The 144179-nt window shown below is 39.7% G+C and overlaps 3 protein-coding genes and 1 long non-coding RNA gene across 4 annotated transcripts; all 4 read left to right on the forward strand.

Moving 5' to 3' along the window:
- The first annotated feature begins 4947 nt into the window (after positions 1–4947).
- On the forward strand, positions 4948–69988 carry LOC128515859 (protein shisa-6-like). Its single transcript, XM_053490090.1, has 9 exons — positions 4948–4964; positions 5156–5921; positions 16059–16213; positions 18586–18678; positions 20219–20278; positions 55731–55793; positions 59170–59190; positions 60736–60861; positions 67590–69988. Exons 2-9 carry the CDS (start codon positions 5371–5373, stop codon positions 68147–68149), a joined length of 1629 nt encoding a protein of 542 aa, XP_053346065.1. The 5' UTR covers positions 4948–4964; positions 5156–5370; the 3' UTR covers positions 68150–69988.
- Positions 69989–93929: 23941 nt separating this feature from the next.
- On the forward strand, positions 93930–98970 carry LOC128516104 (X-linked retinitis pigmentosa GTPase regulator-interacting protein 1-like). Its single transcript, XM_053490401.1, has 2 exons — positions 93930–94587; positions 98268–98970. Exon 1 carries the CDS (start codon positions 94030–94032, stop codon positions 94579–94581), a length of 552 nt encoding a protein of 183 aa, XP_053346376.1. The 5' UTR covers positions 93930–94029; the 3' UTR covers positions 94582–94587; positions 98268–98970.
- Positions 98971–101565: 2595 nt separating this feature from the next.
- On the forward strand, positions 101566–103140 carry LOC128516070 (uncharacterized). The gene is made up of 2 exons (XR_008356738.1): positions 101566–102251; positions 102516–103140. It is a non-coding gene; the product is annotated as an uncharacterized LOC128516070 (long non-coding RNA).
- Positions 103141–108671: 5531 nt separating this feature from the next.
- LOC128515842 (forkhead box protein K2-like) lies at positions 108672–117477 on the forward strand. The gene is made up of 9 exons (XM_053490057.1): positions 108672–109145; positions 112801–112992; positions 113415–113562; positions 113656–113802; positions 113901–114094; positions 114995–115197; positions 115278–115484; positions 115615–115809; positions 115933–117477. The coding sequence occupies exons 1-9, from the start codon at positions 108835–108837 to the stop codon at positions 116133–116135; spliced, it is 1800 nt and encodes a 599-aa protein (XP_053346032.1). The 5' UTR covers positions 108672–108834; the 3' UTR covers positions 116136–117477.
- The last annotated feature ends 26702 nt before the right edge of the window (positions 117478–144179 follow it).

Raw genomic sequence — 144179 nt, forward strand, 5'->3', positions numbered from 1 at the left:
GCTACTGCCAGGAGGCTCTCGAGAAAATGGAGAGAGCCGTCATGGACTGTTTTCTGCGACGTGACATCATCTGGGAAAACCAGATGAAGAAACTGCGTCTCACTAGTACGCCCACCAGCCACAGGTTACAGGCCTGCACTCCTGCATCTCCACAATCCCCAGATCAACATTCGCCCAGCACTTCAATCACTACAGCTACGGGCAGCAGTCATGATATCTACATTCCTCCTTGTGTTCCAGTACACTCCTCTGCTCAGCTCACCTCCTCAGTCTCACCCCCTTTTCATCTTCTCTTTATGCTCGACCACCCGTCTGCGTGGAGTTTCCAGCCTTTGGTGACGCATCAGAGACAGCTGATGTGCTCAACTTCATTGAGCAAGCCGAGAAATATCTGGAGATCAGACCACTGACCAGCCCTGAGCTGCTAGGAACCCTCGGCACGGTTCTACGACGACCTGCTCTGAGATGGTGGAAGGCGGAGAAAGGCAAGGTGAAGGATTGGAAGTCTTTTAAACCGGCATTCATGGCGGCGTTTTTACCTGATGACTACCTCACGAAAGTTGAAGACAACTTAACGTCTCTGTTACAGCAGCCGGGGACAATGGCTCACCAATATCCCGCCAACACCCGCTTATACAACCTACTCATCACTGGACAGACAAAAAATCATTACGGAGGAGGTGAAACATCGAGTAAAACATCCCAAATCCCAACAAGCCAGATATCCCAATACCTGGAGGAAAGAAGCCCACTTTTAACCGGGAGAACTGGTTGGGATAAGAACTCATTCACTCTCCTCCCCAGCAAGGAGCCTTTCAGCCAAGCTAGCGCCCAAGTGGGAGGGACCAGTCGAAATAATAAACAGAAAAGGACCAATTAACTACACAGTGTCTTGGGGCAATCCACCAAAAACTTATTTATTGAATGTGGTGAATCGGAAGTGCTTTTACGGACGTTCTCCTTAGACAGCGGAGGCTTGAGGGGGGGGCGGGGGTCTATCTAGCGCGACCACATAAAGGGTCATGTTAAAATAGCAGGGTATTGATAAAGGAGCTAATGCTGCTCACCTGCACAAAGTAATGTGTCCGGTATGGTTTTAATTGTCCCAACTGACAGGTGTTGGTCACAGGGTTAAGCTCTCGCGAGCATGCGTGATTGCAGCGCGAGAGAACCCGGAAGCGCCGGTATAAAGCCGGATATATTGGTATATTGGTTTGTGGTGCACCTTGTTTGTTTATTTATTGGTTGTTTTGTAAGATACACTTTGCTCTGGTTTAGTAATAGTTTTGTGTCGCGTCTTATGTTTTCCCGCCCCAGTTGCGCAATACCGGAAGTGCTGTTTACAAGCCCATATTTTGATTCTCAACCCCGTTGCATAGTAACTAGTGGTTTAATAAAATCCAAACGTTACACATGCGCTTCTTGTTTTGACACTGAGCGTTATGTAATCACAACTGAGCCAAAGTTTTTTCTCCCTCTTGTGCTGCGGAATTGTGGGTAATCGTTTTTACTGCTGGGTCTTCGTGCTCGTCTCTCACTTGTATAATCAACATCCGTGCACGCATTTTCTCCCTCAGACTGTCGTTATGTGTGTGTACGTGCGTAATTTACACACTCTCACGGATTGTTTTTTTCTTTTTCTATTAGAAGGTTAAAAATTCATTCTCTTCCTAAGCCTGTCGTTATGTGTGTGCTCACACGTAATTTGACACCATGCCAGTTCACACACTCTCTCTCTCGCCTTTAGTGAGAAAGAGAGAGCAGGCAGGCGCTGTGTGTTTGCGTGTGTGTGTGTGTTTTTACACGTGCACACATAATGACAGACCCAAACACACACACACACACACACACACATTACGCATAAATGTAAAAACAAAAAAATTTAAAGGTAAATTGCATGTTCATTTGTTTTATTTTTACTTTATATTTTATTTAAAAAAAATGTATGTATTTATTTTTTGGAGCTGTGGAACGAATAATTTGAGTTTCGATTATTTCTTATGGGAAATTTTTATTTGGTTTACGAGTGTTCGGAATATGAGCCTGCTTCCAGAACGAATAATGCTCGTAATCCAAGGTTCCACTGTAATGCGTTTTTTAGTTCTTAACCCAATTTTCAGCAATCTCCTCAGTGGCTTTCTTTACCTGATGCAGGGCAATGATTTGACCCTCCTGAAACAGAGGAACATCTTTGCCATGCCCACAGGATATGCCTTCTGACATGGATGTTTAAGATGTGAGTGCATTAGTTAGTGTTAAATTACTGAATAACTAAACTGTATTAATCACAGTAGTAATTATCTAATGGAAGACTCTTAACTAATTTCTTAATTAAATCCAGGGGGTGACTTTTTTGTGGGGCCAGCCAGTGTATTTTGTCTTTGTTTTTTCAGCCTCTGCATGAAGAAACAAGGTCACCGAGGATACACATTTCGAGATCTCTCCATAACGCGCCTTTCCCCTCTCTTAGTCTTTACTTCTTTACAGTTAAAATGGTTCTGTCCATCATTGTTGATTCTTCAAAAGGGGTATTCAGAATTTCAAAGGAAATTACAATGCCCTCGCTCATGTGTTGGAAGTGGTAACAGCTGCTCCACCTGTGCTTGCATCAGCAGATACACTACATTTTTAATTTAACATCTCACCTGTTCACTTTTTGGAAATGGTGTCTGCAGGTGAGTGTTTCAGGCACTTAACAGGATGCTTACTAATTAAAAATAAAATCCTTCCGTTCTACTGCCTGACACACATCAGCTAATTCTTTATATCAGCGAACTGTATTAAAAAAAAAATCCTCCTGTCACAGTCTTCTTCTTCTTCCTCTTCTTCTTCATATTCTCTCTCTCTCTCTCTCTCTCGTTGTGTTTCTGTCTCTATCTCTCTGGTTCTGTTTTAGTAGCCTTTCCCACGTTCCTGAATTTTGTGCTAGAGGGCATTGAATTGTCATGAATTAAAATTCCTAATAGTCTATGATCACATGACCTGCCTTAAATCACATATGAACTAGTTACACATAAGCTATGTGATGTCCTTAAGATTTTGACGTGATCATCACTGCAACAAATCAACTTTCTACAGACTGCCTACCATCTTATGTACACAGCATCCCTACAACACATCACCATCTGAACTTGTGATGACAAAAGCTATAAACCTGTCCCACAGTAAGTTTTAATAGAAGATTTATCTTCTATTAAAACTTACTGTTATAGTAGTTTTTTGCAGGGACGCATTACCCATTTTAGCCCTGGGTATGAGAGGATTTTACAAACCTAGTGACACATCACAGCTCAACACTAAACAAGGATTTGTGTATATTCACAGACTCTACCATGCATTACAAAGAGGGATGAGCCACCTATGAAGTCTATAATCTGCTAAAATTGTACCTTTTAAATTATATGAACTGCTGTGGTGTTTTAAATTGCTTAATAAATTTTTCATTTCTAAACATGGTCCAAATGTCTTGACATCTGAGTTTAGTCCTGCATTGTGACACACCGTAACAAACTCTGACAAACTTCCTGATTAAGGCTGTTTGATATTGCATGATCTTCATATCAGACTAATTTAGATTAAGAAATCTAGTAAACCCTTGTCACTCTTTGTTTGTCTTTTTTTGTCTTTCAATCTTCCTCTTGCTGTCACCCTTTCTTTTTTGTCTGTCTTTGTCTCTTTTCATCTCCTCTTCCTGTCTGTACAGTATCTCTCTTTGTGTATATCTTACAGTCTTCTCTCTCTCTCTCTCTCTCTCTCTCTCTCTCTTTTTCTCAGTAGCTACCAACTACATGTAGCCTTCAGATTAGCTCAAAAACAGTGCATAGAGAACTTTATGGAATGTGTTTCCATGGCCAAGCAGTTGCAGCTGCATCCAAGCCTTACATCACCAAGTGCAATGCAAAGCATCAGATGGACAAATCTGGGTTTGGCAGTTGCCTGGAGAATGGTACTTGTCTGACTGCATTGTGTCAAGTGTAACGTTTGATGGAGAGGGGATTATTATATGGGGTTGTTTTTCAGGAGATGGCCTTGGCCCCTTAGTTCCTTTAAAGGGAACTCCTAATGGTTCAGCATACGAAACATTTTCCTTCCTGTTGCAACATGACTGTGCATCAGTGCCCAAACCAAGGTCCATAAAGACACGGATGAGTAAACCTGATAGAACAACTTTGAGTCTGCAAGCCAGGACTTCTCATCCGACATCAGTGTCTGACCATACAAATGCGCTTCTGTAAGAATGGTCAAAAATTCCTGTGAACACACTAATAAACCTTGTGAAAAGTCTACCCATGTATATATACATAATGGCAAGAAAAAAGTATGTAAATCTTTTGGAATTTCATGGTTATCTGCTGCCTTGCGATGGATTGGCACCCTGTCCAGGGTGTACCCCGCCTTATGCCCTAAATTTCCTGGGATAGTTATTTTTTTAAAGATTTATTTTTAAGCTTTGGTAATCAGAATGTATATGTTTGTCAGGCCAATAAAGCACCTTTGAATCATGATTCTTGAATATATACTATAAATATATTTAAGAAAGAGAAGAAATGTGTGTGTGACATTGAGTGTCACTTTATTGTTGACTTTAACTAAATGTCTGTACTCTTTTATACATTTATTTATTATTACTCTTTATTATTATGTAACTCTATACTATTATATTACTATTTTTTATCTACTCCTGTTCTTTTCTTGTGACTTATTTACTTTGGAAATACGAATGTAAATATTTGTCATTCCAATAAAGCATCTTTGAGTCTTGAGAGAGAGTGTGTGAGAGAGAGTGTGTGAGAGAGAGTGTGTGAGAGAGACAATGTGTGAGAGAGAGAGTGAGGTATAGAGTGTGTGTGTGTGTGTGTGTGTGTGTCTGTGTGTGTGTGTGAGAGAGAGAGGAGTGTCAGAGGAGATGAGCCCCAGTGAGTCAGAGGAGATGTAGTGATGGAGCAGCTCAGACTCTTCCCTCAGTAAGTATCCTCTCTCCTCTTTCATCTCATCACTCGGCGGAAACTTTGCATCTGTGTAATAGCCCGCGTGCACTGAGCGCGTGCTGAACTCTGATGTCAGATTAAAGTTAAAGAGATGTGACAGCGTAACCTCACCACCTGACTGAAGCGCGTGCATCATCACGCACCATTACTGTGTTTTCGTCCCGCAGGCGAGCAGCGCGCTGAATCCTAAAGAAACTTGCGCGATGAGCGCGCGCGAGCGTGTGTGTGTGCGTGCGTGTGTGCGTGCGGTCCTCCGGTGATTTGGTGTCCGGAGCATGAGGAGCGCACCGGGGCTCGGCGCGCGCGGACCGGTCTCAGAAACGCGGCGCGCGCAGCAGCAGCAGCAGTGTGTAACGGGCTGAGTGACCGCGAGCCGGACGTCATGGGCATCCTGCACCTCCTGCTGCTCCTCATCTACCTGGACCCGCTGTGCGCGAGCCGGAAGCAAGGGAAGCACGCGCCGCGGCGCACCGCCAAACCCAGGGAGATCGTCAACGGCACCGCGACCGCGACCGCGCCGACCGCGCGCGCTCCCGCCCCCCGGGTCCGCGCGCCCTCTCCGCCCGTCGGCGGCGACCACGACACGTGCCTGGGCTATTACGACGTGAGCGGACAGTACGACAAGGAGTTCGCGTGCAACAACACGGACCACCGGTACTGCTGCGGCAGCTGCTTCCTGCGCTTCTGCTGCCCGGTGCGCGCCAAGAGGGTCGAGCAGCGCGCGTGCACCAACTACAACACGCCCGACTGGGTGAAGACGCAGCCGCCGTCTCCCGCGCCCACCGCCGACGCCTACGACCCGGATCTCGACCGCACCAACACCACCGTCTACATCACCTGCGGCGCCGTCGCGCTCGTGCTGCTGCTCGGCATCGCCGCCAAGGTGGCGTACGACAAGGCCACGCGCCCGCCGCAGGAGATGAACGTGCACAGGTGAGAGAGACATACAGAGAGAGAGAGAGAGAGAGAGAGAGAGACTTTACAAACTCGTGTTACACTCCACATGCACCAAGTGTTGGAAGTTCAGGACAGAGACAGAGAGACAGGGAGACAGGGAGATGGAGCAGGGGGAAGTCACTGTAAAGCTTCAGGACTTTCTCATCTCTGAGAAACAAACATCACTTCTAATCAGTTTAATGAGACCAGACTGCACGGGCTCATATTTTAATTAACTAAAAATAATGTTTTGGGTAATAAAAAAAAAATAATATATATAATTAAATTTACAACAAATGGTGCAGAGCGAAAGAGAAACAGGGAGAGAGATGGAAAGAGAGAAACAGAGACAGATAGAAAGAAATGATGAGAAATACACAGACAGAAAGCTTCAAAGAGAAATAATGAGTGATGGGAGAGAAACAGAGGGCAAGCACAGAGGGAGAAAGAGATGATGAGAAATCCAGAGACAGTGAGACCATGAGAATGAGACAGAGATTAAAAGAGAAAATGAGACAGAAAAAAAGATTTAAAAAAAAGCAAAGAGAGATATAAAGAGACAATGAGAGAGAAACTGAGAGAGAGCGAGCGAGTGAAAGAAAGAGATGAGGAATACATGAGAGACAATGAGAGGGAAAAACAGAGGGTGAGACAGAGAGAAAGAGATGATGAGAGACAATGAGAGAGACTGAAAAAGCAAGACACACACACACACACACACACACACACAGAGAAAGACAGGAATTCACACAATTTAAATTTTTTCCTTTTGTTCTTGTTTAATTGGATTTCATTATTTTTTTAATAACAAAATCTAATTAGTTTATATTACTGGCTGTATTATTAGAAATTTATTAGAATTCCAATCTTGCTTGAGTGTCTCCTCATTTTCGATTACATCACCGAGCACTGGAGTAATACCATTAACCTATAATTATGTCACGTCCTCTTTTACCTTTTCCTCACCCGATATCATCACTCTGAACCCATGAAGCTCGGACATACACCACGCTGTACGGTGTGTGTATGTGTCAGCCAGGTCAGAATCAGGACCAGATGAAAGAATTAAAAAAAGCATGAAGTGAGGCTCTACCCTCATTTAGACTAACTAGGTTAGATGAGATGATTCTGTCTCCCAGCCATGGTGTGTAACACTTTTCACTTTCGGAGAGAAAAAAAAATCTTGCTTTTTATGGATCACGAATCCAACAAACCCGAATTCTGTCCTAAATTCCTGTCCTAGAATCAATCTTGGGTTTTTAGTTTAGTGGCAGCCATATTAAGAAGCAGACTTTTTCAGCTAGTTCATTTACACCCAGAACCGCCATGTCCTGACTTTCCGCAGTGGAAACCGTTAAAACGTACCATAATGTAGACATGTAAACTGTGCACGCCTCAGTTTATTTCCAGAAAAGGTGTGTTAATGCTAACACGGGTTACAGCAAAGGATCTGTCTGGAAAGCATTAGATTAAATCTCTAATCCCGCTCAGTGAACGAGCAGGACTTTAAATTCCCACGGCTCTCATCCGTTCCTCACTGTGGGTTTTTGAGAATCATGCAGGACATCGGGGATGTGTGTTACACACCGACCATCTCTTTACCTTTAACACTTACACAGCTGTTAGGATTATATCTAATGCCACCTAATTTCCACCTCATTATAAACCTTCCTGATGGAAACGAAGGCGTTCCTCAGAACAGTGCCTCTCACAAGTGGAGATAAGAGTTCACTTTTATTTCATCTTGTTACTTGGCCTGAAAATTACCTGAACGTCATGTCTGTGCGAGAAATCAGATTTCCGACCGTGATTGTTCAACAGTACGTTAACTCCTGCCTTTCCTTTTTTTACATCCATCTCTCATTTCCCTTCTTTTTTCTACTTTCCTTTTCTTTACTCTTCAATTTTTCCTTTCCTTCCACCTTTCATTTCCTATATCATTATATCCTTCAATAAAAACCTTTCCTTTTTTCTCCTTTCCTATATTTTCCATTATTAACCTTTTTTTTCCTTCATTTTCTTTTCTTCTTTCAAAATTTCCTTTCCTTTTCCCCCCATTTTCCCCCTAAGATATTTCCTTTTCTTTCCTTCCTGCTTCTTTTTCTTATTTTTCTTTCCCTTTCCTATATTTTTTCTTCCCCCTTCTTCCCTTTCCTATTCTTTTTATTTTACTCCTTACATCAAATTCTTTCCATTTTCTTTTCTTCTTTTAATTTTTCTCCTCCCATCTCTCTTTTCTTTTTTTTTCATTTTCCATCTTGGGTGTTTCCTTTCCCTTTCCTTCCCTTTTTCTTTTCCATTCATTTCCTTTTTTCCCTTTTTTTCTTTTCCTCCTCATCCCTTGCTGTTTGACTCGTGTTTCTCCTCCCAGGTGAGATATCTGTATGAGGTTAAGAGCTCTCATTACACTAAGATGCAGGTTTTACTGAGGAACTGTCCACAATGAACAGACTGAGAATGATGTGTGATGTGGAATCGTATAAACACTGGTGATGTTGAGTGAAGTGGATCACTCAGCCATGTTGCTTTAAATCTTTATTAGAAGTTATGGGGCTCTCTCTCTCTTTATCTCTTACTCTCTCTCTCCCTCTCTCCATCCAAATCCATGAGACAAACAATCATCAGGGAATAAAATGTAGTCTACTGAGCTCTAGGAGGAGTGGAGATCGGTCCAAACAGATTGTGTTTCCACTCCAAATGCTGGTGGAGTTTGTTCCAAATCCCTTCCCATTTTACTCCCCCCAGGTCTAGGCCGGTATCTGATTCTCCAGTCATACAACACCTAGTGGTTACAGAGGGTGAAAGCGAAGACGTGCTGAGTGCCATATCCTGTGTGCATTAGCTAACAGATGCTTCTGACTGGCTATGGTACCTGGTATTTCTGTCTTCCCGAGTGGCACACTCACAGGGTCTGACCCTGAGATTAGTGAGCTTGAAGAAAGCATACATATCCTGAGAAGGTGGGACTTCCTCCTGTTTATGAGAGTAATGCTAACCAATTACAGCAACCGTGGGAGCTCGCCGCAAGTAAATAGGGGTTTAGCGGTTTACATCCTGATGTTAATGTGCTGCTTGTTTCTGGCCAAGTGCCGAAGCTGTTGCTGTGTGTGTGTGTATATGTGTGTGTAATATATATATATATATATATATATATATATATATATATATATATATATGTGTGTGAGTGCTGAGATGATCTCATTTGTAAGACACGGCTGTGGAAGATGCTCTCTCCTCAGGGAGGCTCTGTGCATACGTAATGGGAATGAGATATAGGTGTGTTTAGGCCGAGATACAATCGCCTCTCAGAAACATGTGCATTAGTAAAATCAATCAGTGCACTCCACAGGGCTCACCTTTCTCCTTCCACCATTCCTCTTATTCTCCTCTTTCCTCTGTTCTTCCATGTTTTCTCTTTTCTTTCTTTACACTCTGTCATATGCCCATTTTATCCAAAGTCTTTACATAACTGATCATACAGTATATTTCGCTTTCTTTTCTTTCACCTGCATTCCATTTGCTTTTATTTGATTCATATGTTGGTTCTCACTGGCCTTCTTGTACTTTTCTTTGCTGCATCGTTTGTTTTTACTTCTCCTTACTTTAAAATCATTTCTTTTCAATGGATTTCCTTTCTCTTTATTCCTTAATTTTATTAGACAATTCATTTTATTTCTTTTTCATTTCCAATTCCCTTCACCCTTTCATTTCCCTTTCTTTCCTTTCCTATATTTTCCTTTCTTTTTTCACTTTGTCTTTCCTTTCATTACCTTCTCCATCTTTCCTTTCTTTTCGTTTCTTGTCCATGGTTTTGTGTTAGTAAAATTTATATTGTGTCTTGTGATGATGAAACACTGGTGACTTTGTGTCCTGTGAGATTGTCCTCATGCCACTGTGATGACCTGCACCCTGTCTCCTTAGCCAGACGACTGTGGGTCTTTGTTTAAATATTAATAGAGCCTCTTCTTTTTCATCCACCTCCCAGAAAGGCCAAAGAAAAGTACAAAAAAAGGAAGAAAAATAAGGAAAAAGAGCTAATCAAATAGCAATTCTTTACATCTGGAAATAAGTTGTTTTATAAAATATATTCTATTTTATTATCCCGCACCTGTTGCTGCTACCAGGATAAACACAAAAATATTACATTGTGAATGGATGCATGTTTGGATGACAGGAATTTTTTGAGTTGGATGGGTAATGGGTGTATGTTTGAGTTGGATAAGAATAGGATGTATCTTTGAGTTAATGTGTAGTGGGTGTACTGTATGTTTGAGTTGGTTCCCTAATGGGTGTATGTTTGAGTTGGATGATTGGGATGCTCATTTGAGTTGAATGTGTAGGGAATGTATCTTTTGGGTGGATCAGTATTGGTGTATGTTTGAGTTGGATCAGTAGTGGGTGTATGTTTAAGTTGGATCACTAATGGGTGTATGATTATGGATGTGTGGGAGATGTACATTCGAGTTAATGATTAGTGGGTGTATATTTGAGTTGGCTGAGTAATGGGTGTATGTTTGACTTGGATCACAGTTACAGTATGTTTTAGTTGGATCCGTAGTGGGTGTATGTTTGAGTTGGATCAGTAGTGGGTGTCTGTTTGAGTTGGATCAGTAGTGGGTGTATGTTTGAGTTGGATCCGTAGTGGGTGTCTGTTTGAGTTGGATCAGTAGTGGGTGTATGTTTGAGATGGATCCGTAGTGGGTGTATGTTTGAGTTGGTTTAATAGTGGGTGTATGTTTGAGATGGATCCGTAGTGGGTGTATGTTTAAGTTGGATCACTAATGGGTGTATGATTATGGATGTGTGGGAGATGTACATTCGAGTTAATGATTAGTGGGTGTATATTTGAGTTGGCTGAGTAATGGGTGTATGTTTGACTTGGATCACAGTATGTTTGAGTTGGATGAGTAGGGGATGTTTATTTGAGTTGAATGAGTAGGAAATGTATGTTAAAGGTGGATCAGTAGGGGGTGTATGTTCGAGTTGGATGAGTAGTGGATGACTATAGGAGTTTTTTCAGTTGAATGAGTAGTGGGTGTATGTTTGAGTTGGATCAGTGTCTGTGTATGTTTAAGTTGGATTAGTGGAGGATGTATATTTGGGTTAATGAGTAGTGGTTGAATGTTTGAGTTGTTTGATTAGGGGTTGTATATTTGAGATAAGGAGAGAGATTAGAAAGGTAGAGAGAGTGTGTGTTATATATATATATATATATATATATATATATATATATATATATATATATATATATATATATAAACGATCTCAAATAAGTGTGATATTTATACATTTATTTATTTATTTTAATCATATTTCCAATTACTGTTCTGTTTTCTTAGGCCAGTTTTAAAGTTCACCTAAAACCTGTGCTTTCATCTCTCCTTCAGATTCATAAACAAACAGCATGCAAATACAGGCTCACTCGACTCCCGCTCACCCCTCATTATTGGCTGGCATTTGCCAAATGCCAGTTTTGTGTTTACCGTCTTTTGTAATGAAGTGGGCGACTGGTGTGAGATGACTGACTGCATTATAGTGTGTCACATCAGCAGGGGTTGCTCTCACTTTTCTCTATCGATCGCCTACATCTCTCAAACACGGGAACTTTGTTCCATTTGTGCAATTTATTTATTGAACAGGATTCACTGGGGACAATTTTTTCCTTCATTTCATATTGTGAGTTTTGGGTTTAATGATTTTTCTTTAGCATAATTACTGTATGTTCATTCTGACTTCATTCTATACACACACACACACACACACACACACACACCTCTTATCTGCATTACAATAGCTGATGAGAGCAAATGCACACACTCAGCAGAAAAGATTGTAATAATGTCTCATGTGTCTTCATTTAGAATACTGTCAGGAAGAAAATAAGCTCCACAGGTCCTTGTTTGTTCCCCGATGTACAAATAGTGGACCTCAAGGTCCAATTATAGGCTGTAAGTGAATGTTAAATGTATTCTACATTCACTTTACCTGATAGCAGGGAAAGGAAACGCTCCCTGAAGGAAAGCACAACAGCGAGTCTAAAAGCTATTGTTTAGACAGTTTTAGTTTAGCAAACAAATTTACCAAGCTAAAGTGATTTAAAGGCATTTTGCAAAAGTAACTTTTGTACATAGCAGTGATTATTGTTGAACTTGCTAGTTCAACTAACGTCAACGTATTTCCTCGATCAAGGGTTTACTCTATTATTTTTTTTTATTTCTGAGACATTTTCCAACCTTTATTTGGTTATATTACTCAAACCTTGGCATCATGCATGACTCATGCTGAGAGTGGAGATGGAAAGACAAAGTCTGACGCAGGGATTTTAAGCAATTATTCACTGTTAGTGTTTAGTCATAAGAAAGGCACATTGGAAAGTGTATTATTTGCCACTCAGGAGAAGAGACAAACAAATCCATGGCTTTGTCATAAACTTTCATAATCATGCAAAGTTAACAAGGTGAAATGAATGTATCATTCAGCAGTCTTGGAGCATGGGTTACTTGAGCAGTGGGAAAAGTAGGGCAGGGGTAGCTCAGTTGCTAATTTATTGGACTACTTATTAGGTTTAAAGCCAAGCACCACCATGTTGTGGATGTAAAAATGAGATAAGTCACTCTGTATATGGGCATCTGCCAAATGCTCAAATGTAAATGTAAGTAGTAGCCGCGACCTCAAATGGGATTCATGGATTTATTAACTGGACCATTTGGGAAACTTACAGCCCTATCTTTTTTCCATTCTTTTGGTTTATAAAATGATATTACAAATGTTGCTTTATGTACAGTATTTGATTTAGTATGTTCTTTTTTACATTAATATTTATACTAATATTTTTGGTTTTTCCAGTTTATGGTAAATGCTGGTGTTTCATTATGTTATAAATTCTGGTGTGTCTTAATGTTTGGTGGTGAATGTTGTCTTCTTGTCATGTTACAGTAGGTGTAAACCTAATGGTTCATGATAAAAGTTGGAGTTTCGTAGTGTTTAGAGATGAATGTTGATGCTTTCTGGTGTTCGGTGATGAATGTTGGTGTTTCCTGGTGTTTTGTGGAGAATTTTGGTCTTCTGCTGTTTGGTGATAAATATTGGTATATGGTAGTTGATGGTCATTTTTCTTTTCAACTTTTATTGGTGACTTTATGTTGTATGCAAAATGTTTGGATTAAGGTTGATGGTTACTGGTATTGCACTTGTTTTCAAATGGTGTTAAATGTTTTTTATGGTCAATTTTGCTGTTTGTCTAAGATTTTTTTGTTGTTTGTTAATTCTTGATGATGGTATTTCTGGGAGATTGATGCATAGTTTTAATATTTGTTCTGGCTGGAAGCTGGAAGTCATTGTCTAATTGCATTGTGCAGTAACTGAGATGTGGGAGCAATATAAAGTTTGATGCTCCATCTTATTAGCTCATTGTTGATACCAAATCTCCTTAACTGCTGAACAATAAGTTGGAGCTGATACTGCTCCGCTTACATGGGTGGAGTTAACCTGTTGAGACCCAAACTCTAATGCTATGGAGTTTGGAATTTCTCTTCTCTGTTTCCGTTTATAAGCACCTGATAAATGACCTTAATCAAGCAGGTATTCGTACAATAACACACCCGGCTAAAGAGTAATTTTAATGAGGATTCTACATGGAGAAACACACAATATAGTTGGGATGTGACGTCCTAATATGAGGACTGTTGGGACTTTTCAGGCTGCTCCCAAAAAACAAGGAGCAGAGACAAGTTTTAGCCCAGATAAGCATGTAACACGAATTGGTTTGTGTTGTACAGTATTGTGTGGGTTAGGGGTTGGGTAAAAAATTATGGCAGGCCATGCATTTTTAGGTTTTTTATTAAGGACTATCTCGTGAATTTTCCACCACCTCCTGGTGCCCTTGATAATTATCCTCAGCCTTTGAGAATAACATCAATAAAAGAAATTAAATAAAATAACCCCTGGCGAACAGTATTTGGGCCATTTCTATAACCAGCGCTCTTCTAACTGACCTCTTGTGCAAGTTTCTAAGAGCAGGGTTGCGTAACTGTAGGTGTCCTGAAGTGATGCACGCGATAACTTTGAATGTGACCTTAAGGGTTTCATCATTGAGGGCAGTTTTTAAGCAGAAAGATATATATATTTTTAAACATTTACTTTTTCATTTATGCAACCCAGCAGGAAAAGAATTACAGTGATTATCTGAGTCCCACAGAGCTTGTCTCTGTGTGAAGCTAAAGGTGGAAAAGTGGAGTTTTCTCCCTCTTCTCTCTTCCTCTCCCTCTATTTCTTAATCTCTCATTTTTACTTTATCTCACACTCTTACGGCCAACTGGGCCACAGAAAACCAGGTCGCTTACATGGGAGCAGAACTTCGGTTAAAAAAGGCCTCCTCCTGGAAGGGGGAAACTATTTATACATTGTCCCAAAGTCTCGCTCTCACTGACTTTGACACACTTAAGACACAATTTCAGGCTCCTCTTGCACAGCCAAAATGGCCTCCTCGTTGGGCAATGCATGTGTCGTGCTCTCTCATGTGACATTTTAGCCTCAGCAGGATAGATTAGGAGCTATGGGCTGCAAAATAGTACAGCAGAAACTTTGCAAAGGCATGCAGAAAGTTTGTGCTGTATTACCTTTGAAAACACTGTTATCTTGTCTTGAAAGGCTTTTTTGGTAGTCTCTGCACTGAGAACTCTTCAAAGGTAAAAGTTCTACTTGAACATAAAGCTAAAAAACGATAAGCATGTGCTGACTCTTGCACTGACTTGTAAAATAACACTTCATTATGGTATCGTCCCATGTATCACCATGTTGCAAGAAATACAATATGATAGTTCTGTGCAAAAGTCTTCACCCCCTCCCCCAATTTCTTTATATTTTGCTTACAAAGAGCCAATATAGTCTCGTATGTTTTCAATATAGTACTGAGGAATAGTTCCCCTGGCTTCCTAAATGACTTAGTTATCTCTCCTTTTCAGTCCAATCCATGTACCTGAGCAGACAGTCACCTAAGAATTTTTCGAGCATATAAAAACATCTAACTTAAGGCATGAACCAGTGAGAAACAGGTGCAGATGATGATAGATGTTTATCGGCCTGGTGATTATTATACTGGCTATGCTGAATGCTAAGTGGTTGGATCAGAAGAAGGAGAGGGGAAATGAGATTGCTGCTGAGGTTGTTGCATAATTTTTACATTTAATCTTTATGACTTTACAGCCTGTGACAGTAAAATATTTGTTTCATTTTATTTCATTTTATCATTTGAATTTAACATCAAGGATTGAGGGACGGCTCAGGACTTTTGCACGGTATTGTAAGTATAAATATGAAGCTGATATTTTTCATGATCACCCTCCCCAACTAGGAAGCACACAAAATCCTCTCAGTTCAGAAGTTTGGACTGAAGCCCAGTTTGGAGGCTCATTGATTTCTGCATCCACAATAAGTTTGTTTATGTAACTTGAAGGTCGTTTTTACTGAACCCTCAATAAGCTAAGCGCTCAGAACTCAAGTCTCTGTGTTAGCTGCTGTAGTGCTGTATTATTACGAGTGAATCAATAAAGAATAAGAGTCTTGCTGCTGCGAGTCAAGTAGATGAGTTGTTCTGTTGATGTTTCTTTACTTGGTGAGCTTCACTGCTAAACTCTGTTCCAGAAGGGCGAGCACAGAGTTGATCTGAAAAAAAGTGTTTAAATGAGGTCACCCAGTTTCACCTCCATTTTTGTCTTTTCTAAGCCACCAAAAGTGTTTCATGAGCAAGAATGGTTGCATGTGTGTGTGTGCATGTGTGTGTGTGTGTGTGTGTGTGTGTGAGTGCCTACGTCTCCCTGAGCCTCTGTTACTGTACTGTGATGTGCAGATGCGATATTGTCTTAACCAAGTTTAAATCCGTTTACAGGATGTGTGTTGGAGTGTGTTAATTTAATAGTGCGGATGAATGGAGTGTGTTTGTGAAAGTCGTATCTGGGGGCATGTAGCCTGCAACCTGAGTTACTCTAATTGCCTAGAGAGTGTGTGTAAAAGAGAGAGAGAAAGAGAGAGAGAGAGGGAGAGAGAGTAGCTTTGTAAGTTGGCTAAACCCTTGAGTATATGTTTTACCAGCGTAAATATGAACAGCATGTTTATTTCTCTCTGCTCTCCTTTCAGGGCTCTAGCGGACATCCTCAGGCAGCAGGGCCCTACCCCGGCCTCTCATTATGAGCAGGAGAACATGGCTACTATCGATGGCTCACCGAAAGACAGCACGCCTGTACGCAGCAACAAGAACCACTACACACCTGTACACAACAAGAACAACCATGGTATGGACAATTGTGTGTGTGTGCGTTAACTGTGGATTATGATTTACAGAACGTGATGTTATAAGAAAGCTGGGCGCTGGTGGCTCAGTGGTAGGTGTTTCGTCCCCCATGCGGAAGGCCCGGGTTCGATTCCCAGCCAGTGCCCAAACCCCCCAGCCACTGGATGCAGTGCCGGTGTCAAGCCCGGATAAAATGGGAGGGTTGCGTCAGCAAGGGCATCCGGTGTAAAACCTGTGCCAAGTTAAAGTGCAGACTGGGTATTTTGCTGTGGCGACCCCTTTCTGGGAGCAGCCGAAAGACCACCAACAACATGTTATAAGGAAGCTGAACTGGTTAATTTCCTATAACAGCCCATGTCAAAAGTGTTTTATTTTTCTTAGAGAAAAATGATGTTATGTTAAATGATGTTAATGATGACTATGATTATTTAGATGAATGATGCATCATGCTTTTTGTTGATTAATATTAATGTCATATACATATATACTGTATATATTTGTGATTCTATGAGTTATGGTCCAACGGTAGTCAGTAACATCCTTGTAGAATCTGAATAATGCCTCTGGCTGCTCAGAAGACAAAGACACAAACTGAAGACATCATAGGACAGTTCATGACTAATCCATCTGTTTATCATACTTAAGCTAGGTTTTATCATGGGGGCCTGGAGCCAGCTATCCCAGGAAGGTGTGTCTGTTTGTGTGTGTTTGTGTCTAAGGTGATTTTGTCTTAAGGAAAAGCAGAGGATTGTTACAGTAGGTGTTCCCCTGCAATGTCCCAGTTACTGCTGTCCTGTGCTTCAGTTCTGCTTTACACAAACACACACACACATACGCGGAAACGCTGACACACACACACACACACACGGTCATGTTTGGAGTGTAGACCATGTGGTCGAGCTGTGAGAGAGTAGTGTATGCTTGTTTCTTAAGGGTGTAGTGTGTAGTCAGGTCATGAGAGTATTATGTGTGTTTGGGTCTTGAGAGTGTAGTGTGTGGTCGGGTCTTGACAGTATAGTGTATGCTCTTGTCTTAACAGCACACTCTAGACTTTTTGATTCCCCCCAACACACACACTCATAAAATGGCCACTTGGCTGGATGTCTCTCATTGACCTTAATGTCAAGAGTGTCCCCCTGAGAGCTCCATTACTGTCTGAGTAGATTCACAGTGTGTGTGTGTGTGTGTGTGTGTGTGTGTGTGTGTGTGTGTGTGTGTGTGTGTGTGAAATCCACAGCTTTCCCTTATACCACAGAGCATGAATACTTTATGTGCGTGTCCGTTTTTGGGCCCTGTCTCATTCCACATTTTAGCCGCTGGCTGGATGACGTGCACACACACACACACACACACACACACATACACACACACACACACACACTCACACACTGACCTTTCAATGACTGTTAGCAATATAAAGGTGAGAAACGTTGGAGTGAAAGTGAATAATCTTCACTGTTGGAGTAAACATCTGGATCCCTCAGATTCATTCGCAAGATGTTCTCCATTGCAGAATTGAAAGGTTATCCACAGAACCGTGGTGTGTTCTCCTCTGCAGTCTGGTTCTTCAGTCAGGTGGGAATGCAGAGATCACGGTCGGGTTTTAGGCCTTACTGACTTGGCCCCCCTGCAGGAAAGGGTTCAGACGTGCTGTTAGTTTTCGGTCACAGGCTCTGTTGTGGAACTTTACGTCACCCTGCCAAACTGAGTGAAAGAGCTCAGATGCAATGCTGCAGAAACAGAACCTTTACCAAAATTAAGCACCCTTAAAATGTGGACTAACCGTGTGACAGTGTACTGAAAAGCAGTACAAATAAATAAAAATGTTTTTTTATTTTTTATTATTTATTAAAGGGCTCTTTAGGGCTCAGCGGTGGGTTTGTTTGTTTCTTTCGGTTTTTCTTTCCTGTTCTCTTCTGTGTCTATTTATTTTAGTTTTTCTTTTTTATACATCTCTTTTAGCTCTGTAACCGCTTCCTTCCATCATGCATAAATCATTCTACTTCCTATTCTATGTATATTTAACCAACTTTTTGTTATATATTTTAAATATTTAGCTCTTTCCTATAGCTCTACCACGACATTTCCAGTAATATTATCCTTCTTTGTTTCCCTCCTTGTTTTCCTTCTTTCTTCCTTATACTTTCTACTTCCTATTTCTCCTTCGTGTTTATTTATTACATGATTTTGATTTACATTTTAAACGCATAGCTCTTTCCTATAACTCTACCAGAAATTTTACGTCTAGATTATTCTTCTCTTCTTCCTTCCTTCCTTTTCCCTTTTCATTAACCCATGTGTATTTTCATCTTATACACTATTTATCTTCTATATGTCATCTAATTTTTTTTATTATTATTTTTTGCCCCACAGGGCATCATGGGAAGGAGAATTTCCGCAGTGCTCAGGACATGCACAACTTCATCTCCTCTGGGTTCGTCACGCTCGGCCGAGGACAACTGAAAGGTGCCTTTCTGTGTTTCTCTATCTTTTCCTTTCCCTCTGCAAATCATTTGATAACAAACACACTTTAATCCAACACTTCCGAAGCTGTCTATAATTCAGTGTGAGGATTTCTAACTCAGACGTGAGACATGGATCACGGCAACTGAGAGGATTTTTTACTTTCTAATGTTCAGAACTGGTTCCTTATGTGGTGTGATAATAAAAGCTTTCTTTCTTTCTTATTGTTCAGTTGTAGGGGGGTAACACTCACACACACACACATACACACACACACAAAAAAAAAAAAAACAGAAAATGAGAGTGAGATAGAGGGAGAGAGAGAAAAGCAAGAGATTGAACGAAAATGGCTCTATAGGGCCTCTTACACTGTCTTCTTCTTTCTATAAGTATGTGTTTTGTGTGTGTGTGTGTGTGTGTGTGTGTGTGTGTGTGTGTGTGCGTAATGAGCAGAGAGTGGCATGTTGACAGTGCAATAATGATGTCTCCTAGAGCTAATTAACAGAGCGAAACAGTTTGTCAGTGTTAAAGAGGGACGCAGAGGAGCTTTCTCTCCTCTCTTTCTCTCTTTCTCTCACTCTCATTGTTCTCATTGTGAGCTCCTACAGAGGCAGAAGTCAATAAACGAACAATCCTTTCTCCCCAGCAGCACATTATCATCCGCATGCAACCCTACAGAAGGAAACATAAAGAGAAGAACTGAGCTGTTATTTTCTGAACAGCCATGATGTAGAACCCATGACGCTAACTGCTCAACACTCACTCTGGGTTTCTGCCCTAGCTAGTGTTTAAAGCTCTAATTGGTTAGGACTAGGTTGAAGGTTGGAGTTAAATCTTTTGTAGCTATATCAGGAAAAAACAATGCATTCATTTTACAGTCATTTTGTGTGAGTGCACCGCATATTAGTATATTATTATAAGTACATTTTTATGAATTATTTCTTAAAATAAATAACCAAAACATGCAGTCTTTTTCCTCTCTCCTCTATAATAGCCAATCAATATCTGATTCAGTGCATGCACTTATGCAGCATCCTTACTTTCTGTCACGGTAAATAGGAAATGTTTTGAGCTCATTAATGTAAAATCTTTGTTCCACTTAACTAAAATTAGACATGTCTGTTCTTTGTCTATGTTAACTTTATTTATTAAAAATGCCAATTAAAATCCATTCGAAAATTTGAACTGACACTGAAATACCAACTAAAAGAAAATAAAAGCGTTGATTGAGCTCGTGCTTATCTGCTCAGGAGAGCTGAAGGTTTGCTGCTGGTTTCAGTAATGAACTATAAAGTGATATAGTTTTTGCTGTTCTTTTAATCTGAATATGATTTTAGTGACACCATAAATCCATTAGGACCCATTAGACCTTTTGAATAGAAATGTCTCAGATTGCATAATTATTAATGCAAACATCATCTAATACTAATTAGTTAGTACATCTTTAAGGAAACACAAAACTTTTTCTATAGAAAGCTGTCCTTATTCGCCAGTTCTGTGTTTTTAATGCAGTTTACTGTTTGTGTGTGTTGTGTTTCTTCAGCTCAACACTCAGTGGATGATCTGGGGTGGCAAGGAGACCTTGACATCCCTCTGTCATACGGTACATAATACAAGCTCAACACACACACATAACACACTTAATACACACTCAAAACCCTTTCCTTCAAAGTTGAATTATTACTGAAATCATCCACATGAGATGTCAGTGGTCAGAGTGTGTGAAAATGGAGGAATAATGAACAAAAATTGCTGAAATTACTAAACTAGTGTGATACCATTGTTAAAGCCCTTCAATTTAGGCTGAAAATGTACACTTCACTTAGATCTTTGCTGCTTAGCTTTAAATCCATTTTGGTGATGTACAAAAATACCAACACTGTGTAACTGTCCAAATACATATGATTGTATTGATGTGTATTGAATCACAACCTCAGAGTACAGCACATGCAGCTCTACACACTGGACTACCCACTGAATTATCCACTGAACTAAACACTGAACTACATACAGAAATATAATTCCCTGAGCTTCCCACTAAACTACACACTGAACTAAACACAGAACTACACACTGAACTACCCAGTGAACTACACACTAAATTACCCACTGAACTACCCACTGAACTAATTTCTGATCTAAACATTGAACCACCCATTGAACTACACACTGAATTATACAATAAACTGCACACTGAATTACTTAATGAACTACACATTAAACTACCTTCTGAAATAAACACTGAACTACCCACTGAACTACACACTAAATTATCCACTGAACTACAGTATGCACTGTATTATCCACTGAATTACCTACTGAAGCACACACTTAAATACCCACTAAAATGTGTGGGTGTGCATATGTGCATGTTTGTGCATGTGTGAACATATAATTCAGAACTGCTTAGATTTGCACTTCCTCAGGTTTAATAAGTGCCGTATGTAGGCATGTACTGAGTAAGTGATCCTCGTGTGTAAAGCTCTCTGATTGCCTCCTTCTTCACTTCTTGTCTAAACTTGCTGAGGCTCTTAAACACCCAAGAGTACACCAGTTTCACCTACTCCAGCATCTCTGTGCATCTTCATCTCAGTCGTTAAGTGAAGAGATGCTGCAGTTTACACCTGTTTCTCCTGGGCAGAGGATTAAGCTTGATGTGCATGTGTGTGTGTGTGTGTGTGTGTGTTTATTCCTGTACTGCAGGAGATATTACCTTGCCACATCTTGGATTTAAACTGGCTTTTAACAAACAGCTTGACACTTTCAGATGCTGATTTTACCTTTGGGGTTTCAAATTGCGTAGTATGGAAAAGGGATGGTGTACTTAGATTGTGTGTTGATTTGACCTGCCTTGCATCACCCACATTGAATATTAATAGCTTTCAAAATTATTTGCTTTCCTTCTAATATCTTAAATATTTATTTGCAATCATCTAGATATAGTTTACCCTTGTGAAAGCATCTTCAGCAATCTCATTCTTAACACACGGTGGTTTGATATTGTAAGTGCTAGTTTGGACATTTCTCCAGGACTTTTTTGTAGTGATTCATTTTTGCACACTTTTCCTCTACACTATTACAGAACAAACTGCTCCTGAAATATTGATTAGGTAGGTATATTTAAATAGATGTGGTCAGGGGAATATTGCAAAAAAATATTATAGCAAGTGAAAATATTGTCACCATAGACTAATTCAACAAACACTATTTTTCAACTGAGTTGAACATTTGAAAAAACGTTTGCAACAAAGCAGCCTTCTTCATAAGATTCATTATGCAACTGTTATAAATTATGCAATACGCAGGCACCTTTGACCAACCCTTACCACTTTCAATGGAACTATGTGCAATCGTATTGACTTCTGAAGTAATGATTTCCAATACTGATAATCCCACCAAGTTTTAAAATAATTCTCACCAATCTCAAAAATCCCACTGACACTTGAAAAAATTCCAATCCCCAAAACTCCCCTGGCTCTTGAAGTAATTCTCACTAATCCCACCAATATCACATACTCCTAGAATACTTCTTACTCAACCCACAAATCCCACCCACTTCTGAAGTAATTTCCATTAATCACACCTACTACTGAAGCAATTCCTTTAAAATTCTATTAATCCTATTCACGCCAGAATAAATTCTACCCTATTCCAGCAATAAAAACAAACAAACATTTCTTTAGGTAATTCTCACTAATCCCACAAACTCCTGAAGTAATTCTCACCAAATCCCACCTGCTGTACAAGAAATTCTGGCCAGTTCCTCTCATATTCAGAAGAATTCTGATCAGTCCCTCTTGATCTTAAAGAAAGTTTTACAAATCCTATCACTGCAATGCTTATGGTTGTTCATCACACTCTATCAACTCAGACCTGTATTCCTATCTGAAACACACTAATCTGCTTTCATTTAATCTGTTAGAACCTGTCAGTCAGGGGTGATTAAAAAACACGAAACAATCAAATGTGGGAGACAAAAGAGAGAGAGAGAGAGAGAGAGAGAGAGTTACTTTCACATTAAAGCTTATGTATTACTTTAAATTAAAAGTAATAAGGTACCTTATGAGATTACTTTGCATTAACACTTTTTATTACTTTTTATTTTATATTCATACCACAGCCTGAGGTAAAGCACACAACAGTGAGAAATATGAATCAGTAGGAAATGGATAAATGAAATGCAAGATGCTCCTCCACAATTATGTTATTAGAAGTGAAAAACTATTTCACTTTACTGTTCATTTCTGAAACAGTATATAACAAGGGAGGCCTGATGTGTCAGATGGAAAAGGTCAGGATTCTGATGAATTTTAATGAACAGTAGGGTGTTTTTGCCCTACAAAATATTCTATTAGATTTTTAATTAATGAAATGAAATGAAATGAAGTATATTTAATTAGCTAAAAGTCTAAACAGTGAATATTGAACAGAATGAAAAACTTTATCTAAACCATAATCTATATTGTTATTGATACTTTCCCCAAACAAAATGCACTGCAACCTACATAAAATACCCAGAATGCCCTGACTGAGTATGTAATGGTATAAGACATTTGTTTGGCCTACTTACTGGTTAAGGTGTGTGGGTTTTGACTTTTCCGCAGTGGCATGGTGATAGAATTTTTCATGCAGTTGATGATTTTGAAGCCATTGAACACTGGTGTGTCAGTCACCTCCCTTTGTTCCATCCCATGTGTCTGTTTTGTGATTGTCATGGCGATCCATCACCAGGGGCAACAGCTGTCAAACCCAGTGCAGATTTATTTGACAGTGTTGCTGTGGAGGGGCCACCCGCTAACAGCCCGGGTCGATCTTTATCATCCATTGAAAAATGACATGACTGACAGTGATCAAGGTTCTCTGCTTTTTTTTTTTCTTTTGTCCAGCTGCCATGGGATAAAGGGAGCTGAACGTGGGTGAACAGTGTGATAAGAGGTGATAAAAGCCAAGTTCATGAAACGACATTGATTTATGAACTTACTTTTTAACGTAATACTAGGAAAAGAGTGAAAAACAACCTGAAGTATCTTTTATTCTAAATATAACAAGTGTGTAGTCAGGATTAAATAGCCTGAACCAAATGCTCACACTAACATGCTAATCCGTTGCTAGTAAAGTCATGTATAATTCTAATAACTAAAAAGTTTAGAATTTAAATAATTTGTTTTAAGCTAAAATGCAGATTTAATTTAATTAAAATCAAATAAAACATTTTTATTGTGGTGTTTTGCATATTATTTAGTAGCAGCCAAAAGGTTTTAAGTTATGAGGTTAAACCCGGACTCCGGAGGTGCAAGGTGACCGTGCTAACCACTAAGCCACTGTGACACCCACCCAGAATCAGGTTATGTTAATACTAATGGTAAAAAAAAATAAAATTAATGCATGCTAATTCTAATCAGTTTTTGCTAGTTTTATTATTAGTTTTAGTTGGCAACTGTTCAGTATGTCATTTGGTTTTGTAACCTTGTATGCTGTGTTGTGGAACATTTGAATGTGTTAGTTCGTGTTTGCTTTGTGGATGAAAGTCAAAGATAGGATCGAGCGATCGAGATTTGAAATGCAGATATGCTTCGCTTTAAAAAGGGCAGAACAACACCGCTGGGAGCAGGGCAACCTAATGCCCGTCTTCTATCAGATTTTCATAAACACACACACACACACACACACACACACACACACACACACACACACACACACACACACACATCTGCTACCACCTAAGGGGAAATACTTTAGTGCTTGTGTCCTTGTGTCTCTCTGCACTAAAGGTTACAACATTTGGGATAAGTGCAAAAAGAAACGAATCCCTAAACCTGGCTGTCCATCAGCCCAACTCTCTCCAGAGAAACCTGATCGCTTTTTTGATTTTCTGATTTTCTTTCTGGATGAGAAAAAAAAAACATAATTTAAATCTGAACCATGATGAAGCAAAGCTCATCAACCTATTAATTACCATCTTCCCACTGCTGGAGCTGTCAATCAGAAGTTCCTTCTTCAGCACCCTGCTGCATTAGAATTTACAAACAAAAAAACGAGAATGTCAAAAACAAAGAAAATGCTGCTTCTATTCAGGATAAGCTTCTGAACCATAAGTTCAAACCAGTGACGTCAAATCAACATGGTCACTCACAGCAGCAACTGAAAACATAGCAGGACAAAGGAGCAACCTCCAGTTCTCAAAAATGAAAAAGTCAACCCCTATAGACCTCAATGCCCAACTTTACAACAGAACTAAAAGTGAACAACCTGCTACAAATATATAAAGAAATAAATTATGGGCAACATTTAATTGGGTTAAATTGATAGTTTTTTAGCTAATAAGTTAACAAGCTAACTGGAATTGTTATAGTTGAACTTACCAAAAGAAATGTAGGAGTTGACATGGTGCAATGTGTAACATATGATGGAGTTCAATCAAGTGAAAATTAATGTTAGTATATAAAATAACTTTAGTCACCATAGAATTTTAGCTAAGGTAAAACTAGTTAGATAAGAAGTCACGTTCCACCCATTTGCCCATGTATGGTTTAAGCACAGTTTAGGTGGAGTCAGCTCCCACAGATGAGCTCCCACAGTTGAGCATCAAAACCGCTCTTGATGTCATGGAGGGTTAGTCCTGTTGTTTTTATGCAGGTCTATGAGGAGCACATATTGCCTTCACATGATTCAGAATGCATATACAAATATTTGCTTTGGATTAGGAAACGTAAAGGCATATCTTTTTCTTTAATCTGTAACACTGCATGTACAGTTCGAAAATATACATTCACTGAATCTCCATTTACATTCTCACACATTCCCCCACCTTTTAGGTTAAATACTTGAAGGCTAATAATGATGAACTTGAATGAACTTCTCACTTCAATGTTAAGTCGAATATGCACAGAATCTTGCTGTGTTTCTGGGTGACAGACTCAACATTTCCAATCACATCACACCAGCCACCAGATATGGTACATGTCATCTACACAACATCATAAATAACAGTCTTCCTGACCACAGACTTTGGATTTGTCTACTCATGCCACTAATAGTGGAATGAGCCTTTGACTATAAATTAGTCAGAGCTGTAACAGAAGAATTGATTTTGCTCTGATTTAATTTTTCCCTGGTTTAAGCAGTGATTATGAAAAGCACAGCTGTTCATCCACTTGTAACTGCATTAGCTAGATACATCAGTTAGTTTTAAATAAATAGTGCTTTTGTAGAGAAGACTGGCTTTTTGTTTTATTTTGGAAAAGTGCTGCTTTTCAACTGCAGGTAAAGTGCTTTATTGTTTTTATTTTATCTGTCATGTCATGAAGAACTCCTCATACTGAGTCTTAGATGTTTTCTTTTTATACGTGATAGCTGCAGTTCTGTTGATTAGCATGACATTTCACGTCAGGCTTCTAGTCTAAAGTTGGTATTGAGGCATGAATAAATGTGCATGGTATCAATGCATCCCTACTGCACCATGTACCGTATCTTCCCTCAGAGCATTCAGGATGCTGCACCATCTGGTTAATAATCTCCTGAAGTTCTTTGTCCTGTGTCCTCCTTACCAAGGAACTCCACTGCCTTCCTATTGCAACAGGAATCAAATTCAAAATTAGTGTCATAGTTTCTGCAGATCCTAGTTGTGAACTACACACCTCTCGGCTTCAGCTTCTCTTTTGGAGGTTCAAACGTGCTTGAAGTTTAATATCTCACTGTGTTTTAACATTGTGGTATTAGGAGACTGTTTATCATTCGGTTACCTGATTTTTTTTCTGTCTTCATAACGTAGCTGTAATTCAAATCAGCTTCTAACCTGATTACATCAATCACACACTGATCTCTTCAGTGACTTAGCAGACAGTGATTTATCGGACAGCGTGGAGGTACACGCTGGTGTCTGCAGGTAGGCAGCATGTTAACTAGAGCAGAGGACTTTCAGATGGCTTTCTCCTTAAATGTGTATTTATTAGAGTTTACTCTTCTTATTACTTTTCACATACAGAATATATTTTTAGGTTCACTTGTTTTTTGAATGAAAAAGCTTTACATTTATAATTTACAAAACCTTAATAATAAATACAACTTTTAAGAAGATGTAAATAAGTTAAAAATTGATCACAAAATATATCCCATCTTTCTGGGACTTTTTCTTTTTCTACCTCTAATCCTGTGCAGGGTCATGGGAGGCTTGGAGCTAATCACAGAGGACTCTGGGCATTAGGGAGGGTACACACTGGACAGGGTGCCAGTCCATCACACGGCACACAAACACGCAGTATGGGCAATTTAGAAATGCCAATTCGTCTATTTATGTGCATGTCATTAGACTGTGGGATAAAACCCAGCATGCATGGCAAGAGAACTGCAAACTCCAAAAACAGGGACCCAAGGCAGCACTCGAACCCTCAACCTTGGAAGTGTGAGACCACCATGCTAACTACCACACCACTGTGTCTCCTTTCAACCTACATGTTACACTGCATACATAGTCCATGGTAAATACTGTCACCACTAAATGTTAAAGCCTCATTTCCCCCCCAACCTTTTAATATTTGCTTCACTTGTCAGGGAGCTAAAACATATGGAACAGGAAAATAATATATGTATATACATCGCTTGTGAACTTATAGACAGCGATTAATATCCAGCTTCTTTACAGAAACTAGGGTGAACTAGTGGCACAGGATTTGTTTTCTGCCCGCTTTGTCTTTAACAATATGTGTGTGTGTGTGTGTGTGTGTGTATGATAAGTGTAGATTGTAGATCATGCCAGGGGATGAAGAATGAGGACAGACCACTGATCCTACTCCAGTATGAAATGTTGGCTTCCTGAGTGGAGAAGACAATCATGCTGTAATAACACCAGAGAGGGTTTGATATCCTATGAAAGTGAAATGAGGTTTTCGATTCACACTGTGCACTTAAAAACGTTGGCCAGGGCTTTAGAGGCCGCATGCTGAATGCAGCCTCTTCACAATAACAACAAAGTCCATTAATCCACACACAAGACTTGAATCTTGGCTCTATTCTGTAAGAATACACATACAGGACTATTAATCCTCGTGCCTTATTGTAATTTTACCTTATCATTATACGGTATAATGGGAAAGCGGGTCTAAACTAGTTTCACTAGAAACCATTTCTTAATGCTAGGTGTCTGAATGAAACAAGTCAGTTCCTCTCTTAGCTTTAAACAGACTGGGCTTATTTTAATCAATAACCTTAACTTTTAAGAGAGTGAACTACATGTACTCATTGTGCCGGAGAGCTTTCATCATCCTTACATCATCATCCCGCGTCACCGTTTTTCACGTTTTTCTTTCATCGTGCCCCTACCGCTGCTAGAGCCCTGAGCACCAACCTCAATTCAGTCACATAAGGTTATTAGGGTTCAGGCACAGCGCATGTTCCCTGCTATGCTAATCCACACACTAGCAGAGGGAGATATCTACTCATGATCCTGCACCCGTCTCAGCCTAACGAGTGCTGTGTATCGCTTCCTCCTCTCTGAATAACTCAGAATAATGAAGAGGAGAGCTGTGCTCATGAATACAACATACTTCTTTCAATGTCACTGAGGTCAGGAGCTTAATTATTAATGCACTAAAACATTACCTAAAAAAAAACAGAATGCCTTACTCATCCTCCAAACATTATGGTCCATATGCTTATTAATAAAATTCATGTTTTATTCAAAAGTGTTTTCTGAACGAAGGATCAAGAGTGTTTTTTTTTCTAAGAAGATAAAGTCAGAGACACAGTGCCAAACACAGACCTTCAGTATATTGTCTTCACACACAAAACAAGAGCACTTTAAGTAATTAACCTCAAAGTGACTTTATTAATTCTGTAATGTCATATCCACAAAAAAAATGCCTTGAATATAATACTGGTCATAGGTTTAGAGCAACAGCAGTGACGTCCGGATGCTAATAACTCTAGCTGCTGATTGTTTAGGGTGGAGATTTGATCCAACATTGCACCAAGCTTACACTGTGTGGGCAAAAGTTTGTGCACCTCTTACCATCATACCCATATTTTTCACTGTTCTGTTGCCACAAAGTTGTAAGCACACACTTGTATAAAATGTCCCTTTAGGTCGTAGCATTACAGTTTCCCCAGGGGCCCAAACCTTTATCCAGCATGATGATGCTCCTTTGAGTTCCACCAAGCCAGCTTCCACGACAGCACAGAGCACTGACTGTGACCAGGTGAGAAACCGTAGACTTAACCGTACCACTTCTGTGTGAAATGGGGAAACACCTTTTTTTTGGCCTGTCCTAGTTGAAAAGCGTTTGCTTGATCTGGCAAACTAGAATTTAGAAACTACGACAATGACTTTCCTGCCAAACAAGAAATCGGAGCGAAAGGTGAGGAACTAAAAACTTGTCACACAGCCAAATTCAAAAGCAAAGACAGCCACCAAAGCGTCTTTCCGGTGATTCATACCATCATTAAACATAAAAAGTCCTTCCAACATGGACAAATGTTAAAAATGGGCTTCATTGAAGCCTTGCATTGTTTTGTATCACTTATTTATGCAAGCCAGCCTTTTTCAACATGAAATCCAAATAGCGTTCCACCATGATTGATGATCGTTTGGAGGTCTGCTTGAGATTAGAAACCAGCAACAGGCTGTCTAGACTATGTAACCCTGGATGATTCCATTTATCTCAAGTCATCAGAATGAGGTAGGGATATAAATGTTTTGAATTGTATTGTGTTTAAAGGATGTAGACAGTAATGGATAGAGATTGAAGGTAAAAAAAAGAATGAATTAGTTACTTATTGCAATTATTTTGTGCAACAATTCATCTATTGCCACACTGACACGTGACAAGTAGATTTTTTATTTTTTAAAAATTTATGTATTTTTTATGGTGGTAAAATGCGGCACCTGGGTATCGGAATCATCTCTAAAACATGATGGTTTCATATCAGATGTGTCTGGTGATTAGTACATAGGTAAACAAGTAGTTACACCAGTACAAGTATAAAAAATAAAAAAGGCTCAGGAATAGATTTTTATTTCTTTCTTAATTTACTTATTGGTAGATGATTTGGAACTCATCCTTTTAAAAGTAGCTCGCAATGGGAAAAGGGTGTGGGCACTCCTACTTTAATGGAAAGCCTTCCCAGAAGAGGAGTGGAATGCATTATACCTTGTTCAACAAGGAGATATGGAAGTAATTGTCAGGGGTGCACATATTTTGGCCACGTTTTGATGGAAAATAAAAGTTCTAACTTAAAATAAAAATAAAATGAGGGATTTTTCCCTTTCAAAGTTTCCTAGTGCTATGGATTATGTTGTACCTGAAGGATTACACGGTTCACTCGAGTCTGACTGGATTGCAGCTGTGAAAAATCAGTGAGTTGCCTGGAGCAGAATCGAAAGCAATATCTCAAGGGGTGAAAAAAACCATAAGCAAAATCCAGTTAGCATGGGGGATTTGTGTTAGCCATGCTACCTGATAATTCTCTACCTAAATATACTGTAAGTCCGAACGCTGGGCCAAACAACAGCTGGAAGTCAGAAGCAGAGGTTCTTTCATGCGGCAAGTTGAATTGCTTTCATCGAGGCATCTGATTGCAAATTGCTCTGCGTACTTCAGGAATGCCGAGCTCTGCTACATTGCCCGCGGTGTCCACTTTGCCGGAATGGAACTTTGATAAGGATGGCTTGAAGCATCGGATTCAGAGCCTTTTAGACGTCAAGTACAGAAGAACTTCTCTCAGTGGAGGTGTGAAGATGAAACTGGTCATGGAGTTCAGCGAATAAGAAGGCAGTGATCTCCACTGAGGTGTGTATGAAGTACAACAAGCTGGAACAAGCCATTTCACATTTCATCATATTCCAGTGACAGCAATCCTGCATAAGTATTCACCCTCTCAAAAATTGGGCTTTTTTTTTAGGTCAGGAATCTACACAAAATAAGCTTGTTATATTGAAGTTGGTGATCTGTACAGTTTGTTCATCGATATACAAAATCAGTCATGTAATTGTTCTGCCATTATCTTCACCCCTTTTGTTCATCATGAACCTTTAAATGAGTGTAACTGCTTACCATCAAAAGTAAGATAGATTAGTTGATTGAAGTGTCCTCAAAATAAATTCATTGGTTCCTGCAAGAACACAGAGAATGTAATTATATTATTTATTTTTGTTGTTGTTGTTGTTGTTAAAAATTGGTGAACTGTAGATTTTAACATTCATCCCATATTTAATTTTATGATTTTGTTCTCTTTCTTTGTATTTTATTATGTATTTCTTTTTTAGATCACAAAAATGCAATAAAACCATTTTCATGCACATCATCTTGTGCATGGCCAAGTATTTGACAAATAAAAAATTTATTTGATTTGAAATGAATAATAATAATAACAACAATAATACATATTATTCATAAGTGCCTTTCAAGCACCCAAGGACACTTTACAATAAATGTAAAAGTTAAGAAACTAAAAAAAAGGCAATTAATAAAGAATTAAGAACAAGATCAAGAAAAAAAATATTTTAGCCAATTAAGATCTGGAAAATAAAACAAAATCAGTCAATTAATTATCAATCTGTAAAGGTAGAATAACAAATATGAGTAATAAAGTAAATAAATAGATAAATAAATAAGGGTGGCATGGCTTACGTGTGCATAGAGTTTGCATGTTCTCCCTGTGCTTGTTGGGTTTCCTCTGGGTCCTCCAGTTTCCTCCCACATGCATATTAGACCAAATTGCCTTTAGATTGCGAGAAGACATTTGAATGTGTGTGTGTGTGTGTGTGTGTGTGTGTGTGTGTGTGTAGTACTGTGTGTACTGATGAACCACAGCGTGTAACAACCCTATCTGAACAGATCTGTCCTGAGGCGAATGTGTTCACTGTTGGGGTGGAATGTCATCCTGCAGGCTGTTCTACACACAAATACAGATGAACACGCATGCACACACACACACACACACACACACACACACACGTTTCCAACTGTGAAATTAATCGAACTTGTGGTGTAAGAGGCAGGCAGCATAACCAAGTCAAACTACCGTGTGGGTGTGTGTGTGTGTGTGTGTGTGTGTAATCACACTATCTGGTAGTGTACAAATCTGAGTGTGTGATTTTTTTTTTGTGTAACACACAATGTACCTGCTGTTTAGATGGTTACACTCACAAGAACGCTGTTGCTAGGCAACTAGAAAGGACAGGGATACGGGATATGCTAGCTAATAACTGACTCTAATGATTTTTCTAGCTAGAGAGCTTTGGGACAAGTGATGTAAAGAATGAGTAACTATGGAAATCAGTCCAAAGTGTTAGAAATGTTAACATTTACCTTAGAAGTAAAAAACATTTAACCAGACATGGTTAGACAATTCCACTATAATCATGATTAGCATAAACCGCTAACTGCAGTTGTGCTTGTGTATATACAGTACAAATTTACCTGATAAAAAAAAAAAAACTATAAAGTAAAATAAATGTTTAATCTATACATTGATATCTTAATATTGATGATATCTTTATGTTTCATACATTAAAGGACTGGAAACCAGTCTTAGATAAAAAAAAAAAACTTTCTCGCAGCATCACACAAATTTTGTCTGGACAGAATTCATGAGACTGTTGTAGTCCTTAAAACTCTGTCTGAAGTTTAATCTGCACCACAAGTGAAATAATTTAATAATTAATAATCTACTTTAAAATAATCTACTAAATCGCTACTGTCTCAATGTAAACAAACACCTGCACCAATAGATATTAATTAGAAAAGATAAAGTGAATATTTACACTTTGGGTGAAAGTGGTATACAGTAAGTGAATTTTAACACACTGGAGTCGTTTTAAGATGAAATTCTATCTGTATCCGATCTACTTTTCCCATTTCTCATCTGTGATTCACTCGACGACATCAGAAGCTAATTTATACCCAAGCGATTGTTTGCTAGGTGTTAAGGTATTAGAGTTTAACCCTACAGAGTTAACGCTTTCTTTTATACATGTTACATTAAATAGTCTAAGAGAGAGTGCTTGTTCAGCTTTTCACTTCTGTCTATACAAGATTGTGTGTGTGTGTGTGTGTGTGCGTCTGTGCATGTGTGTGTGTGTGTGTGTGTTGGTAATTAGTCACAGAGAGGCTGAAACTTATCCCTGCTCATCTGTGAGATCTGCGCGTGTGTTAGCTGGCTGTTTATTTAAACCTGACCCAGTTTGTGTAACTCCAGCACATGGGATTGAGGATGAAGCCTAAAAGTGCAGATTTATTTCAGCTTTTATTTCACTCTATTTATTCTAAAATGGAAGCAGGTTAAAGGTGGCACTGATGCCATACCCGGGAAAAGGACCGGACCCATGTCAGAGTAAATACAACTAACTCAGGGAACACCTTCCTGTAAGAGAAGGACAATAGGCTTGGGATAGATCACTACAATGTTTACGTATAAAGAGACAGATGGTATTGTGTGTTATGTTGGGATTTTATAATATTTGTTTTATTTATGATATTTATTTATAATAATCAGATTTTCAGTGGTTTTGTAATGATAAAATATCAAATCCATACCAGTAATTAGATAATCAGATAATCAGTTTTAATTCAAACTGATTGGACACAGGCTGGTGCTCAGGTGTATTTTGCGCACTCCTGTACCACAGAGCAGTTCACACTTGTTTTGGGATCCCATCACATGCTTCTATTTTGCTCTGCCCTTCCTCCCTACAGGCTGTCGTTGGTGTGTTAAATTGTTGTTTTTATCTGTTCTATGTTCAGGGTTTTACTAGTTTCCCAGATAGCAGAAGACTCGGACCTGAGTCAGAAACGACTGCAATACCCGCCGGCCTCCTCATACCCTGCTGTTCCTTTTCCCCCAGTATTTGTATTTAGCCTGGTCTGTTTTTTTTTCTGTACCATGTGATATTTCCATTTTTTTTTTTTTTTATCTTTTCAAGATTTTGGCAAAATCTATGAATTGTTCTAGTTCCTTGAGTTTTTGCTTTTTATCCTGTCTTTATCCACTGCACCTTACAAATGTTGCTGATAACAACTCAACCAGGATGTGTTTACTGCATGTGTTTATTCAGAAAGATAGTATTTTTGAGGGAGAATTAAGGGTTAAAACAGTTGTTATTGTAATTGGAGCAGTCTGATTAGGATAACATCATGCAGTCGAGTCATGCATCTATACGTTTTCTCTGTGTGCAAAAAACTTTCACCCAACTGGTGCTGATTTCGCCATTTTGCTTTTTTCCCCACCTTTTAAAACTACAAAAAACTGTCAAACCTATCAAAACATCCAATATACGTAAACAGTGATGTCACATGCTTTCCTAGGAGCAGTCATATTCCTTACTGAAAATAAGTGTAGGAAGCTTCATAAATGACTTTTATGTCCTATTCTGAGCTAAGGATATTTTTAGTCCTAAATGTGCTTTGAGCCTGGTTCCTTGGAGAGATTCTGAGATGCTTAGGAAATACGAGTCGAGGACTGGAGATGCCCTGATGTGATTGGCATTGTGTGTTTGTGTGCTCTTTCGGGCATTAGTGCTGAGGAGTGTTCTTTACCACTGGGCAGCTTGCTGAGGTCCAGCAGCTGATGGATTGAATCTGCAGTTTTGGTAAATCCGCCTTTAGTCACGGCTGTGACGCGGAGTCAGCGGGGTTAAGATTCATATGCAACTTTAACAACAACACTCATAAACAAGACAACGGCCAATATCGAGATTCAGCCAATGTTGGCCACTGCCTCAACTTATCCTCCAGTTCTGGTCCGCTTCATTGGAGAGGTGGTGAAGTGTTTTAGTTGGGAGGTGTGGAAAACTGGGTGGATCCGGAGCGCCGCAGGCAGATGGAGCCGGTAGGTGACAGGGTTTATCCGGTGGGTGATGCGGTATGGGCCGATGAACCTGGGAGATAGTTTGCGGGATTCTGTATGCAGGTGCAGATTCCTTGTGGAGAGCCATACCTTGTCACCTACGTGGTACAATTGTCCCGGAGGGTGTCGGCGGCGATGCTGGGCGACTTAGGTGGTATTGGCACGTTGGATGGCGAGGTTGGCTTGGTTCCATAACCGCCGACAACTATGGACCAACTGTTGGGCCGATGGTACATCAACATACCTCAAATTGACTTAGGTTGGTGGCTGAAGAGACGTGGAGGTTGTGGGATAGCTCGGCCCATTTGAGGTAGCGGGCCCAGGAGCGCTGGCGATCCGAAACAAAACACCTCAGGTAGTGCTCCAGTTGTTGGTTGGCCCGTTCCGTCTGACCATTAAATATACAAACACCCATCGGCCTAACATGTCTCTCAGGACATCGTTTATGAATTGTTGGAAGGCCGAGGGTGCATTGCATAGTCCAAAGGGGATGACCAGGCTCTCGTAATGTCCTGTGGGAGTGATGAAGGCCGTTTTCCACTCATTACCCTCTCTGATGCGCACCAAGTTGTAGGCGCTCCGGAGGTCCAACCTTGTGAACACGGTGGCACCAGAGAGGGCATCCAGGGCTGAGTTGGTGAGCGGCAACGGATGTCGGTTTTTGATAGTGATTTTATTCAACCCCCGATAGTCGACACATGGGCGAAGTTCTCCTCCTTTCTTCTTCACGAAGAAAAAGCTGGCGGCCGCTGGCGACGAAGAGGGCCGGATGGTTCCATGGCGAAGGGCACTGGCGACGTATTCCTCCATCGCCTGCATCTCAGCCGCCGACAGTGAGTACAGATGGCCACGGGGAGGAACAGAACCTGGCTGCAGCTCTATCGCCAGGTCGTAAGGGCGATGTGGTGGAAGGTGAGTAGCTCTCCGTTTACAAAAGACTGCCGCCAGGTCACGGTAGGCAGAAGGAATAGCGTTGGTGTCGACATCGGGGGCCTCGGACTCCGTGGAACACGTCCCAGCTGGGTCCCGTAGGCACAGCTCAGTGCAGGTCGGCCCCCACTGGAGGATTCTATTTTTTGTCCAAGAGATGAGAGGGTCGTGTTGTAGCAGCCAGGGGTATCCGAGAATGATGGGAGGTGAGGAAATGGAGGTGAGGTGGAATTGGATGGGTTCTTGGTGTTGATTGATGATGAGGGTGATGGTCTGAGTCTGGTGGGTGATGGGGCTGGATGACAGAGGCCGACCGTCGACGGAGGTGATTTGCACTGGCTGGGATAACGCCTCAATTTTTACCCCCAGTTCTTTGGCATAAGTGGAGTCAATGAAGTTGCCGGCGGCACCGGAGTCGATGAACGCTGCACTTCTGACTCGTTTGTGGCCAAATTGGAGGATTACCTGAATAGTAAGACGAGAGGTGGTTGTGTTGGTTGTGCTGGAGATTTGGAGGGAGCCCGGTGAGTTTCTCCTCCGGCTCACCGGGGCTGCGCGTTTCCCGGACGCGCATTCTGCTGTAGTCAGGGAGGCGCGTCCTAATTGCATGGGTTCCCCGGCTCCGGTGTCAACCACGGCAGGAGGTGGAGATCCGACAGGTCCAGTGGTGGCAGCAGTGAAAATGGTCGGTGGTGGAGGTGTAGGATGGTGAGAGGTGAAAGCAGGCGGCAGGGTCCTCGGGGCTGGCTTCGGACGAGAGAGAAGGCGCTGGTCGATGCGGAGGGCTAGCTGGATTAATCCCTCCAGCGTAGCTGGAAGCTCTCGTCCGGCAAGCTCGTCCTTTATGCGTGACGCCAGCCCCTCGTAGTAGGATGTCCGGAGCGCGGCGTCTCCCCAAGATGTCTGCACGGCGAGGGTTCTGAATTCCGCGGTGTAGCGGCTCACGGACAATCCACCCTGCCGCAGGTGATAGAGCTTAGTGTCGGTCTCCACCTCGCCCGCAGGGTGTTCGAAGGTGAGTCGAAGCTGGCGTGTAAATTCATTGTATGAATGGGCGGTGTCCGAGTCTGATTTAATCACTGCCGTGGCCCACTCAGCTGCCTGCCCAGTTAGCAACGAAACAAGAAGAGCAATGCGTAGCCGATCAGTGGAGTATTTGGTGGAATTAAACTCAAACACCAGATCGAGCGCTGTTAAGAACACACTACATTTCCCGTCCGTGCCATTCCATTTCTCTGGTAATGCAAGAAAGACATCAGTAGAAGGGGGGGGGGGCGCGTGATGCGGAGCCGCGATGGCCGCGACGGGAGGCCGGCTCGCCGCGCCGTCAACAGCCGCCCGGAGATCCGCGTTCTCCCGCCTGAGCTCCGCACGTCTTGGACGCCCTGGCGCAGAGTAGCGACCTCCCCGGTTAGCTTATTGATTAGCTCGAAATGCTGGTCAACTACGTCGCAGAGATGCGCGTAATCCGCTGGGTTCACCGCTTTGGGCTCAGTCATTCTGTCAGGATGAACTAACCTAGGCGACCAGATGACTTAGCTTTAGTGATTAGCCCAGTGTAGCGTGGATGGTGAACCCAAACGCGGAAGAAAGCGAGTAGGTGGGATAACCACGGTTTTTAGTTTAAGGACTCTCACAAAAGGGGAGCAAGGGAAAAACACAAATTTAACCCGCATCCTATAAACACACACTCAAGATCAGAAAGCGAAACCCAAATAAAGTGAGTACTCACGAATCGATGATGGACAACCAGAACCGACATGGGCTGAACTCAATGACTGAGCGCTGAATCGTGGTTTGTTTACTCCTCTTATACTTCCTGATTCGCGACCGCTTTACTTCCGGGTCCTAGTGCCGGTCGCCGACTGAGTGTGCATGACCCATAGAGCCTGCATTAACCTTGCTGTGGTTTGCTTTTTTCCTGTGAGTACACAGTCTCTTTCTTCATTGTATTAAATAAAATCAGAGCTCTTCACAAATTCAGTAAAATAATTAACTTTTGGTGGCTAGAAAAAGGAATTTTACTCTATTAGTATAGTCTATGTAAAACTAACACACACATAAACACACGCACACACAAACACACACAGCTCTATTACTTACTTAGCAATCACATTAAACATGTTCTAGCACTGGCTGGTAACACTGCTGTGTTCCCTCGAAAGAAAAGACAAGAAAATGAGTTTCATGGTTCACTTTGTGTACTGTCTATCCTGAAATGAAAGCTGACATTTTCACAATGTGTGTCTCTTTGCAAGGCTTGTTTGTTGCACTGGAAGAGAAATCCTGTTGAATTTTTCTGTGAGTAAACATTTCAAACCCTCTATGAAGAGAAATGGACCTGAACTCTTCTCATTAGAGCTGTTTACATATTTACATTGCAGATAATTACACTCTGTCATTTTATGCCCACCTCCATAATTACTGAAGTGATATTAAAGAGGAATGCAGGCGTTTGTTTCTTCAACGTAGGCGTTGAGATTAGCGATATATTTCACCCCAGTTGCACGCTGTAAAGTCGACTCTAACTAGTGAACTGATGAGGAAGGTAGCAGGTGAACCTATGGGGACCTCACTGCTCTGACCTCAAGGATGCTCGATTAGCATGCAGCTGCAGCGAGGGGTGAATTAGCGAAGTGCACAGTCCACACAAACCCACTCCGCCTGGTGATTCATCAGATTTAGCTTAATTATTCATTCCCTGGGAAGAGAGAAGTAATTGGGGGAAAGCTAGGGAAAAGAAAGGCGAAGGCGAAGTAGCCATGATCAGTCAATGAGGGAAAGTGAATGAGAGTCCCATGCTGCTGCAAGCATCGAGTGTGTGTGTGTGTGTGTGTGTGTGTGTGTGTGCAGTAATGTTGTTAAATATGCAATATCAGGCCATGAACCCGACCCCTGGGATAAATGCACACTGATTGGCTTTGTATAAACCTTGCAGCTGTTCACCCACATAGGACTTTGTGTTTCCGGCCGTTATATGAATCTCAGACTTCAAAGATTTACATATACATCACCTAAATGTCTTATTTCAGGAATTTCTGAATATTATTTTAAAAATTATTTTAAAACTTTTTTGGCTACAAAATGATTATTTTATACTTCTCCACCCCTTCTAATTCCAATGTCTTTCCTGATATTTATTATCTGCAAAATAAATTCTATGTAAAAAGCCAATGTAAAAGGCATCCAAACTGTGCAATAATCTCCTTTGAACAGTTGATATTGAGATGTTTTTCCGCTACTTCTGCTCTGTAAAGCTTCATAACAGCTCTAATCTGAGGTGAACTTCTCCTTTGCAGCAGAGCTCAGTTTTGGTCTTGCTTTCCTGGGAAGGTCTTCATGAGAGACAGTTTCAATGTAATGTAATAAGGTACTTTAAGAAGTAATATCCGCCAACACTGGTAAAAAGAGAAAAGTGCAAGAAACAAAATAAAAACAAGTTATAAACAAATCTATTTTTACTGCACAGCAAAAGTGTGATAGATAGATAGATAGATAGATAGATAGATAGATAGATAGATAGATAGATAGATAGATAGATAGATAGATAGCACTGTCATCTTCCACGTCCAGGGTTGGGGTTTGATTCACACCACAGAGTCTGTGTGCATGGATTTAATAAATATAAATGGTCACCATTACTGTAGGTTTCATGGTCCCTACCTGGACTTTAAAGGTTCCTAGATAGAAAGATGGTTGGATGGATGGATGGTAGGATGGATGGGTAGATGGATAGATACCATAGGTATTTTATAGTACCTAATGACTTCACACCAAGACTTAAACCAATCAGCATTACAGACGTCCTGGGGGTTTATTATTGCCATTATATAAAATACATCCATGTTTGATAATGCCTTTCCTCATAAACCGCTTATATTTCTGACATGCGGTGGCGGATTAAACCCCTCATCATCACATTTCACTGATACTGTGTCGGATCGGCATCGTATTAAAAAAAATCCCCGAAGAGAGAATTTTAATGTAAAAGCAGACATTTCATTAGCGTAAATGATATTACTGTCTGATGCATCAGGCTCTCTGTCTCGACAGTTAATAACACAAAGACCAAAATCTAACGAGTCATGGATGCGCCAACGAACAGTAGAATCAAAGATGAATTCTGGATGCTGATTGGTCAGAAGATGTTGGTTCATTATCTGTAACATCTGCAAATCACAGGTGACAAAAGCAGAGTACTTTACTGAGCTTGATTCCACAAATATTTTGATTTTATTACTAATAAATCACATCTGAATTCATTCTTTCAACACTAAATGTACTGAGCTAATTATAAACACCTGGATTCAGGATTTAATGTAATGAAACAAATCTGTGAAAAAGGAAACGTAAACAGTGTAAATAAAGACATTTTTGTTGGAAAAGAAACTTCTGTAATGAGCGTGAACGTGCAGCTGTGTTTCTGTGATGTTCCACAGCAGCTCATTAGGTTCTCTCTAGAAATGTGTTTTTCCTTTTTTTCCCCTCTAGTTTTTATCAAACTCTGCTTGTTTCTGAGGTTTCGAAGTGAAAGCAGACAGCAACGGCCGGTCACACACTCAGCAGCACAGCATGCCTTCTCTTTTAGCTGATGAAGTTAACCCTCTAATCTATATTTTATCAGAATGGAATAAGTTGTATTCGTAAGCACTTTCTCACACTCAGGAGTGAGAGAATTACAACATTCTTCATTCTTACATCATACAACAGTCTTCACAACAGGGGAGTATATAAAGCCGATACTGTCATGATTATAGGGTGAGAAAAAGGATTTAAAATAACACAGTCATTACACCAGCAGGGAAAAAGGAAGAAGAAGATGCTCTGTTTATGTTCTCCAGTGAATGTGATTGACCAATCAGTGATCTATACTCCTCTTAGCTCCGCCTGCATGATTATGTTTAATTGGCCAGCTGCGACATGAGTTTTCTCATGGTTCATTCATTAAACCCAATGCTCAACTGACTGTGAGGTTACTGCTCAGTGTGTGTGTGTGTGTGTGTGTGTGTGTGTGTGTGTGTGTGTGTGTTTGTAGGTTGGAGGTGTTAGCACTTCTCTAGCCCACCGAGAGTGTGTGGGTCGGGTTTGCACACTGAATGTATCCCACTGAGTAAAGAGCACTGTTTAACAAGTTAAGTTGCTATGGAAACCATGCTTTACAGAGGTCTTGGACAAGGGAGCATGCAGGATGCCATTCCCTCACCATCACACACACAATCATTACTATCAAATGTCTACCTGATAAAACAGCAATACACTCTTTGGATTTATTGAAATGCCCACATTTTCATATATGGACTTCAAAGTGGACACGTCTACCACTAGCCGTTCATAAGATTTGTTAAAACCCCAAATATTAAGGACCTTCCAATATTTCTGATAGAAAACTGTCAAAAAAAGTGTCTCTGCGAGAGCTGCGAGTCTAAGTACACATAGTATTGTGCAGAACACGTAAGTAATGTGAGTTAGGTTTTTGTGAGTAGAAGAACTCTACAGCCTGTAGAAGGTGATGTATAACACAGCGGGACAAAATGATCTCCTCCGGGCTGAAAGCAGCGGGATGAGATCTTAATGGAGAAATGCATCATGGGATACAGTGAACATTACCTGCAGCCAGACTGTAAAGAGTTAGCGCATTAGCTTTGTGATTCAGTGTGTCGGAGCTCGTTTTGTCTTTGAGTCAGAATAAGATCAGTAGCACATAAAGCCTGCATATGTCTCTATAATGTCTCATACATCTATAATAACCTCTCATACATCTCCAATAACTGCTCACACATCACCAATACCTTTTTACATTCAATAATGTCTCGTACTACTTCAGTAATGTCTTATACATCTAAAATAATGTCTTATACATCTAAAATAATGTCTTATACATTTCTAATAAAGTCTCATACAACTCAAATCCTGTCTAATACGTTTCCAATAATGTCTCAAACATTTGAAGTAACAACTTATACATCTCTAATAAAGCCTTAGACTTGTCCAGTAATGTCTAATACGTTTCCAATAACATCTCATACATCTCCAATAATGTCTCATACATCTCCAGTAATGTCTCATACTGTACATCTCCAGTAATGTCTCATACATCTCCAATAATGTCTCATACATCTCCAGTAATGTCTCATACATCTAGAGTAATCTGATACATCCTCAAGAAAGCCTCAGACATTTCCAATAATGTCTCATCCATCTCTAATAAAGCCCAATGCATTTTCAATAATTCCTCCTAAATCTCCAATAAAGCCTCATACATCTCCAATAGTGCCTCATATATCTTTAATAATGACTCAAATATCTCTAACAATGCCCCAGACATCTCTTAATAATGTGTCATACATCTAGTAATCTTATACAGTGCATCCCCAATAATGTCTCATACATCTAGTAATCTTATACAGTGCATCCCTAATAATGTCTCATACATCTCTAGTAATGTCTGACACATGTCCAATAATGCCTTGTACACCTTCAGTAATGTCTCATACATCTCCAGTAATGTCTCACACATGTCCAATAATGCCTTGTACACCTTCAGTAATGTCTCATGCATCTCCAGTAATGTCTCACACATTTCCAGTAATGCCATGTACACCTTCAGTAATGTCTCATACATATCCAGTAATGTCTTACACATTTCCAATAATGCCTTGTAAACCTTCAGTAATGTCTCATACATCTCTAGTAATGTCTCACACATTTCTAATAACGCCTTGTACACCTTCAGTAATGTCTTATACATCTCCAGTAATGTCTCACACATTTCCAATAATGCCTTGTACACCTTCAGTAATGTCTCATACATCTCCAGTAATGTCTCACACATTTCCAGTAATGCCTTGTACACCTTCAGTAATGTCTCATACAGTACATCTCTAGTAATGTCTCACACATTTCCAATAATGCCTTGTAAACCTTTAGTAATGTCTTATACATCTCCAGTAATGTCTCACACATTTCTAATAACACCTTGTACACCTTCAGTAATGTCTTATACATCTCCAGTAATGTCTCACACATTTCCAGTAATGCCTTGTACACCTTCAGTAATGTCTCATACATCTCCAGTAAAGTCTCACACATTTCCAGTAATGCCTTGTACACCTTCAGTAATGTCTCATACAGTACATCTCTAGTAATGTCTCACACATTTCCAATAATGCCTTGTAAACCTTTAGTAATGTCTCATACATCTCCAGTAATGTCTCACACATTTCTAATAACGCCTTGTACACCTTCAGTAATGTCTCATACATCTCCAGTAATGTCTCACACATTTCCAATAATGCCTTGTACACCTTCAGTAATGTCTCATACATCTCCAGTAATATCTCACACATTTCCAGTAATGTATCTCCAACAATGATTCTTACATCTCCAATAATGTCTCATTGTCAAGCTTGTAAGGATAGTTAATTGTTCTAGCTTTCTAAACAAAACTGAAACTTTGTAAAGTATTTTGTGTGTGTCTGTGTGTGTGTGTGTTTGTGTGTGTGTGTGTGTGTGTGTTCACATGCTCGTACGTGAATCCTCAGTATAGAAGCGGTTGCTATGTACCCCATGCTCTCTCTGTCCCAGTTTAATGGTGTATTTTAAGACTTTCCCTGATGGACTAAAGTGGATTCTGTCACCGTGGCCTCTAAACCGAGGACATCTACTCACATTCCAAATCAGTGCAGCTGTACCTTTTATTCTAAAATAATTAAATTAATAATTATATCAGTTTTATAGAAAGTTACTAACAAAATTCACAGTCATGCATGTGATTACTCATGCTGTGCCATACAGAATAGCCTATTTACTAGAACTTTCCCCACGTAAATATTCTAGACCAGTATACTGTACCTGATACTAACATACACTTCGCTGTACTTTCCTCTGTGTTTTCCGTGTTTTTTTTCCTTTCCATCCTTAGCCAATCAGAACACACTTCTTCAACCTTACATTAGTGATGAACGTGTTGCTTGTTTTGAATAATATTTCTCATAATTATATCAGATGAAAGAAAACGCAGTCTGTTTTTATGTTTGAGTTCACACATCTACATCAGCTAAAACATAAAGCCTTATTAAATGCTGGTCTTTGGCGTCCATTTGCATTCTCTACAGCTGTAAAGTGCACTCTAGCTTGGCTTTGCTCTGCTTCTAGACCTGGAGACATTTTCTGCGGTGCTCTGAGCCTGTAATTTCACCACGTTTCACACCACGGTCCTGCTTTGAAGCTCAGATGAACGCTATGTGTGTCTCTTTTATCCAACATCCATTATAGACAGACAGAGAGACAGACAGGTAGAACATTTCATATGGGCTGATAATGATACCCTAATGCAATGTGACGTTCTTTCACATGTGTCTATGCACTGGGGGATGAAAATTTTTGTTTTATCTTTCTTTAGAAGTTATATTTAGTGGTTTTGGCAAAGATGTTTTAGAAGGGTCAACCTATTGTTTTGCATCAAGCAAAAAAAACAACTAAGATGATCATCATCTTAGAGTAAGAATTATGATCCGAAAAACACCCCGAATGACCGTGATAGGAGATCATTTAAACTTTTAGAAAAGACATAAAACACAACAGTAGGTCTCATGGCTATGTGGAGTAATGAAAATAAGACCATTTCCACACACACTATTTGGAGAGAACTCACAGGATTGGGACTAAATAGCTGTGTAGTCTCAAGAAAACCACTTACCAGAGAGGCTTATTGGAATAAAAGGCTTCAGTTTGCTACGGAGCCTAAACAATGGACTGTGGAGCAATGGAAAATGGTCATGTGGTCTGATGAGTCCAGATTGTCTTTATTTCAGGGTTATGGGCACATCGGGGTAAGAAAACAGGGGGGTGAAGTGATGCACCCATCATGACAAATGCCTACCTTACAAGCCTCTGAAGGTAGTGTTATGATTTTGGGTTGCCTCACTTGCTCAAGTATAGGTTCAGTAACCTTATGTGGCAATAAAATGAGGTCAGATCATGACCCAAATGTACTGAATGACCAGGATTTTCCATCAATGGATTTTATTCTTCCATAAATGGCACGGGTGTATTCCAAGACAACAATGCCAGGATTCATCAGGCTCCAATTGTAAAAGGGTGGCTCAGGGAGACATTATTTTCACACATGGATCCATAGAGAATCTTTGGGATGTGCTGGTGAAGGCTTTACACAGTGATCTGATGCTCCCATCATCAACACAAGATCTTAGAGAGAAATGAATGCGACTCTTAAGTCCATAAGCCTATCAAAACCATGGCTCCGCTATAAACAATTTAAACAGCAATCCAATAAAATATGAATATTTTATCAATATTTTTATAGATAATAGATAGATAGATAGATAGATAGATAGATAGATAAATAGATAGATAGATAGCCACAAAGATATAACTAAAAACAAATGTTTTATAAACATTTGAAAAACATTTGTTTTTAATTATATCTTAATTATTATATTATATATAATATAATATATATAAAATATATATAATTATGTATAATGGTATATAATTTATACCAGTTTGTGCTTAACATCTCTTTCAATATATGAGCTAGTGTATTTTTTTTCAGCTAATTTTTATAAGTTAGCATTGTCTGATTAACAAAAGGGAACAAAAGTCTTTTTTTTTCATAAAATCTGTGTAATGTCTAAAATTGTTTGTGATATTATACATTGTCTTATACGTTTTTCAGCTTTTATTTAATTGTATTTTTTTAATTGTCTGATATATTTCACTATTTTTATCATACTAATGTATGCAGCTCTATTTGTGAACACTGAAGTAGATCAGATACTCCAAACTTGTTTTTCCACTTGACTACAAAGTGTTCGGAATGAGCACTACATAGTGAACACTGTGTTTCCAATCCCATAATGAGAGCGTGATGAAAGCCCAGTCAGAGTCACCTCGTTTCTCTCCGAGCGCCAGACTCAGTGCTGCACATTGAGGAATAGTTTATTGTATTTTTAGCTTTCATGTTCCTCAGCCCTCAGTCCATCCCCTGCTCCCTGTCTGTTTTTTTTTTTGAATGGAGAAAATGGGAGCTTTCTGCACGAGAACACACCTTTAGTGCCCAGCGCCAGATGATCTTTCCCTCTGACGTGCAACATAACTCGATTTCGTTCAGTGATCTCGGTCTGGCCAGCGCGATAGACATGTGCTGCAAGGTTTTACTGGATTTAGGTTCTCCAGGGTGGTCGCTCAGCGTGAGATTGCTAAACTACAAAAATTGAGATCTCCATGGTAACGTTGTAACAGAAGTACCCATCACACGGTTCTTCTTTTGTAGTCACGTACAGTGAAAAGTGTGTGGTATAGCCACCATTTTATTCTTCCATTGGCTCAAATCGCCCACAAATTCTGGATTCTGATTGGCCAGAGGGTGTTGATTAATTCTCTATAACAGCAGGTCAAACAGTAGCACTTTGTTTATTTTAAGCACTCGTTCTGATGCGTTATCTTTTTTCTAGAGTAACAGCTCATTCGTAGGGAATTCCCGCAGAAGATGCGACTGTGCTAAAGATAGCTTTTGAGCTCTGTGTGTATGTGTGTGTTATCTCAGCTCCGTTGGTGGTCTGTAATTAGTTCAGAGCTGATCGCAGCATCAGAGGACCAGGAACAATCGGAGAGATGCTCACCACTTTAGAAAATCACTGCTGTTTGTTGGTGCTAGCGTAATTAGGATGTGCTTAACACCCTGATTTATGCCCAGTGTTAGCGCTATATCGGTTTCAGCTCTGTGTGTGCAACGGTAATCCTTTTGTTTAATAATTAATTTGCACTCATGGTAACTCAAATGGTTCAAAATAAAATTAAATAATAACATGATGGAATAATCAAGACAACATTGCACTTAGAAATGACATGACCACAACCATATGTTTCTCTGCCAATGAACATGGGTCATTACGCGCCAAGCACACACACACACATACAGTACACACCCTTCTGAATAACACAGTTAATTATTTGGCCGTGTTTATTTATTTATAAAGACATTTGTAAAAAAGTTCTTTTTTTCTGGACGAGGCTCCGGGCAACCTGCTTTTGTTTATTACATTCTTCAGTGAGGGCAGAAATGAAATCCCTGCAGTCCTGGGTGCAGACACCAGGGAATAATTAACGTAGCTCATTACTTCAGTGCGAGCACCTGTGTTTATTTCAGACGTTCTGAAGAAGCCTCATATTTATGTGCACAGGCGCTAACCCGGGCGGCTAATCAATAGCGCTCATGGCTCTTTCCCCGGGCTGGCCACTCCATCACGCTCCAAGCAGAGAGACGGCGCGGCATAAATCAGTAGGCGCTCCCAATAAACGGAGGGAGATGGCTGTCAGGCGGCAGTGTCAGTCACGCATGCCGATGCGCCGTGTTCACAAGCCGGAGTTAATTGGCTCTATTTCTCCTCGTCCCGGCGGGATGGTGAGGACTCTTGATTAGGTTCCGCCGAATCAATCAGCGAAAACACCCGGCTCCAGTTCGGGGATCTGCAGTGGAGCGTCACAGAGACGAGAAGAAACAGCATGCATGAGGAGTTTTCAAAAAATGCCGGAGAAACTTTGTTGCTGAGGCATGAGGATGGGGGAAAAGTTTCCTCCTCAGCTCTTGTCAAACTTACATTGTCACATTTAAAATTACAACAACTTCATTATCTCTACAGTCACGTGACTCAAGAGACCTTTTCGGTTTTTATACCACTTTTGATGCAGGCCTCTTAATTTTCTCTTAAAAAAGAGCCGCAGTGCGGTAGTGGGGTCAGGTCTTCGACTGGGACTTGAGCGTGGGACATGAAGACTTGCCACTAGTCCACCAAGGAACTGAGCTCTGATGTTAAACACCATCTCCTACAGTTAGAGTAAAGACAATCAAATGGTTGAATGCACCATGTGTGCATTCATGTGTGTTTGCTGGCAGAAAAGTTTACCGGCAGGAAGTTTGTGAGTAGGGAACTAAAAAAAAAATGTTGCATCATGCAACAAACAGGTGCCATGCAAGGGGTAACCTCTGGTCATCACTTTATATCATTTTAGCCAAGATAAAGCTAAAATAGCCAGCTTGTGCTAACTGAAGTAAACAGGTGAGTATGTTTTGTCCATTTATGGATTACCCAGAATTTTCGTGGAGTCAGGATGTCAAGACCCAAGTCCTGGAGGTTCCACAGTTGAGTTTCAAAAGCGCTTATCAGAAAACCTACGGATAACATAAACAAGAGTTTGTCCAGGTATTTTTATACATTCTATTGTGCAACATAAGGGAGGTGTTGGGGGTGCAAACACAAACACGGGCATTGGTTTATCTACAGTCTTGTACACAAGATTTAACAGATCGAATCTACGGCAAGGAATTTGGTGAGGAAGTAAACAGGAATCAACCTGGCAACACAAATCACAACATGATTGGTCGATTCAGTCGTTTGTATTAGTCATGCCTAAGTAGCATATAATTGGAAAAAGTTTGATTTAGGTGTTCATCTTGCCATTTTGTGTTCATGTTACCCCAATTCAGTAATGTGTTCTCTTAGTAGTTCCCTCTCTCTCTCTCTCTCTCGCTCTCTCTCTCTCTCGTGCACACACACAGACACAGTTACACACATCAGCATCATCTGCTTCCCCGTTTCCTCTCGGAGAGCTTTGCCCTTCCTGAAAAGGGTATGTTTAATGAAATCTGCTGCGACGAGTGTAAATATTGTGATGATGTATTCACTGCAGATGCTGAGGACAGAAATGTCAGCGCACACTTAAACGCTGACTTTAATTACCGACTTGTTTCCAGATCTGTGCCGTAATTTTCCAGTTTACGGCGTCCACACAAAGACAGACGTTTGCTTGGCGTCAAAATGCTTTGTCGCGTGCGGCTGCATCCGAGGCGTCCGCATTATTCCACTGCTCAGCTTTAATTAAGGGGAACAACACAGCCAGCAATTAATAAAACAGACAACAGACCAAGAGAAATAGTTCGCTCAGTTTGCTTCTTTGTGTAATCAGGAGTAATTATGCGATTTGTCCCGTTTCAAAAATACATTAATTAAAACTTGTTGTAATCAAGCTTCACTTATTTTTCCCCTTATTTAGTTTTTTTTTTTTTTTTTTTCTGTGAATGAGATTCAATTCGCCGCTTTTCTGAGGCTCTTACATTGCGTGAGTGCTAAAGAAGAAAGTGAAGGAGCTGCGTGGGATCCTGAGTGTCAGGGTGGTGTGATGGAGCAGGGTTACTGTTGCCGGCACCAAGTTGACCATTTTTCTGCAGCATCACATCATGAAGTTTTTCATTCCTTGTACACATCAGCTGTTTCTTAGTGTTTGGTTTAGTAAAGACTGAAATACTTTTATTATTATCTATTTATAGTAACATTTAATTTCTAATTTCGTCACATATGTTATAGCAGTGGTGAACAAGTCATTCCAGCCATTCTTATTTTTAACAACAGCAACAAAAAAAACGTTTTCATTTTATTGAGGAACATAGCAAGGAGTATCAGCAGATGTTACAGCTGCAGGTTATACCAGCTAATGAGAGCAGGTTCTGAGCTGGTTTACCATCATTCACCACAAATCACTGATATTTTTACACTGATGTCTTTTCACCTTTTCTATGGGTCTTAGCTAGTTGTGTTAATTTATGGTGTTCATTTGTTGTCTTAGCTACTAAGCTAATAAGATGTCTTAGCTAGTCTTGTTAATGTACGTTGTTTGTAGCACCTTGGTCCTGGAGGAACGTTGTCTGTTTACTGTGTACTGGACTGTGTATTAAATGACAATAAAAGTCTAATTGACTTGACTTGACTTGATAACCATTATTCCGTCTGAACAATTACTGATCACCATTATTAGTGACAATAAATGATTTTTCAGTACTACTGGTTTTGCAAGAAGTAATTTTTTTAATGCAAACCATACCGTTGGGGGGGGGGGGGGGGGGGATTATTTAGTCATGTATTGGGATTCATTTGGGCGGCACAGTGGTGTAGTGGTTAGCACACACAATTCATTTGTAAAACATTGCACCGTGTTTGCATTTGAAGTTGCAAAATGAAGTTGAATAATATTTAATATTAGTATAATATTTAAGGCGACACGGTGGTGTAGTGGTTAGCACTGTCACCTTGCACCTCCAGGGTCCGGGTTTAATTCCCGGCCAGGCTCGATTCCTGTCTCTGTGTGTATGGAGTTTACATGTTCTCCCCGTGTTTGGTGATATTCCTCCGGGTACCCTGGTTTCCTCCCAAAGACATGAAGATTAGGCTTATTGGCGTTCCCAAATTGCCTGTAGTGTGTGTGCCCTGCGATGGATTGGCAACCTGTCCAGGGTGTACCCCGCCTCGTGCCCTAAGCCTCCTGGGATAGGCTCCAGGTCCCCGCGACCCTGAATACAGTGAGTGAGTGCGTGAAAGAGTATAATATTTAGGATATTTATAAATTAATGATGTTTAGAGAATTGCAATCTGAATCGAATCGGCACCGAGATATCGTGATCATTTCATATCGGAGATCCCTGGTAATTTCTTTCTCTAGTGAATAGTTACAGTGTGATGTTGTAAGAAAAGGTAAATTCTTTCTACAAGTAGTAAATGATGATGTTTTTTTATTTTATTTTTACAATTCAATCTTCTTCTTTGTCTTTGGGCTGTTCCCTTTCAGGGGTCGCCACAGCGAATTATCTGCCTCCATCTAACCCTATCCTCTTCTCTCACACCAACTAACTTCATGTCCTCTCTCATTACACCCATAAATCCCCTCTTTGGTCTTCCTCTAGACCTCCTGCCTGGCAGTTCCAACCTCAGCATCCTTCTACCACCTCAATCTGGCCTCTCTGACTTTATCTCCAAAACATCTAACATTGGTTGTCCCTCTGATAAACTCATTCTTGAATTTTTACAATTCAATAAACATACAAATTAATCTAGAACATCATTTGATAACTTCTAGAGACACACGGTGCCTTTTTTGACCTGCAGAGAGCCGGACATACTGTAACTTCTCTCTCTAACAGTTCTTCTCTCTTTAACACCCTGCTCTTTTTCGTGTTTGGAGTGTTTCTTTCCCGCTGTTGGTCTGTAGCGCCGTTCCCAGTGGAGAGACGAGAAAGTGAACACACTGCACACGGGTGACGGCAGTTTTGAGTGATGTTACTTCTTTTTTATTAAAGGAGACATCAGTTAAATCTGTGGTTGTCCCTGTTAGCACTGCCTGCTCTCTTCACTTCCCATGAGGATTCTGGGTAATTTCTGGCATTGTCATTATTTACAACCTGCTGTGTTATTATTATTATTATTTATTTATTTATTCATTTATTATACATATATAAATATATAAAATATATAGAAATATGGAAATATTAATTATAAGTTATAATGAAACAGTTATAAAACTAATGTTGTCGTTCATCTTTGTGTTAATGTTTTGTCATTACTAATGATGTTTTTTTCTGTAAAATATTAATACTTGTAATAATAACAATTGTTCCAGCCTTTGATGAATTTTTTTTTTTTTTTACTAATTGTACAGTAGATTTACAGCATATTTTCCCCTGATCACCTCTAAATATCTGGCACACCTTGAAATCATTTCAACCTGATGGATTTCTGACGGACAGAATGTTGAACTGATTATCCATCCTGCCTGACCTTATAATTTCACCTCATGAGGGATAGATTTCAGCAGTTATCAGAGAGTCATGTGCGCCATGGTGACGGCACCACGTCATTAGACCTTCAATAACAACAAGTCAGGATCCTGAACACTGATGATCTTTACACATTAATAGAATTATCAGGATTGTTCATTAAGGATCTTACCTTTAAAAAAGAGGATAGTTTATGTGACATGTAGGGATCACTAACAGTCGTCTCACATTGGCCATCGTCGCTCGTCATCGTCACATTTTTCCTCTATTCACAGCTCCTCATAAGCTTTTATGGGAATTTTTGCAAACCTTTGAAGACCCTTTATTAGGAAGCATACAGTAGATGTGCACTAGCCCTTGATTTTTTTAGATGTAGCACATTAAGTGGGCAGGCGACATACACCTTTCTAGCAAGACTTATGAAGACTTATTGTCGTAGTATTATCAAGTGTGTTTCAATTAGCCCTTGACATACACCACAAGATACAGCATGTGTGTATTGTCCTGTAAATAGATTCATGGTCCAGAAATGCCAGTAAATCAGGCGAAGATGGTAAAGAAGCTGCTAGACACTCATGCCTGGTCGTGAATGACTATACAGCCGTCTGCATGGTAAAATAGACAGATAAATATTTTATTCATTTTAACAGACTGACCTCCTTTAGAACAAATCTCGTTCGAATGCATCTCACCTCTGACTCTTTTATTCTTGACTGTTCAGACTTGCTAGTCTGGTTTCTGACTCGCTCTTATCTAGAAACATGTACACAGCTGTCACTGAGAGATCAGACTCCTGCAGTTACTCCTCTCCAGCATCAGGACTCTAAAGATGCCTGTTAGACTAGGATTTAACGTATTTAATTAGTTTCAGTATGGATTTCTTCTGCCTTTTCTGTTTAAGTGACCCGGGTGTGGTGGAGTTTTTTTCCCGGCTGAGCTTAAAGCAGAAAAGCATGTGTATAATTGATGAGTGCTGACGGTTGGAAGCAGGACAGGGTGTGAAACAGCCTCGTTTTTTCCCCCCCTCCTGCTGAGGATGTGTTAATGTAGGACAGTTTACATTTATAGACCCCACAGGGAGACGTCACGTTTACAGCACGCTCGCTCACTCACTCGCTCGTTGGCCATACGAACGATTCATTAGCGTCTGGTTGAGAGTAAAATGTGGTTAAAATGGAAGAAAAAAACTGAGGGATCTGCTGGCAGACACCAAAAATTATGGACCACTTGAAAAGCCAGATTAATGCGAGGGATAAAAGTTATGACATTTATAAGAGTACAGAAGTAATGACAGATAGCAATACTTGCTAAAGCATGGAAAAAGGAAGAGAGAGCTAGGGATTTATCAATCCAAGGTTAGCACTTTTATTTGTGCAACCTTGCGGGTTCTTCTGTTGTCCCCCAAGGCGAATGTACCACTTTGTGAAAGATGCATTTGATCATGATGGGGGGGGGGAAAAGCATGCTGATGTATTTTATGCATGGGTTAAGTTCCAGATCTCACTGATGATGTAAGCAGAGCGTAGTAATTATAGCCTTTCAATCTCACGTCTGTTATTAAGGTCTTCATCATACAATTTGACACACTGTGGAGAACACACACACACACTATCCCACAGTCGGTTACAAGATTGTACAAATCAGTTGTTAGTGAGACGCATTAGAAAAAGGTTAAATTCGCTAGCGAGCAAAAAGATTGGAGTTTGAAATGATGGAAAAAGTCTGGATGAGTCCAGACTGATCCTGTTCCAGAGTGATGGGCGTGTCAGGGTGAGAAGGGAAGGACATGAAGCGATGCTCCCATCATGCATAGTGTCCACTGTACAAGCCTCTGGAGACAGTGTTATGATCTGGGGTTGATCAGTTACTCAGGTCGAGACTCAGTAACGTTATGGGGCAATAAAATGAAGTCAGCTGACCACCTGAATGTACTGAACCACCAGAGGATCACATCTATGGAGCTTCTCCTCCATGATGGCATGGACATGTTCCAGGACTCGGAGTGTGAGAGAGTGTTTCTGAGAGCATGAGGAGTAATTTACACGCATGGACACCATATTGTGTGCTTTAATTGAAGCTAAAGGTGATGGCCAGGTGGTACAGTATGTTAACCTAGACATGATGTTCTGAGTGAATCTCCTGTCTTAAGTTGAATGTTTAAAATTAAGATGTGTTTCATAATCTTGATCTAAATTATTAAACTATGAAGAAATGAAATCAGCAGCAATGCTTTAAGAATACTTTTCGCACTCTTCTATATCAGGACAGGGACTGAAGAAAACATTTGTTTGCCCCAGAAAATCAATTTCACTTGCTTGTATTTGTTTACTTCATTGTGTGTGTGTGTGTGTGTGTGTGTGTCTGAGCGTGTGTGTGTGTTTGTGTGTGTGTGTGTGTGTTTGTGTGTGTGTGTGTGTGTTTGTGTCTGAGTGTGTGTGATTGAGTCACAAAGACTTTTAGAGCACAGAACATCCCTTGGACGTGTTGATGGCTGTATTTAGGTCACACACACACACACACACACACACACACTGTTTCTGAAATGGCCGCTGGCTTCTGATGTGGCTAAAATGATTTTAACAAGCGTTACTAAATAACCCACAGAGATAATTGAATAACAGGGGTGAGGCATTTAGGCTAACTGATTAAGAAGTCCAAATTATTTTTATTTTGCCCTCTCTCTTTTTTATATATGTGTGTGTGTGTGTGTGTGTGTGTGTGTGTGTGTGTGTGTGTGTGTGTGTGTAAGAGAGAGAGAGAGAGAGAGAGAGAGATAGAGATAGAGAAAGAACATCTACTGTAGCATGTTTTCCTTAAAAGAAGCAGAAGATTACAGTGTTTTAAGTGTTTTAAAACATCATTTCAAAGCAGTATTCCATGAATGGGTCAGTGGGGAAAGGTATTTGGTGTCTCTTTGGTGAGACTCTTTGGGATAAAAGCTGAAGCGTTACAGGTGAGCAGAGTGCTGTGTGAAGTGGATAATTGGTCCCTTGATAGAAGGTGAGATGATGGACTATTCAGCCATGTTCACTTCTTTCTTTCTTTCTTTCTTTCTTTCTTTCTTTCTCTCATTTTAACAATCACTTCTACAAACTCTTCATTTGGTTCCGTCTAACTGATCTATTAGCTTACAGGGGTTACAATACTATCTGGAACTGTTAGCTCGGACTGACAGATACACAGGCCACTCCTTCTTTCCTTAGACTGACAGATATACCGGCGCTGCCTCCTTCACTGTGATTTATGGATTCACAGGTCACGCCTACTTCACTGTGACTGACAGAAACAAGGCCACGCCCTTCACTGAGACTTACAGATACAGCGGCCACACATTCTTCACTGAGACTGGCACTTACACAGGCCACACCTCCTTCACTGAGACTGACAGAAACAAGGCCCCCCCCCCCCCATCTTTTACTGAGATTTACAGATAAACAGGCCACACCTTCTTCACTGAGACTGACAGAAACAAGGCCACGCCTCCTTCACTGAGACTTACAGATACACAGGCCACGCCCCTTCACTGAAACTGACAGATACACAGGCCACGCCCCTTCACTGAAACTGACAGATACAGAGGCCACACCTCCTTCACTGAGACTGACAGAAACAAGGCCACGCCCCTTTACTGAGACTAACAGATAAACAGGCCACACCTTCTTCACTGAGACTTACAGATACAGAGGCCACACCCCCTTCACTGAGACTGGCAGATACACAGGCCACGCCTCCCTCACTGAAACTGACAGATACAGAGGCCACACCTTCTTCGCTGAGACTGGCAGATACAGAGGCCACGCCTCCTTCACTGAGACTGGCAGATACAGAAACAAAGCCACGCCCCTTCACTGACACTGACAGATACACAGGCCATGCCCCTTCACTGAGACTGACAGAAACAAGGCCACGCCTCCTTCACTAAGACTTACAGATACACAGGCCATGCCCCTTCACTGAAACTGACAGATACACAGGCCACGCCCCTTCACTGAAACTGACAGATACAGAGGCCACACCTCCTTCACTGAGACTGACAGAAACAAGGCCACGCCCCTTTACTGAGACTAACAGATAAACAGGCCACACCTTCTTCACTGAGACTTACAGATACAGAGGCCACACCCCCTTCACTGAGACTGGCAGATACACAGGCCACACCCCCTTCACTGAGACTGACAGATCACATTGAGCTGAAGCCCCGCCCTCATTAACATGTATATTGAGGCTTTTGTAGTAATTTAGTTTGATTTGTATTTGTTTATTTCTCTCTCTCTCTGTTTCTCAGAACATTCTCCTCCAGCGTTCACTGAATGACTAAAGGACGTGCGCTCATCACATCACACGTCACATTAAGGCCGCGGAAAGCTTTTCTTTTCCTTTATACTCTGCCCGTCACTTAAAAAGTGAAAGAGCTGTGAAGCGTTTTACTTGTGATGTTTATCGTGTTGCCTTGTTCATGGCGTTTACCGGCCCAGAATGAGCTGATTAGCATGCTAATCAGGAGCGCTTATCAGATACTCACACAGCAGGGGGAATTAGTAAAGCTCAGAGCTCATCACATCGCTGGATAAGGAGACGTGAGGGGGGATGTTTCGTTTCTCTGCTGCTTTCTCACCCCCACCTCTCTCTCTCTCTCTCTCTCTCTCTCTCCCCTAAATAGGGAACCATCATCATGACTACACAAGCCATGTGGACCTGACGGGATCTCACACGCCTAAAATCGGTAAGAATCTTTCACCTTTTCACCATGAGTGACCTTTAACATGTCAGTGGCTTACTGGATTCGATTCTGCAGCTTATTCAAACACACACACACACACACACACACACACACACACACACACAAGTACAATGTTGATAACAGAGAGTGCATAGCTATATGGACAAAAGCTAGGTTGTTTTTGAGAGCAAAATAAAATAGACAACAAAAACCATAGATAGAGCATAAAATGATAGAGAAGATAGACCCAGTCGGATCTGAATAAGACTGTAAGAGAATGTAAAATAGACTGCAGCAATGGAAGAAGTACAAAAAAGTGGGTAGAAAATGTACACTACACATAGTATAAAAATCGGAGCATTATAGGGTACTGAAAGTTCTATAACAGAATAGATTATAGTATTAAAATCTAATTAAGGGGGACATAAAGATGCTTCAGTCTCATAAATCCCATGAACACAAGTAGTGAGGACCTTCACCACAGCAGCATGCGTCTGAGTGTCATAGTGTCATCAGCCAGTCGTGGACATTCACGTGCATGAGCAGGTTGAAAAGATAAGGTCATTGACTGGCATTCCCTGATTGATATCTGCCACCGTAATGTGAAAGTCCACAAACAAGCAAACAACATACAAATAAAAATTAAGGAGCGAGAAATTTAAGGAAAAAACGAGACATCACGAAAGTAAAACAGAACACTGGTGTACTGCTGTTATAAGTTTTTATTGCATTGAATAACTATGTATTTAATGAGTAATAATATATAAGTAGTTATTTATAATTAATATTATTGCACATTGGTATGTTATAATGTATTATATTATGATTGATGCACATGAAGACCGAAGGCATGAGGCGGGGTACACCAAACTGGACAGGGTGCCAATCCATCACACGGTCTAAGCAAACACATCACAGGGCACAAGGAACGGAGCAGCACAGTGCCGTAGGGGTTAGCACTGTTTCCTCACACCCTAAGGGTCGAGGGTCACATTCTCACCTGGGGGTCTGTGTACAGTATGTGTGGAGTCTGCATGGTCTCCCTGTACTTGGTGGGTTTCTTTCAGATACTCCGGCTTCCTCCCAAAGTCCAAAATTGCCCATAGTGTGTGTGTGCCCTGTGATGAATTGGCACCCCATCCAGGCAGTACCCCTTGACCATGTACAGGATAAGCCATATAGAAGTTATGAACAGAACAGAATATGAAGGTTCTGACAAAGTGTAAAACACAATGTAACAAAATAGAACAGAATCAAAGGGAGTATTATTATTATTATTATTATTATTATTATCATAATTTATAATAATAATAATAATTATTTCTTTTTATAATAATAATAGATTTTAAGTAGATTACAGAGTAGAATCAAGTGCAACAGGACAGAATACAACACAATGCAGTGCACAGAACATTAAAAGAGAATCTAAAAGAGTAAAATTAAACATCAAATATTTTCAGCCGCAGTCGTCTCAGCCATGTTTATAGTCGTTCCTAATAATAAATGCGAGCGACACTGTTTGTGACACGTAAGCCGTGTGTCAGATCAAGTCACAGCTAGAGTTTCAGATGTTTCAGACTGATTGTCAGTTTTCAGAACATGGACGAGATAGCGTACGAGGAGACATCACCATCATGACCAGAGAAAAAATGAAAACAGCAGCAGAGTCCTGATTGAATTACAGTGCAGAGTTTAGGCACAGGTCCATTTACTGCACGTGTTCGTGTGAAATTCTGTAGAGGAAAGGATTTTACACGCTGTAGGCAAGCATTAGTCACACTCATGCATACTCACAACACACACACGCGCACACACACACACACACACACACACAAAAGGCTGTTTACTTTAATGAGGTTTTTGATTTAAAAAATGTCTGAATGACAGCATTCAGTTAAATAAAACATAAATACCCCAAACCTTTTTTTTAAACTCTCGACAAACTTGTGATTTGGACCAAAAAACCCATAAAGAATTTATACACTGTGTACATCCACAGATCAGCCATAACATTAAATACACCTGCTGAATACTGTGTCGGTTCCGCTTGTGGGCTGAAGTGTCGAGACCTGGACTTTACTAGACATCTGAAGGTGTGTGTGATATCTGGCACCAAGCTGTCAGTATCAGATCCTGTCCTGTAAGTTGTGAGGTGGAGCCTTCATGGATCGGGCATGTTTTTCCAGGACCCACAGATACTCGATTGGATTGATTGGAGTCAACACATCGAACTCTTTGTCATGTTCCTCAAACCGTTCCCTTTTCGATATGTGCAGTGTGTCAGGGTGCATTACCCTACTAAGAGACCACTGCCATCAGGGAACACGTCTCGATGAACGAGAGTAGCTCAGTCTGTAACAGTGCTTAGTTAGGTTGTCATCTTAAAGTAAGATCCACATGAATGGCGGGACCCAAGGTTTCCCAGCAGAACATTTGGCTCAGGCAGCTCAGACGGCAAAGTACTAGTCTGTTAATTTGGGGATCTGAGGATCCAGGTTCGAGCCACACCCCATACTTCCCAGCCACTGCATGCAGTGCAAGTCCCAAGCCTGGTTAGAAAAACTGGAAGCGTTGCATTAGAAAGGGCATCCGGTGTAAAACCTGGTTGTGTGACAAGCTGTGTGTGGATCAGATGGTCCGATGGGGTGACTCCTCGACGGGAACAGCCGAAAGAAAGTTCTTAATTTTCAGCACATCTGATTTAACCGTGACCCATCCATCCACAAGAAAACATGATTCACCCGACCAGGCCACCTTTTTTCATTGCTCCATGGTTTGGTTCTGATACTCACATGCTCATTGAAGGAGCTTTTGGTGGAGGACACGGGCAGGACACGGGTCAGCATGGCCACCCTGACCGGTTTTCAGCTCTGCTGTTTCATACGTAACTGCGCTGTCCTGACTTCTTTCTATCAGAGCCAGTATTCACTTTTTTAGCAGTTTGAGCTACAGTACAGCAGTTCTTTTATTGTATCAGACTTCACTGGCCAGCCTTCACTCACCACATGCATCACATCACATGTGCTCGCCCATGAACCTGTCACCAGATCACCCACATGACCTGACGTTTTGGAGTTGCTCTAACTGACTCATCTGGACATCATCGTCTGGTCCTTGGTAAAGTCTCTCAGATCCCGTTTCCCCTGCTTCCAGCACAAGAACTTCAAAGTACTGATTGTTCGGCCCCCTGCCAGGTTGTACTGTAGGTTCAGTGTGTGTTAATGTTATGGCTGCTCAGTGTGTGTCAGTATCAGTGATATGGACTAAACCTTAATAAACCCTTTAAAGGCTGTGTATAGACATGTGATTCGGGGTGTTTATCGTTTATTTTGTGTGTTAATTTACTGTTTGCTTTGTCTCTCTCACTTGGGTTTGTTAGGATACAGAATAGAGCGCTACGGTGAGTAATGACACAGTAACGCTTGCAAACGCTATTTTACCCTTTCTTTTCTCTCTCTCTGTCTCTCTCTCTCTGTCTCTCTCTGTCTCTGTTGTTCATTCCCTTTATCTATCAACACAGTGCCAGTGGATTTAAGAAGCATTACATGATCAGGGTCTTAAATGATATAAAAGTCAGGTCAGAAAAATGAGAGACAGTACAAATTGTACTACAGTATAGCCCAATCCCAATTCTACCCCTTACCCCTTAAAATATTTTCCCTAAGAAATGGGACACCACTACAACACTGTTATATGTCATCATACGTATCCGTTCATTTACATGTACACATACAGTATGGCCGTAAGCAAAACAAACAATGCGTTATCAAAAGCTCGGCAAACTGCCGCGCTACTGAACTTTCATATTTGTTTGTAGCATGTAGTAAAGTGTATATGACATAAAAATATATATTTGTAATATTGCGCAATCGGCGCTATCCGCTAGCAAACTTTAGCGTTTTTTTTGCAAACGTTTTTTTTACAAAACATCACCATAAACACAAACACAAGACTAAAATTAATATACATATAATAAAAACTTGTCATAAAAATCCTTATTAATGGCAAAAAATCGTTAAATTAACGGGTCTGCTCGCTCGAGTGAGCGGCCATCTTGAAAATTTCGTTAGCCCTTCGTTTGAAGTGAGGTCCCGAAAAATCTTCGTTTCGAGGGCTATCTGGCCCTTCCCCTTACCTACCCCTCCAACCAAAAGAGAAATGAGACACCCCTACCCCTTCACGTGAACGCGCCAAACGGAGGGGTAGGGCTAAGTGTAGGGGTATAGAATTGGGATTCACCTAATGTCATGTTTAGAATGCAGTGGTAAGGACGAGACAGAATAGAATGTGATGTCACTGTGATGTCACTGTGATGTCACTGGTTTTTCACTTGCTGCAAGCGACACAGCACTCTCCTACTGTTATTTTACTGTGTACGCCAGCACTGTGTTAATGGAAAAGGCCTTTCTCTCTCTCTCTCTCTCTCTCTCTCTCCCCCTCTCTCTCTCTCTCTCTCTTCTCTCTCTCTCTCTCTCTCTCTCCTTTTCTCTGGAGGTTGGTGGTTACACAGTTATGTATTTGTAGTTGTGTTGCGTCTCTCTGGAGTCGAGGCACAGAGGAACTCTTCCTTTATGCTTAGACAGAATGAACCAGGTCTCTCTCTCTCTCTCTCTCGCTCTCTCTTTCTGTGTGTGTGTGTGTGTGTGTGTGTGTGTGTGTGTGTGTGTACTGTACATTACACTTTGTCACCCAGTTTGGTGCTTTATATATCATTGCTGCTATAGTGCTCTTCTCCGGGATCACAGACCTGGGACCTACACATACACTCACAGACTCTCTCTCTCTCTCTCTCTCTCTCTCTCTCACACACACACGCACACACTCACACACTGGCTGGCCTTGTCCTAATTGCTTGAATCACTTTGCTATCTGAAGGAGATTAAAAGTAATGACCCACCCTCCTCTCTCTCTCTCTCTCTCTCTCTCTCTCTCTCTCTTTCTTTAGAAAAGCCTCGGATGAACAACATCCTGACGTCACAGACAGAACCGTATGATCTGTCGTTCTCTCGCTCCTACCAGAACCTCACTCACCTCCTGCCTTCGTATGACATGCCGCTGAAATCCGACCTTGGTAAGCTCTCCTCCTTCTTCATCACTCCATCATTCTTATTACTGAGCGTTTCGGGAATGGCAAGGTCTCTACTGTCATCCTCCTCACTGATCTATCACTTCAGCCTGGAGCAAATTCCACACAGAAAATCATACAGTGTACACAACATAAAGCGCTCTGCTGTAGGAGGTAGAGACGAATGAATGAATGAATGAACACTTACCATACAGTACACCGGTTATGATAATGACATGCTCTCAAGTGTTTCACTCTCTGGTCAGGTTCCTGTGATTCAGACACCTGAGTGCGTTAACGCGATGGCATTATTCTCTGTGCATCAGTCATTTACGGCAAACTTTATTTAGTAAACACAAGAAAGCAATTCTTCACACTTCACTAGACATATAAACCCTCTGACATTCCACAATTACACAGTCGCTGTTCTTCAAATCAAACTGTGATTACAGATTGCTTATGATAAAGTAAATACAACTTTTATTGAAAAAAAAAAACAATTTAGGTTGTTTACAGTGTAATGTAGGCAATGCAAGCAGGTCATGTTATGTTCTCCTTCCCTAAGAAATGGCAGAAGAACCCCCCTGATCCACCAGCATGTAGAGAAAAACTCCTTTGTTAGGTTAAGGAAAGGGAGTATGGCTGAAGGCAAACATTTATGAATCACGTTTGATGTTTAATCACATCACTATCAGGACACTGCTGTCAAAACTGCCGCTGTCTAAAGCTATGACATAGACTGGATGCTCGGGGTGCTCAATATCCTGCTGGTCACTCTCAAACACCACCATCCACAAGTGTAAAAGAGGTGTTAAATAGGCCCAAGGTGGCATGATGGTGGGGAACTCATGAGTTCAAACCCTCCCATTTCACTTAACCTATTGCCTAGATCTTAGAATTTCAATTTATTGTTGGTATCAACCCCTAACCTAGAGCTCGTATTGGCTCGTATTGGTTATAGAGGAACTAGGGCATCTAGAGGAACTAGGAGAACTAAGAGGAACAAGATGAATTAGGAGATATGGTGGAACTACAAGTAGGGTTCCAAAGAAACTGGAGAAAGTAAAGTACTTATACAGTACCTGTGGGCACTAGGGACACTGGGGAACTAAAGAAACTGGAGGAACTAGAGGTACTAAGAGACCCATGTACAGTAGGGAAGCTGTGAGACCTGAAGGAACTAAGGAAAATTGGTGAAATAGAGGACACTAGGGAAAGCTGTGAGCGAGGTGTTGGGTTTACATGCTTTAGAGGGTTGTAAGTGAGACTGAGGTTTAACAAAACCCCCCTTTTTCACCAGGAAAGTTACTGACTGTAGAAGTGTGTGTGTGTGTGTGTGTGTGTGTGTGTGTGTGTGTGTGTGTGTGTGTGTGTGTGTGTGTGTGTGTGGTTACATGTCCCTGTCCTTCACTCTGACCCTGCTTTTACCACATTGTGCAGAACCTCAGCCTTACAGAGTAAAGCAATATCAGTCCAGTGGAAACGATGGACTTCCTCCGAGAGAGGGAGATAGATAAAAAGGGTTTCAGAGACACTGAATTAATGTGCTTTCCCACAGGGACCTGAGCACACTGAGTATTTGATATTTCAGTCTTTTGTAGTTTGTGGGCTTCAGAGAATCCCTAAGCAAGAGAGAGAGAGAGAGAGAGAGAGAGAGAGCAAGAGTGTAAGAGACAGATAGTCTTTAGAGAAATATCTCTTTTGGGAAACTTAGACTTGCTGGATGGTGTGAGGGCCTCAGCCTTGTACCAGTGTTATTTTCCTGTGGTTGGCCTGGGGACTGTCACTTTAAATCAGTGTGCGATGCTTCTTCAATAATAACAATAAAGAAAGAAGCAAATTAACAAACCATCAAAAAAAGGGAAAAATAAATAAAGAAGGAAAGCATGAAAAAACAAATAAAAATGAAACAAAGAAACAAACAGAAACAAATAAAAATACAGAAAATATCAAATAAAAAGAAAGGGATTTAAAAGAAGAAAAAAGAAAGAAAAAAGAAAGAATGAATAAAAGCAAAAAAATAAATAAAAGAAAGAAAGGAAAGAAGTTACTGTATAAACAAGCAAAATGTAAAAAATTGAAAAACAAAACAGAAAGAAAATATCTAGAAATTAAGAAAGAGAAAAAAAAAAGAAAGCGGCAACAAAGAAAGAAAGAAAGAAAGAAAGAAGTTTTGCATGTGTATATGAATCTAAGAGAAACCATAGTCTTTATAAGAATGAGGTGACAGAGAGGTGGTGTGCTAGAAGAGTGTGTAGCTCTGGGGTCTGTCAGTGTGTTCATTGTCTGTATGGGTTCTCCACTCTCTTTTGGGTTCTCCTCAATATCATATAGCCATGCAGCTTCTTCAGCACTTTCTTTTGTTCTTCATCAGAAAGTTATTTATTTATTTCTTATCCTATAATAAAGCCCATGACTCTCTAAAGCCTGTCAAGTCATAACTTTTCATTTGAATTCCTTTGGACTTGCATATTCTCATTACCCACAATTCCCTCAGAAAGGTGTGAGCTCTTTCAGTACCGGAGTGTAGCCTGAGGGGCTTCTCCATCTGACCTTTACTGTGTGAAGGTCGCACTGAGCGGCTGGACACGGTTCAGTTAAAGCTCCACAGAAAGCAGCTGCCAGAACCTGCTGTGGTCTTGGTGAAACACTCGTCATTATGCAGTCCTTAATCCTGCTGGATGGCCTTTAGGACAGGAGCTCAGTTTCACACTGCTCCGCAGATTAACATTCATACAGGTGCCATAACCTCGGGGGTGTACACAAACAAGCCAAAAGTGTAGACATGACTCCTATAGGAGACAACAAAAATTATGTAAAGAAGTAAAGAGAAACCAGTCAATCATTACTTTAAGGCTTTGAATGCCCAAATTAACCATCAAATGTTATAATCCTGGCTCTCGAGGAGCATCATAGAAAAGCAGGACCGAGAGGAGAACTTCATCTTTATAAGTTCATAACAAGAAGTTCAGAAGTTCCCATCCTCAGAAACCACCAATTAACCAGCTATTAGTGTAAAAATAGCAATGGAGATATTAGAACTCCATTAAATTATTAATAGATGCATTATTCGTAGTAATAATTTATCTACTAATGATGAATTACAAGAACTAGATCAGTGTAGGAGCATTGCAGCACTTTGATGTCATGGTTGGATTTCGAGATAGTGAAGATGTAAGAATGTTAACTTCCTTACTCATTTATTTGAAGTACTGTTGAAATTAACCAAATTTGTAAGATTTTATCTAGGTTTTCTAGACAACTGTAAAGATGTGAGCTGTGAGCTTGTTGGTATTGGGTTACGAGTTCACAATGTGTTACTGAATGCTGTTCTGTGGTTGTTACTGCCAGATTAAATACACCATTACAGAGACAAGGGAAAGAAAGAAAAGGAGATTAAGGAGAAGGAAAAAAAAATTAAATAAATATATATATATATAAAAATATATATATATATATATATATATATATATATATATATATATATATATACACACTGTAAGGCATAACATGAAGTTAAATAGTGTCAAAAAAGTAGAAGAACAAAAGCAAGAAGAAAGAAAAGAAGAGAACGTGGAAGGTGGGATTGTGTTCTGAACTCTCTTTAACCATGACACTCCTGATGTCATGGTTAAAGATAACGCATATAGTTATGTTGTGACACAAGTCATACTTAGTTCCTTTTTTGTTCTTTTTTTATTAATTTTTATGTAAACTCTCACACTCTCACTCATCCACTACAACGCTTGTCATGTACAGGGTTAGGGGAGGCTTGAAGCCAACCCCAAGGGGACTCTGGGTACAACCTGACCAGAGTGCCAATCCATAGCAAGGCACAATTGCACACACACACACACACACACACACACACACACACACACACACACACACACACACACACACACACACTCACACACACTAGGGGGGATTTGGGAATGCCAATTAGCCAATTCTGAATGTCTTTGAACTGTGGGAGGAAACCCGCGAAGCACAGTGAGAACTTCAGGACAAACAGTAACCAATATTTTTTATAATGAAATAACATATACGCCTTTTAAGTTCCTTATTTGTAGTTACATTTAATGTTGTGGAACATCCATGAGCCAAGTTAGTTCAAGACCTCTTGTCATCATTATAGGAGTTGAAAACACTTGAAACATGAAACATGAAAACTAAACATGGAGATGTTCTGTCAGATAGCACCACCAATATTCTCTCTTGTGATGTTCCAGTAAAGCCAGGCAAATAAGCTAAAACACCATAGATCATCAATAGGCATCCAATCAAGACCGCAACCGAATGACATGAACATGATAGAAAACAGGAAGTATACGAACTAAAAAGCAGGAAACATTAAACTGAAACACCAAAGCCAATCAAAAACCAAAAAACCAAGAGTCGTGAAACATACATAAGAATCTGGAAGAGTTTAGTACCCAGGGAGAACCATCACAGTTATTCCCTTATCAACCTCTCTTTTTTCTTCTGATGTTAATAAGACAAAAATACACAGCTTTTTATGTTACTGAGAAACCACAAAGAAGTGTAAACTCCTCCTGACCTGAAAGGTGTCAGAAAACTTAAAGCTACAGCTTTACCTCTGACTGTTACAAAACACTGACTGTTTTGAAGAGCATCAGTATTAAGTTACATAAGATCTCTTATCTTCAGTGTACATGTGCAAACAAATCATGAGAAAAAAAAAGTTCCTTTTTTTTCGTATTGGACAGCGCTCAAATAAGCTAATTAGATTGTCCACTAATGTGATACCATATAAGACATCCCCTTCTCCTGGCTCAGCTATGCTTTTCTCTGGAGGGGCAGGCTCTGCAGTAGCTGACTTACAGTCATGTTCCAATGTTAGTACCCCCTCTGTTAATTCTATGCTTTTTATTTGCCCCAGTTAACAGTTTGAGAGTCGTACTACCTTTAATCTTGCAAGCTCAAGGTGAACAAGCAGCAAGGGCAGATTTCCTTACTGCGCCTAACCATTCATCAACTCTCATGACTTCGTCTCTTCTTAAGTTTCTGCAGAACAGAGAGCACCAGTAAATGAGGACATGCTCTTAAGGTGTCACAATGGAGGACACGCATATAGGCGAGTTTTGGAAATATCAGCCCAAGGGAGAAATGTACTCCAGTTACGTTTACAGAATCAACTTGTGATTCAGCCTCTCCAGCTGGAATTTCTGGACCAACAACCCATATTGTAGGACAAGTATATATTTAATATACAGTGGGATGAGCAAATCATGGTCTATGATAATAAAAATTTAATCTTTTGGATTATTGGTGTAGCATCAACTTTGGTGTTATTTCTTATTGAGATACATGAAATGGTGTATTTGAAGTGTACTCCAAGCTTATTTGACCTGCATACATCATGATCGAAAATATTGTTTGTCCTTAGGGCATAGTTGGACGACCCAAATGCTAAGTTCTTGGAAGTTCATTGAGTCCCAGGACATATGCACTGATCCTTGAGAGGACTGACTATATGTGTATGGAACTGTCAAACAGTCCACTATATTCTAGGCACTTGATCATCTTTTAAAGTTATTATGATGATGTGAATGTATATCCATCTGTAGGAATTGGCTGTTTCTTGGACACACTTAATATGTGTGAAGCTGGCTGGAAGGTTCCCAACAGGACATGAAGAGCTCAGAGCAGATGCAAATCTAAGGATGTTCAAAGGATTCCTCTGCCTTCTTCTCTACCGCAAATCTTCTGATCACTTAGTGATGTTGGTTAGAGCTTATGGATTCAGAAATGATGGTGAACATTATGTCTGTCCTTGCAGTAGGTTAACCTTCAAAATAGCCAGTGAAGTAAGATAGTTGGGGATGTAAGGTAAGTGAAGTAAGATGGTTTGAGATGGGGAGTCAATAATAGTTCACTTTGCACCTCCTCCCACGGGCTGTGGAGTAAGACAATAATTAGGGCGTCCTCATTCCGGCAACTTTTGGCAGCCAAGGTGCAGCAAGGCAGAACAAAATCTGCTGCTGACATACTACATTTTGAGAGTCTCATGAGCTGTTCCTCTGACTTCCTGACTTCTTTGGAATGTTAAAATATGGGCCTGGACAAGGTTATTTATCAGATCATTGCTAAATAGCCGAGGCTTATTCTGTGAACTTTAGATTTAAAGACTAATGGCAAAAGAGGTCTAGGATAATATGATAGGATATGGTCTCAAGTGGAATCTCCAAAAGTCTGATAGGCTTCAGGCCAGCTGTCTTATGAGATGAGGTACCGTAGTTAAGCAGTTGATGTTGCTCTTACTTTTGTATTTAGAGTTAGGCAAATACTCTTAGGCACTTCTCAATAATGATTTCTTTAAAAACACATCCTTATGCCATGTCAGGAAAGGACAAGTCAGGAGGAGTTGGGATCAAGAGTTAGTACAACAACGAAAACAGTAGTCAAGTCAAGTCAAGCTTATTTATCTTTCAATTAGTACTAATTCAACATTTGACAACAGTCAGTGAGCCAGGAGGTTCATTCCACTAATTAGGTGCTGGAACAGGGACAACCCCATCTGGTTTTAAATTGGCTGTTTGCTTTGGTTACATCCTTAATTTAGCCTTTAGTTACTCATGAGTATTAGGGCAAATAAGATTGAGCTGTGGACAGTAATGAACAGACCCTTATTAGGCACACAACTTCACTCTGCTGATTCAGACCAAATAAAGACTGCTGTGACAATAATGCGATTTCCTTTGTTTCCTCAGGTGATAATAACTATTATGGGAGGAAGCATCACCTACCTGATGTGACTCCAAAGCTGGTGAAGTTGGCTCCGGAGACACCAGTGCAGCGAGTAAAGCCACGTCGTGTGCAACGTGCCATGTCCCAGGACCATGTTCTCTCACCCGTTGTCTCACGCCGCGACTATGTTGCACCCGCGTACGCATTTACGGAGGATCTGCTCTCGGCTGATCGCTTGCAATCCCGGGATCCTTTGCTCTCACCGGACAAGCTGTTGTCTCTCCGACGAGCCGATTTCCGTGAGAAGTCGATGGCTCGTGCTCTCTCCCACACAGACATGTTCGTGCCTCCCACGCCCACCATCGATCGACACCACAGGATGGCGAAGGCACACTCACACTCTCAGCAGAGCGATGCCAGCGACGACGGGTACAGGGGGAATGATGGGCTGCTAAGTGTCAGTGGCAACAAGAGGCAGGCCTTTGCCTCTAGACGGACACACACAGTTGACCACTTGCAGTATATACCCGGACATCACCATCATCAGTACCGCACGGCCAGCAAGAATGAAGTGACAGTGTGAGCACAGAGACAGGGTCAGAGTGAGCAAGACAGAAGGAATCGACTTTATCACATGGCAATATTGCAAACCAAACAGAAATGAGAGTTAAAGAGGGGGAGGTAGAGAAACACATAGGAGGAAGAAGAAGGGGAAATAGGAAAACATCAGTTTTATACTGCCAGCAAAACAGAAGTGCCAGTCTAAGCCCCTGTAAAAAAATAACTAAAAGGAGGAGGTATGGAGACATATGGATCTTTAAGATTATGGAGCAATTTTCCTGCAGTTCAGAGTGAAAGAAAGAGATAGACTGGGCAGGAGGTCACTGAAGACACGTTGCAGTAATATATACTGTGTGTGGTAAGTGTGTTATTAGTCACGATAACTGAGGTGTCCCAATTTTCGATTTTCTTCTTCTTTCTGCTTTTGACCTTGACTTGTCCCAGATTTCATCTCAAAGCTTCAGCCTCGACATCTTCTGGGTCATTTGAAAAAAAAAACAGAAAAAAAACAGAGAGAATCCACTTCCCTCCTCATGCCTCTGGTCAGTGTAAGGGCTCGCACATTAACACACAAAACACATCCCACTAAATGGGCTGCAGTCCAACAAAATGACTTGTGGGGGCTGGGGAAGCAGGATGGAAAAAAAGACCTGTTTTAACTTTCTACAGATATATAAAGAGACTTATGGTTTGTAATTCTAGCTCTGAGTTTAGCTTTAGAAATTATTCATAGATACTGTATAAACAACAATGAAGAGGTTATGGGTGTTTCATGCAAACGAAATTACACTGCGCCATTTCGTCTGAAGTGGAGTAAGGGTTAAAAAAGCACAATTGATACAGTTAACAGTTAAAAAATGTTTTTTCACATTTTTTTTTGTTTGTTTTTTTGGTATACCTACCAGCTCCTGTCTGCCTCTTAGAGGCAATATGTGCCAGTTTTCTAGCATACACGGTTGTAAATAAGCTGTGATTGCTGTAGTTCAGAGAGTAAAGTTAGCTCCGATTTTTTTTTCAAACCTCAGTGATCTCATTTTCACCATCCAGCCGTACCGTAAATGTGAATGTGTGTGATTGTCAGGGTGAGTGCAGCATGTATGTGATATTTTTTTTAAATACGTACTGATTGTGAACATGTAGTTCAGTCGGACTTGGCTACATGTTTCCAACATCAATTGACTTTTTTTGCTAGACAAATTGTCCTGCAGTCATGAAACTACAAACATATAGCATAAAACCGGGATTGTTTTGACAGTTAGATAATAACCTCATAACATGATGTCTGTTAAGCTTTCATTTATTCATTTCTATGATTGTTTTTTATTTATTTTTTTATTTTACCATTATATCTTCCTCTAATTGTATTAATACTGATGTCTCAACTTAAAACAAGTCAAAACTAAACAATACCTCTCATGTTTTTGGTTTTGTCGATCCACAGTTCTGGATTTCATATTAACTGAAAGGTGGAAAGTGTGTCGCAAACATTCCCACCTGTGACATCATTACTGTTAAGATCCACCCATGCATTTAGTTTCTAATCTGTTAAGATCTCAAATAACATGAGCTAATTTGTTTGGTGTACGTACCAAAAGTGGGTGTGTTTACATAGCGAATCCGGTCCCGATTTTAAGAAACAAAGTGGAAAAGATGTGTACATCAATTTTGCCTTGAGGAAATACAATATGAACATTGAATAAAAAAAGTGTTGGTTTATGAAGTGTCCATGAATGAAAAGCTTTCTATTTCCTATAGACATCAGAGACATATATCTGTTGTAATTTAAAGAAATTGTTTGATCTTTGGGCTTAATTTTTTGGTGCCAAATACAAACGAAATTGCTCATAAATTGTTCATGAGAATCCCGTTATTTGGGGAAATTGTTTGCTTCCTGGATTCTTTTTCTCCCAAATTTATGTACATTTCCATATGAGGAAACTCATATATTCACTTATGTGAATTTCCACTGATTCTAGGCTTCAAATTTAGGCATTTTGTTAATAAAAAAAAAATTCTATCTACTTATTTATGTCAATTTCCCACAAACTGAACATTTGGTGAAATTCTGTCATTTCATTAAGATAAAAAAAACAACAACAACAAAGATGAACCCGTAAATGAAGATAAGTAAGTCTAGTCTTTCAAGGTGGACAAATGTAAGGGCACCATGTAAATGGAGGACAATTAGCATCTCTGGTAGCTAAGCAGCTGCAGGGGTCAAGCTCCATTACAGGAGGATGACGCACATGCCGTGCTCATGGGGACGCCCCTTTACCATGTAGTCATCATTTAGTTGTTTCTTTTTAAGCTTTGCACTATTCGTGAAGTTTTTGTTGGGGTCATTAAATTTGAATCAGTTTTGCTGTGAAAGTCATTTATAAAGAAAAAAAAATAGGTGTGTGTTAGCAGTCTGTGTTAGTTAAGTATTGATTTGTTTATTTGGTTTGATGAATAAATGAAGCCAATTTTGACTAAGCCTTGACCATCCATGGTATGATGCTGTCTTTAGGCAACATGACAAAACTCAGCTTGCCATTGGAGGTGTCTATTTTACATGGAAACATATGCCCAAATACCAACCGAAGGCAGTCACAAGACCTAGTGGTGGCCATGTTTCTTCTATTTACAACACCTGTGCACATGTGCTCCAGCTCCATATGGTTCTGAGTGGTTTGAGTGACTTTAACCAGTCTTCCTATGGTTTTCTGATCAAGAAACCAATTTGACCAACATGTATTGGTAAGTAAAGAAGTCTGTTGCTCCACTTCAGTCGACATAAAATATATGTGTGCACGAACATAACAAAAAAGCCCATGATTTAATTATTAAAGTCTATTCAATGGTATATGTTTTGAGTTCATTTGAATAAACCTTCACAACAATAGTTGCTGCTTTATTGATTGTGTTAAATCACACATGCGTCGTGTTGCTGATGTAACTTTCTGTTTGCATATATTCATTTAGACCAGTAAACCAGACAAGTTTTTCCATTTACTGTATTTAAAAGTGTTTAGACATAAAAATATGAAGTTTATGTGATGTCACTGTATCTGATCAACAGGAAACACCAGGTTTTTAAGAAACGTAAATAAGCAAAGAGGACAATGAAAAGAGTATCCAGGTATAGAGATCGAACAAGGTGTCAGAGCCTAGGGGGAAATGAGGCAGTAATCTAATGTGATGATAATCTTAATTAGATGTGATGTATACAAAAATCTAAAAAAAAATTAAAAAAAAACAGCAACAACAAAAGAACAGTTAAACAACATTTAACTTATTGCTCTATGTGGTGTACTCCAGCATTGTTACTATTGACTTTATTTGGGAAAATAGTCACACACACACACACACACACACACACACACACACACACACACACACTATACACAGTACTGCTTGCACAACCCGATATCAAGCATGACTAATAACTTAGAGCACTTTTGCTTGATTTTACAACATTATAAGATAACTTGGCCTTGATCATACATTTTTAAATTTTTTTACTTTTTTGCAAATTGCTTGTGGCTGTTGAAGAATGCTCATTAATTACCTGCTATTAATTGTAGAACACCAGGAATCAAAATTATTTTATTGAGTATTAAATGATTATAAATATTAGACCAGGCACAAAGCTCCTAAAACTAATTTTGTCAAAAATATAAAAAGCAATGTGTCCAGATGTGACACATGACTCTCTGACAATGTAAAATATTTTTTGATTAAATGTGAAGGTAGTTCTTTAGTTTTAAAGCAAGGTGGTAAATGAATGTTCTGTGAAATCTGGACGTTTCTGATCTTTCTGTTCATTTCTGCAACAACCCCATCCTCATCATCATCATCATCATCACCTTCATCCTCAGTCCTACACGAAGGTCACTGCTGTTTCTGTTAAGGATCAATAAAACCAATCAATAAAAGGACCATGGGTCTGAGTTTCTCTCCCTTCTGCTCACAAGATTTTTCTTTTATTCTCCAATGTAAGTAAACATCAGTGTTTTGCTTCCGCACAGAGATAGTTACATGTGAGGATCGACTTTATTACAACAGAGCAACGAATCCAAAACATGAGTCTAAATCAAAGTCAAATAGTGAGTTTTAGAAGATGAAAGTAATAATAATAATAATAATAATAATAATAATAAAGATCACGACTAGGTAACAAACACAAAAAAGGAAGGCTTGGCTTTGTCATAAACTTTGAGATCTTGTAAGGAATATGTGTGAGTCCATGTTTGTGGAATCAGTAACCCATTGAGTGTAAATGTGAGTTACTATGTCAGTCAGGTTGTAAGACTGTGGTGCATTCTGGATGTGCATTCTAAGACTACTGAATACTGGCTTCACATGACACCCCTATCCCACTATCAGGATAGTCCCATTATCACTTTCTATTTTGCATATTTATATGTTATTGCTATAGCAAAATAGGTATATATATATATATATATATATATATATATATATATATATATATATATATATATATATATATATATATATATATATATACACTTCCATACTACCTTAAAAAATAGAATCAGTAACCCATTAAGTGTAATTACTTACTACTTGAAACAGGACTTGTTGGTCTTTAGTTGTTCCTTGACACAAGACTTGTTAGTTTTGCCATTCCCCTTGGCTCAAGGCATGCTGCTCGTGAACTGGAACTTACTAGAGATCTGAGACTAGAGGTGAATAATGATTTTTGTCCCACCTCTGGTTTGAAGATGTCAGCTAAAGCCTATAGAAACGTTGGAGCAATCGAAAAATTCATGTTGTAACTCCCAGTTTTTCGGATTATCATGAAATATAACTAAATAAATTTAACATTACACACTGATTTACATTCTTTCCTATTTACTGCTTGTCTTTCATGGAATTAAATGTTCTTACGACAAACCTGATTCCAAAAAAGTTGGGACACTTTACAAATTGTGAATAAAAAAAAACAGAATGCAATAAAGTGGAAGTTTCAAATTTCAATATTTTATTCAGAATAGAATAAAGACAACATATCCAATGTTAAAAGTGAATCATTTTAAAATGTCTTGCCAAATATTGGCTCATTTTAGATTTTATAAAAGTTTTTTTTTTTTTCCAACACATTCCAAAAAAGTTGGGGCAGGTAGCAATAAGAGGCCCGGAAAGGTTAAATGTACATATAAGAATCAGCCGAAGGAGCAATTTCCAACTTATTAGGTGACAGAAAAGAAGTCTCAGAAGAAGTCTCTTAGAAGTCAAGATGGGCAGAGGATCACCAAATTTCCCCAATGCTGCAGTTTCTCAGTGAAAAATTGCAAAGAGTTTGAAGTTATCATCATCCACAGTGTATAATATCATGCAAGATTCAGAGAATCTGGAACAATCCCTGTGCGTAAGGGTCAAGGCCGGAAGACCATACTGGATGCCTGTGTAATCTTCAGGCCCTTAGACGGCACTGCATCACATACAGGAATGCTACTGTAATGGAAATCACAACATGGATTCAGGAATACTTTTAGAAAATCATGTTGGTGAACACAATCCACTGTGCCATTCATCATTTCCAGCAAAAACTCCATAGGTCAAAAAAGAAGCCATATCTAAACATGATCCAGAAGCCAAGGCTCATTTAAAATGGACTGTGGCAAAGTGGAAAACTGTTCTGTGGTCAGACGAATCAAAATTTAAAGTTCTTTTTGGAAAACTGGGACGCCATGTCATCCGAACTAAAGAGGACAAGGACAACCCAAGTTGTTATCAGCGCTCAGTTCAGAAGCCTGCCTCTCTGATGGTATGGGGTTACATGAGTGCTTGTGACATGCGCAGCTTACACATCTGGAAAGGCACCATCACTGCTGAAAGGTATATCCAAGTTCTAGAACAATATATGCTCCAATTCAGATGTCGTCTCTTTTAGGGAAGACCTTGCATTTTCCAACATGACAATGCCAGACCACATATTGCATCAATTACAACATCATGGCGGCGTAGGAGAAGGAACCTGGTACTGAAATGGCCAGCCTTCAGTCCAGATCTTTGTGTTGATGCCATGATGCCATTTATGTTGTATTCTGAATAAAATATTGAAATTTGAACTTCCACATCAATGCATTCTGTTTTTTATTCACAATTTGTACAGTGTCCCAACATTTTTTGGAATCGGGTTTGAAGTTTTTTTTTCTCTTTTATTGTATGACAAAATGTCTGACAACTCCAAAAGAGCTTTTAAAAACGAGGCACATTGTCATCCTTATAAATAAGCAGTAGGTTTAAAAATTGCCTTCAGTTCCCAGGAAATTCAGTGTTGCCTTTTACCGTCTCATGATTTCCCTGAGGTGTAAACATGAAGTTGCACACTTCCCACTAATTACAGAATAAAATAAAGAAACTAATAGATGATGTTGAGTCAGGTACAGGTTTAAAGAAATACACCAAGGGTTATGGTCATAAAAATAATAAACAAAATGTTCAAACAGCAACACCACGTCACCTCTGGGTGGGTATGACTTGATCCTAAAGAATGTGTGATGGAACAGGAACGGAACCAAACACACATCCAGATCTGCACCGATATGAGTTACACTTAAAGTGATGTAGCTGCTGGCTTCGAAACGGTGTTCCTTTCCATCCCTTTATCTCCCTCTCTATCTTAATGGCCGTCTGTCTCTCTTTTTCTGTCCGTGGCAGTGGGAGTTAGAAGAGGAGAACACTGGTTCCACTTCTCCACAAACAGGAACTCACTCAGACTGTAAATAGGGGCAGATCGAGCTTCTATTATCCCCAGCATCTATTTGCATTTAGATGGAAAAAGAGACACAGCAGGTCAGACTGTCTCCTTTATCTGTCTCACTCTCACTCTCATTCACCTAGGAATGCACAGGTGGGGGGGTGGGGCGGGGGGGGGGGGGGGCCGAGGTAGAGGGGGAGAAACGAAGGGACAAACAGAAACAATAAAGAGAGAGAAAGACAGAAGAGAAGAAAGTTGTATGACGCATGACGAGAGAAAGAGTGAGACAGTGGGAGAGAGAAAGGAAGATGAGAGACTGACACGGACAAACCAACAGAGACAGAAAGACATAGGCACTGACATGAACCTGCATCTCTCTCTCTCTCTCTCTCTCCCTCTCTCTCTCTCTCTCTCTCTCCCTCTCTCTCTTTATTTCATCACAGTGATAATGAGGCAACTCATTTGGAAGTCTACTCTTTTCTGTCATCTCTCCATCATCTCCTCTCTTCTATCTCTCCTACACACACTTTTCACCTGATAAAGCCTTTATTGAATTCTCTGTACCTTCATTTATTTGATCTCGACCTTCTGCTTGCCAACTTCATCATCGTGTGCAGTTAGCCATTAGCGTTTAGCAGCAGATAGACCCCTAAGGCTGTTTCTGACTATATATGCTGTGAGATAATGGCCCCTCTGTCACGTTAAATGTCCAGCGAGAAGCGATTTGGCCCTGGGCCACCGCTCCTGCATACTTTACATTTATGCTTTATTAGCAGTTTAGCCATGAGTACATTCTGCTATGTCTTTGTGTTCGGCGTGTTCAGTAAGTTACTTCTGACAGGAATATCTAGCAGTGCAAGCTCAGTTAATGAGGTTCAGCAGTCATGCTGAATAGTCCAGGCCATAATAATAGGAACACTGAATGAGACACTCTGATTTGCTGTGATGCGAGTGTAAAGATCCGACTTACTAAAATAAGACTTTTTTTTTTTTTTATGAATTCACACACACATCATGGCAAACTGGTTAGATTTACTTCGGCACTGTCACTGATGCTTTATATCCATTTTCAGCACCTGTACAGGATCAAGTTTAAAATTTATTGGTTTATCTCTTTCCATTGCAAAGCCCTGCTGACAGTATCAGAGATTCATTTCTCTGACCAATGCAAGTATCATCCATAGATCATAGACTATTCTGACTTGAGTATGAGCATGTACAAAAGTATGTGCACCCCTGACATCATGTACATATAATTATATATATATATATATATATATATATATTTTTTTTTTTTTTTTTTTTTTTTTTTTTGTATAGTGCTTTTACCAGTGATCATTGTTGAAAAACTTGTCCTTGTTAAACAACCTATTCCAGGTTTGCTTTTATGATGTGCACCACTCTTCTGTTTTGGGAAATCTTTCCACTAAATGTTGAAGTGCATCAATGGGGATTTGTGTTCATTCAGCCACGAGAGCATTAGTGAGCTCAGGCGCTGATTTTGGGTTGTCAAGGAGGGTCCAGTTCCGGTTCATCCCAAAGCTGATGGGGTTGAGTTTAGTCAGGGCTCTGTGCAGGACACTCGAGGTCATGTCTTTATGGACCTGGCTTTATGGATCATAGCGAAGCATCATCAGGCAGGATAAGGGTTTCAGCCTCTTAGTTCTTAGGGACACTGTAATGCTTCAGCATACAGATACATTCTAAACAATTGTGTGCTTACAGCTTTTGTGGTAACAGATTGGGGAAGAAACACATATGACTGTGATGTTCAGGGTGTACATACTTTATGTGGATTTGCTTTATTAAATCCTTTAATAAATGTCCTACTAATAAAGTTGCTAGACAAGTGACCCCACCCCGCAATTCTAATCTTATTTCTTAGTTTATATTATTTGTTATAATTCCATTTGAATTTGCACCTATGTGTGTGTGTGTGTGTGTGTGTGTGTGTGTGTGTGTGTGTGTGTGTGTTTATCCTAAACACTTGTGCATGCATGGTGTCTGCGATGTCAAAGTCAAAGTGTCTCCTCTTAAGCAAACAGAGCTTATTTCTTCTCCCGCTGGGCAAACAGGGAATGTTAAACACCTCCTGCCTGCAGAGTTTGTGGGTTGTGATTGTGTGATTACACACTGACAAGCAATCACAACACTCTTCTCCTCCTCCTTCTCCCTTTCTCTCAAAGCTCACACAAACACTTCAGTGCTCACACTGATGAGAGACGAAACATCGTCGTCAAACATGAACGAGACGAAATCAAACACAAACATGGAAAAAAAACACACAAACACACGTGATGCAGGTTTCAAATTCTTAAATTAAATTTTATTTATATAGCGCTTTTAAGAATGGTCATTGTCTCAAAGTGGTTTCACAAAAATGAAAAGAAAATTCAAAAAGAAAATTTATGGAAGTGTCTATGTGTGAGAAAAATGTGTCAAGATCATAATGAGAAGGCAACAGCCAAGGGTGAAGGCAACAGTGGCAAGGAAAAACTCCCTGAGATGGCACTAGGAAGAAACCTTTAGAGGAACCAGACCTCATCTGGGTGATAATGAATAAAAGAAATGATATAACATCATGTGTGTTAGCAGCTGAAAGTTCAAAATAATAAGATTTTACATGAATTAACATGAATTAACATGAAGTCCATTTCACTATAGGGAGTCAGTAGGTGCAGAGGGCAGATGGGGTCTGGATCACTGGGAGCACAGGAGCAGGATGTGTAGCTCCAACCATCATGAAGCAGAATCCAGCTGGAGCTGGTCCTTCTCTGGATGCCTCAGGATCCTCGCAGGGTTGGCCTTTGTCTACTGAAGCTGGTACAATCTCCAGATGCCTCGGGATGGGTAAAGAACAGGTGGAAAGAATTAGCATATTTGCCATTCAGGATAGGTGTACTGGAGTATGAAGTTATGGGATGAGTTAAGCGTATGCCAGATTAAAGAGATGCGTCTTGAGTCTACTTTTAAACTGGGAAACTGTGTCTGAGCCCAGAACACTGTCTGGAAGGCTATTCCAAAGCTTTGGAGCTAAATATAAAAATAAAAATAAGGGCCTTTTGTAGATTTTGATATTCTGGGAATTACCAGAAGTCCGGAGTTTTGTGATCTCAAGGAGCATGGTGGATTGTAGCGTATTAGAAGACTGGTTAGGTATGTGGGAGCTAAACCATTAAATGATAATATTGGGGTTATATGATCGTATTTTCTTGATCCAGTGAGAACCCTGGCAGGTGCATTTTAGACTAACTAAAGCTTGTTTATTGAGGATGCAGGACAACCACCTAGTAATGCATTACAATAGTCCAGTCTGGAGGTCATGCATCAAATATGGATATGATGTTCCTAAGCTTGGCAATATTTCTAAGGTGGAAAAGGGCTGTTTTCATGATATTGGAGATATGATTTTCAAAAGACAAGCTACTGTCTAATATTACGCCCAGGTCTTTTACTGTTGAGCTAGTAGTAACAGTACACTACAGTACACTGTCCTTCTAAACACAAGCTAAATTGTAAGAGCTGCTGTGTACTGGTTTTGGGCCAATAATTAATATCTCTGTCTTATCTGAATTCAGTAAAAGAAAGTTATCGGTCATCCAATCTTTTAGAGTATATCCTGGACACATTAATTTAGTCTAGACAACTTGGGTATCTTGTCTGGTTTTGTTGAAATGTATAATTGGGTATCATCAGCATAACAATGGAAACTAATCCCATGTCTTCTAATGATGTTACCCATGGAAAGCATGTATATTGAGAACAGCAGAGGTCCTATAACTGACCCTTGTAGGACCGCATATTTCACTGGCATTACACCAGACAGTTCTCCTTTTAGATATACAAAATGGTATCGATCAGACAGGTATGATCTAAACCATTTTAATGCCTGTCCCTGAATACCTATGTAATTTTGTAAGCGACCTATGAGAATATTATGATCTATAGTGCTGAATGCAGAGATCAAGATCAATATTGAGGATTTTTTGGGGGGATTATTGTGAAAGCACGAAATACCTCTAATTCCTCCCCTCTGAGAGAGCTCGGCCAATCAGCTCTCTCTAGACCTCCGGCTGCAAGAGGTAACAGCATCACCCGGGAACCGAACCAACCATCTTTGGATAATAGGGTGAGCACTTTACCACTGCGCCACAATCATTTGCCATTTTAACAAGTGCTTCTAATATTTCTTCTAACCTTCTAATATTTTTATATAAACGGAAGGTTTAAAATCGATCTGTAATATAGATTTAGATTTTTTAAGAAGAAGCTTAATAATTGCCAACTTGAAAGGTTTAGGGATGTGACCAAGATATAATGAAGAATTAATAATGTTTAGAAGCGGCTCTCCAACCGTAAGCATCACGTCTTTTAAAAAAATGGCTGGGAATCTTGCAAGCGTGTTGTTGATTTAGCCGAGGTGATAAGTTTATACAGCTCTTCCTGTCCTAAACCTGTAAAGCACTGAAAATCTAAATGTGAAGCTTTAGGCTGAACTGGATCATGAGATGCTATTAGAGGTTGAACCTCCATTATTTTCTTCCTGATACTATCGATTTTTTCATTAAAGAAGTCCATAAAGTCTTCACTTCTAAACTGTGATGGGATACTCTCTGCGGGCATCATAGGTTTTGTTAGGCGGGCTACTGTACTAAATAAGAACCTGGGATTGTTTTGGTTTCTTGCTATCAGTCAGCTCAGATGCTCGGTCCTAGCAGCTTTTAGAGCCTGTCTATAGTTGCATATACTGTACTATCTTTAGATGCAATTAAAAAAACTTCCAATTTCGTTTTTCTCCACTTTCGCTCAAGGTTAAGGGTTGCTCTCTTTAGGGCATAAGTTTGACTATTGTACCAAGGAGCAAGTGTTTTATATTTAACTTTTTTTAATCAGTGTCCAATGTACTAGTAAACATAGTGCTCATACTGTTAGTAACTTCATCTAGAAGAAATTTTGACAGATCCAGCAGATTACTTGTAAATCTGTCTTTAGTAATCGGATTCATATTTCTACCAAATCAATAACGTGGGGAGACACAGTTAATCTACAGGTAGAGTATATATCAGGAGGTAAAATCTCTATATTAGAGACATCTATTAGATGGGATATAATTAAATATAGTGTATGATTAAAGCGATAAGTTGCTCCATTTATATTTTGTTTAAATGCATTGTTAGCAACAGAGCATTCGCATGATGGATGCTAAATACAAATGAATTTTGGAGACAGTCGATGTGGCAAGGTTATTTAACATTTGTAACAATTTAATGTTTATTAACATTTGATGGCTTTGACTGCAAAATGAGATAATTCCATTTTTGCAGTTTTGCATCCAAATGAAGCAATAAACAGATAGATAATATTGTGTGCACGTTGCCTTCGAGGCACAAAAATAAAAAAAAATAAAAAATGCCAAGATGTTATGTTTATGATTTATCTGAGGGTTTAAAAATCCACCTTGCATGGATTTGTCATAATGGATAAAACAGTCTGCAGTTGTGTTTGGGGTCATTTAACTAATTTAATTCAATAAACTAATTTATATTAAAACAAACAGAAAGTGGCAAGAAATTAAATGAAAAAACAAAGGGGTTGAGTTTTGTTGCACAAAAATATGGTTGTAATTACAAAGATTTTTAAAGATCATAAGAAACATTAGAAATAATACAAAACATCAGTTTACAGTTTAACAGCCTCATCGTTTACCAGTTTCACTTCTGTAGTTGATGATGGTACTTTACTACAAAAGCCCATGACTGCTGGGGAAACTGCAACAGCAGTAACCGGGCCTAATATATATATATATTATATATATAAATATATATTTGCACAAAAACAGTTTAGTTACAAACAACTTAGTGTGTTTTAGAAAAAAAATATTTGGCAGTATGAAATTGTCATTTATCACTTTTTACCATGAATCATGTAAGGAAGGAGTCTCCAGTTTCAGTGCTCAGTAACAGTGGGAAAGCTGTAACTTTAGGTTTTCCCACATCTTCAGGACAGACAAATTTATATTGTGATCTTCCTCTGACATGAACAACTGAGATTTTAAAGAATAAAGAGCGACTCGAGAGTGTTTTAAAGCAGCTATAATTTACGTGACAACAGGAACTTGTACTATATTGGCGACACACCACACAAAGCGTTTTATTCTTTACTCAGCAAGTGTTAATAATCTACAGTTCTCGAAATAATGGATCTTTAAAAAAACAAACACATATGGACACATATTTCTATTTACACTTTAAACAACAAGGTAAAGGAAAACAGCTTCTGTACATTTTCTCTGAATGGGAAATCACCCTGATCCCTCTCTCTCTCTCTCTCTTTCTCTCATATATATATATGTGTGTGTGTGTGTGTGTGTGTGTGTGTGTGTGTGTGTGTGTGTGAAATGCTTTGGGTAAACAGATCAATTGCACAGCCCAGTCTTATTTCTGACAGATTTGTTTCCTCTCTGTTCTAATTGGACAAGGCAGCAGGGCTGTCTCTGTTTCTCATCACACACACTCTCTCTCTCTCTCTCTCTCTCTCTCTCTCTCTTACACACACACACACACACACCAACAGACACACACACACAAGCACACACACACACCTACACACACACACACACACACAAACACACGCACACACACATTCAGACATCCACACACACACACACACACACACACACACACACACACACACACACACACAGACACACACTTATACTTCAACCAGCACAGTGATAGAGAAATAAGAAATTCTAAAAAAAAAAAAAAAAAAAAGGTACCGTGTGTGTGTGTGTGTGTGTGTGTGTGTGTGTGTGTGTGTGTGTGTGTGTCTGGGGACATTGTCCTGCTTTACACACACTTGTTACTCATCTCTTAGCACTGCACTGACTGATATGAAAGGAAAAGAAAAGTACTCTGAAAAGAGTACACTAAACTAGATTTCCCATCAGCCCCTGCAGGTCACATGCTTGCTCGTTAAACACCTCCTGTACGTTGTGTACACCAGTGTTAAGTCTTGTGTTGTTGTCTATATCTTTATCTTAGTTCATGTTCCCCATCGTGCTTCATTCCTTTCTTTGTGTTTTCTTCATTGTATTATTATTAGGTTTTTTTTATAAGAGTAATCTACACATGCATCCGTCTCCTGTAATGTTTATGATTGTGGATTATTTTATTTGGTTTATTAATTGTTATTTATTTTTGAGATTTGAAAAAAAAATAAAACTACACCTATAGCACAATGAAATTCCCAATGCTAATAAGACATGATAATACCATGAATAATTATTCTGAAGTCTAAGTCACACTTTATTTGTTTCAATTAAATATTTTCTTATATTGATGATTACTGTGTGAGTTACAGCGTTCATCAATATAAGTAAAAGAAATATACTGTGTGAGTCGTTCCTCTTCTCCTCCAACTTCTCCACAGGAAGACTTTCAGTCCGTCTCTGAGAAATGATGAAGAAAGGGAGACAGCAAAAAGGAGAGAAAGATAGATGGATACAGAAAGAGAAGGAGCGTGAAAAGCAGAGAGAGAGAAAAGACAGAAAGAAAGAAAAAATAAGACAGAAGGAGGCAAAGAAAATACAGAAAGAAAAGGGGAGCATATACAGTATATTGTGTCAGGAAGAGAGAGCAACAATGAGAGAAAATGAGATGAAGAAGACAGAAAAAGAGAAAAACTGAGAGAGGAAGCAAAGAAAAAGACAGAAAGGAAAAGAGACCCAAGAAGGTGAAGCAGAAGGAGAGGAAATAAAAAGTAGAGCAAAGTAAAAAAATAGAAACAGAGAGGAGGAGAGAGAGTGAGAGGGAGAGAGAGAGAGAGAGCTGCACTGCCATCTAGTGTTACATCAGATGTGTTACATTAAACCTATCTATCTATCTATCAATCTATCTATCTATCTATCTATCTATCTATCTAAACATTTTTGTGTCAGAATAAAAAAGAACACACCTATAAATATAATTTAAAGAGGTTGGCTTCCATCACGACTGCCTTTACCACTCTTCTTTTTTTCCTTAATTTGGCTGACATGGCTGAACCCAGCAGTGCTGGACCACACCATTTAGCCAGAAGAGTCCTTCATGGTTTACCACATGGCTGGAACAGAGTCGAAGGTGGAGGGCAGGTGATGTGTGTCTGATGGTAAACAGTATCTCATGTTGGGTCCTTAGAGCCTGCGCTGGCTGACTACCACCGGTGTTCACAGAGATATTCAAACATAACATCAACCATCAATCAGAAATTTAACCTCATATTTAACCAGTGACACCATCACACACCTCCTACACAAAGCCTGGAGCCATTTGGACAACATCCACTCAACCTTTTAGAAACCTTTGTTTTCCAGTAGGGACCATGGAGGCCAATGGTGATTATATTTATTTCCAGTTTTCCCCCCATGGTAGAACCTTCGGTCACACTACACATAAACACACTACAGGCAATTTGGGAATGCCAGTTTACAAAATCTGCATCTCTTTGGACTGTGGGAGAAAACCAGAATACCTAGAGGAAACCCACCAAGCACAGGGAGAACATGCAAACTCCATACACACAGACGAGATGAGAATCAAGTCTAGACCCTGAAGGTGCAAGGCCACAGTGCTAACTAATAATGTAAAAAAAACTGTTTGTTATAATAATAATAATAATAATAATAATAATAATAATAATATGACCTTCTTCTAAACATCAGTAGTATTATCATCATTTCCAGTTCCCACAATTCACCTGTGCTCCCCTGCTCCTTCCCGAGCCATTAAGTTTCATTCCTTGTGTCTGTGTGGAAGCGATGTTAAATCATGTCATTAAGAGTCTATCTGCTCTCTGTCTGCTCTGTCTGTTCCTTGACAAACAAAGGGGAATGGAAAACAGATAAAGAAGAAGTGAAAGAAAGGACAGAAAGAAGAAAAGAGGTCATTGAGTTTCTACCTTCATTATGCTTTTAATGGCTCATTAGTGCTAATTAACCACAAATAGAGAGAAAGAGTGAGAGGAAGAGAGAGATAGAGGAGGTGTGATGCATAGAAATAGGAAGCTATGATAATTGGCAGTTTTTCACCAACAAAAAGATAAATATGTTTAATCACTCAAATAACATTCTTATTTTATTTTATATTAGCTGTGGCCGCGACTTTGTTCATGTGGAATGCCCCAAACTTTCCAAACAGCAATTTTATCCAAATCATAAAGCAAATTCTATACATCCGTCTGTTTGAATGTTGTATTTATTCATTCTTATAGAGAATGTAGAACAAAGGCACGAGATTGGGTTTTTAAGTAGATTTTAGTTTCACATTCATAAATGCGTTTTAAAAATTTACAGCATCTGTTGAATTTTGGAATGAGTTAAAATTTTTATGTGTTACTGTGAAGTGCGCGGGATGAAGGTGTGAGATCACGTTTATTAATTAGATTTTAATTGCACGCACATAAGCTTATATTAAAAATGTACAGCGCCATCTGTTGAATTTTGAGATGCACTCAAACACTTTTTTTTATAATTTCTTATTCTGTATCAGTTAACTGTTATCTCTTCTCTTTTGCTCTCTCTCCTGCTCTTTCTCTTTCCTCTCTCCTCCTCTCTCTCTGTCGAGCTACACATGTCGTTCCTGAGCTGCCAGTGATCCAGACTCCCTCTGCCCACCGGACCTGTCTGACCCATCCTGGTGCCCCGCTTCTGGCTGAAGATCTCGTCACATGGATGCCCCGTGTGTCTCTCTGGGATGCGTCTGGTGTCTGGGAATGATTCTCTCTACCTAGAAAATGGTTCTGGCCTTGACTGGTGTTGCCAACTGTTTCTTTGGGGACTTGACAGTTCGATAGTTCATGACTGGAACTTCTTACAAGTCTACCTGGGTCTTCAATAACTACCTGGACTCCATATTAACATCAATTAACATCACCAGTTATAGCTAAACTGCCTCCCACCCTACACACTGTATAAATGCAGATCATTTACTGCTTTCTGTTTCACCCAGATGAGGATGGGTTCCCTGTTGAGTCTGGTTCCTCTCAAGGTTTCTTCCCTATTACCATCTCAGGGAGTTTTTCCTTGCCACTGTCGCCCTCGGCTTGCTCACCAGGGACAAACTGACCATTTTGATTCATACAAATTCACATTTCATACAAACTTAAATAATTCTTTTGATTGTGTAAAGCTGCTTTGGGACAATGACAATTGTTAAAAGTGCTATACAAATAAAATTGAATTGAATGGAATTGAATTGAATTATTAGCAAGTTTACAATATGTCTAGCGCTATCTGTGGTCATAAAAGTACACTATTTCTTTTTACTTTAAATAAGGGCATTTTCTAATTAAATTTCAAATTAGCATATCTTCTCTGGGCTGACTGCAATGAAACAAAGCCTATATGGTACCTTAAGCTCAGACAGATACACACATGAAAACCCCATTAATATTGATTAGAGTATTTTTTAAATAATGCATGCACAAACAAACAGACCAAAAACCACCTTGATGTGTTCTATTACTCATTTTAACAAAAATACCCACAAATATTTTTTTGCAAATATCTTCAATGTACAGACACACCAACATTACAGTATTACTACTGTATCATAATCATTAACCATCCATCAATCACCCATCTTCACCCATTTATCAACCTTGCCTTGTACCAACTATTCTTCAACCAACCATCCATCACCCATTCATCAATCACCCACATCCTTTAACTATTTACTATTCATCCAACAACCATCAACCATTCATCAACAATTTATCAACCAATATTTATCAAACATTTATCAAACCCTTCATCAACCATCCATCCATCAACCATCTATCAATAGTTCATTGACTAACATCAATTAATCAGAAATCCACCATCATCCATCATGCATCTATAATCTATCAAACATCTATTAAATATCTGTCCCTGATCAACTATCAGTCCATCAACCATCCTTCAACTGCCTGTCATCCACCAACCAATCATCAACCATCCAACCATCAAACATCATCAATCAATTTTCCATCATTTTTTCATCAATCATATCAAAACAAGTAGGTTCAGGAGCAACTTTTCCCCCCACAGCTGTTTCCTTGCTAAACTCTACTCCCACCGGGTGACATACAAACTGAACTGAATGAATACCATTACTCTGCCTAACCTTACTTTGCAGTATTCATAACTTGTAACTTGTCGCATGTTTCTCATGTCTCTGTAGATTCTAATACGCCTGAGTCCAACTTGTTAAGAAGAAAGCTGCCTGCCTCCCAGCACACACTCTGCTGTCTCTGCCCGTATCGCACCACCTGCTCAGTGCTGCTTGTCTCATCCGCTCTGTGCACCTGCATGTGCCTGAACCCATGGAGCCGTGACATTCACCCAAATGGCCCATGAGCCATACTGCTTATACAGAGCATAGTTTAACTATCTTTTACCTTAATTTATCTTCAATTTATTCTATCCATCAATCATTTATCAGCCATCTATCAATAATCTATCAATCTCTTATCAACCATCAATCATCCATTTAAAAAGCATTCATCAACTATCATACATCATCCATTTAAAAAGCATTCATCATCCATTCATCTATCATCATTCATTCATCCATCACCCACTCCTCAACAATCCATCAAAAATTCGTCTCACCATCATCCATTTATCACACGTACATTGACAACAAACAACTCATCAAACATCCAATACCCACCAATCTGTCAACCATCTCCCAATCATTCATCTATCAGTCATTCATCCATTAACCCTCTATCAATCATCATCATCATCATCATCATCATCGCAGTTGTTATCATCTGTCCATCCTTTTCATCCATCAGGAATGGGTGAGTGATTGGACAGGAAGAAAGACAGAAGCAAAGACTAACTAAATTAGATGAGAGGAGTGAGTAGAGAGAACATTGGAGATTTCCTGGGAGACACACACAACCACACACACACACACACACACACTGTACATGCTGTACAGGCTGTAAAATGAGTTGGCACTGATGGTGAGATGTGATTCTTTCGAAAGATCTGAGGATCTGAAGCTTTGATAGCATTCAGCGTTTCAGGTAAGACTCTAATATGATCAAATAATGGGTTTATTTCTAAATAATTTACAGATTAATCATCAGAATATTATCATTTTTTTATCTTGTACGGATCATTTTGAATAAAGATACGAGTGCCAGCTTTCCCTGCATAATATATTTGGGAGCTGTGTGCTTTAAAAGTATTATTATTAGTATTATTATTATCAATATTATTATTATTATTATTTTATCAGTTGCTATTTTAGTGTATTTTTATGAGGGTGTGGTCTAGAAATTATTTAAATTAGGTTGAGTTTATAGCTCATTTTAGCCCTTTGTATTTTGTTATTCAATTTTTTTAATATTTTAATATTTTTATTTGTCTATATGGAATTACTCATATTACAAGTAATGTTTCTGTTTGCCATTACGATAAGCAGCTTGCCTTATTAATTGCTTCTGTGTAGTTGTTTTTACATTATTATTATTATTATTATTATTATTATTATTATTATTATTATTATTATTTCAATTTAAATGAGTTAAATGTCAATTTAGATATTTTGGGGTCCAAAACCCGAGTATACTGCAATTACCAGTTTTTTTTTCACTTCTTGTGAAAGGATAATTTAATCATTAAAATTATAAATCTATACTTTATGAATTCTCTATTTTACATGCAATGTGATGATTACATAACTCAAACAAGTTTTTAAAAATTAGTTTGTTTCTGAAGTTGATTGATGATGGTATTAACATAAATGTATAATTATAATGAAGTAGGCTTTTTATTGTTGTGTTAAAGAGTGTAGAAAAGAGGACAGGGTTCTGACAGAGGTCAGTATTGTCACAGAACTTCAGAAACATAAAAAACAGGAAGTCTTTTGGACAGTGGGGCAGTGGTGAGACATTGGTAACAGTGGGGAGAGCTGTGAGAACAGGGGCTGGTTAGAGACATAAAGCTGAACATTTAAAGTTAAACTGGATTAAAGGCAGATACCAACACTAGAACTGGATCCCAGTCTGATACAGAAAATAATAAGAGTAAATAAGTGGAACCAAGTCTGGGTCCAAATCGATCTAAGGCCAAGCCAATGATCAGAACAATATTACTGAAATATGGTGTATATGTTTGTTTACACAGTGTGTGTTTTATTAGAGTGTATCATTGGATTCACTATAATAATCCATTCAACTTCAATCCAGACTAACCCAAAGTTCAAGCTCAAAAATAGTCATGAACTGGTAAGTCAAAGAGGCAGAAATTGGAAATAAGGCTCGGAAGCAAATATTGACATGGGAATAATTTAAAGGCATAGTCAGTGGGTGAGATTTGGGCCTAAACAACTCCAGAAATGTTTTAAATATCATAGTACAACACTATCAGTGTAGAAAGTTGATGTTATGATGTTTTAAACAATGTGACACTATGCCTGCCGTATACATGCACATAACATTTCATCTTTGATCGACAGGAAACCTTTCAAACTATCCTATAACTTTCTCTGCTTAAAAGTGTTAACTTTAAAATGTGACGAATAAAACTGTTAAATTTGACCCTAATATCAATGGGGTACTTAAGGGGTCATTCACGTTCACTCTGCTACTAGTTAAGTATGGCATGGTACGAGGGCTGCCCAAGGAAGGGACTGGAACTGTATCAGGGCACAAAACAGATAGATAAAGATAAGATAAGATAAGATAAGATAAGTCTTTATTAATCACAAAGAAAATTGTTTTCCATTAATTGCATATTTAAAAGGGTCAAATACAATATGATAAGAACAAAATGAAAATATTAAAAATATATAAAGATAAAAATAGAATAAAAATATATAAAAAATTTAAACATCTGACTACAGAAAGGTGCAGAATTGTAGAATCTCTTTTGTGTATTGTACATTAATATTATTGCACACAGGATATATATATATATATATATATATATATATATATATATATATATATATATATATATATATAAAGTGGAACCTTGGATCACGAGCATAATTCATTCCGGTAGTGGGCTTGTATTCCAACACACTTGTAAACCAAATGTATCTATTATTTTCCCATGAGAAATAATAGAAACTCAAATAATTCATTCTACAGCCCAAATAAATACATAAAAATAATTAACACAAAATATTAAGTAAAAATAAAACAAATTAACCTGCACCTTACCTTTAAAAAAAATCGCGACAGAGCAGTGTTTCTGTATAGAGCAGGGAGAAAGAGTGTGTGTGTGTCTGTGAAGGCGAAAGTAAAAATAAATCCCGACAGATAAGCGTTTCCGTTTGTGCCGGCAGATGCTGTGTGTGTGTGTGTGTGTGTGTGTGTGTGCATGTGTGTGTGTGTGTGTGTTTAACGTAAGCTCCCCTCTCCCCCTTCTCATCTTACACTGTTACCCTTCCTCCACTCTTTTCACACAAATGCACCCACACAACGGAAACACGGTTTTATTGGGAAAAATAAACAAGAAATCTCTCTAATGACACTCGATTGAGTGACACACTAACGGAATCATTGCTGTAAAGTAAAAATAAAACAAATTAACCTGCACTTTACCTTTGAAAAGAATCGCGACAGAGCAGTGTTTCTGTGTAGAGCAAAGAGAAAGAGTGTGTGTGTGTCTGTGAAGGCGAAAGTAGGAGGGGTCTGTGTGTGAGTGTGTGTGTGTGTGTGTATATATATATATATATATATATAAAGCACATTGACGAGGAATATTATATATATATGGATAGACAAAGAAATACAAGGACAAAGAAAAAGACCAACAATTTGATCATGTGAGTCAAAGGCTGAATTTATATTAAGGCAAAGACGTTGTGTTGGCTTTATCTCCACAGACTATACAAATCTGACACAAAGAACTGAGCTGAGACTGGATCATGAGTTTGACCAAAAAACAGAGCTAGATCTATAGCTAGAGTCAAATGGACTTGAGATAAGAACAGGAATAACATTGAGACTAGGAATAGGAATGCTTACAAATAGAGATGATGGAACTGGAACTGAGAACAGAGATCCAAAGCAGTCTTTCAGACTGAGAGCCGTTTTCCCTTTTTTTTATTTATTTTTTAGCTCTTGGTAGTAGTCTCAGCCAGTTTTAGTACAATCTGTCATTGTTGATGTCATGTTTTTTCTGTCATTTAACAGTTGTACCTGCCATGCCGTCGTCATCGTCTCCTCTGGAGCTCATCGCTCTGGCTGAGCATTCTCTCTCTATCGCTCGCTCCCTCTCTTTCTCCCTAACTCCTGAGCCGCTCAGTTCACACACCAATGGCACTGTGTTCAGTCTTTCATGGCATGCCGGAACAGCGCGTAGTACCTGCGAGCTCTACCGCAATGCCATTTTGCTGATCTGCACCGGGGGCAGCGTGCTGGTTGGCGGTTTGGTCCTCACAGGCCTCTACTTTGCTGGAATATCCAAGACATACGCCAACATTCTGGGCCCGGTCATGCTGTCATTTGGACTAATGGTGCTCATCATTGGCATTGTTTTGGTGCCCATTACTCAGGAAATGAGACAAATCGCATTTAAGAGAATGTGCAGTTGGTATGGAAGTCAATATACTGTATAGGGCAAGAAGACGTGATGTTTTCCGAAAACTGCACTGTACGTTTAATTCACTTCAATATTCCGAGCCACTTTATGGAGATCTGGATGTAGATAAGGATTCTTAACGGAAAACCCAGAGGCGACAGTACATGAAGAAGAAACTGCAAGAGCTTTCAGACTTAACACCGGACAGTATGATTATACTTTATTACCTTCCAGAGGTGTAGAAGAGTAAAGACAGGCACTACTGCATATGTTGAAGGGATAGTTGGTATATGAGCAGAATGAGTCATGTTCCAAACGTTACATTCACGTCACACTGTGTTATTTGGAACAATCAGGGATAGAAAATGCAGGCCAAAGGAGGAAACAGCATTTTGTTTTTGTTAGTTTTTTTTGCTGTGAAATGAAAATTTGAATAGTGATGTTCACATTTTTCCATTTTAAACACTCACTACACACGGCCATGTTGAATATTGGCCTTTGCTAGTAAAAGTCCCACCAAGAGCATGGGTCATTCTTTATTATTCCAGTAGCTGCAGAGTTACACACAGATACAGACCTTCTTTCTGTCTGACCAAACAGCTGCACTTTAGTTGATCACACTATATTGTGGGAAAGAGCAGGTTTTCATTTTAGAACAGTGAAGTGCTGAGAGTGCCACACTAATGGCTGTTAGGCCAAACGCAAAGAGATATTTAAGCACAATTAAATAAACGATCAGCGTTCTGCACGCTCAGATCAATACTCAGCCATTCACAGAACTTGATTTTGATTTTCTGAGAGCTTCAACTGTAAGAACTTTACTCAGAGCTCACAGAGTTTTCAGAAAGATGTGCTGTATATGTACTAAATCACCTAGTGTAAAAAAAAGGCTTTATATAGAGTTAAACACCTCTTCTGTTTCTTTTTGTTCATAACAGTCCAGGAAAACAAGATTACTGTAAAACACTTTGAGTGAATGATGTCAGATTTAAACAGTTACTGTACAACATTATGGTTTTCTTTTTTTAGACTACCCATTATGCATCGCATTGCCCTTAGTGTTGGAGACAGATTTTAAAAAAAGGACTCATTGTAAATATTATTTTTCTAATGATATGTACTTTATACAGTATGAACCATTAAACTTTGCTTAATATTGTCCTGACTTAGCTTGCAAATTAGTTTACAAGCAGAGCAGCAGACTCTATTGCTTCATCACCATAACGCTGTTATGTTAAAAAAAAAAAAAGGAATAGAGCAAATTGGAGTGTATACACAGTGATGGCCAAAAGTAAACATAGACAAATATAAAATTCAATGTTTTAATGTAGTTCTTAAACAATTATAAGAATAATTTATATTTTGCTGTACAGCATTAAATATTTACTATTTAGTTTGCAGTTTGCTTGAAAATCCCAGAGTTTTAGCCATTTGTATGCGGAGTTGGACACTCCAGAAATGTCCTGTCACATATTTGTTCCATTTATTAACTAAACCAACTGATCCTTATTAGCACAACTCTTTCACCAGACAGGAGAGAACTTGTTAATGACATCACCTGTCTTGTGCACAGGGAGAACTATAATGCATGGCTTACTATATATATCCTTTATACTTTTGGCCACCTAGAAGAACCATCAACTATGCATCATTATGTTTAAATACAAGTGACAAAAATGAAATATGAGTTAAAACTAATGAGAAATATGAGTAATTAAATAAGAGTATCATAAATAGCAGTAATTATTATTACTTATAAGCACCATAAGTGGAGGTAATTACTAATTATGAGTACCAAACACAGCGGTAATTTCTCTTGATTATGAGTACCACAAGTGGGGATAATTACTCTTGATTATAAGTATCATTGATTATAAGTCGCTTAAAAGCCACAAATTAATCAAGTTTACTCTTGATTATGAGCACCACAAATGGCAGTAATTATTTTTGATTTAGTACCATAAACTGCAATAATAACTCATGATGTATATAATAAACAGCAATAATTACTATTAATTATGAGTACCATAAATCATGGTAATAAGTCTTGATTATGAGTACCATAATCAACATCGTTATATGTGGTGAGTACTATAAGTGGCAGTAATTATTTTTGATTGTGAAAACCATAAACAGCAATATTAATTCTTGATAATGAGAACCAGAAAAGCCATTAATTATTCCTACCCCTGATTATTTTTTATGAACAATATTTCCTGTAGTAATGACTTTTACTTTTAACTTGAATTTATAATAATCATAAACCATTACACTTTTTAGTCAAATCTATCTTTTGTCAGCTTCTCAGCTTTATGAAGTGTCACATTCCGCTTATTTTCCACAGCCATGTGAACAAACTGTACTTATGAAACTGAAGCACAAAGGAAGTCCTGACAACTAAAAGAGATGCCCTATGCATGGAAGCAGACATGACCTTAAATCACATTTGCTTGCACACATTTTGCATGCGGGTTCATTTGCCTGGCAAATGTCCACGTTGGGCGAAGTCTTGACAACAAGAGTGTGTAACAATCACACACAGCCTGTAGCAATGCACTGACATGACTTTGTGAGAGCAGATTGAACCTTCTATTGAAGAAATATGATTTACAAACATATAATACATGATGCATGTACTGTAATGGTATAAGAATACAGTAATTCATTAATAAACCACATTTCTTAGCTACTATAACATGAACAGAATAAAATTCTGCAGAGTTTCTGTGTTATTCCAAACATTGACTGGATAAATGTCTCAAATAAATAAATAAATTCTTTTGACTGTGTAAAGCTGATTTAAAACAATGTCAATTGTTAAAAGTGCTATACAAATAAAATTTTATTGAAATAGGAAAAAAATTTTAAACAAATGATTGTCTGAAAAACTTGACCAAAATGTTGAGTGCATTAAAATAAATAAATAAATAAATAAATAAAAATATTAAAATATTACGGAGACAGATCCTGGCTGGTGGCTGTGAGAACACTCCCAGTAAGAGCAGTAGTGAAGTGAAGTCACTTTGTCAAAGACGACCAAGTGGCCCATGACAGGATGTGAAGCGAGGTTGAAACACTTCTCTGATTTTTTTTCTTTTAAAATGTTATCACTTGAAGGACGTGTGAGAAAGAAAAAAAAACAAAGTGGATGTTACCTTGATATAAATATGAAATCAGGTATTTTTAAATTATATATTTAATTTAAAATCTAATCCAACTAAACATGATCTTTATATGGTACATTGTATGCTTGACTAAATCCAAACACACTTTGCAAACAAATCTGATGATTGAACATGTGAGCTACTTATTAATATTTTACGGATAAAATTGTTATTGTAAATATTTAATATTTTGTTGTTGTTGTTCAATTAAAAATAAAAAAAGCTAATTGCTGTGATGTAAGACGCTGCAGGACGTGCTGTTACAGGAAACTAACTAACTCCATGCTGGAGTGACGCACAGGTGTGTATAGTGTTTAAGGATTCGGAGGGAGGGTTTTTGTTTGTTTGTTTTTTTGGCGCGCCTGGCAGGGCAGGTGACATCACGCGGGGCGGTGACCTGTGGCCGTGGCGGTTTAAGGTGCGTGCGCGCGCCCCCGGGCTCCTCAGCATCCTCAGCAGTGATGGAGCTGAAGCGCGTGGTGGGCCAGTGCGCGCCGCTCTTCTTCCTGGCGGTGACCTTCGACGTGGTGGGCTTCCTCGTGCTGCTGGTGGGCCTGGCCGCGTCCCCGCAGCTCGGAGGCCGGTATTACGGGGACTTCCTGGCGCTCACCGGCGCAGTCTTCATGTTCTTCGGCCTGGGCATGTGGGTGATGTGGTACGCGGGAAACCTCGGGGTAGATGGCAAGAGGCGCACCGGATTCGGCAGGATCGCCAGGCAACTGAGCTCGCTGCGGGGGGCAGGAGGGGGGTGGAAAGAGGAGGAAGAGGAGGATGAAGTGGAGGTGTACGTGGACGAGGAGGAGAAGAAGGAGAAAGGGGTAGAGGAGGAGAAGGAGAAAGAGAAGGGCCAGGAGGAGGAGGAGAAGGAGAAGGACGAAGAGGAGGACAAGAAGAAGGAGAAGGAGGAAGAGGAGAAGGAGGAAGAGGAGAAGGAGGAAGATGGAGGAAAGGGCGAGGAGAACGGTGCTTACACCAACGAAGCCTACGAGCCCACGGACAACGAGATCGTCTAAGAGCGGGTGAGTCATTCCCAATAATAATAATAATAATAACAGCGCGAGCGCTAATAACAGCAACGTAATTAATAAAAGCGCAATGATGTAAAAAAAAAAAATCACTTTTTTCAAATGATTTGTAAATGTTTTAGATGTTTAGTGAAACTTTGTTCTAATGCTTTAAGAGTTCTTACAAAATCACCACCTTTAGAGTGAATACACAGGACTGCTACACTGTATCATTTATCTTCTAATCACAAAACAAATCAGGAAAATTCACTTTAAAGTCGGGAGAAGTAAAATATAACTCCACTGTACCATTAGAAACAAAATTAAAATAGTAATAAAAAAATAACATCATACTCTATATTCATAATGATAAAGTCTATCTAGGGTCTATATAGAAATATTTAAATGTAGAGTGTAAATTTCTTGAAATAAATAAAACAGGCAGTTATACTGTATACTCTTGCGAGCGAATTAAAATAATATTTTTTAGTTAAAATTATTATTATTATTATTATTATTATACGAGTGCCAATAACCACAGAATAACCCCTTATTCTATTTTAAGTTAATAAAAGCGTACTAGGCTAAAATTTATACTGTATACTGTATATATATTTCCTAATTGTTCTTTTAAATGTTTCAGATGATGGAAATGTTTCAGTTGTAAATAAAACTATTTTCTCCATTTCAACGTTTTAAGAGTTCCTACAAAATCACAGCCTTTAGAGCTCCAACAGTATCATTTATATTTTAATATTGGAACATGTTGAATAGAAAAATATTACATTAGATGTTTTGTAAAATAAAAATTAACTTCATAACCATTATAAAAAATAATACTTAAATATACAGTAATAGTAATGTATATAATAGTACTTTGTGATCCTAAAGGGAAATTGTGGAATAAATAATTAAGTCAGTCTATATGTAAATATGTAAATGTATGTAAATGAATTGAAAAAAATAAAACAGGCAGTTATATAATCCTGCTATTAAGTTTTAAAATAAGAGAAATAATAATAATAATAATAATAATAATAATAATACAAACAAACAATAATATTCCTAAAGAAATTCAGCTATTATCTTACTCTAATCAGAGTTGCAGTTTTTAGATCTTTTTTTTTCCTTAAGAATCTATATTCTAGTAGGTATCTAATATACTAGGAGTATACTGAGTTTTAGAATTGACCAGTAAAATGATTCCCAGTCACTCACTAGGTGATTTGAAAACTCAGAAGATCAAATGAAATGAAAGTTGTGTAGAAAAGAAATTTACACTTTTACTTTCATGACATCTGTTTATTATAAAGAATTTGAAGTGCAAGAAAATGTTTTTATTAGACTCCTTCTTCTATAAAATACCATTACAATTAATATAAAATGCAGCACTTTCTAATAATAATGTTAATAATTAGAAAAGATTTAACAGAAGTAATAATAAACCAACAATATGCCTTAAAGTATAATGTAAGTTTTTATAGGAGCAGTAAATAAACAAGTGATGTTGTATTGCTGTATTACACTGTAAGTGTAACTTACAGTCTTATTTATTTATTTATTTATTTATTTATTTATTTTACTAATAAGAGTAGAAAACATGATTTGTCTTTCCCCTTGGATCTGTTTTGTACTTGAGGTTTTCAGACACAAATTTGTTCCACACTTAATTTGTGGTGCTGAAATATTGATATAAATCCGACACCTGGTCATGTGACTTTGGTGTGAACGGTCTTATTAGGTTTCATTAGACATTCCTGTCACCTCCATCACAGGGATAATTGATGTGGTGAAATGAGGGAGGTGTTTATTTACACCTTAATCATGGTTAGAGCATGGGTGGTGAAAACACACACACACACACACACGCACGCACGCACGCACACACACACACACACACACACTGGCACACCTGAATAGTGAAATGTAAAGAAAGTAGGGATGCAAACTAAAGTCGTGATTGTTTTTGTTTAACACGTAGAGCGGCCAGGAGTGTGACGTCTATATATAGGTCAACCACAGAGACCAAAAATAGAAAATCATCTTTAATCTAAATTCATTAGTGCATGCATTTGTCTAAGTTCAGTTGTTAAATAAAATTGACACATGTTTTTAATAAATAACTGACTGTATCACACAAATTTAAAACCACAATTGTGACGATGTTCAGATGGCACGGACATGAGTGAACATATTCCCAAAACATGGAATCACATGATACAAAATCATAAGAACAAAGACTGCATGTTACCATGGTAATAACATCACATGATGTATGGATACCATAGAGCTAAAGTTTGAATATATCGTAAAAAGACTGCAAGATTTTATACAAATAAAATCACACACATCCGATGGTAAAACTATGAGACCAAAGACTTCAGGTTGCTATGGCAATAACATCAGATGCTGCATATCTGAGGGTAAAACTATAAGGACAGTGGTGTGGTGTTTCCATGGTGATAGCATTAGCTGGTTTGAGAAACTATATAAACACTAGCATGGTCCCCATGGTTACATGTGTCTATAACACACTGCTGGTGTTACACAGTGGAAGAACAAAAATAGGATGTTGCCACAATGACATCACATGGGGTGCAAAGACAGGTGGCATGTTGTAATGACAACAAAAGTCATTAAACATTGCATCCGTAGCACATGGCTGATTTTATATCCCATCTCCATATATCTTCCATATCTAGCACCAGCTTATTTTTTTTTTTATCTTTACGAACAAATGTAGGATGTTGCCACAGTAACAGTATGACAGTGAATTCATGGCACATAGATCATTTTACAAATCTATAAGAATAAATGTTGGATGTTGCCATGGTAACAGTGTCACATTGTATTCATTATTATTTTTCCCACTCTAAAAACGAAAAGTATTGTATCGCTATGGTGACATCATCACATCATTTATAACTGGTGGTAAAGTCTTATATATAAGACATTATTTCCATGGTGACAAAATCATATGGTGTAATTTTTAAAAGTATACGATGAGGAGTGATATGTTGCTATGGTTACAGCACAGCACAAAGCTGATAAAGGAAACATGGTTGTTGCTGGAGGACATGTGTAGGGCCTCTGATCGGTCGCTATATGATTATGATCAATGGTCTGCTTGTTTATTCATTAGATGTTCATAAAAACGAAAGTTATATAAAGGCGTCAATCAGCTTTTACCCCATCAGCTATGAAGCAAGCAGGGGAATGTCACATCCTGCAGGATTAAGAATGTGTCAAATCCCAGTGGACAATATTAAAGAGAGTGGAGAAAAAGTGTGACCATACACGCGGGAGTTAGGGCGGGAGTAACACTGCGATGGGAAACACACAGTATAACCTGCAGGTGTTAATATATACTGCTTGTGGTGGTGAAAGTTTATGAGTAATATAAGCACATATCAACAATATGAGTACAATCAGGCTAAAACCCCAGGGATAACATCACACTCCTCCTCCTCCTCCTCCTCCTCCAGACTGAAAACTAATCCTCTCTGAATAAGCTAAATTATAAAACACAACATCAGTGTAATGAATTCCTGCAGCATTCAGACACTTTCCTTTAATTAGTAAGTATTTAACAGAAAGGAATCTCTTTAGATGCATTTTTATGACGTGTCCTGTTGTAAAACAGGTGTGTATCTGTGTGTGTATGACATCTTAAACTCTCATCTTTGTGTGTTCAGGTTTCCTCGACGTCGACGCCCTTGTGGAGGATTCCATCACCTCAGAAATCAGAACTTGTACCTATTTTATCGTCACTTTACTTCACTGTATTTCTGCCTCAAATCTGAACACACACCTGTGAGCACTGTACATCCATAGATATATAGATATATTTATATACATGCACACATACTGTACACATCTACTGTATCAGGTGCACACGCTGTGTGTGTGTGTGTGTGTGTGCTCTTTAGGGGAAGTCTTTGTTTGTTTCTCGTCTAAAGTTTCATCATTGTTTGCACAATTTTTTTTCCTCTCTCTGAGCTTGAGCCACTCGCCCGCCCGGTGTTTGTTCTGCCAGGGTGTTGTGCTCCAGCGAGAGGATTTCACTGTCAAACCGGACGAGGCTGGATGCAAACGCCGGGCTTATGTGGGCTTAGCTTACTCTCACTTACGAGGAGCTTTTATCGTAATAAAAAGAAGAAAGAGAGCGAGAGAGACAGGAAGTGAGAGTGGTCAGACTGGTTTTAATAAAAACGTCTTTGGTTTCACCGTGTCCTGGAAAATCACCAACGTCCAGAACCGCTCAGCTTCATCACTCACGCTCAGCTTACACTCTTTTATTGTATTTATTTATTTATTTATTTATTTAGTCACTGTCACTTTACATCATCACAACATACACCTTTATCAGTTGATTAATTATCTACTGGTTGTATAAAGATGCAGATTATTTATGTAAATAATAAATATTTATCTTATTGTTTATATAAGAATATATAATAAATATATATATATATATATATAAATATTTATACTTTGTTTATCATGTTTTGCTGTAAGACTGAATCTCTGTTCACTGATCAAATCACCTGCAAACTTTTAGACAGTCAGATTTTTCACTCGTTTCTTTTAGTAAAATTCATAGATAGATAGACAGATATAAATCTACACTTTGGGATATTAATTATTTTATATATATATATATATATATATATATATATATATATATATATATATATATATATATATAAAATATATATATATATATAACAAACATTACATAAAAAAACTTTCTTTTTCCAAAAATCTAGTCAAAGTTCAAATAGTGATCTGCATAAAAACAGGAAACTACGGGTTCTATTTTGCTTAAAGGTCATCTTACTGATTCTTTAACATCAAACATCATAACCATTTTTAAAAACTAGCAAAAATTTGACTCTTGGAGACTAATGTGTTAGGCAAAAAAAATAGAGTCTCTATGGCAACACGAGTTTGATTCTCAGCATGGGAATCTTGGAGGAGCATGATTCTCCAAGTTTAATAATAATGGTTTGGATGGCTTCATAAGTGTACGTCCAGTCCTTTTGGAATTCAATGTTAAGAGCACAGACCTGGTCAAACATCACTCCTAAAGTTTCTGCATTGTCACCCAGACCCTCAAGTACTACAGTCCCACCAACAACCTGTTTCCGCTCCTCCAGTAGCTCCAAAAGGCCATCCGTCACCCCTCTGACCCCCAATCCTCCACAGCGGAGTTCTGGTTAAAGAAAACAAGAGGTGCCTTGCAAAGACGTACAGCAGATGATCAACGTTATTGAATATCTATTATTTTATATTATAAAAAGTTAAATATAAAAAGGCTATATACCACCAGAGTGTAAAACACTGAATTCTAATGAGGGTTAATGCTACGTATTGTTTCATATTCAATAGAGTTTGATATTTTCAAGGGTTTTACTTTGTCATTCTCAGGAGTAACTACATGTTTGGAGTGATTTTTTAAATTAACCAGGTATTCACTCAATTTGTTTTTTTATACCAATAAGTAAACCGATATACATGTAACACTCGTAGGTGAGCATTTACGTCACTGACGCCAAACTAACACAGACTTTTTTGATATTTCTTAACTTATTGAGTACTGAAGCGCTGCTACTCCTTAACTGTTAAACGCTTTGGAGTTCTCTCAAAGTTTCGTTAGCTAAGCTCGACCGCTCGACCGTTTGTGCTGGGGTGAAGCAGGACACTGTTTCTAGGCAAAAGTCAGAGCAAAAGTGACGATTATGAACATTTATCTTTCTAACTTTTGTACAGTGTGTAATCATGTAAGCTCAGTTAAATTTATAACACTGATGCTAATAATCACTGTGTTAAGAAGCTAATCATCATCAATACAGTGATCACTAACTAACCTCACTTTTGTCGCTTGTTGTTAGCGCCACTCATTATTGTCTGGTGGTGTTGCTGTAATGCAGATTCTCAGTCATCCAGGTGAGGGTATCTGGAAGTTGAGTCATGTCAACTGGACTTCTTCTCAGTTCTGTAGAAACATTTCACTAGTAGCTTCTCCAGTCTAAGGTAAGTTGGAAGCGACCCAGGGCCTGTAACTGTAATCATATGCATCAATTAGCTGTTTATGAGATCAGACTAAACAAATCCAACGCATGCTTTTGTGGAGGTGTCCAGGTTTTTCTGCAATTTGGTCAAACATTTTTCAGTTATCCAGAGCTCTCGCTAGACATCAGGACATGATATCTGATATCTGTCCTTCCCAAGTGAAAATACTGTTTTGTTCCTTTCTTTTCTCAGGCTTTGTCTCTTGTATCCTATGAGTCATTTGATCCAGAAGATCTGGCACAAGTTTTTTACCCCATGGTCTAACCTGGCTTGGGACCAGCACTGCATGCTGTAGTGGGGTTGTATAGGGAACATAGGGTTAAGGGTCATGTCCAATGACCCTTCAGTGGTGACATAGCAGTGACCTGGCTCGAACCCCTTAACCTCTGATCAGCAACCCAGAGCCTGAACTGTCTGAGCCACTACAATATCTTACTAAAATTCCCACAAACCTAAGAGCGTAACATAATTTGCAAATGTGTTACTACCTAGCTAGTTCTATCAACTAGCAAAGATACCTATTGTAAAGAAGGTTACGTGTCAAACCTATGTGCTCAGATGGAGCTGCTAGGCCAACACTGGACAGTCACATGGTGTCAAGTCTTTAGCCTTCTGTTTCATTCACCACACAGCTACATAAAAGTGAAAGACTCTCGGTTTGACTTTGTTCAACTCTTTAATAAGTTTTATTATTATATCATTCCACTACACCAGTGTGTCAGAGTGACATTATGTTAAAATTCCCACGATGCAACAGGTGCTACAGGTTAACAGCCTAATGATTCAGGTTTATTTCAGTACCTTTTGTTGTGATGCCGTGGCAGGTATTGTGTAACTCTGGTGTTTCTCAGGTTCTGTTCTTTCACCCCCTTGGAGTATCACAGTATAATAGTGTGTTTTTCTGCTCTAACACACACACACATACACACACACACACACACACACACACACATACACAGACTTACACTCACCTGCACCACAATAATAACTGATGTGTGGGTGTGTTGGTGTGTTTGAGCTCAGTTCAGGGATCAGGATTATAAATCTTCAAGATTGTACTTTGACATTTTTATAAATCCCTTCCGTGTGTGCTTAAGCGTGTGTGTGTTTACGTGGCATGATGTCGTCAAACTGGGCGAGGACACCTCTCTGACCGGGCTGTTAGACTTGTTAAGCTGGTGCAGGAATGCGGTGCGACTTTGCTGCTTTTTGCTTTGTAACACACATCGAGGTGTTAGTGCTGGAGCGATGGACTTCACCCGGTATGTGGGACGCTGCTTCGGCTTCTTCGTCCTGGCCATCATCCTGGACGTGGGCGGCCTCGTGCTCTTCCTGCTCGGCATCTTCGCACCGCTCAGCTTCTGGGATTTCTTCGTCCTCTCTGGACCCATTATCATCTTTCTCAGCCTTATATTCTGGATCTTCTGGTACTTGGGGAACCTTAACGTGCCATACCAGCAGCTCCTAGCTTAGAGGAGTGGACATAAGGGATGGGGGAAGAGGGATTGGGACCAATCCAAGAGATTGGGGACTTTCAGTGTTTTTACGAGCGACGGGGGGACGATCAAGCACTTTAGCGGAGCTGTGATGTGACCACCACAGAGGTAAGTTCCAGATGAAAAGATAATCGGTTTTAGTGACTGACGAGCTTGGACTCATCCCAGGCAAATTAACAGTTTGAGGATTTTGGAATGAAAGTTTCTGTAACTTAAGAGGTCCTGAGAAGTTGTTAATAAAATCCACAACGTATCAAATAATAAAAAGTATAATATTTTGTTTGATATGTGTAACGTTTTTATAGCCAAAATGGTCTGAGATTTTGTTTTAGAAATAAGATTTGAATTAACACCAGGTTCTTCTGCGTTTAGGGATCTGCTGTGGTGATGATCACGTGCTGAAGCCTTACATGAAGAATACAACTGACACTGATGACTGTGAACTGTGATGAACTCCACAGGACTTAATCCGCACTCTGTGCACTTTGTTTAAGGATGCTTGTTCTGAAATCTGAACGAAGCCCCAGCAGTCATGCCGCTGTTACTGTTAATGTATTTAATATACGAGAAGTGAAGGTGAAGACGAGGTGGACCACACATACCACACAAACACACACACACACACACACAGGAATAGGGGGAATGTAATCTAATGCAAACACTGCAACGATGCTTAAATTCCAGACGGAAGCAGTCCAACTGGAAGAGCTTGTGTGTGTGCATACATGTGTGTGTGTTTGTGTGTGCATATTTTAGCAGCTTCTGATACTGAAAATCTTGTAACATTGAGGATTATTATATTGATCACAACAACTTGTAGACATGAATATTCCAAAAACCTGAGCTTCAGTGCTACTGGGTTTAATGACGATGATGATGATGATGATGATGATGATGTCACTGTTGTAAAATAAGATTTACATCTGTTCCCCTTTCCCTCTATTTCTGTCATTGTCTAGACTGCAGGTTGCTTTAGAATAAAAGGCGCAGTGTGTCACATTCCTGTACAAAGTCTCTTTTTCTCACTTGGTGGTGAATTCTGGATTGTGACGGTGGATTTTAGGCCAGTGTTTTCATTGTAACAGCTCATCCTTGTGGACTTTTAAACAATGCTTACATTGCACATCACTGCCAGTGGTTATTATCAGCGTCTTGATTAAAATAATAATAATAATAATAATAATAATAATAATACTGCTTAACATGTTCTTAATGTTTACTCTGAAACAGTGACGTGAACGAGCAAGCCAAGTTCTGAAGCCACACACTAGATAAACAGTTGTACAGTAAAGCAGCATGCTAGTCAACTCATTCAGCTTTATCCTAGCATCAGTATGGGAAAGTCTTTCCAACTTTCCAAAGCAGCAATGTTTTGATGTGATATCACAACCTCATTACAACTTCCTGCTGGGAAGCTAGGATGATTCTGGATCTGCTATTGATCAAGGCTGTGATTGGCTGATCAAGCTGACCTCATCTTCCACCCTGCCTGCTCTCATAACACCTCTCACTCTGATTTGAGAAACACTAAGCTAAGAAAATGTATCCGCGCATTTCTCCTGAACACGCTGTTAAACGTGTTATTGCAGGAGCTGAGCGTGGCTGGTTCAGAGCGCCGTAGGGTCCCTGTGGAGTGATCGTGTTGCGGTTTAGCGCTCGTCCAGAGCTTCACCCGGGCTTTCAGAGAGAAGCCACTAAAAGCTTCCTGATATAATTAGACGCTGTGTAATGTGGAGCGTCAGACATCCAGCTCTCTGCTTTTAATAAACCAAACTGACCAAAATCTGCTTCAGCTGCTTCTTCAAATACACCACAGAAACATGGAACATCCCTAATCAGGATACTTTCATTTTAGTAACACTTAATACACAGCCATCTGTACTGATAAGTGTATAAAGACAAACATTCCTAAATGCTCACTATATACCGTAAGTGCACTACAGGCAATCAGATCATACACTCTTCTTTGAGGAAGCTGAGGTTTATTTATACTCATTTAAGAATGTCAAAATGAATTCTCATTTACATTATAGTAGCTATGAACGCTCATTTCCTCACAAACACAAACACTGCGTGTCATGCTACAGAGAAAATAGGAAGTGCAAAGTCCTCTGTCCCTGAAGACATTTCCATGTCAGAAACTGACCGTAACAAAACACTGACACTGGAGACTCCTTCCATATTTATTAAATAAATGCCTCCTTAGAAAAAACTTTACATCTAACACATACACCCATAGCAGCATGGTGTCGTCGTGGTTACCACTGTGGCCTCACACCTTCAGGGTCGAGGGTTCAAATCCCATCTCGGGGTCTGTGTGTTGGTGGGTTTCCTCTGGGTACTCTGGTTTTCTCCCACAGTCCAAAGACATGCCAACTGCCTGTAGTGGGTGTGCATGTGTGTTCTGCGAAAAAAAAAATTTAAAACTGAAATAACCTGTGTTTCCTTAAGTATACTTTTAAAACTGCCTTATCGAATTAGTGGGTAAGATGTTTAAACCTTATACCAGGCACTGTGTTTGTTATCCACGACAAATATTGTATAGCGCTTGATACCACTTTATTTTACATGAATGGATGACATGACATGATAGATAGATAGATCACCTCATATTTTATCTGTGATATGTAAAAGTAGTGCACTGGGGCATTGATGGTTCAGTGGTAGGATCTTCATCGGCCATTCCGGAGGCCTGGGTTAGGTTGCTGGCCAAAGCCTCACCCCACACACCTGAATTTGGCAGACTCCCTTATCCAGGACAACTTACATTTATGTAATTGTACATCTGAGCAGTTGATGGTTGAGGGTGTGGCTCAATGGCCTGACAGTGGCAGCTTGATCGTGCTGGGTTTAAATCCATGACCTTATGATCAATGGTGCATTGTCTTCACCACAGAGCTGCCTCAGCCCAGTGACATGTTGATCAGCTGACCAGATACACTAAATGCTCCGGTAAAGATACACACCTAGTTCGTTTTTGACTGACGCCACGTCTGGTATGCTTCTGAAAGTGGTTCAACCTGCCAATCAGGTAATGATTTCCTTATGAATATTCATACCAGGCCAAAAGTCAAGTCAAGCGCTCTGCTTTTAAAACGCTTCTCAAGACACATGAAACTATGCAGATCACAAAACAAAACCATGTGGAGAATGCAACGTGGAAATGTTTGAAATAACAGGCATAACATCTGAATTTAGTGCTTTAGTGTGGATTTGACCTTTGACTGCCATCTAGCGTGAATGTAATTTAATAACATAGTGATGTTTTCTTAGGATGAAGAAAAAACTTCATATGAAAAAATAATTGACAGCTGACAGAAGAAGTCTGATACTTATAAATCTAATACCACTTTGCTATCCAGGCTGCAATAAGCATCATTTTGTCAAAACAGGTTGTTCTGACTACAATGTAAGTACAATAAAATAAAATACTGACTTGTTTTCCCCAAAAGGAGTCAAATATCTTATTATTTTATTAAATACCTTGAGTAATGTGTATCTCCTAGAACACTGTCTCTGCGGGTTTTAGTTTCATTTTCTTACCTGATTGATGGTTACAGAATCCTCCAGCAGGGGACAGTGAGCAGGGCTCCTGTGTAATCCATAGATGTATCCGTGCTGCTGTTACGTCAATTAGACAATTCATAATTACTTCAATTCGACTAGTTTATCCTGATAATCAGCTCTGAAGGGACATATTTCTGTAAGGACTTTAGACTGTAGCCATAAGGAGACAAGACTACAGCATGTCAGTGTCTGTAATTCAGGTGAAGCTCTGGAGCGTTAAAAGAGAGAGACATCTGCTGCTGATGTGAGGGCATTACAGATAATTGAACTTGGTGTGTTGAATCTTTTACACTGAGGTGATGGTCGCTAACTGGAACCTTGATAAACTGAGGAGAGATTTATGTCAAAGTCGTATTTGATTAAAGAAATAAAAAAAACAGGTCTAGAACCTGAAAAAACTTTTATCGCTTTGCTGTTATTTGTATGAACATTATGCTAATTAAACAAATTACATGACTTAATCTTCTGGATAGAGAAACCCTAATGGGGATCATAATGCAACAAAATTCTTCATCAGTCTACATTCCAGCATTTATCCGACCTTAGACACTCCTCAGACACACAGATAAAATAAAAAAAATTGATGCTAATGAGATGCTACTGTAGAACAAAATACACGCCCTTGTGGGTGGGTTCTCAAGTGGATTTAATTGGACAACCACAAGAGATGGACAGAAATGCTAATTGTCCAGTAAGTCGTTGCTGTTTATCTTTCGGTTGCTCCTGCCAAAGTGTCACCACAGTGGACCATCAGATCCACACACAGCTCTGAAACAGGTTTGTACGCAAGACGGTGCAACACCCCCTCCCCTCCTCCCACTTTATCTGGGCTTGGGACCGGCACTGCATCCGGTGGCTTGGGTTTAGGCATTGATCTGATTTTGCTGTAAGTGATAATCTCTAAAACTGAACCTGAGATTCTCTCCAGAACTGTTCTATAGGGCTTCCCAAGCATCTCAATACATTAGGAAAGTAATACTTCATGACAGTTTCCTGATCCAGCCATGAGAATCATTTCAATACCTCCTTCTTGAGGTTCCCTCTAAGGATAAAAAAAAGACCTTTTAAGACCTTTAAGACCTTTGGGTAAAAAGTTACAATTTTCCATGTGTCTGGAGACTTCAAAGACTACCTGTCGAGCATCCTGTTGTACTGATGTCCATAACGATAAGAGTCAGTGACAGCAAGCCTGCTATAGCAGTTAAAACGCGCTCCTCTGGAGAGCACCAGCCTGAAGGGTATAGACATATGCCATTTTAACCCATTTTGGAGCTCTTGTGTTTTTGGTTAAATAAATACCTCTGGCTCTCCTACAGAGCTCGATATGTTTCGGTTGACCGTTTCCCCCACGGCTGAGGCTTCATTTATTATATTGAAGTCTGTGGAAGAATTTTAAGTCAGTTTCTGCTGCATTTCTGGTACATTTTGTGTACAGGATTAAACCTATGTTTGCAGCGACTGTTAGATTATTTAGTTTTATACAGACAAAAATAAATACACATTGTTTATAATTAAGGGATATTATTATAATTATTATTATTATTATTATTATTAAGTTATTATTTTCGTTTATTCACATTATATAAATATATAATGACTGGATCATGAATGGAGTGCATGGCTCCTCCCTCCCCTGACATTTAGATAAACACAGTCTCAAAGTTAGAGGTAAAACCCGGAGTGGATCGTGTCTCCCGTTGTGACGTCACATCGGCTCTGATACAGCAACATTGCATTCAGTATATTAATGAAAATTTTGATTTTTTTTCATTAATCCAAAGAAATACAATTGAGTGCACGTGTACATGTATGAAGCTTTAGTTTTATATTTCTTATGGACTCACACACACACACACACTTCCATGAAATGAACATACAAATATAATAATATTTAATTCATTGGACATGGAGGAATAAATAAGAATGAAGAAACATGGAGTGTAATGATGTAATGATTTACTGTTTTATTATTTTTAGGACATGGGACAAAAAAGTAACTAACTCTATAACATAAGTAACTAACTAACTAGCTAAATAAATAAATAAATGAATGCATCAATAAATAAATAAACAAATAAATAGGTATATAAATTAATAAACAAAATAAACAAATAAATAGAACAAAGAATAAATAAATTAATCGATGAATAAATAAATTAATTAAACTAAATACAGCTAAAAATATTTAAACTATAGATTTGAGCAAACTTTTAACATTTTTCTTGTCCTTGTATTGCTGTAACTTTAACTTTCCCACAGTATTAATCATTTACTTATTAAAAAAAAAAAACTTTTATATTGTTATTATTTTCTTTTTTCCCCGTCATGATTTATTTTATTATTATTTTATTGTTTCGGCATTTTTTAAAGTTCTCTCTCTCTCTCTCTCTCTCTCTATATATATATATATATATATATATATATATATATATATATATTTATATATATATATATATATATATATATATATATTTATATATATATATATATATATTTTTTTTTTTACTTTTTATTCCCTTACAAATCTCAGTCCAGTTTAAATGATGTGCAAACACAATTTAATAATAAATAAATCTTTATTTTCTGATCATAATGAAATGGATATTTTTCTACGTTTAGTTTTTATTCATTTCACACCCTCACACACAAACACACACACACACGCACACACACACAGATGTTCCAGTTCCGTGTTTTGTCCACACTCCTCCAGTCTCTCCGGTGTTGATGTACGGCGCAACCGACCTTGCTCCACAGGCCCCGCCCCGTGTTCTCATCTCCCATTGGCTCACATTCGAATTACCGCATCACCGTTCTGCGCTGTGATTGGCCCGCCGGTGTGTTTGTCACTCATCCCTGTGTTGTGACTGGCTCTGTTTTGTTTTCTCCCCTCCCCTGCTACCCCTCTTCCTCCTCTCGCCGCTGCTTCTGCACGTTCACGCTTGTCCTGCCCTGCCCCTGTGTGTGTGTCGGTGCTGCTGGATTCCGGTGGTAATACTGTTTGTTTGTTGATACAGTTCGAGCGACCCTGGCTGTGCGGGGGCCACCGGAGGGAGCAGTGTGTTAGGTCGCCGGAGGATTAGGTCGCCGTTGTTTAGGTTTGTTTTGTTTTTTTGGGTGAAACATGGCGGCGGTGGGGATGGGGCTGAGCGGCCCGGCGGTGGCCCGGCTTGAGGGCCGCGAGTTCGAGTACCTGATGAAGAAGCGCTCGGTGACGGTGGGCCGGAACTCCTCTCAGGGCTCGGTGGATGTGAGCATGGGCCACTCGAGCTTCATCTCCCGCAGGCACCTGGAGCTCTTCACCGCCGGGGACGACGACGACGATGAAGAGGAGGAGGAGGAGGACTTCTACCTGCGCTGCCTCGGCAAGAACGGGGTGTTCGTGGACGGAGTGTTTCTGCGGAGAGGGGCTCCTCCGCTACAGCTGCCCCGAGTGTGAGTGCCTCCTCCACCTCTCTCTCACACATACACACACACACACTTTCACTATCGGCCATGTGCCTCACCGCTGCTACGCACGCGCGTACGTGCTCGTGCGCGAGTAAACTTCCTGCGCGTCCCGCGCGTGAGCTCTTTAAAGCTCCTTAAAGAATCACTCTTTAATCGTTTTTACACACACTGTTCACTTTTACACACACTTCTCTCACAGTTAGAGTGTTTATACCGCGCGGCTCACCAGCGTGTGTGTGTCGCCTCTCCTTGCTCTTGTTGTTGTTGTTATTATTATGACTCTTACGTGGCGCACGTGCAGCGCCTCTCTCGCGCGTCTCCATGGAGACTGGCTTTAACGGTTTATTAGCGCAATATATTAACACACTTAAATCGTTATATTACTTAAACGATTATTCCCATTGTTATTTATTTATTCCTTTTGAAATAAGTGAAAAATACCTTTTTTAAATATATAAGAATAGTAAAATATATAAATGAAGAAAAAAAGAAGACTGACTGAAATAAAAGGTCACCTTGGTTACCGTGCACGCGCGAGCTTTAATGAGCGGTTTTATTTTATCTTCATTTTATTTTATTTTTCGTTAGATCTAAATAATTTACACACTTATTTCACACAACCTAAGTGAGAGTTGTTTTTTAAACCATTTTTTCCCTTTTTTAAAATATGTTCTGCCTCGCGCGAGGCGCTAAGCTAGCATCGCGTTAGCGTTGACGTCATTCATTCAATAAGCAGCCGTTAAAAACGTTAACAGTCTAAAAACGCACAGTCAGGTTTCCGTTACATTTCATATCTGTGCATCACTGAATATTAGTCATTTTGTTTTTGTGTGTGTGTGTGTGTGTGTGTGTATTCTGTGGGGGTTAGCTTAGCTTTGTTAGCTCAGTTTCTGAGAGAGATGAACACACACAACCACACATAGTGAATATGATTTAAATAATTTGAGTGTTGTACATTACACAGTCTTTCCTAGGGTTAAAATCCTGTAGTAATGGACAATAAAGGTGAATTTAGATGTGTGTGTGAGCGAGAGAGGTCAGTACACCAGAGTAAATAAACAGCCTGATTTTTCGGGAAACAGACTCAAGGTTGATGTTGCATCTGATTAAACACACTGTTACAGGTTTCATAACCTGTAAACACACTGTCTCTTACACACACACACACACACACACACACACACACACACACACACAGAAGTGGGGAGTGTGTTGGGTTAAAGGGAAATGTGTTCAATTAGCATGATGCACACACACAGGTTTAGATAAACAACATGCAAATACTGTATACACTCGACAATAAAAACACATACACACCCCTGTTGTTCTCAGTGGGTGTGGCAGAGCAAAAGTGTATTATTCTCCAGCGGAAAAGGAAGACTTGTGTAAGTGTGTGTGTGAGAGAGAGAGAAGGAGAGCGAAAAAGTATGCCATGTGTGTGTCTGTGTGAAAAGGAGGGTATTGTTTGTGTGTGTGAGAGAAAGTGTGAGTGTGAAAGGGAGAGTGTGTGTGTGTGTAAGAGTAAGACAGTGTGTGTGTATGAGAGAGAGAATTTGTATGAGTTTGTGGAAAGTATTGTGTGTGTGTGTGTGAGAGTTTGTATGCGAGTGTGTATGTGTTTGTTTGTTTGTGAAGGATTGAGGGTGTATTGCGTGTGTGCAAGAGAATTGAGTTGTGTGTGTAAGATATGTAGAGATATGTATCTTCACGCTGACTCACGCATCTCTTTATACACACACAACACACACAACACACACACACACACACACAATACACTCTTAAAGTTATGCCTGGTTTTCAGTTTGATTTCCTCAGATAAAAATCATTCTTATTACACCAGTCTCAAAACACCACGAGCGCTAATTATTCAAAAATCACGTGCGTCAGAATGTCCTCGCGCACGCACACGGTCAAGTTGAGTTTTGGGGCTTTGAGGCGTCCGAGGTGGAAAAGTGTCACAGTTTCTGTATAATCCTACAGGTGGCGCTCTCTGAACTATTTACACATGTCCATCCCTTGTGGTAGGAGTGATTTATTTGCTTCATAGTTTAATTAGAAATAATAAAGATGGCGGATGATGTAACAGGGATACGCTCTGCTCAGTAACAGTGTAGCTTTGTGTGTAATTTAATGTGAAGTTAAACTCTTGTATTTGAAGTTAGATTGTAGTGTTTAAACGTTGCGTTTGTTTTTTAAAGTGAGAAAACTAATGTTATGAAGGACGTGATACATTTAATTACTCATTAGACATTTTAAAGTTTTAAAATTGTAACAAAATCAGAGAAAAGTTATATAGAATTATTGTGATATTATTCAAATAGGCAACAAAGTATCATAAGAATATCATGTCGGGAGGTGTCTCTCGTGCCTAGTGTGTGTGTCTGTGTAAGAGAAAGTGCTTTCCTGTTCCTCGTACACATGTGGGTCAGAGAGGAAGTCCAGACGTGTGGAGTGTGTGATGCCTGGCGCTGTGACCCTGGAACAGGAAGTGCTGTGTACACTGTGTCCTGATCCTGTGCTCTGATTGGTCAGGAGCTGATGATTCATTCTCTACAAACAGCAACTTTAACAGCAAGTGTGTGTGTGTGTACATGCTCTGATGTCGTAAAATAGGTACCGAGTGGTTTACACACACACACACACAGAAATGATTAATTAGTGTTAAATTCCTCTGGGTTAAAGTTACATCGCCATGGCAACCGCCTGCTGATACTGCAGAACTCTTTTCTTCTCAACCGTATGTGTGTGTGTGTGTGTGTGTGTGTGTGTGTGTGTGTGTGTGTGTGTGTATGTGTGTGTGTGTGTATGTGTGTGTGTGTGTGTGTGTGTGTGTGTGTGTGTGTGTGTGTGTGTGTGTGTGTGTGTGTGTGTGTGTGTGTGTGTGTATGTGTGTGTGTGTGTGTGTGTGTGTGTATGTGTGTGTGTGTGAGGAAGCTGAAGAAGGGAAAGGGACAACAAACAAAGGAAAAAATGCACTGTTTGGGAAGTCAAACATTCCTTTCTTAACAAGCCTCTCTCTCTCTCTCACACACACGCACACACACACCTTCTTAACAGTTGATACAGACATGTATTGTGTGTGTTTTGTGCTAAAGGTTATGATTCAGGAGAAAAAAAAACATTTAAAAAAGTTGATGTCTTCAGGTGTGTGTGTCTAGTGCGTGTATGTTCATGCTCTAAAACTCAGCATTTGAAAACTTTTCCCATGACGTGTTAATGTGTGTGTGTGTGTATGGGTGTGCCTTGTTGTTTTAAAATGTTTAACAGATCCTCCGTGTCAGGACTTGTTTCTACAGAGCTAGTGTTTACATTGTCTCTTTCACACACACACACACACACACACACACACACACACACACACACACACACACACACACACACAGTTTGAAGATGGACGTCACCTGATTTTCACACACTGCTTGTGAGTGTGTGTGATGGGACCTGAGTGTGTGTACAGCCTTCATGTAACAAGGGAACGCTTAATTTAGCACAGCCCTGACACACACACACACACACACCACAGCCTCCAGAGCATCATTAAGAGAGACACCACTACACTGACTGTGTGTGTGTGTGTGTGTGTGTGAGATATGATGAAACATTGTTTACTCGTTATAATATGTTTTGTGTGTGTGTGTAGGTGCACATTCCGTTTCCCCAGTACGAGTATAAAGATCACGTTCACGGCGTTGGGGCGGGGCAAGAAGGACGCGAAGGAGGCGGAGTCTCCGGTGAAGGCGGTGCAGCCTCAGATCTCCCCGCTGTCAATCAACATCCCGGATAACATCGCACACCTGATGAGCCCTCTGCCCTCGCCCACCGGCACCATCAGGTAGACACACACACACATTTTTCTTGTTACCCCCGGTCACTAGTGGATGGGGTTGAGGTCAGGGCTCTATGTTTGGGCCGGTCGAGTTCTTCCACATCGAACTCATCACACCATGTCTTTATAGTCCTTGCTTTGTGCACTGCGGCGGAGTCATGTTGGAATAGAAAAGGGCCTTCAACAAAGTGTGGACCCAAAGTTGCCTATAAGCATAGCATTGTTCAAGATGTCTTGGTGAGCACTGAGGTCATTCTACAGTACCATGTCCTGTCACTAAAACTGTCCCATGAGGGTTGAACTTAAATCCTTGGTTTATATGGGGTTCAAGGGTCAAGAGTTGATGGTTGCTTCCAGGTGTGTGTGTTTTAATGCCACAGGGTTCATATAAAGGAATGTCCTCACATATCTGTGTGTGTGTATGTCAGTGCGGCGAACTCGTGTCCATCGAGCCCTCGCGGCGCCGGTTCCTCGGGGTACAGACTCGGCCGCATGGTGTCCTCAGACCTGCACCTGATCAATGACACCTCTCACTCAGAGATGGATAAAGACGCATCAGGTGGAGACAGTCCCAAAGTAAGAGCTCTCACACACGCACACACAGCGCTGTAACGGTCACAGTCCGACAGATATAAAGGTCTGTGTGTGTTGTCTGCTGTCTCCGTGCAGGACGACTCCAAACCTCCATACTCGTACGCTCAGCTGATCGTCCAGGCCATCACGCTCGCCCCGGACAAACAGCTCACACTCAACGGCATCTACACACACATCACCAAGAACTACCCCTACTACAGGAGCGCAGATAAGGGCTGGCAGGTCAGTCTCACTCACACACACACACACACACACATACACTGTGTCTCGCAGTGATCTAGACGTGATTGTGCATTTCTGTCTGTGTGTGGGTGTTGCAGAACTCGATCAGACACAACCTGTCCCTGAACCGGTACTTCATCAAGGTGCCGCGCTCGCAGGAGGAGCCGGGGAAGGGTTCGTTCTGGAGGATCGACCCGTCCTCAGAGGGGAAGCTCATCGAGCAGGCCTTCAGGAAGCGCAGACCTCGGGGAGTGCCCTGCTTCAGGACCCCGCTCGGACCTCTCTCCTCCAGGTGGGCACACCGCTAGTACATCACACACACATTTATTATTTTCTTCAAAGTTCTGCAAACAATACCTCATAAATCTTGTTGTTGTTTGCAAATTTATGAAAAAAATACTCCCGTTTCCACTAATCACCCTTGAGATATTTAAACTTAAGGGAGGTGACCAAGAACCCGATGGTTAGTCTGAATAAGCTCCAGTGTTTCTCGGTGGAGAAAGGGAGAACCCTCCAGAAGAACAACCATTTCTGCAGACGTGCATGGTAGAGAACGACCAGACAGGAGCCACTCCTCAGTACAAGGCACATGACGGCCGTTTGGAGTTTGCCAAAAGGCACCTGAAGGACTCTCAGACTATGGGAAACTATTTTATTCATTTATTATTTTTTGAAGCCTCTATGGAACCAATTAAAGCCTCAAGTCATTTTGACTATGATGCTACAAGATGTTTTTTCTTCTGGAAGGTTCTACTCTCTCCACCGAGAAACACTGGAGCTCTTTCAGACTAACCATCGGGTTCTTGGTCACCTCCCTTAAGTTTGCCTGGCGGCCCGTGCTACAAAGATATATATATATATATACACACACACACAAATATATACACACAGCTTTCCTATTGATTGGAGGTTTTGTGAGATGCTTTGACTCCACCTGGTGGCTGTTTAATGTTTATGTGCATTTTTTAAAAATTATTATTTATTTTTAATTCTTCTGTTTATTAAATATACCTATAACTAATTATATCCGCTTTTGGAATTTTGTACTTTTACTCTCTTGTTCTTTTATTTTATTTTATATATTTTCTTCTGTGTTTTATTTAGTTTTCTTTGATAAACGTTCCCTGTGTTAACTGGAATACGCCCAGGGAAACAAGTATTTTTAATGCTTTGACCTTTGACCTTGACACAGGAGCGCCCCAGCGTCACCCAGCCACTCTGGCGTTCTCTCTGCCCACTCCAGTGGCGTCCAGACCCCAGACAGCCTGTCGCGAGAGGGCTCGCCTGTTCCCTCAGAGACAGACCCCGCCCCTGCTCCGCCCCCTGTCCACTCTGCGGCCATCCAGCCCAAAATCGCTGTGATTCAGGAGGCTCACCTTGCTCAGGCCACGCCCGGTATACACATACACACACACACTCTACACTTAGAACATGCTGGAAGTATACCATAAATGACTGTGTGTGTGTGTGTGTAGGTTCTCCAGTGAGCAGTGCTCCAGTGCTGATAGCGGTCCAGAGACCCGTGGTGTTCACCTCCTCGTCCTCGTCTTCTTGCTCGTCCTCCACGGTGGCCCCTCAGACCCTGATGCAGACGCTCCACGTCCTCCATCAGATCCCTGTCAGCGCTGCTAAACCTCCGCACGCACCGCAGGAGAACGGAGCCACGAACTCGGAGGGAAAAGGTCAGAGGTCATGCCCCGGTGGACAGGCTGCACACACGGAGAGAGAGAAAAAAAGAGATGTAGTGTGTGTGTGTGTGTGTGTGTGTGTGTGTGTGTTGACTTATTTTACTCTCTGTGTTTGTGTTTGCAGTGAAAGTTGAAGCCGTTCCCACCATCACTCACACCTCCATAGGCTCGGCCAATCGGATCATACAGGGCGGCGTGGCCACGCCCCTCCAGACGGTCACCATCGTGCAGCAGGCGCCGCTGGGTCAGCACCAGCTGCCCATCAAAACCATTGTGCAGAACGGCACACACACGCTGCCCATCGCTACGGCCAGCACGGGTACACACACACACACACACACACTGTGTAATAAATAACTGACAATACCTAAAAGTCTTATCTATAATCCTCTCTCTGTTTGTGTGTGTGTGTGTGTATGTGTGTGCGCGCGCACACATTCAGTGTCCAGTCCGCTCCACCTGTTAGCGGCGCACGCCTCCGTCTCCGCGTCCCTGCCCACTAAACGACAGAACGGAGAGAGCGAGCCGCTGGAGAGCAAACGACAAAAAACAGAGGAGCAGCAGCAGCGTGTCATCTCCTCCTCCGACCCGAACGGAACGGCCAACATGGACACGCCCACCGCCGCCGCTGCCAGTCACGACTAGGCATTAACGAAACCCCAGCCCCCCATTTTTTTTTTTCTCCTTTAGCTCCACCTCTCACTGTCTGTCATATTTACCTCCTTCTCTCTCTCTCTCTCTGTTCCCATGTCCATTATTTACAGATTTCAATACAAAACTAAAAAAAAAAAAAAAAAACACCCTCAAACGGACGTCCCGGACCATCTCTGAAGTCGTAACCATGCCCACTTGTTGGCTCCGCCCACCTGCCTGCTGTAAGGGACTTCTATTCCGTTCACGCCGAGGGGCGTCATGTCACGTGTCCCGTGTTTCCTGTTTCATACCAAACACGCTGTGTTCAGCGCATATTTATATATTTATACACACACACACACATACATATATATATATATATATATATATATATATATATATATATATATATATATATATACACACACACACAAGAGCTGGGCGATATGAATAATACCACCTAACAGACCACAGTACACATCAATCCGCACATGACGTTTCGATTTTTTTAAACCCGTTAAGATCAATTAATCAGTTTACGCGATTGAAACAAAGAGCTGATTAACAAGTCAACACACTCACACACACTCTCTCTCTCACACATACACAGACTATTTTTTCGCTTTATTTGTCTTGCATCTTTTTTCTCTTAGTTTTCCCTAAAAAGCGGTAGGTTATGATGTCATCATATTGCCCAGCTCCAACACACACACTGACACACACATGTCCACAGCCAGCCACGACTCCCATCTGAGAGCCCACCTGTCCCTCCCTCTCTCTCTCTCTCTCTCTCTCTCTGTGTGTAAGAGAGAGAGAGATAGTAAAGCGAGTACACACACACAGGAGATATGCAGTATTTTGTCAGGTGGAGCACACATTTTTACATTTTTTTGTTTGTTTTTTGAGGATGTTTATAGACACGAATTTCCATTGGATTACATGTTCTCCAGAACAGCCTCAGAGGATGTCTGAATCGCTCGTCTTCATGTTCGTTTAGGAAAATAATTTTCTTTTTTTTTTTCTTTTTAAAAATAATTCTATATTGAATTAATTGTTAGGTTTTTTTTTTTCAAGTCTGAGTCTGTTTTCTTCTTTTATACATAAGAACGATGTTCGAGATGTGATTTCACAGAGCTCTTGCGCATCCTGATAATAACGACACACACCACAGCCATGTTCAGGATTTAGACTTCACCCAGCAACCGAACGACCTGCTCCAGAGTACTCACATGTTGATTGTATGTGTCCCTGAGAATGAAAGTATGAGAAAAGAAGAAGAAAAAAAAAATCTTTTTTTGTTCTGCTACATTGGGAAAATGCTTCTTTTTTTATATAAATTAATTTAAACCTTAAACATGTCTGCCTTCCCATGTTTCCTTCAGAAAACCTCATCTGATCCCTGATTGTGGGGAGGGAAGTGTGCTAAATTAAGTGTAACACCGCCGGAACGGGGAAGGAGGATGAGCAGGAAGTGAGAAGGACAGACAAGAGAAGATGTTAGGAAGATATGGGTAAAGGTCAGGATTGATGGAGAATGTGGAGAGAAGGGGAAATTAGAGAGGAGGAGATTTGGAGGGAAACAGAAGTAGGAGAAAGTTGTGGAAATGAGGTGGAGAAAAAATGGTAGGGAAGGGATAGGAAATAAATAAAATGATTAAGGGCTGTAGAGGTGTGTTAGGAATAACTGGAAGAGATGAAGAAATGGAAGGAGTGATAATGGGGAAGGGATGGAGAAATTAAAGAAATAATGAAAAGTAATAGAGAAATAATTAATGGAAGGGATGGAGAAAAGGAAGGAGTAATAAAAGAAAGATGAAGCAATAGATGAAGTGATAATGGGAAGGGGTGGAGAATTTGGATGGAGTATTAACTACAATAGAGGGGATTAAGAAAATTAAGGAGTGATGAAGCACAGATGGAGAAATTAAAGGAGTGATAACTGGAAGGGATGAAAAATGGGGAGGGATTGAGAAATGGAAGAAACATTTACTCAAATGGGAAAATACTGGGATGGAGAAATGAAAGGAATAATAACGGGATGGGGTGGGTAAATTGAAGAATGGATGGAGAAGTGGAAGGACTGATAATGGGAGGGGGTGTAGAAAACTGTCACATTGGTTTTATTCATCTAAGGTATGTTCTTAGTCTAAAATGTAAAACGTATGTTGCAAATCATTTGCACATCACAACATTGCAGATTTCATGACGCAGCCTCCGCACATGGCAGTTCTTCTCAGGACCACCAGGGAGCAGAAGAAACCTAGATATCTCTTCAGATTGGACCTCTTCTAGTGTGTTCTGTGTTTATATATCAGGTTGACCCTAATGAATGAATAATCTGGATGCACATCTGTAGTGCACATCATCACCTCCTACACTTTATCTGTACATGGCTAAATCAAAGGAAGGGGTCAAGGATGATGATTCCATTCCCTGGTGGGTGTCATTTTAGCTCTGAGCTGCCCCCTAGTGGATCGAAAGTTAAACGATTACTTTGTGGCCTTTGTTGTGTGCGGTAGTCTGATGTTTCAGCGGCAAAGCTGCAAAGTCCCTCGGTCACATGATCTTGGAGATCTTCAGAAAGGTTCTGATGAGATGTGTGTCCTGTATGTCTTAGTCTCTGTCATTGTCAATCTGTCTGGCCAATTCTAAAAAAAAAAACATGGACAGTGTTTAGGATGTTTCCTGATAATCAAACCCTTATTGTGATCATTTTCTCTAGTATTCAGAAAATAAAAGCTGGAGCAAACTGCTAAGAGCACTGTGTGCTCTGTCTTTCTGTCTGTGGATTTGTCCCTCACGGCCGTAGACAGTCAAGTGTGTATGTGTATATGTGTGTATTAATGAACACATCTCTGTAGCGCACAGGCGTGGGAGGCGTTGCCCTGGAGACAGAGAGAACCGAGTAAAACTCAAGAAAATGAAGCGCATGAATCCTCACACCTCTTTGTGTATGTGTGTGTGTACACACAGGAAACAGAGTCCCTGCTAACTGCTATCCCTCATCCGTTTTCGTCTTCTTCCCATTGTTCCCTGCTTTTCTCAGCTCTGTGTTTAACGTTCGAAATCCGCCCACGTTAGTTTTTAGAGCTGAAGTGTGGATGATTTTTAACTATATGCATTTTAAACCATTTCAAGTGAACATGTGAAATATAACGTGTAATGTTTTTTTTCTTCAAGACAAAAATTTCACCCCTCAGCTGGTAATGTCATAACCGATGTGACCAATTAGCAGCTTTCACATTTGTCGTTCTTTCCGTGTTTATCGATGAGTTAGGTTTGTATATCATCCCCTCCCTCAGGCAGCAGCTGATGAGGTCCAAGCACTTTTTTATTTATTTTTTATTTTTTGCAGCCCCTAACAGCTGGCTCTTAGTACCATGGTGCAAGACATTAATATAAGAAGCAAATCTTCGGTTCAGTATCACATCACAGAAATATTGAGGTTACCTCGGGTAAAGGACTAAAGCCAAGGTTAACTCAGGTCTAATACAATTATTTATCTCAGTCATGTGACCATGTTGATTTTTTTATATATTTTTTTATAGTGTGTGAGATTAGGCGGCAACCTGGTAAGGCGTATGTGCGGGTGTGCACACACTGTCAGTCATATTGTCTATTTCTCTAGTCTGTCTTACCTTGTGTGTGTATCAAGGAAAATGTGTGTGAATACTACCCTGTTGTGACATGTCTTTAATTAAATGGGAGCAAATTGTCGAATCCAAGTTCCTCGAATTCCTTGGCTATGAGAAGCTTACCTGGAAATCACTTGGTATCATTAAAAAAGTCAAAGTGCTGCCAAATTGCCATCTCAGCCTGTTGAAACTGGCTGAGATTGTAACGTTTGCAAAACAACAAATAAAAGTGGATCAATACCAAGGGTGTAATGGTTGTTTCTAAAGAACATGCTTGGAATTCAAGTCTTACCATGTAGAAGAGGCAGATTTTGTTAGTCTCTTATCATTTACGGTTTTTGGCAGACACCCTTTCTCTTGAGCGACTTACATTGCTCCTTATACATCAGGGCAGCTGAGGGTTAAGGGCCTTTCTTGAGGACTCAACAGTAGCAACTTGGTGATGCTGGGGTTTGAATTTGGGACAATTCTGATGAATAGTCCAATGCCTTAACCACTGAGCTACCTACTATCCAGGGTGTACCTCATCCGCAGATGTTCCTGACGCTTCAGCTGCTCTTTGTTCCAGCCGCACTGCGACTCTACACAGGATAGATATTGGTTGGATGTATTTTTATACAAGGTACAAAACACAAGTGATGGCCTGAGAGAAACACTAGCTTAAAATATCTATTTATCGGCGTTAATGCTGCAACCACTGTAAGAGGTTACAATTCTACAGTTTCAAGGCTGGGTTTCAAGGCTTCAAGGGCATGAAGTGGGGTACACACTCGACAGGGTGCCAAACTATTACCAAACGCTCAAGGGGAAATTTGCTTGTCTTTTGAGTGTGAAGGGAGAAGAAACCAAAGTACCCAGAAGAAACCTACCAAGCACAGGGAGAACATGCGCGTATACCTGAGGCGAACCCTTGACTCTGAAGGTGCAAGGCGACAGTGCTAACCTCTACGTGACCATGATTGAGATCATCAAAACGTTTAGAAGTTAAGCTGATAAAGTATTACAAAATGCAGTTTTAAATGATGTGAAAAAGTAATTGCCCCTAAACCTATTAACTGGTTGCACCACCCGTGGCGGCGGCAACAGCAATCAAGAGGTTCCACTAGCTGCCAATGAGACCTTCACATTGCTGTTTCCCAGAATTTAGCAACATTAGAGAGTTTAGCCTGTTTAAGGTCATGCCACAACATCTCAATCAGATTTAACTCCATCATCTAATATTGAAATTTGTTTGATGATCTGAATTAAACAAATCGATTGCTAGCCAAATCTTTCAGTTCAAATAAATTTTATTTATATATAGCGCTTTATAGAAGTTTAGTCCCCATGTGTTATTTTCATTATTATTGTGATCTGTTTCATCAACATTTTCGCAGTATGTTTACTCGTCTGCTCGTCGTTTGAGATCTTTAGAGCACTGAATGACACTATGTCAGTATTTGCACCCAATATGAAACATCGTACACATCCCAAGTTACTGTTGATATTTAAACCTCAAACCAGCTCAACTGACATGACAGTCATTACTCTTTCATTATACCTGTGAGTGACAGACATTTATGTCAACAAATTAATTAATTACACACAGCGGTGCCAACATCAACACACGCGCACACACACACACATACACACAGTCCCAAAAAGGAATGCCAATCTTATTACTCTTGAGTCAGGAGCCAGCTTGTACATCATGAGGACACAGAGATGAGGACATGCTGGCTGAGAGACAGACAGACAGAGAGACAGACAGACAAAGAGAGAGACTTTACTTCATACCTGTGAACTGCTGAGTCTCAAATTAATACACATAAACCGCTCATCATGGTGACTAGCCTCCTATGCTAACTACTAAGTGTGCTCTAATAAATAAAGGAAATGTGTGTGTGAGTGTGTGTGGGTTAGAGACCTGTCTGGCCACCATGAGGTGCTGTGTAGCCGAGCACCCAGTCTCTGAGGAGTGTGTAGTGTGTCTAATGGTCTGACTGATGAGTGCCGCCTTATCATGCTCTACATGAATCTCTCTCTTCCTCCCTCTCCATCTGTCTCTCTCTCTTCCTCCCTCTCCATCTGTCTCTCTCTCTCTTCCTCCCTCTCCATCTGTCTCTCTCTCTTCCTCCCTCTCCATCTGTCTCTCTCTCTTCCTCCCTCTCCATCTGTCTCTCTCTCTCTTTCTCCCTCTCCATCTGTCTGTCTGTCTCTCTCTCACTCCATTGGTCTGTCTCTCTCTCTCTCTCTCTCACTCCATTGGTCTGTCTCTCTCTTAATTAAGAAATTCCCCTCTGGGATTAATAAAGTTCTTTGAATCTTGTATCTTAATCTTGAATAATCCTCTGTCTCTTTTTCACTCTGTCTGTCTCTCTCTCTCTCTTACTTCATCTCTCTCTGTCTTTTTCCATCTGTCTGTTTCTTTCTCATTTTTTGTCTGTCTCTCACGACAGTCTGTCTCTCTGTTTCTCTTACTTCATCTGTCTCTCTCTTACTAAACCTGTCTGTCTCTCTCACTCCATTTGTCTCTTTCACTCTGTCTGTCTGTCTCTCTCTCACTCCATCACTCTCTTTTACGTTGTCTGTTTCTCTCTCACTCCATTTGTCTCTTTCACGCTGTCTGTCTCTCTCTCACTCCATCACTCTCTTTTACTCTGTCTGTCTCTCTCTTACTCCATCTGTCTCCCTTTCACTTTATCTGACTATCTCTCTCTATCCATCTCTCTCTCTTACTCTCTCTCTTACTCCATGTGTCTGTTTCTCTCTCACACTGTCGGTCTCTCTCACTCTGTATGTCTGTCTCTTTGTCTCACTCTATCTGTCTCTCTCACTTCATCTCTTTCACTCCATCTGTCTGTCTCTCTGTCTCACACCAGCTCTGTTTGTCTGAGGAGTGTGTACTGTATCCAAAATAATAATGTCTGATTGCCAGTGTTTCACCTTTCTGTCTGTCTCACTCTCTCAGTCTCTCTCTGTTTGTCTGTCTGTATATACAGTGGTGTGAAAAACTATTTGCCCCCTTCCTGATTTCTTACTCTTTTGCATGTTTGTCACACAAAATGTTTCTGATCATCAAACACATTTAACTATTATTCAAAGATAACATAATTGAACACAAAATGCAGTTTTTAAATGAAGGTTTACGTTATTAAGGGAGAAAAAAAAACTCCAAATCTACATGGCCCTGTGTGAAAAAGTGATTGCCCCCCTTGTTAAAAAATAACTTAACTGTGGTTTATCACACCTGAGTTCAATTTCTGTAGTCACCCCCAGGCCTGATTACTGCCACACCGGTTTCAATCAAGAAATCACTTAAATAGGAGCTACCTGACACAGAGAAGTAGACCAAAAGCACCTCAAAAGCTAGACATCATGCCAAGATCCAAAGAAATTCAGGAACAAATGAGAACAAAAGTAATTGAGATCTATGAGTCTGGTAAAGGTTATAAAGCCATTTCTAAAGCTTTGGGACTCCAGCGAACCACAGTGAGAGCCCTTATCCACAAATGGCAAAAACATGGAACAGTGGTGAACCTTCCCAGGAGTGGCCAGCAGACCAAAATTACCCCAAGAGCGCAGAGACAACTCATCCGAGAGGCCACAAAAGACCCCAGGACAACATCTAAAGAACTGTAGGCCTCACTTGCCTCAATTAAGGTCAGTGTTCACGACTCCACCATAAGAAAGAGACTGGGCAAAAACGGCCTGCATGGCAGATTTCCAAGGCGCAAACCACTTTTAAGCAAAAAGAACATTAAGGCTCGTCTCAATTTTGCTAAAAAACATCTCAATGATTGCCAAGACTTTTGGGAAAATACCTTGTGGACCGACGAGACAAAAGTTGAACTTTTTGGAAGGTTACATCTGGCGTAAAAGTAACACAGCATTTCAGAAAAAGAACATCATACCAACAGTAAAATATGGTGGTGGTAGTGTGATGGTCTGGGGTTGTTTTGCTGCTTCAGGACCTGGAAGGCTTGCTGTGATAGATGGAACCATGAATTCTACTGTCTACCAAAAAATCCTAAAGAAGAATGTCCGGCCATCTGTTCGTCAACTCAAGCTGAAGCGATCTTGGGTGCTGCAGCAGGACAATGACCCAAAACACACCAGCAAATCCACCTCTGAATGGCTGAAGAAAAACAAAATGAAGACTTTGGAGTGGCCTAGTCAAAGTCCTGACCTGAATCCTATTGAGATGTTGTGGCATGACCTTAAAAAGGCGGTCCATGCTAAAAAACCCTCAAATAAAGCTGAATTACAACAATTCTGCAAAGATGAGTGGGCCAAAATTCCTCCAGAGCGCTGTAAAAGACTCGTTGCAAGTTATCGCAAACGCTTGATTGCAGTTATTGCTGCTAAGGGTGGCCCAACCAGTTATTAGGTTCAGGGGGCAATTACTTTTTCACACAGGGCCATGTAGGTTTTAATTTTTTTTCTCCCTAAATAATAAAAACCATCATTTAAAAACTGCATTTTGTGTTTACTTGTGTTATCTTTGACTAAAAGTTAAATGTGTTTGATGATCAGAAACATTTTGTGTGACAAACATGCAAAAGAATAAGAAATTCAGGAAGGGGGCAAATAGTTTTTCACACCACTGTATATTGTAGAACTCATCACCACCTCTGGACCAATCAGAGCGCAGGACGCTGTGGTGTGACGTCCTATACCTGTAATCTCACCCAATTAAGTATCGGCACCCTTGACTGGCTTGCTGCATCTCATGCTACACAGTTTTGCCCTGTAAGGTGGATTATGGTTATCATATTAGTCACAATCCTTACTATTAAGATGTTGTGTGGTTGTCAGTTACACTCCTGTCACACGCCCTCTGTTTGTGTTAACACACCAGCTACGACTCATTGGCGCATTATCTTTCCTGAGGGGTTTAGCAAAAGTAAACAGCGAAACTATACATAAGGCTCAGTCTCTCACAAGTCTTTCTTTATTCTACTTTTTAAAACAGGTTATCAAAAAAATTTAAATGAGGAGTAAACTCCTTTGTCACAAGGATGTGGAAAACTTATAATGTTTTGTCGCTGAATGTTACAAACCACTGACACTGGAGACTCCTTCCTTAAATGTTACATTAAATGATATAAGTAAATATTTATTAGTAAATTTCAGGTAATGTAGTCAAAAGGGGGAAATGGTTTGTCCGGGTTTGATTTGTCTTGGGGTCTGTGTGTGTGGAGTTTGAATGTTCTCCCCGTGCTTAATGGGTTTCCTCGAGGGTACTCCAGTTTCCTCCCACAGTCCTAAAACATGCAGATTAGACTCATTGGCGTTCCCAAATTGGCCCTGTGATTGATTTTGGAAAACACTCCACATTTTCACGCTAAAGGGCATGTCTCCATTGCGCTTGTGATTCGCTGTGAATTTCTGCAGTGGTAGGTTTGCTAAAAAACTACTTTGATTTGAAACTAGTGTTGAATTGGAGCCAAAAAAATGACAAACATGACCCAGAAATTGGCTCAGCCAAGGACTAAATGCAAAATCAAATGATGTAATTATATATTAGCATTCAAGCATTGCGCTCCTCCTTACTGTAAACATGATTATCATTATTTTAAGATCAGGAGGGCAGATTGTGACAGTGTGTGTGTGTGTGTGTGTGTGTGTGTGTGACATGATCTGCTGTAGGCACTGATTCTGGCACGGAAGCCATCGAATTACAGGAATCACCAACCGCTTCTGCATTCCAGCCTTTCTGAGCTATTTGTGATCTCTATGTTTCTGGAATCGTTATGGCTTTTTACTGAAGAAAACGTCAGGACTTTTTTCCTATTCGGTCTGAAACTTTTTCAGAAATACTGAAACATCAACCAGAAAGGTCAAACTTGGCTCTAGCAGGACAGCCAAAACTACCAAAATGATATAACCATCACAAAGCCTTTACCTGGATATATATAGGTAAAGCATACAGTATATATATAACAAAGGGTTGGGCAAACAATGGCAGTAACGTAATGTAAGCGGTTTGCAGATAGAAACCTACCTTGACTACATTGGATGCCCTTCTTGATGCAACCCTCTTATTTTATTAAGGCTTGGGACTTGCCAAAGGCGCCCTGCAGTGCACAGTGGAGTTTGGGGCATTGACTTGGACGTAATATTGTATGTCCGAGGGGGGTTAAAGACAAAATGGAACTTGTGCTAAAATTTCTGGTGTATAAAGGTGTAAACCAGGCAATTGACATTTATCGAAGACTTCGAGCACAGTCCTCTTAGCCGTAGGAACGGTGCAAATGTTGAATGGTGGAAATGTTTTAAAGAAGGCCGTACGTCCGTGAATGACGATCCCGGACTAAGTGGCTTGGAGCCTCGTGCAATCATTCCCATAAACGTTCAGCCAGTGGAACGCCTGATACTTGATAATTGACTAATGCCTTGTCACCAATTTGTGAGTTTATTCTACTGTCTGGTTTATACAACCAAGAGAGTTTTTTAGTAGGGCCCCAGATCTTTTCCAAAAACACTTGATCCCAAAATATGGTTCATAATTATACTTGGAGGCCAAGATTTGGAATTCAATTGTATTTGAACATGGAAGTGGAGGTAACGTCATTCACATCTCATCATATCAATCACATCTTCCGACCTGCAAAGTCATGGCTGATATAGAAATACATTTTTTCAGAAATATCAATAATATTAGGCATAGCGCAAAGATTGACCTCCTCGCTCTCATCTTTTCTTGTGTTTAATGGAGGCTCACAAACCAGGCAGGTGCATGCTTCCATCTGCTATATCAGAGAGTGTAAATACACAAGGGTACCCGAGTAGAGAAAACAATAATATTGTGCACGCTGGCCAGTGGGGGAGTAAGTAGGGGGGCAATTGTTCCTGAGGATGATGCAAATCAATTGTACCTAATTCGAAAGTTAACTAAGTGTACTCTGTGGTATTTATTTTTATTAGCATAATTGTAGAAAATATGTCAACATGCTTTTCTTTTCTAAAGCTAATCCTGCAGGATTGCAGTTGACTGGCATTGAGATCTGGACATTTTGCATACACTCTACACACACACACACACACACACACACACACACATAGATCTTGAGGACGAATGTAGCTGTGTGCAGTTCCCAAGGAAACGATGTCTTGACAACCAAAGAGAGGAGTGTGAGTTTATCTTTTACTCCCTATGTCCTTTCTCTTTAGTGAACACACAGTGAGGATAATGAGGTGTGTGTGTGTGTGTGTGTGCGTGCTGGGGTGAAATATTATAAAGAATTCCTGGTATTATTAAGTTCCTGTATACTAAATTCCTTAGTCCTGGTGTCATGCTGTGAGACACAGGCTGTTTGTTTGGTTTAACAGCGCCTCATGTGGTCATCTCCACATGCACAGTCCATTATTTGTCCGGGGTCCAGGAGATAAACTCTGACTTAAGCTCTGATGGTTTTCCTATTCGTATGACTATAATCTCTAATGTCATAAATTTGTAACAGCACAAGTTGTACATTGTTCATCAACAAAGAAAACGTATCTAGTCCCTGTGAAGATTCGCACCTAGCTATCTAACTAGCTTTAAGGTTTTATTTGAAGTTGCGGTGAAGAAAACAACGAACAAATGGGCAATACATACATATATTGTGACCTGTTCTTTAGCTGTTATTTGTGGTTAGCATCAACAGTGTTTTTTGTGATGCACATTTACACTGTGTGGAAAGCTAAGCACATCTATTATAGTATATCTAATTATGTAACATTGATTTGGTTCATCATCTAGACCACTTTATCCTGTATAAAGGTCGCAGTGGACATAGAGCCTATCCCAGGAGACTTGGTGGACAAGGTGCCAATCCATCATAAGGTGCACACACACATAGTACATACAGACACACATTTACAAACTAAATGCATTTTAGCTGGAATGCCAGTTATCCTCCTAATCCACATGTCTTTGGACTGTAGGAGGAAAACTGGAGGAAACCCACCAAGCACTGGGAGAACATGCAAACTCCATGCACACAGACCCTGTGGCAGAAGGGGCGAGGCCACAGTGCTAACCACAATGCCACCTATATAGTATATATTATATTTGTGATTTCCCAGGTCTCATGACGTTTGAACATTGCTTTAGATTCATTATGTTCATGTAGTCGCTTCTATATGAAGCTGAATGCTATTTCAGACTGTTTTTGTTAAATAGTCAGGCTGTAAGAGCATATGATTTTGTGTTTAAAGCCCTTCACAAGCAGGCTATGGGTTATTACTCACACTTTGTTTGTCCTGAGCTCTCCTGAAGGCTAAAGTTCTCTGCTCAGCTACTTTGACCTGTTCCTCAGTCTGGTGTGTCTGCTCTCAGCTATGGAACAACCTCGTTTTTTTGCTACATGTCCATTATGTACTGCTGGCGAGTTCACACTTTAGTTCTCTTATTTCTTTTCAGTCCATTTACAATTTTGCCAGATTATTCTGCTTGGTTTTAGCTCTGATATTCTTATTTTATTATTCTATTCTTGTTTTATTATTGTCTTTTGTGTGTTTATTAACTTTTGCCTCGCCTTATCACGCTAGTATATATTATTTAGTCTTTTCTCACTTTACAATTCTAATTGTTTTTTTTTTTTTTTCTCGAATTAACACCACTGTATAACACTTCATCAGCCCCTGTGCTCTTTTATTAATGAAATTAACTTCTTGAAGATTGCGACATGGCTTGAGTTATTTATACTCCTTGTGCCTTTTAAGCCTGGCAGATGTACTGTATATACACAGTGCTAATAGTATTAGTTGTGCTATTTCTGCTTTGTGATCTGGTCAGTAGCAGCATAAGCTAAGAAACTAAATTTAGGAGATGGTGTAAATTTAGATTTGTATATATGTTCCTTGATATCTTTAAACAAACGTGTGTGTACATCTAGCTGGGTCATCCAATGCTAATCCTGGATGATGGATATTTTCACGCTTTGTCTTCTTAACATGGTAAAGCATTTGTTTACCTTTTAAAAGAAAAAGTTTTTACTAAAACATAAGTGAGCTTTTAATTTCACTATGATTTTAACATGACAAAATATAGGAATATATTACAGTTTCCTGGTCGTGTTCCATGTTCTTCGAGCTGTACGCCATGTGGTTCCTCACTGGAAAAACCAGTAACACAGTTCCAGTAAGTTTTTCTACAACATGAGGAACTTAACAGTGATGATCAGTTTGTGTCAAAATAATTACAGCTTAGATACATCGGAAACATCGCTGTCCATCTTTAACATTTTCAAAAACATAGATTTTTTTTTTTTACAACTACATTTTCCTGTAGTCAGGTAGTATTCAATTTTTATAGTTAGCAAAAATTAATCTGGTCCTCTAGTCATGCAAGCTGGGCTTCTTGTTAGTATGGCCAAAGTCTCTATTTATATACAGTACTTTTATAAATTATGAGTACTGTATAATAGAGTCTCTGTCTGTCCATCTCTCTCTGTGTGTCTCTCTCTCTGACCATCTGTCTGTCTCTCTCTTAAACAACCTGTCTGCTTAACTTAATTACAGTGAGTGGCTGCTCTGAAAAGATCTCTCGTTTTTGTCCTTCATGTGTGAATAATCAGATTCCCCTCCCTCCTTTGATCCTCTTTTCTTCTTCTTCTTGTTTTCTTTACCTACTTACATTCTCTCTTTGTAACCCTTTAAATGCAGTTTAAATTATGCATTTACATGTGACATTATTTAATTCAATACAATTTTTATTTAGTTTCCTATTTTAATTTATTTCCCAATCCTTCTTTTCTCCTCCTTTTGTATTTCTGTCCATTTAAATTTTAAAACATACACGTTTATCTTATTTTCTCCTGCTGATGTACTGTATTATCCACTATCAGATCTTATACAGACCACATATTTCAGAGATTCAGAGACAGTGATTTATTTTTAATTTATTCTGTGTTCACATCCATGAGCATTTCTGTACTTTGTTCCTGCTGAGGCTGCTGATTCATTTTTCTTGTCCTGAGGAAAATGTGGTCCAGCTGCTGACGCATTCCGTATGGATGACTTTCATTCACTACAATTCACTTCTCCCTTTTTCGATGGCTGAAGAATCGCTGTTTATAAAGGTTGTTTCATGTTGAGGCACACACAAACACACAGCTCATTATAAGAAGTCAGACTGAAGCTTAAAATCATTTTTATTAATACCAAAACCAAGTGAAAAAACAAATCTAGATAGATAGATTGATAAAATTGTTTATAGCATACAGCAAAATTCTTTCTACTTTAAAAGTGGTTCTTAATGGTTTGGAATGTGTGTCAAGTGGTTAATAATGGAACACCTTCTCTCTTGCACTTGTTTAATTTTGTTTTGAAGCCGTAAATTTACCAACAGGAGTTCTAGTGGCATTTTAAAGAGTTTTAAAATGTTTTTGGATCGTTATTTCTTGAACTGAGGTTGAACTTTGGTGGTTATCAAAGGCATTCCAGCACCCACCTAATTTAAGTAGGTACCACTTTTGCGACCAAAACATCTCTGACCCATCACTGCCTGGACTCCACTAGACCTCTGAAGGTGTGCTGTGTCATCTGGTACGAAGTTCTCAGCAGAAAATCCTGTAAGGGTGTTTTTACATTAGTGCCCTGGGATTCTTTCAGGAAACACTTGACCCCAAGGTCTAGGTCATTTTGATCAGAGAGAACACAATTATTTAGGGCTCGCAAACTGTGCCCAAGTCCAGTGAAAAAGTTTCGAGCACAGTATGGCATACTCAGGCATGGATTGAATCAGATATTGAGGCCATTCATACCTAAACAGGAAAATAGACCAGTGTTTAGACTGCGATGTCATCAGATTGCTCAAACAGTTAAGGCTTTAGATTACTGATCAGAAGGCTGGGGCTTCAAGTGTCCTGCCTCTGACTACAAGTCACGTCAAGTCGGCTTTGTCACTTCAACCATATACAGTTCAGTACACAGTAAAACGAAACAACGTTCCTCCAAGACCAAGGAGCTCCACACAACATAAATTAACAGAAACTAACTAGTTAACTAAGCGACCAATATGATTGGGATATGTGAAAAAAAATCCTTTCACTGTGCTGTAATGCGCATGTGACAAATAATTGTCTTAATATACACATAAATGGCTGGACCCAAGGTTTCCCAGCAGAATATTGCCCAGAGAATCACACTGCCTCTGTCAGTTTAACTTCTTCTCATAATGAATCCTGGTGCAATTTCTTTCCCCTGGATATGAGACATCTGTGTACCAGCCATGACCCTGTCCAAGATTAAGATTCAATTATTGGTCAACACAATTAAATCTTTTTTTTTTTTTTTTTACATATCCTAGTTTGAAAGCTGGGGTCAGAGCACATGGTCAGCCAGGATACAATGCAACTGGAGCAAAGAGGGTTAAAGAGGTTTGCTTAACAGTTAAAGGACTCAACAGTGGCAATTTGGTGGTGATGTAGATCAAACCTCTGACCATCTGATCAGTACCCCATTAACCCACAGATCTAAACATTTGAGCCTCCACAGCCTCTCAAAAAATCAGTTGGCTGACACTTGCCTTGGGCTACCCACCTTCTTGACCATGGTAGGTAAGTGCCTGATAACCAATTGTCTTTCCTGTGTATACCTTGAGAAAAAAAAATGTGTTCCTCTAGAACCACTACACACGGCCCAAAGTCTTATACTCTGACCCTAACACATCGACAGTAATCCCTCATCTGCATGGGAGAATTAACTCTCGCTTAATTCATTTTCAATCCATTAGCGTGAGGTATTGCACACTGTAGCACATGGTATAGTGTTTAGGCGTGCTCACAGTCTTTAATAAAAGATCAATGCTTCATTTATTTTGTTTTGAACAGGCGTTTCCTTTTATTTGAGCAGAAAATGCAAGTGATAAGGAAGACAGTTCATGAGTTATGACCGGAGACAGGCTGAGAGATTAATAATCGGGAATTAGTCAGAGATGGATGGACAGATAGAGGGAGTGGATTGTAACTGTGCATTCCTCACAGAGAGATGGAGACAGACAGGAGTCAGCAAGAGAGGAGATGAGAGGAGAGGGCCTTCTGACTCTGATGGCTAAGGACTTAATCATATTAAAGAGAGAAAGAAAAAATGGAGAGATGAATTCAATGGAGTTGGACTCACTTTTTCTTTTTCTTGTCCTTTCTCTATCACACACACATACTGCTTCTGATTTAATCCAGATGCCTGAAATATAGGTAAAATCTGCATCTTCATCAAATTCATGTTCATTGTGGTTCTTCAACACAGGAGGTACAGCCAGTGTAATTACACACTTCAATGTTATGTCAATATTTCCTTAGGTTAAAGTATTGGCACCTACGAGGACATGATAATGTAGCAGTTGTTTAAATATAGAATACATATTTATTTTTACAGGTAGATTAATATGGTGGCAATCAGGAACACCAGCTCATCCAATGATCAGATAGTTCTGGGATAAGATTTTGACCCATGAGATGTTCTATATATTTCCTCCACCTTTCACACTTTACTATTTGACCTGCCATTTGCTTTATGGCTACGAGGCTTTCCCAGACTCCCTAATTTGATCCAAACTTGATCTAATCTTCAGATGGTAAAAAAAAAAAAGGTTCAACAAACTTCATACAGCACATCAGTGTGGGAGGTGTCCTAGGGGAAAATAATGAAACACAAATTGACCATGCTTAAAAAATTTAAGTGCAGTCAAGCACTTAACAAACACAGTGTCAGTTCTTAAGGGTTCTTCAAAGGTAGACCATAGCATAGTGGAGATGGTTTTCACCTCTTCATAATGGATTGCAAAGACAATAAAATTACTGAATCTATACGAAAAAATATGTTTAGTGTTGACATGTAGCAATGTATATAGCTTTGATCTGTCAGTCTGGAGTGTTTGTAAAAAAAAAACAAAAAACTTTTAAAACCCTAAACTCCACTCAGCATCAAACTACTAAGTAGTATGCTCTAATAGATACTTAATCCACAGCTAAATCCCACCATGCACTGTACTGCTAAACAGTGCACTCTAAATGATACTAAAGCTTCTTGTAAGATGGCGCCAGTGAGGCTGGTTGCTCTCACGACAGCCGCAACCACTCTTTTCTTGTTTTGTTTATTTTCCCCACTTTTCTTAACCTTAACCTCTCAATTCCTTTACCACAGTGTCCACTATACATGCCAGAAACACTCCTATTGCCATTGGGTTTCTCTCTCACTCACCATTCAGCATTTTTAGAACCAGACCCATGCTGAATGAGTTAGAACCTAAAGCGTGACAAAGGACACGACCCGAATGCCAGCCCTGAGGGAAATGAGCTGGCGTCAGGAACAAACTGAGGGCTCACACACACACACACACACACACACACACACACTCACACACACCGTGCACCCCTCCCTAGCATCCTGCTAGCCAACGTTTATTCTTTGGAAAACAAATTTGAAGATCTCTGGGCCAAGGTTAAGTTCCACAGGGATACTTAGGACTGTAATCTCCTCTACTTTACAGATACCTGGCTACCAGACGACAGCAAGTAGCAGCCAGCTGTACCCTTATCAGTTTACTGCATGGATAGAATAAAAGAGTCAGGAAAGTCAATGTCTGATGGTGAACAGTAGCTGGTGCAACATAACGATTGTTGTACCTCTCACATACTTCTGCAGACTGAACCTGGAACGCCTAACCATCAAATATATCTTTGTCTGTAATTTACTTTTTACATTTGACACTGGACATGGACACTGCCTTATTTAAACTTCACGAGACTATTAGAACCAAATTCATCACCAGGACACTACACTTTTTGTGGTGGGGAATTTCAACAGAGCTAATTTTAAATTCGCAGCACCAAAATTCTACAAACACATTACCTGCCATATTAGGAGCGAAAGAATCTTGGACCATGGCTACACTCTGTTTAAAGACTGAAGAAAACATTATAGATTTAGAAGGAGGTCAGACCAATCGGTGGCCACTCTTTAAGATGCTCTGGATGATGCAGAATGGGAGATGTTTTGGTTCAGCTTTGATGACAACATGTTCACAGAAATGGTTGTGGGATTTATTGGAATATTTTATATTGTCCAAAAAACTACCATTAGAATGTTTCTCAAGAATATGTGGGTGGATAAAACCATCTGCAATGCTTTGAAATCTTGCACCGCTGCCTACAACGTGGGACTTGTTTCTGGAAATGTAAAAATATACAAGGCTTCATAACAGACTGCAGTGAAGAAGGCAAAGCAGTGCTCTGGGAGGAAACTAGAGTTACAGCTCCAATCGAGTGATTCTAGGCGCCTGTGGCACAACAATAACAGAACAATAGCATACTATAAAGTATCAACATCCAGAATGGTGAGTGCAGACATGGAGAAGAATTCCAGCATGGGAAAAAATCGTTTTTGGAGCCTGACATAAGTACAGTCTTCGAAAGCGGTGATCACCAGGAAGGTAGCAGGTCACATTCAGTAATACTTGCACGCCCATACCCATCATTCTTTCGTTACCAAAGAAACCTCATGTTGACTCCCTCAATGACTATCACCCTGTAGCCCAGAGCTCAGTTGAGAGAAAGTGTTTTGAAAGGCTGAGCAGAGACTTTATCATCTCCTTATTACCTGACTCACTGGAGTCACTACAGTTTGTATGCTGCCCAAATCGATCTTCTGATGATGCCATCTCACATTTCCTACATATAACAGTAAGTCACCTGCACAATACAATCTACCTTGTACTGTCGGTTGACTATATTTCAGGTTTTAATACTCCAATTCCCTTCAAACTCACCACTAAGATGGAGGAACTAGGACTCAAAGCTTGTCAGTGGATTAGCAACTTCCTGACTGGTAGACCACAGGCAGTATGGTTGGCCGGGCATGTCTCAGCCTACTTCATCCTCAGCACAACCCTAGAGCCCCCTAGAGTTGTTTCCTGAGCTGTACTTACTGTACACATTTAACTGCATGGCACACTACTAACTCCACAACCATCATCAAGTCTGCTGACAACACTCTTATGGTGAGCTGGATATCTGACAACTAAAAAGAAGGCCTATACCTGAAGGAGATTAAAAACCTAGAGAAATGGTGCCAGAAGAACATCAGGATCTTCTCCTGAACATCAGCAAGGCAAGGAATTGATGGTGTACTTTAGCATGAAGCAGGAGAGGTCCCTGTCATTAATAAGACACCTGTGGAGATTGTGGACAACTTGCAGTCCCTCTGTGTTCACATCACACAGGACCTGTAATGGACCTGTGTCCATCAACACCATGGTAAAGAAGGTGTCTTTATCAGTGTCTTTATCACCTTAGATGCTTGATGGACTTTAAAACACAATCCAGTGTATTACGGAGCTTTTACACTTGCAGCACTAAGAGATTCCTGATGGGAATCTTTACAACCTGGTTTAGGAACAGCACCAAGTAGGACAAACTAGGTCTACACATAGTGAGTGCATCATCTGCACCCAACTCCCTGACCTCCAAGGCCAGAGATATTGTGAAGGAGCTCAGCCATTCCAGCAAGAGATTGTTTTCCTCTTTTTTGGTAAGGAAAGTGCTTCCACTCTTTGAAGGTCAATGGAGAGAGACTTAGGAGGAGCTTCTTATCACAGGGCATTCAGGATCTGATGCAGACAACACCTCGGAATGATCTAATTATAGCAAGTTAACTCCTCTCAGATATATTTATTTATTGTATTGGACATGGCCACACTTTATTTTAGGACTGCTGCATCCCATCCTTATGCATATTTTTATTATTATTATCCTTGTAAATGATTACACATCTCTATATAATTCAAGCTGTATATACCAATTTGACTTTATGTATGTTTTATTCTCTTGATTCTTGTTTCGTATTCACAGTTCAAACACTTTCATTTTCACGTGTAATGTTTCGTAATTAAGTGTAATTATGAAATTTTTCTAAACATTGAGTGTAATTTTGAGTAACATTGAGTGCTCGGTGGGTTTGACTTAATTTACCATACTATTTTATTTTTCTGATCATTGGAAACCATACTGTTTATGGTTGTTTATGATTAAATAAATGAAATAAACATTCACCCTAAATGACTAAATTCACGGATAAATCCGACGACTGTGATGTTCAGCATGAGTTTCTTAGGATTGGGTGCGGTGTTGCTGGTAATTATATCTTAATGATAAGCTCAGCATATTATTTCACATTTTAATTTGTAGATGATTTAAGGCATGTGATGTCACAGAGTCATGTGACCAAGGGCCAGGAGGAATTTCAGTGGGAAACAGTTCAGCGCGCTCTAGCGAAAAGTTCCAGAATGTAGGAAAGCCCTCTTCCTTTCTGTCTCTGACATTTCCCCAGCGCTCCTCTCCATCGGTCCAGTCCTGATTTTGTCTCTCGCTTGTTCCCTGTGTGCGAAAGTAGGTCACTGTTTGCTTTGTATTATTCAGCAACTGGAGGGAGACAGAGTGAGACAGGCTGAGAGTGAGACAGGCCGAGGGTGAGACTGAGACGGGCTGAGAGTGAGATAAAGGGAACTTTGCTGTGATCTCACTCATCTTTGAGCATGTGTGTGTGTGTGTGTGTGTGTGTTGGGGGGGGGACTGTAACTTGAAGGCTCATTAGCAGAACTGTCGAAGGTTGTTTGATTAATTCAGATCTGTGTTCAAGGAACCTCTCTCTCTCTCACACACACACACACACACACACACACCCCTGCTTGGCTGTACATCGTGTTCCTATGTCAGAGGAAGTCCTTGCAGGAACAGAGCCAAACCAGAGGCTGCGGCATTGTGGGAGAAAACATCCACTGCCTAGAGAGGGAAAAATTCACCCACACATACACACACAGTTTTGCTGCTACCATGAATACACACAAACACACACACACTAGACAGAACACTCATCACCATTTCAGGTTCAATTTCTTCATATAAAAAATATAAAATAATAATGTTAAAAAAGATTTTTGTGCATTAATTCATTTCAAATAAATCAGATCAAAGCTCATGTGTTTGTTTCTGAGAATTTTTTGTTTAAATTTTAAATGATTCTTGTGCAGTATAGAGTGATGTAACTTTTCTTTTTCAAACCCAAAATAGTCAAGATGAATTGGATTTTATTTCATTTTAAATAACTATACAAACATGATTAATAATAAAATATAAAAAAGGCAAATAAATAGCACAGATATACATGACTATGTGTTTTTATTGTTGTTTTCGTTTGTTTCGTTTGTTTTATGACCATAATAATAATATTAATAATAATAATATGCTAATTTTGAAAGCAACATCATTCCCATATTCCAGTAGCGGTTGTATTCCCACACTATAATAGTATAACTTTTCTTCTACTTGACATATGGTGGAATCTGCAGAACTTTGGTTAGATGCCAAGTGTTTTTACGGCATCACTTCAGTCGGACTGAATCTTCATCTTCTCTTCAGTAATTTAACACCATATCTGAGATGATCTCATCCGTTCCCAATGATTCTGTTATGTTTTCACCATCACCGCGTCTTTCTGTCATTTGTAGTAGAACCATCTAAAGCCCCTGTTTGCTAGCCGCGTGTGGAATCCAGTCAGTGAAAAAAAAAACACACAGGTGTCTATATGGCACGGTTGCTTAGCAACTCGCATTTCAAACTCGTTAGCTTCATTTGAACTCTGCATAAGAAGGAATAAATTAGTGCCGTGTGTGAGTGATTGTATTCACGCTGTGCTAGTGTATTATTTCAAGACGAAGATATAGCTTTAAAAAGTTAGCTCAGGATCACCAGGGTTTTGGATAGCAAGCTAATTAGCCTTATGACTGGTTTTAATGAGTGTTTACAGAAATACATGGGAAATTTGAATCTATTTACTCAACAGTTTTTAAATTAACTATGTATATATTCATTTCTGCAGTTGTTTTGATGTAAGCAACTTAAAAATAATAATCTGAAATGCGAGGTCAGGACGGGGGAAAGTGGCAATACCTTCTAGCCGAGTTCCTGTAGTGTGGTGGTGAATGAGTGTGTGTAGTTCACACACACACACACACACACACACAGGTACCCTTGCGGACGTATAGCTTTCTTTAAAACGTATTTGCACTTTCAAATGTTTTACTGCGGTTAAGAGTCTCATCAAGTCTTCTGTAAATGTCAATCACCTGTTTTACGCCTTCATTCACCAGAAAGTCCCGTCTGACTTGAACGCGTCTTGTAATTAAAGTTTTGTTTCCGCTTGTTTCCTCTCCTGCTGTCCCCTTTTTGTCATTGTTGTATTTTATCCCTCTTTTTCCTCCTCGAAAACCACAAGCTTGCCTTTTCCTGCAGAAATGCATTTCTAGGTTCCATAAACGGTGGCCCAAGTCGTTTTCTTGACTATAGGTGGATCATCATGGCCACTTTTACCGCTAGCAAAGCTAAATGGGCTAGTCGAAAGCTAGTAAGCGGCTACCTAGTTAGCAGGAGTATGTCGGATATCTCAGTCACTAGTTAGCCTCGGTGGATGACTGGAAACTAATCTAGCTGTGTTTATTCAGCAGCAAATTAGCTACTTTAGCGCTAACATGCTAAAAGTTGACTGAGAAGTCACTCTCTTAATCTCTCCCCCCCTTAAAACCACTATTTTTATATATAAGTGTGTGTGTTTGTATACACACACATGCACAGGTCTATTGTAGTCATGCTGTTACTAGGCTCTAGAGCGGATATGTTCACAGTGGGCAGTTCGTCTGTGTGTCTCCTGCCAAGTACCAGCGTGTGTGTGTGTGTGTGTGTGTTTGCATTTCCTGTGGATATTTCTGTCAGAAGCAGTGAGGTGATTCTTATGAAGCCAAAGGAGCCCACACCACCCACAGCCTGAGAGAGAGAGAGAGAGAGAGAGACATAGAGAGAGGGAGGGAGACATGGAGAGAGAGAGAGGGCGAGAGAGGGGGAGATGAAGAGACAGGGAGAGAGAGGGAGAGAATGCATGCTGATGTTTTATTGTTAGATTAAGGTTGTTAAGTGGATGTGTAGGATCCGGAGGAGGTCAGTGTGTGTGTGTGTGTGTTTAGATGTGTATGTGTGTGTGTAATGTAAGGGAACCTACACACGTCACTACACAGTGTGTTCCTTTGTCCTTCTGGAGTTACCATCTGCTACACACACACACACACACACACACACAGTAGAACTAGGACTGTCATAATAATAATCATCAACATAATATTTTTTGGTTTGTCTGAATGAAAATGCCACACACACACACACACACACACATGTAAACAGTCTCTAATTTTTTTTTATGCTAATGGCAATGCTACAGTATAAACTTGTGTATGGCATTTACACATCTCTCCCTCTCTCTCTCTCTCTCTCTCTCTCTCTCTCTCTCTCAGTGTTGTTAATATGAATATGATGCTTGAGCACTTAGTGATTGTTGCCATGGTTAATTTCTCTCTTCAGCCCAACTGTGAAGACACAGCAGCCTTCCATCATTGCAATGTTCACTGTGTATGTCTCTCTCTCTCTCTCTCTCTCTCTGTCTCTCTGTCTCTGTATGTGTGTTTCCATATACAGTATGCTGTTTGCAGATGTTGTTGCCTAGAAACCTACTAATTTATGTTATGGCATAATGACATAAAACATCTGTTTAATGCAACAACAACGTGTATCATCATTCTCTTCATCACCATCGTCATCATCTTCATCATTAGTTTCATTATCTTCACCATCATCAATTTTTTCTCTTTGCCGTCCTCATCATCATCATAAGCATTAAGAAGAGGAAGTGCACACACTTCCAGCGTGTTCTTTTCGCTGCTCATATGCTTGACAGAAATAAAGCTAGACAAGGCCTGTGTTCATGAAGGGGAGATTGCAGGAGATGGTGTATTGTCGGATCCTCCCACGTCAGGTTCAGGCTGTGGAGTAGGATGAGGAGCAGTGTGTGTGTGTGTGTGTGTGTGTGTGTGTGGGCTGGTTACAGAATGACTGTTTTTAGAGGAAAATGAAGCTCCTGTGCTAATGCCGTCTCTCTCCCACCTCAATCATCTTGGCTTTACTCACAATTTGCAGCGAGTGATCCACTCCACTGCTGTTTTCACTCGTCTGCTCTAAAGTGCTCACTTTGTAGTGTGGTCCTTGTTTGTTTAGTTATCACTCAAGTAGCTTGTAGCTAGTTAAAATACAAGGACACTGCCTACACAAAAAAGGTGGTATTTCAGATCAGATAAAAATGATCAGATAAAAATTAAACTTTTAATAATCGCCTTCACTTGACTGCTGCTTAATTAGAAGATCAGGTTGATCTGGTCCAAGCAGGGTCAATTCAGCTGATAATAAGACTAGCTGAGAATGATTAATAAGGCTCGTTGAGAATGGTCCAATCACATGAGCCCAAATATTTAAAAACCATATTGATTTGGTAAGAGCAAAAGTGGGAGGGTTTGGAGCGCACAGTGCTGCGCCCCAAGGACAATTTGAAAAAAATCCAATTAGAGCTCAACCTGAAATGACATGCTTTTTAAAAATTTACGTGTCTACATAGACACTTTTACTTGTTTGTCCGGCGCTCCGCGTACACAAACACAAATGAATGTAGTACAGTTTGGATTTTTTTTATTGTAAATAAATTATAGAAAGAAATACAGAGGAATATTGTGACTAAATGACTTTATTTCATTATTAAAATATATATTGTTAAAGTAGCATTCTTCTCTACCTAACTTTAAGGGGACGGCACCCCAGCGCCCCTTATTGACCGACCACCACTGACAATGAGTGTGACACTAGAGTGGCTCTGAGGGCACAAGGGAATATTTTGACACAGCAACTGGACACATCAAATGCACCTTAACCAAACTTAATTAGTGTGCTGCATTTTTATTGTTCAGATGGTGTACAATTTATTATTTAAAAGCTACATATTTAAAAAACTGTAATATTATTTTATAATAATAGAGAATAAAAGCAGCATTGTAGTGTAGCGTTAAGCAATGTGGCCTCACACCTCCAGGGTCGAGGGTTTTTAATTCCTGCATCTGGTCTGTGTATGTGGCATTTGCATGTTTTTCCCATGCTTGTTGGGTTTCCTCCAGGTACTCTGGTTTTCTCCCGCATGGGAGACATGCAGAGTACCCTAATTGGTGTTCCCAAAGTGTCTGTAATTTGTGAGAGATCGTATGAGTGTGTGTGCTTGTGCCAACCAGTTGGCTGCCACCCCATCCAGGGTGTACCCCACCTTGTGCCCTGAGTACCCTGGAATAAACTCCAGGCCTCCTGGAGAGAATAAGCACAGAATACGTGGTATAGAGAATAAATGTGTGAATAATATTAAATAATATCAGAGTTTTTTAATTCATTATTAGTTATATTAGGTTGTTTTAGTGATGAGTCATGAAAGCAATTCAAATACTACAGAGTGATTTTTATAAAGTCACTTTAGGAACAGTGTTAGCTAACTGCATTAAAGGAATGTAGGTCATAAAACAAATCTGGTTTGTTAACTCTATTCCTGTTCCAACATGACTGCTACCAATGTGCAGAACGTTCAACGTACTGATGAGTTTGTTGTGGAAGACCTGACCCTTAACTATGCCAAAAACCTTTGAAATTAACGAGAATGCCTCCTTACCCAGCAAATACTCTTTTGACAAAAATGGGCACTAATTCCCACAAGCATGCTCCAAAATGTGTAGAAAAATATCTTACAGTATTGGAGGCACTAATAGGTGCAATATAGGAGGCCTGCCCATGGTTACACGCCCATAGGAAGTTCAACAGATCCCTACAGCTGTGATGATGACTCTGGATTGACATAACCAAACAGCACAGCTTCCTTGTTTTTTGTTAAAACTCTTTTTTTTTTTTTTTCTAATACTGCCTCTCTTTGTCTCAAAGAAAAACCAAAATCTTAGTAGGTATATGATACAATGATGTTTGACCTGGTCAACCACAAGACTCTCCTGCCCAGGATTTCGTATTTGTGGCACAGTATAGTAGTGGTTCTATGAGCTCACCTTTGACTACAGCAGGCAACCTTGGGATAACTTGCCTCCACTCACATTGCTAATCTGAAAGATTACTTCAGAATAAGAAGGATTTATCCATTTCTACTTACTCAGGTCACTCAGGTGCTTGTTCAGCTGCTTGTCCTTTCAAGTCTGGAATACTGCAACTCACTCCTGGCAGATCATCATACCATTTGACCTAAGCAACTGATCCAGAGCACAGCTACACAACTCGATTTTTGACTTGATTCTTCCACAACCCATCCATTGCTACTTTCCCTTCACTGGTTTCCTGTAACTGCTGCATCAGATTTACTGCACTGCTGTATGCCTGCAAATCTAGAAATGGATCAACACCCACTTACCTCAAAGCACTCATCACCTCCACATTGCACCACTCTGATGCTCTAGCACTGCTCGTCTGGTCCTACCATCTTTCAGGGCCTGCAATAAGATTTGTCTCTAAAGCTAACTAGGCACTAAGTAGTTTAGCCTAGTTTTGTTGAAGAATGATATATATGATTGATCACTGTTTTAATTGAATGCTGTATTCACATTGCTTGCTATATGTAGGGTCATATAAATGCACGTTAGTTGTTTCCCATAATTTCTATTTTTATTTACAGTGCTGTGAAAAAGTATTCTTTTTGCATAGTTGTCAGATGATTCAGATCATTAAGCAAATTTTAATATTGCCCCTTAAACCAACCCCATAACTGGTTGTGCCACCCTTGGCGTCAACAACTTTAATCAAGCGTTTGTGATAACTGCCAATGAGTGTTTCACATGGTTGAAGAGGAATTTTTGGCCCACACTTCTTTTTAGAATTGTATTAATTTTGAGCCATTGAGAGATGGACTTGCTACTGTGTTTTGTCCGATGTGATCAAAGTAATCTTAAGCTTGAGGTCACAAACTAATGGCTCCTTCAGAATTTTCTGGTAAAATGCAAAATTCATGGTTATAGCAATTATGGCAAGATGCCCCAGACCATCACACTACCACCACCATCATTGACTGTTGGTATGATGTTCTTTTCATAAAAATCCTGTGTTAGTTTTATTCCAGATGTAATGGGGGACACACCTTCCAAAAACTTTAACCTTTGTCTCATCAGTCCACAGAATATTTGCCCAAAAGTCTTGGGAAAAATCAAGATGTTCTTTTTTTGGCAAATGTGAGATGAGTCCTTTTTTTTTTTTTTTTTGGTCAACAGTGGTTTTGAATGCAATTTTTGCCCCCAGACTCTTTCTTATTGTTGAATCATGAACACTGCTTGTTTGAGGTAAGTGAGGCCTGCAGTTCTCTAGATGTTTTTCTGGTTCTTTTTTATGAGCTCTTGGATGAGTCAACCTTGTGCTCTTAGAATAATTTTCGTGGGCCAGCCGCTCCTCAATGTGTTTTGCTGGAGTTGCAAAGCTGCAGAAATGCCTTTATTACTCTTTCCAGAGTGATACATGTCAATTACTTTGTTTCTCATTAGTTATTGAATTTCTTTAGATCGTGCATGATATGTTGCTTTTTAAAATTTGTTAACATGCTTTACTTTATCAGACAGGTTCTGTTTTATTTATTTCCAAATTCAACAGCTCTGGCAGTAATCCAGCCTCAATATGGCAAGTGAAATTTACCTTTTTCCAAAAATGATGTTAATTACAGTTCATTCATGATTTAGCAATCTCTTCTTCAAATTTGTACCTGCATGAAGAAAGCATTGATTCAGGGAAGGCTGTGGCATTAAATTAATGTGTTAAGGTAAAAAAAAAAAATTCTATAGTGCAGACAACATTGGGGTAATCATTTTATGGTGCTGGAAACATTGGAGTAATAATTTTATGGTGGTGAAAACACTGTGGTAATAAGTAAGTAGTGCTGAAAACATTGAGGTAATAATTCTATGGTACTGAAAACACTGGGGTAATAATTCTGTAGTGCTGAAAACACTGGGGTAATAATTCTGTAGTGCTGAAAACACTGGGGTAATAAACCTACTGTATGACTTTATTTAAGGTAATAATTCTAAGGTTATATTATAAGGTATATAATGCTAAAGAAAAAAAAAAAAACAAGGGTTTTTTTCTTTTCTTTTTTCCTGTGCTTAAACCTTTGTATATTTTTTAGTCTGGAAAAACTCCTTGAAATAACAACAGGCTCAAAGCCAGGCTAAAATGTGGAAGAATGTCAGAGAATGGTGAATGGAATGTATTTGCTTTGTAAAATGCTCGGCGAACATTCCTTCTCGAGATAAACTTAAGCAGGTGACCTAAGTTCAGCATTGTGGGTTTTATATTTAGCTTCTGGAGGAGTAACATTTTTTACCTCCTACACTGGGCTAAAGGTGTACCTTTCAGGATCTTTCCAGGATTTTATTTTGTTGCTGAAAGGAAATGAGAGAGAGAGAGAGAGAGAGAGAGAGAGAGAGAGAGAGAGACTAGAAATCAATCTAGCCAATGAATATTTCTATCCAATGTGTTTATACACCGTATAAATTGAACACCTGTGA

This window comes from Clarias gariepinus, chromosome 28, assembly GCF_024256425.1.
Source record: "Clarias gariepinus isolate MV-2021 ecotype Netherlands chromosome 28, CGAR_prim_01v2, whole genome shotgun sequence".
NCBI classification, from domain to species: domain Eukaryota; kingdom Metazoa; phylum Chordata; class Actinopteri; order Siluriformes; family Clariidae; genus Clarias; species Clarias gariepinus.

What these genes read in the sequence shown, in the direction of transcription:
- LOC128515842 (XM_053490057.1), top strand. Translation starts at nt 108,835, where the DNA reads ATGGCGGCGGTGGGGATGGGGCTGAGCGGCCCGGCGGTGGCCCGGCTT. An exon ending in CAGGTGGAGACAGTCCCAAA is followed by an intron (nt 113,563 to 113,655) that starts GTAAGAGCTCTC and finishes GTCTCCGTGCAG; the next exon opens with GACGACTCCAAACCTCCATA. An exon ending in CTCGGACCTCTCTCCTCCAG is followed by an intron (nt 114,095 to 114,994) that starts GTGGGCACACCG and finishes ACCTTGACACAG; the next exon opens with GAGCGCCCCAGCGTCACCCA.
- LOC128516104 (XM_053490401.1), top strand. Translation starts at nt 94,030, where the DNA reads ATGGAGCTGAAGCGCGTGGTGGGCCAGTGCGCGCCGCTCTTCTTCCTG.
- LOC128515859 (XM_053490090.1), top strand. Translation starts at nt 5,371, where the DNA reads ATGGGCATCCTGCACCTCCTGCTGCTCCTCATCTACCTGGACCCGCTG. An exon ending in CGGCCGAGGACAACTGAAAG is followed by an intron (nt 18,679 to 20,218) that starts GTGCCTTTCTGT and finishes GTGTTTCTTCAG; the next exon opens with CTCAACACTCAGTGGATGAT. An exon ending in ATACAGAATAGAGCGCTACG is followed by an intron (nt 59,191 to 60,735) that starts GTGAGTAATGAC and finishes CTCTTTCTTTAG; the next exon opens with AAAAGCCTCGGATGAACAAC.